This window comes from Herpailurus yagouaroundi, unplaced genomic scaffold (genome assembly GCF_014898765.1).
Source record: "Herpailurus yagouaroundi ecotype Mexico unplaced genomic scaffold, PumYag 140, whole genome shotgun sequence".
Lineage (NCBI taxonomy): Eukaryota > Metazoa > Chordata > Mammalia > Carnivora > Felidae > Herpailurus > Herpailurus yagouaroundi.
The window spans coordinates 80,017,014-80,161,192 of record NW_024412395.1 but is presented as its reverse complement, the minus strand read 5'-3'; the positions used below and the strand labels follow the sequence as shown (position 1 = coordinate 80,161,192).

At 40.2% G+C, this 144,179-nt stretch overlaps 4 protein-coding genes, 1 long non-coding RNA gene and 1 pseudogene across 22 annotated transcripts in view; 3 read left to right on the top strand and 3 right to left on the bottom strand.

Moving 5' to 3' along the window:
* Positions 1–8,514, top strand: part of FLACC1 (flagellum associated containing coiled-coil domains 1) — a 67,412-nt gene extending 58,898 nt beyond the window's left edge. For all 4 annotated transcript variants that reach the window (XM_040475848.1, XM_040475847.1, XM_040475850.1 and 1 more), the window contains 4 exons: positions 2,288–2,350; positions 5,720–5,809; positions 5,941–6,050; positions 8,001–8,514. In XM_040475848.1, the coding sequence (XP_040331782.1) occupies positions 2,288–2,350; positions 5,720–5,809; positions 5,941–6,050; positions 8,001–8,121 (384 nt within the window). In that variant the 3' untranslated portion in view covers positions 8,122–8,514. The remainder of the gene's footprint in view (positions 1–2,287; positions 2,351–5,719; positions 5,810–5,940; positions 6,051–8,000) is intronic.
* Positions 8,515–11,245: 2,731 nt separating this feature from the next.
* Positions 11,246–36,304, bottom strand: CASP8 (caspase 8). 4 transcript variants are annotated; one of them, XM_040475841.1, is made up of 10 exons: positions 36,162–36,304; positions 34,521–34,640; positions 25,252–25,590; positions 20,702–20,807; positions 19,752–19,890; positions 19,599–19,643; positions 19,138–19,202; positions 17,263–17,404; positions 12,952–13,453; positions 11,246–11,818 (listed from the first exon to the last, which is right to left on the bottom strand). In XM_040475841.1, exons 3-10 carry the CDS (start codon positions 25,554–25,556, stop codon positions 11,683–11,685), a joined length of 1,440 nt encoding a protein of 479 aa, XP_040331775.1. In that variant the 5' UTR covers positions 25,557–25,590; positions 34,521–34,640; positions 36,162–36,304; the 3' UTR covers positions 11,246–11,682. The 4 variants fall into 4 exon arrangements, with proteins under 4 accessions (XP_040331775.1, XP_040331776.1, XP_040331774.1 ...); XM_040475842.1 differs by lacking the exon at positions 34,521–34,640; XM_040475840.1 differs by lacking the exons at positions 34,521–34,640; positions 36,162–36,304 and adding an exon at positions 33,669–33,805.
* A 17,026-nt stretch (positions 36,305–53,330) lies between these two features.
* On the top strand, positions 53,331–53,794 carry LOC121030291 (40S ribosomal protein S27-like; annotated as a pseudogene).
* A 22,180-nt stretch (positions 53,795–75,974) lies between these two features.
* CASP10 (caspase 10) lies at positions 75,975–137,881 on the bottom strand. Of its 3 annotated transcripts, XM_040475838.1 has the most exons (10): positions 137,550–137,881; positions 130,343–130,498; positions 112,160–112,214; positions 110,372–110,725; positions 108,478–108,571; positions 102,814–102,949; positions 99,197–99,306; positions 89,866–89,974; positions 87,968–88,466; positions 83,989–84,838 (listed from the first exon to the last, which is right to left on the bottom strand). In XM_040475838.1, the coding sequence occupies exons 4-10, from the start codon at positions 110,716–110,718 to the stop codon at positions 84,685–84,687; spliced, it is 1,449 nt and encodes a 482-aa protein (XP_040331772.1). In that variant the 5' UTR covers positions 110,719–110,725; positions 112,160–112,214; positions 130,343–130,498; positions 137,550–137,881; the 3' UTR covers positions 83,989–84,684. The 3 variants fall into 3 exon arrangements, 2 of the variants coding, with proteins under 2 accessions (XP_040331772.1, XP_040331773.1); XR_005790462.1 differs by lacking the exons at positions 130,343–130,498; positions 137,550–137,881 and adding an exon at positions 75,975–76,252 and having other exon boundaries at positions 84,596–84,838; positions 112,160–112,613; XM_040475839.1 differs by lacking the exons at positions 130,343–130,498; positions 137,550–137,881 and adding an exon at positions 118,176–118,194.
* On the top strand, positions 87,271–111,681 carry LOC121030908 (uncharacterized). Its single transcript, XR_005790463.1, has 3 exons — positions 87,271–87,370; positions 100,971–100,973; positions 111,671–111,681. It is a non-coding gene; the product is annotated as an uncharacterized LOC121030908 (long non-coding RNA).
* Positions 137,882–141,356: 3,475 nt separating the features above from the next.
* Positions 141,357–144,179, bottom strand: part of CFLAR (CASP8 and FADD like apoptosis regulator) — a 74,189-nt gene continuing 71,366 nt past the window's right edge. For all 10 annotated transcript variants that reach the window (XM_040475828.1, XM_040475834.1, XM_040475833.1 and 7 more), the window contains 2 exons: positions 143,343–143,853; positions 141,357–141,560 (listed from right to left, as the gene is read on the bottom strand). In XM_040475828.1, coding sequence (XP_040331762.1) covers positions 141,422–141,560; positions 143,343–143,853 — 650 coding nt within the window. In that variant the 3' untranslated portion in view covers positions 141,357–141,421. The remainder of the gene's footprint in view (positions 141,561–143,342; positions 143,854–144,179) is intronic.

The following is a 144,179-nucleotide window of genomic DNA, read 5'->3' as shown; positions in this document are numbered from 1 at the left end:
CTTATCAGACAATTTATATGTCTTCTTTTGTGAAATGCTGGTTTAAGTCTTTGTCATTTGAAAAAACTTGGATTCTTTATCTTTTTATTATTGATATGTAGGAGACCTTTACATAATATGGATACAAGTTCCTTGTCAGATATATGTGTTACAGATACTGTCTCCTAGCCTGTGGTTTGCCTTTTCATTTTACTTATGTTGTCTTCTGATGTGCAGAATTTTTTTATTTTGATGAAAAGCAAATTATTAATTTTTTCCTTTTCACAGGAAAATTACAGCTTTTTGTGTCCTTTCTATGAAATTGTTGCCTAGTCCAAGGATACAAAGATATTCTATCTTTTGAAAAGCTTTGTAATTTTAATTTTTATGATTCTGTGATCCATTTTGAATAATTTTTATGTATAGAGTGAGATAGAGGTCATAGGTCACTTTTTTCTGTATAAATATCTAGTTGTTTGAGCATGATTTATAGAAAAAAACTTTCCATTCTCCATTAAGTTGCCGTGATGTTTTTGCTGTGTTTTGAGGGGTGGGGTGAGGGGGAATAGATTCTGTTCTGTTCCATTGAATTATTTGTCCATACCAAGGCCAAGACAACCATCATCTTAATTATTGTAGCTTGAAATCAGGGAGTAAAAATCTAGCTTTGCTCTTGTGTTTCAATGTTATTTTGACTCTTCTATATCATTTACATTCTTTTAAGTTTATTTATTTGTGTTTGAGAGAGAAGGGAGAGAAAGCACAAGTGGAAAAGAGAGAAAGAGAGAGAGAGAGAGAGAGAGAGAGAGAGAGAATCCCAAGCAGACTCTGGACTGTCAGCACAGAGCCCAATGCAGGGCCAAATCCCATGAACTGTCAGATCATGACCTGAGCCAAAATTGAGAGTTAGACGCTTAACTGACTGAGCTACCCAGGTGCCTCTATATCACTTATATTTCTACATAAATTTCAGAATTAGTTTGTCAAGAAAGCTTGCTGGTATTCTGACTGAGATTGCATTGAATATAAAGATAAATCTGTGGATAAATGAATATTCAACAATATTAAATATGTACATTAACAACAAAGTCCTTGATGAAAATATGGTGTCTTTTTAATATTTGTTGATGTGATATGGTATAAGAAAGTGGTCCAGGTTCATTCTTCTGCATGTCACTGTCTAGTTTTCCCAGCACCACTTGCTGAAGAGACTGTCTTTTTTCCATTGGATGCTCTTTCCTGCTTTGTCAAAGATTAGTTGGCCATATATTTGTGGGTCTATTTCTGGGTTTTCTATTCTTTTCCATTGATCTATGTGTCTGTTTTTGTGCCAATACCATATTGTCTTAATGATTACAGGTTTGTAATGTAGCTTAAAGTCTGAAATTGTGATCTTCACTAGGTTACTTGTTTTTTTGAGTGTTGAGTTTGGTGAGTTCTTTATAGATTTTGGATACTAAGCCTTTATCCGATATGTCATTTACAAATATCTTCTCCCATTCCATCGGTTGCCTTTTTGGTTTTGTTGATTGTTTCCTTTGCTGTGCAGAAGCTTTTTATCTTGATGAGGTCCCAATAGTTCATTTTTGCTTTTATTTCCCTTGCCTCTGGAGACAGGTCACATAAGAAGTTGCTGCAGCTGAGGTCAAAGAGGGTGCTGCCTGCTTTCTCCTGTAGGATTTTGATGGTTTCCTGCTCACATTTAAGTCTTTCATCCATTTTGATTTTTTGTGTGTGTATGGTGTACATAGGGGAAGGGAAAGAAAAATAAGATAAAAACAGAGAGGGAGGCAAACCATAAGAGACTCTTAAATACAGAGAACAAATTGAGGGTTGCTGGAGGGGTCATAGGTGTGGGGATGGGTTAAATGGGTGATGGGCATTAAGGAGGGCACTTGTTGGGATGAGCACTGGGTGTTCTATGTAAGAGATTGATCACTGGGTTCTGCTGAAGCCAAGACTACACTGTATATTAACTAACTTGAGTTTTAAAATATATATATATATTTATATAATATATATTTATATATTATATTTATATATATTTATATATTATATATTTTTATATTATGTATTTATATATTATATATTTATATATATTATATATTTAAACATATATATATATATATTGCACATAAGTTAAGATTTTCAAAATTTACCTTCAACAAATTAAATGTGTGCTTCATTACACCAATATCTAAACTTTGGTGAATACTACATTCTGGAATCCTATTCTGGCTTTCTCAAGTCTCTGAAAGAAGTGCCAGAAACCCCAGTGCTGACCTTTTCCGAATAAAATTGTTTTTAGGAGCTACTGAAACAACATGAAAAGGACACCTTGCAATTAGAGGAGCTGAGAAAGACCAAACAGGTAAGCTCTTTCATTTTTCTTGTGGAATTAGCATCTTACAAATACACCAGTAAAATTATATACCCTCAATAAAATAGAATCTATTATAATTTTCCAAAACAAAACAAAAGGAAGACCCAAAGCTGAGTTTGCTGGATTCAACAAGTCAAATAGAACTTTATAACTATAATACAAAGTCATTTGTAAAACAGAGCCTTTGTGTCTTTTTAGAGCAATTTGAGCAAATATATGAGCAATATGCTGTGTGATCTTCAGTGTCAAATGCGTTCCATTTCTAGTAAGGCTCAAACCACAAAAGAGTCTTGATTTGTAAAATACCAAATTCTTCCCTTAAACTCTAAAAAGTACAATACTGACCCTGGGAACTCTAATTCCAAGCCTCTCCTTGATATTCCAAATGTGCCTCAACCCCAACAGCTTCCTCAAAGAATTCTGTTCTTCTGGGACAAATTATGGCACTTCCATGTGGGAGATACCTGAAGGGAAACTGTTCAAACCCATGAACTGCCTTCTGATTCTTCTTACACTAGGATCCAGAATGGACATGTTTGGGAAAAGACTAGCCATTATAAAATCATGGAATTATATCTTAGAGCTTAGGCAAGGCTTCAGCATTGTTGGGTCAACAAGCCTCAATGTCCTGCATGGTAGACAGATAGGCTTTGGAGCAAGGAAAACCCAGTGCATTGTAATAGCTGCTTTAATGAGCTTGTCTACTAATTCTATCATTCCTTTCTGGTTCTGTTAATTGATTTTGCTCCTCATTTGTGGTCATATTTTCTCACTTGTTTACATGCCTGGTAATTTTTTTTTTTTTTTTTTTTGGAGGCCTGCCATTGTGAAGTTTACCTTGTTGGGTGCGGGGGGGTGCCTGGCTGGCTCAGTCCATACAGCATGTGACTCTTGATCTCTGGGTTGTGAGTTCAACCCCCACCTTGAGCGTAAGCATAATCAAAACAAACAAACCAAAAAGGTGGATTGCAAACTACCTTGTTGGGTGCTGAATATTTTTGTATTTCTTTAAATATTGTTGGACTTTGTTCTGGGATGCAGTTAAGTTAAAGCAGTCTTTAGTTTAAGGCTAATTTTCCCCCCTACAGAGATAATACCCTTCTGAGTAGTCTACCCAATACTCTGTGTACTCTGGTTGGTGGGAATGTAACTATTCCCAGTCCTGTGTTGAGGCTGGGGATTATTCTACCTGCTCTGTGCTCATGATTCTTTCCCCTAACCTTATCTCCTTCTATTTCTTCCCCTTTGTTACACAACTGCAATGGCACTGGACTCCTTGCTGTATTTTTAACAGTCAAGGATCCTTTACTTGGGGTCTTTGCACTTGACATTCACTCTTCTTGGGAAGCTCTTTCCTAGATATCCACACAACTAACTTCCTTACCTCTTTCTGGTTTTGTTCAAATGCCATTTCTGAAGGGCCACTCTATTTAAAGGCTTAACACCCTCCCCAACACTTCCATTTCCTTGTTTTATTTTTCTATACAGATTTTTTTACATTTATTTATTTATTTATTTTAAGAGAGAGAGCAAGCACATGAGTAGAGAAGAGGGATAGAAAGAAGAGAGAGAATCTTAAGCAGGTTTCATACTCAGTACAGAACCTGACGAGGGGCTCTCCAAACTGTGAGATCAAGACCCGAGCTGAAATCAAGAGTTGGATGCTCAACTGACTGAGCCACCCAGGCGCTCCTCTATACAGATTTATAACTTTCTAACCTGATAAACTCAATGAATGAAAGCAGAGATTTTTGTCTGTTTATTCTACCACTAATCTCCAGTTTCTAGAATAGTACCTGGCACATCACAGACATTTAGTAAATACCAGCTGATTTTTTTGAATGAATAAGCAAACAAAAGAATGCTAAATGACCTAGTACAGTGCTTTGTACAATGCAAATACAGTGAGAGATGGTACCTCTCTAGTTTATACATCTTGAGAAGATGCTTATTCCATGGGAAGAGCTCTGAAGATATGTAGGAGTTAAATGAGGCTGACATCTGAAAGCACAGAGCCATCTGGATCATTTTTATTGTCTCTTCAGCGTTTATCTAATGTAGTAGATTCCACATTTATCCCTTCTCCACACTAACACTGCATCTTCTATCTTCATCCTTGGTTTATTTTTAATTTATTATTGTAATTATTTTATTGACTTTAATTCTTTTCATCCCCTTTACTTGGGTGTATCTCCATAAGAGTAGAAATTATATTTTTCTTATTCATCATAATATTCCTAGTGCCTATAATAGTAGGTGTTTTTCCTAATTAAAAGACTATTTTTAAGGAGTGCCTGGGTGGATCAGTCGGTTGAGCATCTGACTCTTGATTTCTGCTCAGGTCATGACCTCTGTGTTGAGTACAGCACCTGCTTAAGATTCTGTCTCTTCTGCCCCTTTTCCCTACTAGTGTGCTCTCTCTCTCTCTCAAACCAACTTTTCTTAAAGGCTATTTTTTTTTTATTTTTTTTCAACGTTTATTTATTTTTGGGACAGAGAGAGACAGAGCATGAATGGGGGACGGGCAGAGAGAGAGGGAGACACAGAATCGGAAACAGGCTCCAGGCTCTGAGCCATCAGCCCAGAGCCTGACGCGGGGCTCGAACTCACAGACCGCGAGATCGTGACCTGGCTGAAGTCGGACGCTTAACCGACTGCGCCACCCAGGCGCCCCGCTTAAAGGCTATTTTTTAGAGCAATGTTAGGTTTACTGAAAAATTAAACAAAGTGCAGAGAGTGCCCATATCCTCTCCCAACACAAACATACAATATACTCTATTATTAACATCTTGCATTAGTGCGGTACATTTGTTACAGCTGATGAACCAATATTGATACATCATTTTTAATTAAAGTCCATAGTTTACATTAGGGCTCACTCTTTGTGTTATGCATTCTATAGGTTTTATCAAATGCATCATGCCATGTACCCACCACTGCAATATCATACAGAATATTTTCTTTACCTAAAACTCCTCTGTCCTCCACCTATTTATCCCTGCTTCCCTTCCCAATCCCTGGCAACAACTGATCTTTTTACTGTCTCTATAGTTTTGCATTTTCCCCAATGTCATATAGTTGGAATCTGGAGTAGATATTTGATAAATATTTGTTTAATAAATGAATGATTGGTAGCTATTGTGACAACCACGGGAGCTCTGGTGAGGGCTGGCTCTGGGGCAGTGATAGTGAGTCTGCATATGAGGATATAGATGGGCAAGACATAAAGGAGATAGAAGAGGGCACAGTGACTGAACAGTGAAGGAGAAGGAGTAGCTAAAGTTGACGCTTCACATTCTAGTCCAGGCACCCTGCAGAAGAGAATAAATAGATAGACATTGTTGTCTTCTTAAACAGGTCATGGAGGAAGAGTTGAATGCACAATCTGTTATCTTAGAATCACTTAACACAACCCTCTACCAAACCCAGATGGAACTCCAGAGAGAGGTGAGTCCTGGCTGGAGTGGGGATAGGGTTGTGCAGAGGAATCCAGGTCTCTGTATGGTTCTGCCATGTAGCTTTGCTCTGGGTGACTCTGGTTTGGGAAAGAGAGCAATTAAAATTTACATGTCTTTCAGAAAGCTACAGTGGGAAATCTGGAGAAAACACTCCAGACCAAGCTTGCCGAGACTGAAGAAAAGTTTAAATACACCATACAGCTTCTGACAGAAGAAAACATTCATCTAAGGTGTGCATGATGCTGCTCAAAAAGACATGGCTGAGTTATCTTTAGAAAGTGGAAGGGAGTTTGGGTGAGGAATAGATATGAAGATGAACCCAGGTATTTCTTAATAAAGTCAAGGCACAGGCACTTCCAGGAGGGAAATAGTCATTCAAAGCCTGGCCACGGAAGTCACCTGCTAAGGACAGACACTTCATCTGAAGTGGTGCTGGGCATGTGTCTAGACTCCTCTCCCTTATCACATCTTAGTTTTTATTCAAAACAGCACATGAAATTTACCTGTGGATCTTTATTTTTTAATTAATTTATTTATTTTGAGAGAGACAGAGAGAGTAAGTAGGGGAGGGGAGAGAGAGAGAGAGAGAGAGGAGCAGAGGATCTGTAGCAGGCTCCACACCGACAGTACCCGATGCAGGGCTCCAACTCGTGAACTGCGAGATCATGATGTAAGCCAAAGTCAGACACTCAACTGACTAAGCCACCCAGATGCCCCTATCTGAGGGTCTTTGAGTTTATTCAGTTCTGTGAATAAATTTTAAATCCCTAAAGTCCTCTGCCCTCCACCTATTCATTTTTTGCTTCCCCTCCCAACTCCTGGAAATTACTGATCTTTTCACAGTCTCTGTAGTTTTGCCTTTTCCAGAATGTCATACAGTTGGAATCTTTAAGAGATATTTAATAAATATTTAATGAATGAACGATTGGAAGCTATTGTAACAACCCATCTGAGTTCTGAGTTTTTACCATGTCCCCTGAGGGGTTATGGGTTTAGGTGTCAGTGGTTTACACTTAGATACAGCTGCGTTTAGTTCATGTGGAAGTCAACTTTAGGTCAGAAATAATACTGTTAACTGGAAATGCATTTTAAATCATTGGGATAAATTTTTGGTAGATATTTCAATAAAGGGAAGTTATTCATTGTATTGATTTGGTAGTAAAACTTATCCCTTCTTGTCTAGGTTCTTTGATCTAATAGTTAAATTGGCATAAAACAGATTAACAGGAAAAAACAAATTTAATTTTGTATGTATAGGAGCTCAGTAAAATATGAGACTCAAAGAAGTGAACAAATCAGGCAGTTATACCTTTTAGACAAAGTAACAATAAATTTGTAAAGAATTGACAAGACAAAGAAGTTTGGGGTTGGGGTACTAAATTAGTAAGTAAGTAACAGAGTTGTTGGGTTTTTTTTTTTTTTATGGTTTATTTATTTTTGAGAGAGAGCACAGGCAGGGGAGGGGAAGAGAGGATCTGAAATGGGCTCTGTGCTGACAGCAGTAAGCCCAATGTGAGCCTTGAACTCACAAACCGCAAGATCATGACCTGAGCCCAAGTCAGACCCTCAACCAACTAAGCCACCCAGGTTTTTTTTATACAGACTTCTTAGCTTTAAATTCCCTATTTCTGCTGATAGGGATATCTCTTTACCTTCTGGTATAGGGAAGGTATATTCATATGAAAAATATATTTCCTACTTTCAGGGGAACAAAGAGGGTCAGAATGCCTTTCTTGCACTGGCTGTTGCTTAAGTAACTTTAACTCAAGTAATCAATATGCAAGGTATATTGGGATGGCATACTCTGTTTCCCCTCAGCAGAATATTCCTCATTTGAGAATTTGGTAACCTAAATATCATTTCTCATTAAATTCAAAACCACTGCAAGTATGGGGTGCCTTGGTGGCTCGGTTGGTTGAGCGTCTGACTCGATTTCGGTTCAGGTCATCATCTCATGGTTCATGGGATCAAGCCCCACATCAGGCTCTGTTCTGACAGCGTGGAGCCTGCTTGGGACTCTCTCTCTCAAAATAAATAAACATTAAAAAAAAAACAAACCTATAAGTAATGTGTGCAGCTGCCCCCAGTGAAGGAATGAAACCACATTTCTCTCCCCTCAGATATCCTACATCCCCTTCTATCCTTGAGTCTATAGTGATACATGTTCTTTTTCTCTATAGGCAAAAAATAATTGTGAAGAATGAAGAAATTTATAAGGAACGATCTGGGAGGTTTCTCTCTATGTATGAGAATGATTCTGATAATTTAGAAGATGATAGCAATGAAAAACAAGAACTATGAGCAGAAAAGTTGTTCTCCAATACAAAAGATGTTAGGAACACCATCTCCATAGGCTTAGACAACTCCCGTGAGAGTTTCTTGAGAAATGTATATTATGAGTTTAGTTCTTGGGTTGCCTGGGTTCTACTTTTGCCTTTTCAAAATTTCCTTTCTTCTAAGTGGTTGGGAATGTTTGAATTCTCATCTCAGTTATACAGGCTTTCAAGACTCTTCATTGTAAAGTGATGTTCCCTATACCTGGATCTAAACTTTCTCTGGGTATTATACTATTTTCTCTTCCACATTTACACATTTCATTATGAAAACACTGATCCGAAGAACTTGTTCCTATTAAATATTGACTATATTTTGAAATACACCTTTTGTCCCCCTGGGGCATTTACCTAGCAAAAATGTAATTTGTTGATTCAATTCCAAAAATCCTTTCTCTCTTACATGTGTCCCCACTGCTCCACTTCTCAATCGTGTTCCCTATACTATGATTTTGGAAAAAGTGTCTGATGATCCTTGCCACCTTCTCTAAACAATCATCAGAATTCAAATCCCCACAGGGCAGGCAACTGGTTTTGGGGGTAGATTCCCATGATTCATCGCTTACATACAACACCAGTGCTCATCCCAACAAGTGCCCTCCTCAGTGCCCATCACCCATTTTCCCCTCTCCCCACCCCAATCCCCATCAACCCTCAGTTTGTTCTCTGTATTTAAGAATCTCTTATGGTTTGCCTCCCTCTCTATTTGAAACTATTTTTCTCCTTCCCTTCCCCCCTGGTCTTCTGTTAAGTTTCTTAAGTTCCACATATGAGTGAACACATATGATATCTGTCTTTCTCTGACTGACTTATTTCACTTAGCATAATACCCTCCAGTTCCATCCACATTGCTGCAAATGGCAGGATTTCATTCTTTCTCATTGCCAAGTAGTATTCCATTGTATATATAAACCACATCTTCTTTATCCTTTCATCAGTTGATGGACATATGGGCTCTTTGCATAATTTGGCTATTGTTGAAAACACTGCTATAAACATTGGGGTACGAGTGCCCCTATGCATCAGCACTTCTGTGTCTTTTAGATAAATTCCTAGTAGTGCTATTGCTGGGTTGTAGGGTAATTCTATTTTTAATTTTTTGAGGAACCTCCACACTGTTTTCCAGAGCAGCTGCACCAGTTTGCATTCCCACCAGCAGTGCAAGAGGGCTCCCATTTCTTCACATCCTCGCCAACATCTGTTGTTTCTGAGTTGTTAATTTTAGCCACTCAGACCCAAAATCTATAAAGAACTTACCAAACTCAACACCTGAAAAACAAAGAATCCAGTGAAGAAATGAGCAGAAGGCATAAATAGACACTTTTCCAAAGAAAACATCCAGATGGCCAACAGACACATGAAAAGATGGGCAATAAATTTTTAAAATTTACAACTGTATGAGCCAACACTGGGGAACTAAAGTAAAACATATCTATGATCTAAACATTTTCCACCTGTGAGAGGTCAATGACAAAAAACAAACACAAAATGAACAAAACAATCTCCAACCAACAGTAAGTGAAAATTCTATTTTATAATGTTAAAAACATTATTGAAAAGAAATACTATTCAAAAAACATTCTTTAAAGAAACAGTTTTTTTTAAGTTTATAAAGATTTAGAATTAACACATAAAGAAAGAGCAAATGCAAATACATGGAAGGGATACAGTATTGTTAGAACAAAAGCAAATCAATTGGTAAAAAAGCTTTTAACATAAGAAATTACATCTTCAAATTTATATTTAAAAAAACTTACAGGGGCGCCAGGGTGGCTCAGTCGGTTAAGCGTCCGACTTCAGCTCAGGTCATGATCTCAAGGTCCGTGAGTTCGAGCCCTGCATCAGGTTCTGTGCTGTCAGTTCAGAGCCTGAAGCCTGCTAGGGATTCTATGTCTCCCTCTCTCTCTTCCCCTCCCCCATTCACTCTGTTTCTATCAAAAAATGAATAAACGTTAAAAAATTTTTTTTAAAAACTTATAAATTAGTGTAGAGGATGGCTTGGAAAGGGAGAGACTGGAAGCACAAAAAAATAAAATTCATGCCATTAACATCAGTTCCTTCAAAAGTGAGGTTAATTGTACTTATAAATAATAAGAACAAGGAAAATCATTCCTCAGTTTTGTATAATCTAAATCTAGACAGAGTCATGGTGTCTGAAATCAGGGTTTCCTCATAACTCAGGAGAGGAGGCTCACATGTTTCTGAGATCGCCCAGCACACATGCCAGAAGAGCTCAGGTTGGATGTGGGAGCATCACACATGAGGCAGGGTTTTGTTTGTTTGTTTGTTTTCTTAGCTAGGTCAGATCACAGAATCTCCCTCAGTGACCTTTGAGAGGAGGTCACTGGCATCCCCCTGCATACTGTTAAACAACAGAAATTCAACTGAGTAAATTTAAAGATCACATTGAATTAGGTCACTCTCCTAAGGGGAATGGAAAGAGTTAATCAGGAGGATTATTTCACCAGTGCTAACCAGGTGATTCCATGTTGATTGACTAAAGATTATATTCCTGGGGAATTGCATTTTGGTTAGGTATTAAGTCTTAATTTGCTGACATGGAGTTTAGCACAAGGGACTCCATTTGGGCCTACTGTCTCCTTTTTAACAACACCTTTTACAGTTGTACCTCACATTCTGCCCCATAGAATCACATCCAGTTAGCAGGAATGTAAGCCTGACAAATTCTCATAGGAACCAAGAATGAGGAATTAGTTCTTTCACGGAAAGGAGGAGAATTACGGTTTTCTTGACATCCTCTCCCAATACTTGAACAACATTCACTTAATTCTGAGTCCTCAAGTGGGAAATTGCTTTCTCCACTTCCAGTCTTCTTATGCCTTATGAAATCTCTGCACCACCATTAACTCTGTGTCCCAGGTTAAAGCTTTGGAATAACATCCTTTTTATTTTATTTTATTTTTTTATTTATTTAATGCTTAACAATTTGAAGGGAATCAAATGACTCTAGGTTGAGAGGCACCTGGGTGGCTCTGCTGGCTAAGCGCCCAACTTTGGCCCAGGTCATCACCTCACAGTTAATGAGTTCAAGCCCTGTGTGGGGCTCTGGGCTGACAGCTCAGAGCCTGGAGCCTGCTTCAGATTCTGTGTGTGTGTCTCTCTCTCTGCCCACCCCCACCCCCACACTCATGCTCTGTGTCTCTCACAAACATTTAGAAAAATGATTCTAGGTTGAAAGCAGATGAGAGATGTACAAAGAACATTCTGCCACTGCTTTTGAACTTTATGATGTTACATTTCATTTATACTTATTGTATTTTTTATCTACTGTAAGTTTTTTAGGAACTTTTTCATTGAATCAAAAATAAAATTAAAACCATGCCTGTGGCTATCAATCTCCAATAGTTATTATTGCAAAGCCAGAGGTTTAGGCTTGAATTTGCATAGGAATTAAGTTTTCCTGACTTCCATTCTCTCCCCTTCCTGCCATCCAAAAGAAAAAAAATAAGCTGATAGCAGCATTTTACTAACAAATAAATTAAGCATAGTGTTATGCAACTAAACAGCATCAATTAAGAGGGAAGAAGAGTTTTTTCCTCAGTGTGAAAGTAGGTTGTGGCATTTGTTTCCCCATGTTTTTCTTGTCATCCTTATTGCTCACTTCAAAGTTCACCTCAGTAAGGATGGTGAGGATATCTTCGCCCCTGAAAAACAACAACATTGTGACCATCTGTGGGGAAACAACACTGGCAAACCCTTCTCATCTGCTGTACTCAGGGACAGTTCTTTCCCTCAAAACATCAGGCATTGGAAATCATAAGTTGCTAAACTAATTTGTATCAAAGCTTTCCAGGTAAAGGAGTTGCTTCAGAGCTTAATAACTTATCTTTGGTTTACTCAAGATCTCTACTGACCATCAGAAACTTCGGTGTCAACATCAGATTTGAGTTCTTTCCCTCCTGATCTGTTTGTACCTTACTCTTCTATGTACTATGTCACTTGCCACCATAATTGCTTCAGTGCCCCCCCAAACATCCTCTGCCTCAGATCAACATTGCTTCTGTGATCATCTAATGATCACTTTGGGGCAAGGGAAAACCCAATGTCTCCTACAGTTGCTCCACCCCTTTCTCACCAGCCTCTCTTCTCAGGTCAGCTGGGCAACTTGCTCATTTGTAGTCAAGGTTACAAAAGAAAAACATGGTGTTGATGTTATGATTCACTCCTTTGTCTACCATGGGAAATCCCCACTCTTCATACACTTAAAGCATGGTGAGATATAGAGCTAGAAGATTTCTTGCTATTCACCCATCACATGTGCATTTGTGTGAACTGTGACTACAAAACCATCATTTAGGGTATAATAAATGAAGGAAGAATATTTTCCCACATTTTGTGGCTTCAAATTAGGCCAAATTAGTGGGAATATAAAGGGTTTCTACTCTTTGGTACTTATCTCCCACAACACACCAAGAGGGTTTAAGGTTGGTTAGCTATTATACAACTTTGACAGAGTTGGAGGATGTTAAAAATTGAAATGGGTTATTGTACCTTCTTGGAAGACTCCCAAAACCAGTTAAGTTGGCTCAGTCATGTTCTACCTAAAAACAAAGCTGAGCTGACTTTACCATCATTCCCTGCTCTATGATACCCTATCATTTCAGATGCTAAATAAAAGAAACTCTGCAGTAAGTACCTCAGTTTTTTTTCCATCTGTGAGCTAAAGATATTAACACTTGCCCCCTCTCCCATTTTGCAACTAACCTGGAAAGTACAACTATGTAATCCATAGCTAGAAATTTAGAAATGAATGAAAGGCAGAGCAAGCAAAAATTACCTAGGACATCTTTCTCTTAGGCTCTGGCAAAGTGACTGGATATACCAGGTCCCCTCCGTAGGGTTTCGGTAGGAAACACAGTTGTTCACAGTGGCCATCCCCAGCAGAAAATCAGCCTCATCTGGGATATATCTCTTCTGAAATGATGAGTCCATTTCTAAGTAGTCTTCCTTCTGTTCGGAGTCAGTCTCAACAGCTATACCTCTCTGGTAGTTATCCCCTTGACAAGCCTGAATAAAAAAGATTTTGGGCTTGCCTGCAAGGGAAGGGCACTTTGAACCAGTGAAGTAAGAAGTCAGCTCATAGATGGGGGCTTCCTGCCCATCAGAGCCATAAATAATGCCTTTGTCTCCATGGGAGAGGATACAGCAGATGAAGCAATCTTTGTTATTATGGTCCATTCTTTGGTAGGATTTCAGAACTTCACAGATTGTCTTTGCTGTAGAGTCTTTGAAATTCACAATCTCAAAATGAAGCTCACTAAAGGTCTTACTCAAAGCTTCTGAAAAGTGAAATAAGAAAAGTCATATTACACCACAGTAGTTCCCAGACCACAGCCCAATAGAGAGAACATTGATCAGATAAAGAATGTGAAACAGAACTGAAGAGCAAGGCCATTTATATCACCTGGCTGAATTCCATAGTTTTCGAATATTTATTGCCCTTAGCAGAAACCATTTCTAGTCCTGAGGCAAATGAGAAAGGGGAGAGTGCTACTGTTGGCCTTTGGTCTCTTCTCAACTAGGCTATAAGATGGGTAAGCTATTATATAGGCTTACTACCAAACCAATCTAAATAATAATTGTATTACTTACATAGAACAAAAAGCAAAAACATTTTTAAAATTTTTAAATTTATTTTACTTTTTAAAATGTTTACTTTTTTGAGAGAGAGAAAGAGAATTTAAGCAGGGCTCAATCCCATGACTTTGGGATCATAACCTGAGCCAAAATCAAGAGTCAGATGCTCAACCAATTGAGCCACACGGGAGCACCCCAAAACACTTTTTAATAAAAGATCCAGGGGCGCCTGGGTGGCGCAGTCGGTTAAGCGTCTGACTTCAGCCAGGTCACGATCTCGCGGTCCGTGAGTTCCAGCCCCGCGTCGGGCTCTGGGCTGATGGCTCAGAGCCTGGAGCCTGTTTCCGATTCTGTGTCTCCCTCTCTCTCTGCCCCTCCCCCGTTCATGCTCTGTCTCTCTCTGTCCCAAAAATAAATAAACGTTTGAAAAAAAAATTTTAAAAATAAAATAAATAAATAAATAAAATAAATAAATAAAAGATCCATATTTATTTTATCTCAAGCACTCTCAAAAATTGTTTACCAAAATGCAAGATATGAACCTTTCAAAAGTCAAGTAGAACTGAAAGTCCTATTACAAAAAAGCTATCCCTTTTCTACTTCTCCCTTTTACCCAATCATGTTCCATGAATGCAACCATTTTCAACTTTTAACTACTTTTTTTTTTTTTTTTGGTATTAGCCTCCATCTTGTAACGAATTTGGGTACTTTGCTATTTACTGTTTTATAAATTTTAGCCTTATGTAACTTATGTATTGAGCTCCTATTATGGAAGATGAGCATTTTTTTAAGTTTATTTATTTTAAGAGAGAGAGAGAGTGCATGCACATCCAGAGAAGGGGCAGAGAAAGAGGGAGAGAGAATCCCAAGCAGGTTCTGCACTGTCAGTGCTCAAACTCACTAACCATGAGATCATGACTGAAGCCAAAATCGAGTCCAGACACTCAACCAACTGAGCCAGCCAGGCACCCCACAGGATGAGCGTATGAACTCTTGTTCAGTTGTTTACAACTTTTAAAATTTTTGATGTTTATTTATTATTTTGACAGAGAGAGAGAGAGAGTAGTGGGGAAGGGGCAGAGAGAGGGAGACACAGAATCCGAAGCAGGCTCTGAGGGTCAGCACAGAACCTGACATGGGGCTCGAACCCATGGACTGCAGACCACAATATCAGGACCTGAGCTGAAGTCAGACGCTTAACTGAGCCACCCAGGTGCCCCAGTTGTTTACAACTTTTAGTTGAATCAGTAGTAAGATGAAAATATACCTTAATTATGCTTCTTTTCTTATTAAATTTTTTCTTTCCTGGAATTAGTAATTGCATTATTTTTTCATTGCTTTGTTTTCTATATGCATAAAATTATTTTTCCCCCTAGTGCTCTAAGATCTAGTAAAAGTCTTTCAACGTTTTCAGGCTGCTTGATTCTTTTTTTAAAACTAAAAATTATATATATTTAAGGTGTACAGCATGAAGTTATTACCATAGTCAAGCTGATAACATATCTCCTCACATAGTTAATTACTGTGTGTGAGTGTGTGTGTGATGAGTTCACCTGAAATACTAGTATTCAATACAGTCTTATTAACTATAGTCATTATGTCATACATTAGATCTCTAGACTTTTTCGTCCTAGAGATCTGCAAATTTACACCTACCCTTTAACCAAAAACCCAGAAATACAATCAAATATTATTTTAATAAAAGTGTTTTAACAGAAAATTAATGAAAATCAAAGGCCTGTTTCTCCAATACCAAGGTATATGATGATGAGTGATACAGTCAGTGGACTTCAGCTCTGTGGCTTTTGAAATCTTAGAATGGATTTGCTTGAATAAACAACTGTTAACAGAGACCATTAGCAGAATCTTGATGATTAAAATCAACCTACATTAATTTTCCAAACTTTATTCAGTTAAAAAAATATATATCATTACCTGACATTATGACTCATAACATCAACCAATTGAGCCACACTAAGGGCCCTGCTAAGGGCATTTTCAAAAATACAGTTGTTGGGTTGGATTATTTCTATTATCACTTTTAGTAGTAACCATTTCTATTTTCACATGCTGCCAATTATTTTTTCATTTAACCTATAAGTTCTCAATCTTATCCTAAATAGGCTGAGCAAAAGAATTTCTGGCTAGTTTAATATTTGAAAAGACCATTTCTATTAAAGACTGACAATTTCATCTACGCTTATAGCCCAACTTTAATAAATGCAACTTCTAAAAATATTTTTAATTTTTTTTTAATGTTTATTTTTGAGAAAGAGCACGAGCAGGGGAGGAGCAGAGAGAGAGGGAGACACAGACTCTGAAGCAGGCTCCAGGCTCTGAGCTGTCAGCATAGAGCCCAATGCAGGCTCAAAGTCATGAACTATAAGATCATGACCTGAGCCAAAGTCAGACGCTTAACCAACTGAGCCACCCAGGCGCCCCTAAATTTTTTTTTAAGTTTATTATTTTGAGAGAGACAGAGAGAGCTAACAGTTAACAGCTAACTAGACTGATAACCTTCAGGGTTTCCTTTGCTTCCCGCCACAGAGAGTAGGGAACAGGCTAATGAAACAATGTAGCTGATGAGTCTTTGAAGGTTAATAAATCGAAGCAATTATGTCTAGAAAGGCAATTCATGCACAGGCTCCTTGAGACAAAAATATAGAGAAGGCAAGATCATGAGCATTTGCTGCTTACACCTAAATCACTAACTAGAAACAGTTTTTGAAATACCAAGCTAAAAGAGAAGCATGAATAGGGGAGTGGCAGAGAGAGAGGGAGAGAGAAAGAGAATCCCAAGCAGGCTCTGCACTATCATGCACAGCCTGATGCAGGGCTCAAACCCACAAAACTGAGAGATCACAACCTGACCGGAAACCAAAAGTTGGACGCTTGACCAAATGAACCACCCAGATGCCCCTATAAATGCAACTCCTATATATGGTCTTGATCCCAAAGCAATGTTTACACCTAATAATTAATACATTCTACAGAAGCAGTATTAGTTTAGTTGAATTAAAAGCAAAGCTTGTTGTTGCTTTTTATTATTAGTCTTTTATTAAGACTCAATATTTTACCCTAGATACATTACTTTGATTAAAAATTAATTTAAAAAAACAAAAGCAGGGTCACCTGGGTGGCTTAGTCAGTTGAACATCCAACTTCGGCTCAGGTCATGATCTCATGGTTTGTGAGTTCGAGCCCCACATCGGGCTCTCTCGGCTGTCAGCACAGAGCCTGCTTCAGATCCTCTGTACTCCCCTCTCTCCCCTGCTCATGCTCTCTCTCTCTCTCTCAAAAATAAATAAACACTTCAAAAAATGAAATTAAGAAATTAAAAACCAAACGCAGAAAACTAACGAATACATAAGAATGTTCTTCACTTCCACCAGGAAATATATCTATTTTTTTTTCTGAAACATGTGGCCCTGTTGGTACAATTTTGTTCTTTCCTTTTGATAAAAACATAGGTATTAGAAATATTTCACTTCTTTTCAGGGTCCTACTGTACCTGCATCGAAGTTTGTTCCATTCCTATCCTTAATGTTCTGAAGTTTGGGCACATCCTTCCGTGCTCTGCTAAAATCATAATTGTTAAAGATCAAACAATATCCACGAGGTTTGCTTTTCATTCGGTAAACTTTGTCCGATGTCTGGAAAACAAAAATCCAACCCAGGAGCTGACTCTGTGGGTCAAACACTTGAGATGTGAATAGATGACTCCCTAGTAAGAAGCCAGTCTGTCCCCTTAGCCAAACTGGGACCCAAGTGTACTTACAATGTCCCTACCCCAACTTGACATTGTTTCTCTGGTGAACTGGTTTCCACCTGTTCTCTGGACACATGATTCCCCAGACTTCTGCCCCACAGTTAGTGTGTAAAATCAGTGTCCCAGTACTTGGGCCTCCTGAGCACTTTGCACATATATTAATATGGTTTTCATCAGAGCATATTTTCATTATTTGTTTTAGTTTACACTCAAGGTGGCTAACATCTGCACCAGGAACTAGAATTTATTAAATTTTTTAATGTGAAATTTATTGTCAAATTGGTTTCCATACAAGACCCAGCGCTCATCCCAACAGGTGCCTTCCTCAATGCGCATCACCCACTTTCTCCTCCCTCCCACCCTAGAATTTATTAATTTGTGAAAACTCTGTCAGGAGTTGATGAATGAATGAACATCCTAATGCTGTCTTTGGGTTGCCTGTCTGTCACCTTGTGATTCCCTTGGCTAGCCATTCAACTCATCTATGTTTCTGGGCTAACAGTTGAGGGTCTGCCCTTCACACATGACATAGTGTGGTTCCTGGATTTTGAAAGCCAATGACTTAGTTTGGCTCTCAGGACCACAGCGATTGGAGGAGAGAGATGCACTAGTCAGGCAGGTCTTGGCTATGCTGCAGGTTACAGGATCCAGATTCTAGTACCTGACAGCATCAGTCAGAGATGGCCCTGTGTTCTGACTCTCCCAGGGCTGTCTCAGTGCTGAGATATTCAGCATGTATTGGGAAATCTATGCAGCTCCTTGAGGTAGAGAAAAGGGCTCCACACTAAGGGCTCAAGTTCCTGGCTCTACTACTTAATAACCTTAAGACTTTGTGCAAGTTACCAGAGCTCTCTTGCACTTAGTACGTTTAGCAGTTCAATAGGGACCACACTTACAGAGCACTTTGCTATTTGCAAAGTGCCACATGACTTTGGTTACTCTTTGATTTTCAGACTTAGATCTGGTAATCTGCTCAGGAGCCCACTTTTAACTGGTCTCTCTCAGCTTACTTTCAAGTCTCCCACTAGACTGATAACCTTCAGGGTTTCCTTTGCTTCCCGCCACAGAGAGTAGGGAACAGGCTAATGAAACAGAATGTAGCTGGTGAGTCTTTGAAGGTTAATAAATCGAAGAAATTATGTCTAGAAAGGCAATTCATGCACCAGCTCCTTGAGACAAAAATATAGAGCCGACAAGATCATGAGCATTTGCTGCTTACACCTAAATCACTAACTAGAAACAGTTTTTGAAATATCAAGATAAAAGAAAAGCTTGCTTTTCCCAGTCCTTCTAGACTTTTCCCCCCAAAGCTTTCTCCCACTCAGGCTGAGGCAGCTGCTGAAAGAATTGCATAGGAGGCTTCTCACTTGCTCTGCCCACCAACTATTCCAATGCCTTTGTCTTTGGTTTTGAAATAAGATGTCAACACTTGTTAACATTAAAACTTAAAAAATAACATTTTAAAATTTGTCCTTTTGTGAAAATTTTCTATAGTTCTCAAAATTTCCCACAAGTGTCTGCCCCTTAGTAGTTTATCTAAGAAGCTTAAAAGCTAAGGAATATAAGAACTAGAATATGCAATGTGAAGAGAAAAAAGGAACCGGGATTTCTCCATACCTGTGACTCACTGTCCTGTTCTTCTAGAGAGTCCGATAATGCCATCATTGCCAGGGATTCCTCCCCTACAAGCAACGGAGAATGAGACATGGCAGGGACGATACTTTGGTAAAGAAACACAAAGCACCCAGGACATCGTAAGGTCCCCTTTAAAATGAAAATTCACAGACTGCCTTGAATGCAATATCCTTGCAGTCCACAGAATAAGTAAAAATCTTTTTACTGACTAACTCTTCATCTATTTCAAACTTGTCACACTGGGGCTGCAAGGTGTATGTCTTTTGACAACTTTTTTATGTTTTTCAATGTGTAGAGGTGACAAGCAGGCACTGAGCCTACTTCTTGATACTAGGAGAGCAAGACCATTAAGATGTAGAGGTGGTAGAAAGGTGTGGAGAGGAGGCAATAGGGGTGTCAGATAGTAAATTAAGTAAGTCTTAAAACCGTATTTCCAATATTACCATTTGACAATTCATCTGGACTTCTTTGAAGGCTCATTCTTCCCTCTGAATTAAAAAATAAACACATATTTGATTAGAAACAATCATGACATAGAGGGACTTGCCAATTTAAGAATACATTTTGCTAATTCACAGCTGTCAAGTTATTTCTACCTCTGCTTAATTCTTCATAATCAGTGATTTTCTTCAGCAGGCTCTTGTTGATTTGGTCACAGATTCTTTTCAGAGTGTCCAAATTTCTTTCCCCTAGGATGACCCTCTTTTCCATCTCTATGAAAATATCAAGCAAGTTCTAAAAGGAAAAGAAATGAAGTTGGAAGACTGGATTGATACATACTGGCTTTTAGATTAGATTTTCTTTTTTTAATTCCATTCTCTCCAAACAGAGGGCCCACCCTAGCTTCCCAAGCTGACCCTCCTGAGAGGACATCCTGCCTGGTCTTATAAAACCCATATAGCACTAGAAAAGCAATTCTGTGTTTTCTGGATCAATCAGATAGAAGTCAGAAGATAGAGAAATGACATCAGATGGCATCCGGGCCCTAGGCCGTAGGCCCCAAGCCCTATGCTGAAACTACCTATGGGCACCTTTGTGTGAAGTCTATGAAAGAGCCTGAGATGCATGGCTAAGACACAGTACCCTGGTCTCCATGGTGACAGCCCTGGGGACTGTCCCTCTCCCAACACTGCCTCTGGTACCTGATTCACCTCCAGTCCCGCGTTCACACACACACACACATGCATACACACGCATAGAGTTCCAGATCCCAGTTGATTTCAGAGACTACACAAGTGGGAAGGTGTCTCCAGCTCACCACTGTCTTTCCTGGCTCTGTAAGGTCCCACACCAGGCTGTACCTCCACAATCTTCCTCTGTAGCTCCTGACTCTGTCATGCTCCTGATAATTAATGTGAGAGGCATTTCCCAGTATACAAAGGAATCCTATCTACAACACTGCTGCCTGACAACTTTTTTCTTCTCCCCCAGTTGAAAAGTGAGAGTCCAAGTTGTTTTTACTAGACTAGCTGTCTCTCCAGTCTCAGCAGTTCTCACTGGCTGACTCAACCTCAGGACCAAATCTTGGTGAAACACCGGGTCTTACCATATCATCATCCACTTTACATCTGGAGATCTCCTGGCTCAAAAGAAACTTAAACGACCTCAATTCCAATTTGTTTACATCTTCTGAAATCTGAAAAAGCATGACCCTGTGGTGGGAAATGGAGACACTTTAGATATGGTTTCTTAGGGTCAGTAAGTTAAGCATTCAGCTCTTGATTTTAGCTCAGGTCATGATCTCACAGTTCGTGAGTTTGAGCCCCATAGGGGGGGTCTGCACTGACAGCACAGAGCCTGCTTGGGATTCTCTCTCTTCTCTCTCTGCCTCTTCTCGGCTTGTGCATGGGCTCTTTAAATACATACATACATCCATATATACACAAACAAACAGACATCAAAGAAAAGAAATGTTTTCATAAATAATTTCCAATTTGATAAAAGGAGTCACAGTGGAGACTTGATTCTGTTCACTTCCCCTTAAAACAAAGATAGCTAATGACATAATTTATGAGTGGAGTTCTTGAAAAGTGGCTGCTGTGATGGCACAGAAGGCTATTGACTCATGCCCAACTATTCTCCCCTTAACATAATTTAAAGTTCCACTAATTTTGTCATTCAGTTCATTTCAGTTAAGTGAAGTGTGTTTTTCCTTGGTCCCTCACTATAAAATCAAGAGTTTGTTTCAGTAGAAAAAAGTTTTTACTTAGGAAATTATGCTTTTCAAAATGCAAACTGGATGGGGCACCTGGGTGGCTCAGTCGGTTAAGCAGCTGACTTTGGCTCAGGTCATGATCTCGCGGTCCGTGAGTTTGAGCCCCGCATCAGGCTCTGTGTTGACAGCTCAGAGCCTGGAGCCTGTTTCAGATTCTGTGTCTCCCTCTCTCTGACCCTCCCCCATTCATGCTCTGTCTCTCTCTGTCTCAAAAATAAATAAACGTTAAAATTTTTTTTTTTTAATGCAAACTGGATCATCACTTCCTTAATTAAAACTTGCCAGTGCTCTCCCATACGAAGGGCAAACACATGGTTCTGGAATACGGACCTTTATGAAGCCCAGCCTACCCTTCAGCTTCTCAGGCCACTCCTCACCACCCACCCTCATCTCCTCTTTAAACACACCTGGCTGCCCTGCTCCTCACCCCTTATGCTGTGCTCCCCACACCCACATTCCCTTGTCCATCTGCAGACAGCCAACCACTCATCCACTAACAGCTCAGGGACCACTGAGTGTCTTCAGAGCTGCATTCAACCCACTGTGCCTTTGCCACAGCAGAAGGTTTACACACAATGTTATAATTGTTTATGAAGCTCTCTGAGTCCCCTGAGAGCAGAGTCCATGTCCTTTTTGTTTCCATAAGCCCAGTGAGTCATGAGGTACAGTAAGTGCAGAGGCCCCAGACTACTGAGGTATTGGAAGCTTGGTTCCACCATCTCAGAGCTGTGTGACTATAGACATGTTATGTACTTTTTCCCTCACTTATAAACTTGTAGATAATTCTATATACCACTGGGATATATTGAGAATGACATGACTATATTTATCTGAAGTGCTTAAACCAATCTTTGGCAACATACTAAGTATTCAATACACAATAGGCATTATTATTTCTTTTTTTTTAACTTTTTTTTAACATTTATTCATTTTTGAGAGACCGAATGTGAATGGGGAAGGGGCAGAGAGAGAGAGAGAGAGAGACACACACACACACACACACACAGAGAGAATCTGAAGCAGTTTTCAAGCTCTGAGCTGTCAGCACAGAGCCTGACTTGGGGCTTGAACTCATGTATGGTGAGATCATGGCCTGAGCTGAAGTTGGACGCTCAAATGACTGAGGCACCCAGACACCCTTATTGTTTCTTTTTTCTTTTTTTAGGTTTATTTATTTTGGAAGAGAGTGAGAGAGAGAGAGAGAGAGAGCGCCAGGGAGGGGCAAAGAAAGAGGGAGAGAGAGAAAATCCCAACCAGTCTCTGTGCTGTCAGGGCGGAGCCCATTGCAGGGCTCCACACCACCAACAGTGAGATCAGGACCCAAGCTGAAATCAAGAGTCAAAGGCTCAACCAACTGAGTCACCCAGGTGCCCCAGGCATTATTATTTCTTAATCCATGATAGGTTCTCAGGATATGTTTATTGAACGAACAAAGGAATGTTTAATAATTCAGAAAACCTTTCACTATTATGGTGTAAAGGAAAATAACGTTAACACAAAAACATGCTAACTTCAAATTAGAAAATGAAAATTCTGGGGCGCCTGGGTGGCTCAGTCGGTTAGTGTCCGACTTCGGCTCAGGTCGTGATCTCGCAGTCCATGAGTTGGAGCCCCACGTCAGGCTCTGTGCTGACAGCTCAGAGCCTGGAGCCTATTTCAGATTCTGTGTCTCCCTCTTTCTGACCTTCCCCCGTTCATGCTCTGTCTCTCTCTGTCTCAAAAATAAAGGTTAAAAAAAATAAATAAAATGAAAATTCTGAAAATAAATTTAGTGTGGAACTGGAAGTTACTAAGTATTATCATCTGCTTCATCCTCCCTCTCATGGATTCTACCCTAGAAGTATTTCTCCAAAGCTTTCTAAGTTTGGTTGAGATTAGGTCCAATCAAAAGCTACTGTCCCTTTTAACTTTATTACAAAGTATTTTCCCTTTTACTTTCCTCATTACTAAAACTTACTAGCTTCCATCACCGTCTAGAAACAAATCTGGGTAGTTCATAAGATACTTATTTTATAGGTAGCAATTATAATTTGAAAATAAAAATGTCTAGGGCTTTCTTATAAGTGGAAAGTGGCCACACTAGCATACTTTTTATTTCCTGGCTAATATCCAACAATGATTAACTGTAGAACTTGTGCTGACCTTTTGTTCCCAAGCTAACATGTTAAAGAGTTTAACAGATAGATCCTCCCTTGTAGGGACTCTTAGCCCTCCAACAGAGAGTTACAGCTCATTGTGTGGCATTGATAACATGCTTCAACTTTGCTTACGTGGCAGAATGAGTGCAACTTTCAGAAGACCAAGATGGTGGGCCTAAGATGAGACTCTCCAGCTTTCCTCATTCTAGGGTTGTTGTTTTTAGGACTAATTTGTGCCTTAATGGAAAAAATTGTTATAGAGATGTCACAATTCCATTAAGCCAAAGTTATCCAGTATTAAATAATGTCCTCCCCCAATGCTTCTCCTAAATTCATGTCCATCCTGGATGTGGGAATGCAACTTTATTTGGAAAAAGGGTCTTTGCTGATGTAATCTTGTTAAGATGAGGTCACACTAAATTAGGGTATGCCCTAACCCAATGACTGGTGTCTTTACAAGAAGAGGGAAATTCCAACAAACAGGCACAGAGAGGAGACAGAGCTTAGAGTGATTCATCTAAAAGACAAGGAACACCAAGGATTGCCTGCCAGTGCCAGAAGCTAGGGGAGAAAGAAACATAAAACAGATTCTCCCTAGAGCTCTGAAAGGATCCAAGCCTGTTGACACCTTGACTTCAAACTTTTAACCCCCAGAACTATGAGTGTATAAATGTCTCTACTGCACTAAGGCACTCAGTCTGTGGTAGTTTGTTACAGCATCCCTAGGAAATTCGTATACCCAGAATATCTCTCTTTCAAAATGCTCAAGCTTTGAGTAGAGAAACGTATGATAAGGAACATGCCAGAATCTCAGATCTCTGAGATTAAGGACCAGGGTGTTCATAAATAGACAGGCCAGTAGAAAATAGTGGCTTTCAGCCCTGGCTGTGAGGACTTACTGTCACACATGTCATTGTTAATGACAAGAAAGAACAGACTGAGAAATGGGCCACAGCCAAGGCTTGAGTAGAAGTTTCCAGAAGGAAAGCTAAAAAGAACTTTACAGAGGGGATATTGAAATAGAGAAGTTGGTAATGTGTTTCTATTTTAAAAGTCTGTTACCAACTCATCAAGAGGTAACAGAACATGGCTTGTTATCAGCCCTGGGTACCCACTCTCCCACAGGTGGGGAGAGGCCTAGCTGTGAGGCGTTTGGCAGGACAGACAACCAAAGTCTCCACTGTTCTCCTGGCAGAAGCTAAGCACACAGGGGCCAGACAGTCTTCGTGGGGTCCAACCTGACCTGTCCAGAATGGCAGCATACACCCCTCATTGGAGAACTTTGTGATACAAGTCTTTCAGTGTGGAATAAAAGCCTAACACCCCACTGAGAATATCCATAGTCATCCACAAGCAGGCAGGAGGGGGATTTCATGTAAGAAGTAGTGACACTTTATCCAATAATAGGCAAAGTAAGCACATGCTATGGACAGAGGCAGAGCAGAGGCAACAAAAGAGGAGACAGAACAGAGAGAGACAACATACAGAAGATGTCTGTTTTAATTTCAGCATACCTATAGGTAATATTTCACTTTGGAAACAAAAGTGTTTTTATTTTATGGTTTAACTTTTTTTCCTGAATTATATATAGGGTCTCTAAATGTCTTAATCTGACCCTGGTGGGACATCTTCAAGGAACTTCCAAAGTCATACCACACAGACACCTGCCATCAGCCCTGCCCACAAAGATATGTCCACTGCACCCACACCTCCCAGTGTCTGAATTGTGAAGGTTCTCCCCACCTGTAGGGAGGGATCTGGGCTCTGCCTGGTATCTGAAGCTCCTGCTCCATCGCTTCCTTGCTGGTGTTCAGGTAGTTGAACAGCAGGTCCAGTCTATTAATTCGGAAAAGCAGCTCCTTCAAGAAGGACAGGTTGCTTTCCTCCAACATTCTCTTTTCCTGGAGTCTCTGGAATAACATCAAGGCATCTTTGATGGGTTCTTGCTTCTTTTGTGGGATGTAGTCCAGGCTCAGGAATTTGAGGGAGGCCAGCTCGTCACTGCCCAGCTGTTCCCCAATATTATACAGACATTTACTGAAATCCATGTTGGTCAAGTGTCAGGAGAATGTTAATTGTAGCCTAGGACAAAATACAATAGTACATTCAGATGAGGAAGAAAACTTCATCAAAACTATTATTTCTACCATACGCCAGATATTCTACTGTGGACAGAAGGCAAAAAACAAAAAAGCAAAAAACAAAACACAGGAACAAGTTTCTGTTCTCAAGTAGCTCACTACTTTGTAAAGTAGATATACAAATTAGCCAACGGTCAGAGAGTTGTGACCAGGGTACAACAGGAATACAGAGGAAAGAGCTCCAACTCAGCCCAGGGGAAGGGCTTCCTAAAGGGAAGACACTTTCAGGAAGGAGGTAAGAAAGGACAATTCTTAGCAAGAAGTAATTTATGCAAAAGATGGAGGCAAGGATGTTCAAATCAATTCAGGCTGGCACAAGGAGCTCAATAAAGTAAAGCACGAAGTCTTTGGGGGTGGGGGTGGTGGGAAAAGGGATGAAGCTGTGAACAGGGACTGTTACAAAGGGCCTCACACTGTGGGGCAACGTCTCAGGCTTTGTCCTAGAGGTGACAGGGAACTAAGAAAAGACTGTAATGTCATCCAGTCTGGGACTAACAATAAAAGTGTGGAGAATAGATGGGAAGGGCTGCTTCCAGAGAAGTGATGAGGTCTGACTGAAATAATAGTGCTAGGAAGACATGATATACTGTTGTGCCCCAAAGACCTCAGGACCAGCAGCCACAGCTGATCAAGAATCCGTGACTGGAAATGAACCAAGTCGACTCTGTCAGCCTTTCAATTCAGTTTCTAAATCAGTGGTTTTTGTATGTGTGAAAATTGAAAACACGGTAAATTATAACATGCTCAGAGTTATGATAATTCACACACCACATACACACAGAAATATTTATATAAAAATTAGAATCAGGTTGCATATCTAGATGTATACATCTATTTTCCCCCACTTAATATTTAGAATAAACATTTACCCCAACCATTAAATATTCTTTTTTTTTAATGTTTATTTATTTATTTTTTGACAGAGAGAGAGCACAAGCAGGGGACAGGGCACAGAGAGAGGGAGATACGAAATCCAAGGCAGGCTCCAGGCTCTGAGCTGTCAGTGCAGAGCTGGATGCAGAGCCCATACCCATGAACCGTGAGATCTTGAGCTGAGCCAAAGTCAGATGCTTAACAAACTGAGTCACCCAGGTGTCCCTAAATATTCTTCTTGGGCATATTTTTATTTATTTCTTGATCTCTTGCATGCAGATATATCGAAATTTATTTTATTTTATTTTATTTTCAATATATGAAATTTATTGTCAAATTGGTTTCCATATAACACCCAGTGCTCATCCCAAAAGGTGCCCTCCCCAATACCCATCACCCACCCTCCCCTCCCTCCCACCCCCCATCAACCCTCAGTTTGTTCCCAGTTTTGTTTTTTTTTTTTTATTTTTTTTTTCAACGTTTATTTATTTTTGGGACAGAGAGAGACAGAGCATGAACAGGGGAGGGGCAGAGAGACAGAGGGAGACACAGAATCGGAAACAGGCTCCAGGCTCCGAGCCATCAGCCCAGAGCCTGACACGGGGCTCGAACTCACGGACCGCGAGATCGTGACCTGGCTGAAGTCGGACGCTCAACCGACTGCGCCACCCAGGTGCCCCCTCAGTTTTTAAGAGTCTCTTATGCTTTGGCTGTCTCCCACTCTAACCTCTTTTTTTTTTTTTTCCTTCCCCTCCCCATGGGTTTCTGTTAAGTTTCTCAGGATCCACATAAGAGTGAAATCATATGGTATCTGTCTTTCTCTGTATGACTTATTTCACTTAGCATAACACTCTCCAGTTCCATCCATGTTGCTACAAAGGGCCATATTTCATTCTTTCTCATTGCCACGTAGTACTCCATTGTGTATATAAACCACAATTTCTTTATCCATTCATCAGTTGATGGACATTTAGGCTCTTTCCATCATTTGGCTATTGTTGAGAGTGCTGCTATAAACATTGGGGTACAAGTGCCCCTATGCATCAGTACTCCTGTATCCCTTGGGTAAATTCCTAGCAGTGCTATTGCTGGGTCATAGGGTAGGTCTATTTTTAATTTTCTGAGGAACCTCCACACTGTTTTCCAGAGTGGCTGCACCAGTTTGCATTCCCACCAACAGTGCAAGAGGGTTCCCGTTTCTCCACATCCTCTCCAGCATCTATAGTCTTCTGATTTGTTCATTTTGGCCACTCTGACTGGCGTGAGGTGATATCTGAGTGTGGTTTTGACTTGTATTTCCCTGATAAGGAGCGACATTGAGCATCTTTTCATGTGCCTGTTGGCCATCCAGATGTCTCGAAATTTATTTTAAAGAATTTTCAATTTCTTTACTCTTAAAAATAATATTGTATTGAGAAGCTTTTTTATATATCCTGTGCATAATTCTGATTACCTCACTCTTAGAATTGGAATTATGGGGCAAAACCTTTTTTCTCCCTTTTAACCTAGAGCTTACATTATTGTTTATAACTTTTTTTTTAATGTTAATTTTTGAGAGAGAGACAGGGCATGAGTGGGGGAGGGGCAGAGAGGGAGGGAGACACAGAATCCTTAGTAGGCTTCAGGTTCGGAGCTGTCAGCACAGAGCCCCACGCGGGGCTCAAACCCACAAACTGTGAGATCATGACCTGAGCTGAAGTCAGACGCTCAACGGACTGAACCACTCAGGCACCCCAGGGCTTACATCCTTGTTTAGACAAGTTTTCTTGATTCAGGAAACTAGAAATCTCTCAGGAAGATACACTTTGCACTGGATTCACAAAGGCTCCAGAGCCTACATCTTTCACAAAAGCAATCAATTATCATGAAAATTATTTTATTTAGAAAAGATATCTTAAATATATACCCACCATCTAACAGCATATGTTTGAAATGCAGCAGAGGCACCTGAGTGGCTCAGTCGGTTGGGTGTCCAACTTCAGCTCCGGTCATGATCTCAGGGTTCATGGGTTCGAGCCTCGTGTTGAGCTCTGTGCTGACAGCTTGGAGCCTGGAGCCTGCTTTGGATTCTGTGTCTCCCTCTCTCTGTCCCTCCCTGCTCACTTTCTGTGTGTGTCTCTCTCTCAAAAAATAAAACATTTGGGGCGCCTGGGTGGCGCAGTCGGTTAAGCGTCCGACTTCAGCCAGGTCACGATCTCGCGGTCCGTGAGTTCGAGCCCCGCGTCAGGCTCTGGGATGATGGCTCAGAGCCTGGAGCCTGTTTCCGATTCTGTGTCTCCCTCTCTCTCTGCCCCTCCCCCGTTCATGCTCTGTCTCTCTCTGTCCCAAAAATAAATAAACGTTGAAAAAAAAATTGTTGTAAAAAAAAATAAAACATTAAAAAAAACGTTTTTTTAATGCAGCAAACTTCACTGGACATATAAGGGAACAAACTAGCAAGCTCATTCCTTAAACCACACTCCATAGAAACACACGTGTGCTAAACAGGATATGTGCATGGAGTGTCACCACCACACAATGTGTAACCCTGAACAACTGGAAACACCCCAAATGTCCATCAATAAAGAAATGGCTAAATAAAACAAGGTATGGTCATACTACAGAATATTATGCAGCAGTTAAGAAAATGTACTCCATCTTCTGAAATAAAAACGATAGCTACCCAAGATGTGTTATTATGACAGTACAAAAAAAATAGAAAAATAAATTGCAATATTTAAAAAAAAAAATCATACATCAGGGCACCTGGGCAGCTCAGTCGGTTAAGCAGACAACTCTGGATTTCGGCTCAGGTCATGATCTCACAGTTCAGAGTATGGAGCCGTTTTGGGATTCTCTATCTCCCTCTTTCTCTCTGCCTCTCTCTGGTGCTTGTGCTAGCCCTCTCTCTCTCTCTCTCTCTCCCTCCCTCTCTCTCAAAATAAATAAACATTAAAAAATGTTTAAAAATCATACATCCACTTTTTAAAAAATACTCAAAACAATACTATTACACTTTCAGTGGTTACAGATACATATACAAAAGCGGAAAAGAAAAAGGTAAGGAGGTTCTGGGAAGAGACATATCAAATTCAAAAGTTTCTTCTGGGAAATGAAGGAGAAAACTAGGACTTGGGGGTGAAGACGTGAGGAAGGAGAATTGCCCTTTTCCTGTAATACGTTATGAAGAATGTATGCAGATAGTGTCTGTGAAAATGAAACTACTGTAAAAACACTTGGGTGTGTTCTTGGGTTTAAGGTACTGTAAGAGAGTAAGTGAAGGAGGAGCAGGAAACGAGGCTGTCTGGGATGCCAAGGGCAGATTAACCAGGAAAGGAGACCAGGGAGAGGAGCGGCACTACCACATGTGTGTTCTTGAAAGAAAAGAACGTATTAGAAGAACTTGAACGTTAAAAAAGAACTTTAAGAGAACTCAGAGACCTTATTTGCCCCCAAAGGAGAAGGAAACTTCCACACACACCTTTCTTAGAAAATAAAAAGTCTAATAGACTAAGTAGAAGACTGGAATATCCAGGTGGTACAAATGACAAACTGTAACAGTATTTCCTCCCAGTAGCAAATGCACGTCCTTTCAAACACGTATCAAATAGTCACGAAGATTGTCCACAAAGAAAATCTTAATGTGAGATTTCCAAAGAGCAGAAATAGTGCAGTCCATATTCTCTTTTAGAAGTTAGCAATGAAATTAGAAATTAATGTGTTAATTAGAAGTTAACAATGAAAAATGGCCAAGCCAAACATACTACAGAAAGGGCTATCCACGTTTAGGTGGCTTTTTCAACACATGGTGTTAAAACAATTGGGCAGACTTCTAGAACAAACAAATGGACCATAACTGAACTCCTTACATTAAAATAAGCTGCAGATGGACCAGAGATTCAAACCCAAAAATTAAAATACTCAGGAAAGAAATACAGGACAATTTTTTAAAATAATCATGCCATGGTGAAGAACCTTTGTAAGTACAACAGAAAACCTGGAAACCAACAAATAAAGGTTGATAAATGTCCTTAAATAATAACCAAAATATCCTGCAACAATAAGCCAAGCAAAATTTAAAAATTAATAAATCTTGCACTTAGGGAAAAAAGTAGAAAAAGGACCTATTTTCTTAAAATAAGGCTCCCATAAGTCCATTTTTTTTGAAAAAGAGATAAAAGAGATAAAGAGATCCAATCCGATGCATAAACAGGTAAGCACACAGTTCATAAGCATCATAAGCACAGAGTTCAGAGAAAAGTAAGTACCAGTGGCTTTATTTTTTTAAACCAATGGCTTTCAAACATTTGAAAACGTATTCAACCTCATTCACCAAGAAAAAAAAAAAAAAGCAAGTTGAAATTACAAAAGACCATTTTTCAACTGCCAAATTGGTGAGGTACAAAACTTGCAATACACAGTGTTGCGAGATGGTAGAAATAAAAACAGGTAGGTAGGTAATTTGGTCATATCGGTAAAAATATAAAATGACTTCACAATTTAACTTCTAGGAGTTTTTCCTACATTAGCTTAAACGCCATGTACTTAAAAATATGTACAAAGCTATTCATGTCTGTACTGCTTGAAAGAACAAAAGGGCAGAAACAACTTTATCAATATCAGAAGTTCAATGAAACTCTACTCTGACATTTTTAAAGAATGGGAGGATCTATACAATGTATTATCAAGTGGTGCATGGATTTGTGTACTCACAGATCTTTGAATAGAATACACAAGCAGCTGCTTCAGCGGTTTGCCTCAGAGGAGACGAACTAGACGCCCAGGGGTGGAGTGGACGACGAGGCCAGGGGGTAGGCAGAAAATAAGGCTTACAGTTTGGATTTTCCTAGGTGCATGTATTACTTATTCTACAAGAACTTATATTTAAATTAAAATCACCTCTTAAAGGCCCATTTTCATTCATAAGTTGGAAAGGATCTAAACTAGGTCCAGCCCTGTTTAGCACCATTAGCTCCAATGTCCTTAAAAATTTTATCAGTTCTAACCACTGTTAAAATCTCACTTTACACAGTCAAATGAACCAAAGAATCAAATGAAAGCAGAATCTCTTTTCTTCCCTCTACAAATTTTTTTATAACAATGCTCATTGTATTCATTTTAGAAAATACAGAAAAGATAAAAAAGAAAATAAAAATTGTCTATAATTCACCATCCAAAGATAATAATAATATTTTAATATCGAAATAATCGATATTTTATCTAATATTTTACTATCTTTCCTACCAAATATTTTACATATTTATATTTTCCCTTGTATTTTATCATACCATATTTCTGAGGTATAAGTGGATATTTCCAATGGTAATATTGTAAGTACATCTTGATATCTTCATTTTTTCTTCTACTGCACGGATTTTAAAATTTGTCAAGTACCTAATCATATGATTGGGCCATAATTTATATAACAGTCTCTGCTTACATATAGAATAAGATCTTAAAATGTCTGTCTCCATATACAACTCTGAGTATTTTCTTACAATAATTTCCTAGAAGTACTAACTACTGAAGCCTTCTTAAGGCGTCTGTTACATATTTAATAGCATTTTCTGACAGTATATAAATAATAATAATCATACAATTATTTTGATGATCCTCAGGCCAGGATGACCTGAGGTTGATTATAATATGATTGGCCCTTGGCTCCTGTCCTCTGTAGCTGCCTCATCGCGTTCATTTTCTTATCTTTGCAATAATTAGACAATGCTTTCTAAATGATTTTTGCATCACATCAAAATGGAAAGTTCATTGGAAAAATGCTGGAGAGGCTTCTTTTCTGGCCAAGGTTTTACAGGACACACTATGGCATAATATTCAGTCTTTGTTTAGGTCATATATCTCTCTAGTCATAGTGCCTGGAAAAGAATCAGCTGCAACAGAATTTTACACCACTGGCCAAGGAGCCACCTCTAGACACTGAGATCGGTAGATACAGGGACTGGGGGATGGTCCTTGTTTTATGGGACCTAGGTTTACCACATAAGATCAGGAGCTAGAAACTTTGTTACAGTAATATTTTTAAGAGAACTTTTATCCTTGTATTTTTCTGATCTTAAAATAGTAAAAGTCACACTTACCCCTTAGAGAAAGTACCAAAAAGTATAAAAAGAAAAAGAAAAATTACTTAGAAACTCACCATTTAGATAACTCTTTGGTTACATTTGGTTTCCTTCCAACTATATTCACGTGTGTGTGTGTGTGTGTGTGTATAAATGCATATATGTAATGTATTTATATACATACATGAAATACATAAATTTGAATATTTTCATGAATAATATATATAAGCCAGAAGAAAGGAATGGCCTCCAGGAAGTTTTCTTTTACTTTTGATTATATAATATCTGTTAAATAATAAGTCCACGTAAGTATATTTGTATTATACAACATATAAGTATCTTTAATATTTTCAATGATAAATTTATGTCCCAGAGTATTTGATATAAATGTTTATTATGATATACAGGCGCTTATAACATATGCATATAAACATAAAAATATTTTTTGACTCATTGTACTACAAGCCTCTGAAGAAATTGGTATTATCATCTTCATGTTACTATTGTAAAAAAAAAAAAGTTTAGAAAGAAGCTAGTAAGAGAGGTGGCAAGCTCAGATTTGAACATCTTACTTGAGGGCTTCAATGACAAGCCGTGCAAAGATTTAGATTTTATTCTACTTGCAGATGGAAGCCAGTGAAGGAATGTAACCAAAAAAGGCATGTAATCATAATATGTTTAAAGATTAAAATAATAAAAAAAAATTTAAGGCAAAAAAACCCTCCCAAAACACAAAACCAGGAATTCTTAATAAATCCACTTTGAAACAGAACGGATCAGAACCTTATAAATCAAACCTGTACGTGCTAGAACCCGGACTTAGATGGTGTGATCTCATTCCAGGTCCCAACCCTACCACTGTTTATGTCACAATTTGATTAAGGATGAGGTTCCCTGTATAGTTATACCTGGATCATTCCAGAAAAACCGAACCTAAGCTGGAGGGGGCCTTGAGATCTAGAATCTGTAGGGCCCTCACCGTGGGTCTCAAAAGGACTGCTTGCTAATTCTTGCGGTTTCCCCACCCTCTGCAGCCTAGAAAACTCCAGAATCAAAGGCCCTTTCTCCCTGCAGGCCCAACCAACCTTACCAAAGAAGCGAATCCTGGGACCCTCACAGTGGCAGCAGCTTCTTCACAGACCCCTGTTTCCTGATGTTTCTAAAGAAAGAGCTTTAGAAGAACTGAGGAAGAACGAGGCACAGCTCGCTCTACTTCCTGTTTTGAAATATCTGAGTCACATAGGCTTACTGAGGCCGACTCGCCTCCGAGTAGCACCTCCTCCCAGAGCTCAAAAGAGTCCTAGAGGAACATGGGACAGGGGGCTGGGTGGGGAACCTGGCCCCCTGAGCTTTGACTCTGCGAGATTTTGGACGGGTCATTTTGCCTTTGGGACTTCATTACCACCTTCCAAAATGAGAAAGTTTGGACTGAATGATAACTGCGAACCCTTTCTTTCCATATTTCAGGAATTCACAGATTTTTCGGGGTTCATTATGAAGATTTTAATGTTTTCACTCAATAAATATCAGTTGAGCACTTCTGAGAGATCTGATAACTGCAAAGCCCTCATCATGGCTCTGAGAGGGTCTGCTAACCCCCACAGCTAACTCTCCTGGTTTCCCATCTACACAGAATACAAAGATCACCTTCATGGGTCAGGAGGCCACCAGACCCCACCCTCAGTAGCCTAGAAAACTCTAGAATCAAAGGCCCTTCACCTGAAAGGCCCAGATGACCTTACCAAAGAGAAGAATTCTGGGGTCCTTAGCATAGTCTGGGCCCTGGAGATATAACTGAACAAAACACAACATTAGCCCAGCCTTTTTGCTGTGAGTCAGTTGAAATGTTTTTTGAGGTTAAAAGAAGAAAAAAAATCAAACATTTCCCTTCCTTTTTTCTTTCCCCAAATAGAATATAAGCTTTCAGAAGATAGAGACTCACCTTAGGGCTGAGCAGATTACACAAAGTATCTGAAAGTTCCTTCTGACCTGTAGAGGGCTTGGTACAGTTGCCGTGGTAATATCGATGCCCTTCACTACCATTTGATTCTGCCCATAAAGTCTGAGTGAGAACATAGCAACAGAGGGAAATCCTATTAGTAGCTCAATCATAGCCTAGGAGGTATTCCCTGATTCTTGATGCTTTCTGAGCATCCACCCCAGCATTTGTTCCACTGTTCTGTGACCAGTCCCTGTGCTAGGCTGTGAGCTTCAGAAGGGCAGGACCATATCTCTCATGTCTGTGTTCCCAGAACCTGCCACAGGAGTAGCAATATCTATAACCTACAAATATTTCCTGCAAATCAAGGAGAAGAAGAAACCCCATAAAGGGACAATGGCTATGAACATGGAGTTCCTTGACAGGGATGCTTAAACAGCCAAAGTGTACAAGGTGATGCTCAAAAGTTTTAATGACCCGAGAAATGCAAAATAAAGCAACATGATACCCACTTTGTACCTATCAGATATTGGCCAAGGTTTGCCGGTTGGATCAGCCCGAGGATTGGTGGGCAATTTATGTAGTCCTTCTATAGGACTGTGAACACTATCCATCATGTAATAGTATGTAGGAGTTAGAAAGTGGGACCTGGCAAAACCTAGAATTTCAAGTGCCAGAGTGCTTGCTTTTTATTTTATTATTTTTTTAATTTTTTAATTAAAAATATTTTTTTAACATTTATTCATTTTTGAGAGACAGCGTGCGAGCGGGGGAGGGAAAGAGAGAGAGGGAGATACAGAATCTGAAGCAGGCTCCAGGCTCTGAGCTGTCAGCAAAGAGCCTGATGCAGGGCTTGAACCCACAAACTGTGAGATCATTACCTAAGCTGAAGTCGGATGCTTAACCGACTAAGCCACCCAGGTGCCCCAGAGTGCTTGCTCTTTAAAAAAAGAAACAGAACGAGCAAAATACAATTTAAATAATACTAATACTTAGTAATAATTGCTAATACTTCCTGGGAATTTAGTAGTACCAGTCACTGTTGTAAGTAGTTAACTTGTATTATTTCCTTGAATCCTCATGAGGTAGTATGAATCCCATTTAATGATGAGGAAACTTATGTACTAGTTCCAGTTCATAGTTAAGAAATTGGGTATATACACAAAACAATGATATGTTTTGCAAAGATACAGATCAATTCAGGGATATTATCAAAAGATTTAGAGCAGCCTTTGGGAGGCAGTAGGGAGGGTAGGAAGTGGGGTGGGAGAGGAATGGGAAGAGAGTACCTAGAACAGGGCAGGGAGAATCTGACAATTAACTCAACCCTCTGCCCAAATGGAAAAGAAAACAAATTAACTAGGTAAAAAATGAATCTCCAAACTGACCCAGCAGGAAAGAGACACTGTGTCTGTATTCAAGGCTGGGGGGGGGGGGGGGGGGGCCCACTAAGAACAGAAATGTAGCAGAGGAATTGGAGATCCTTCAGGGATGAAAAGTAGCAAGGCCACAGGCTATGGTTCAGAGGGAAACCCTGCTCAGAGGTCTGGGGCCCTGGCAGGACCCTGAGGTGTGCCCACTCTGCCCCCTGAGTGAGTCCCGGAAACATGGTATTCAGAAGCCACCTCTGTACCAGGCACTCACCTGCTCCACCCTGTCCCAGCGACATCACAGTCACCAAGTGCCGATGCCAAGACCCCTGAACTGCCTAATTTCATACAAATTCCTAAGGCTTTTCCACACAACCAGAGAAAATTCCCATGAAACAGGGTGGGGATGAGGGCGGGGGGGGATGGAAACACCTCCAGGAAGAAGTTTTCTTTTACTTTCGATAACTCCACTTTCTGCCTCCCCAGGGGATTCACTTCCTGTTCTCGGCATTCAGAACTTATTAGCAAATTCAGCAAGGCTTGAAAAAAATCACAAGGGGCAAGAGCGGCATCTGGTATTCGGCAAGCCAAAAAGAAAATTCCTCAACAGAAAGAATTAGAAAATAAACTTGATTCCTAAAGCAAGAGGACAGAGATGACTCACTCTAAGAAGAAGTGTTTCTTAAAGGAACAGATGCCCCATTTCCAGCCATTCAGAAGAGGGACAGAGACAATGTGTCACCATTTAAACTAACTGGTTAGTGAGGGGGGCGGGCAGAATATGCCACCCCAAAATATACCACTTTGCATATGGATTATTTTTAATTAGACTTTCTTAAGAAATAATCAATGCAAGAAAGACTCTTTGACCCTCCTTTTCCCCCTGAAAGCAGGATATAAATCTGCCATGTGAAAGGTACTCTCCCTGTACCAGGAGGTAGAAAGATATCCTTATCCTTACAAGGGACAGAGAATTTAGAGCTGAGAAGTTTGAATACGCAAACCTTGTTATTTCCTCACCAATTTACTACTCCAATCCCAAACTTCTTTCTCTTGTCAATGTTTCACAAATTTATTGTTTGCCTACAAGTTATAAAAGCTGCCTGTTTTGGTCATTTCTTTGAGTCTGATGTTTCTATGAGCTCCCATAGGTATGAAATTAAATTTGTTCTTCTCTTGTTAATCTATCTGTGTCAATTTAATTATTAGACGAGCCAAAGAACCTAGAAGGGAAGAAGGGAAAAATGTCCCTGCTGCTGCACCTAGAAGTTGGGCATGTTTTATTGAGAAGCATTTACATTGACTACATTTAGTATTAATAACCCCTGTAATTTCCAAAGATAGGTCTAAGACTGCCTGTATCAAGTAAAATGTCACTCTCCTTCTCAAGAAGTCCAGGGAGAGGAATTGTCCCTCTGTTCTCCAATCTCAATGCTGAAACCATAGACCACCCATGAGTTCATATGGCAGAGGCTCTTCTAGGGCCAAAGCCAGCCTCTAGCTGAAATGGGAAATCCTGCACAAGGAAACAGGTGGGTCTGGCCCAGTCCTGAGTAGGGATAACAACACTATTTGCTCTTTGGCCATGCTCTTAGGTTTAGTAACCAGTGCCTCCTCCATCCCAAAGCCCGGAGTGGTGGTAACATGGAGATTTGTCCCCCAGGACTCGGAGCTTCAAACCCCATGAGGGGTTTCCTCATCCTCTATCTCCTTCCCACCCTCTGTTTCCTGTTTGAATTTTTTTTTTTATTTTTTTTTCGACGTTTATTTATTTTTGGGACAGAGAGAGACAGAGCATGAACGGGGGAGGGGCAGAGAGAGAGGGAGACACAGAATCGGAAACAGGCTCCAGGCTCTGAGCCATCAGCCCAGAGCCTGACGCGGGGCTCGAACTCCCGGACCGCGAGATCGTGACCTGGCTGAAGTCGGACGCTTAACCGACTGCGCCACCCAGGCGCCTCGTCCTGTTTGAATTTTTTTAAGGGCTTTCTTCCCTTTTGCAAAATCTTGTGCATTTTAGAACCAAAACGCTGGCAATAATGCAATACCTATATGTTGTACCCTTTACATGAATTATCTCCAATTCTCACCACAATGGAGGGGATTGTTCTCCCATGAGGCTCAAATGGATACATAGATTCAAACTCAATCTTGTTGGACCAAACACAAGGATTTTTCCACTGTAACATACTAGTCTGCCTTCCCTAACACTTAGAATTTGAAATGAACAATGTAGATGGAAGAGCAATAAATTTAAACTAAAACAGAGTCACTTATGCACAAAGGTCAAAAGGTCTTTGAGTTCTCAGTCACCTAAGAAAAGTGAGTTGGCCTAATGGCACAAGCTAACATTTATCAAACATTTTGTGCATGCCAGGCATAGTCACCTAACTTTAGGTTAGTCACTTAACCTAAAATAAGTCACCTAACTTATTTTACCTTCTGAACAATTCTCAAAAGTGAATGCTATATTTTGCTCCCATTTTATGGATGAGGAAACTGAGGCTTGAATGGGTTGAGAGACTTGGCCGAGTGCATACAGCTAGTGGGTGATGGAATCAGGTCTGTTAATCTCTCAGACCCTGAGCAGTTAATCATTGTCTAAATATTAATACGCAACCATGGTTCTCAACTGATCTGAGAATTAACTGGGGAGGTTTAAAAATATACCAATCTTCAGACCCCAGCTTTGGAATTCCTAACTGAGCAGAATCACAAGGGATAAAACAGATCAAACATTTAAGAGTTCAACAGTTGTCAACAAACATCTCCTACCATTGCTACTTAAGTTCACAATATCTGTATAATGGGTATGAATTATTAGACATATAGTACAGATAAGGAAAGAATTCTGTGTCAATCAGCTGACAAATGGCAGGGCCAGAACACAAACTCAGGAATGTCTCACTTGAGAGTTTGGGCTCATCTTCCTCCCCCCCACCCCCTGTCTGCAATCAGGCCCTGCCTGTTAGAAATGGATGAGTTACTGGAAATATCCAGGGGGCTATGCTGAGAATGACTGAAGAGGTCTCATTGTCATTTGTAAAGTATTGATCCTAGGGTCTCCCAGTCTTAGCTTTTGCTAAAAACAAAGATGAATAACTAACAAGTGAAATGTGAACCTCAAGCTGGTTAAACTCTTACTGTGATCTATAAGGATCATTATTAATTCACACGCTTTACCTAGTTTCTCACTTCAGTCTTGAGATACGTGTGTGTGTGTGTGTGTGTGTGATTATTTGTATCAAAATGAGTAATGTGCATGGTCCTTTGTCCCAGGGAACCTGGGAGACCTGGAAATGTTGCAGCTGCAGCAGGGCTTGGGGGAGCTGGTCCCCACCCAGGGCAGGGTAAGGACAGCCTAGCTTGCCGTAGTGCTTTCCACCTTCCTGAATCTCAGCTCCCACCTGAAGGCCTACTCCAGACTCATGTCTACTAATCTGCTAAAAGCAAATTTGGATCTATAACTCTTCCTAAGAATGGCTAGAAGGATTAACCTCCTTTCCTTTCAAGTAACTGAAGCACACCCTTGCCATTGATCCAGACTTGAACTAGAGGACATTAGTCAAAGACAAATACTAACCACGAAACAAAAATCCCTGGAATGTGCATATTCTTTTTGTTGCTTCTTTATTAAAAAGTTGTATATAACTGACCCACAGTCCAGGCAGTCTGGTTTGTGGACCCCTCTTAGCCTTTTTTTTTTTTTTACATTTTATTTATTTTTGAGAGACAGAAAGACAGAATGCGACCAGGGGAGGAACAGAGAGAGATAGAGACAGACTCTGAAGTAGGCTCCAGGCTCTGAGCCGTCTGTCAGCACAGAGCGCAACGTGGGCCCAAACCCACAAACCTGTGAGATCATGATTTGAGCCGAAGTCTGAGGCTTAACCAACTGAGCTACCCAGGCACCCCACCTCTTAGCCCTTTTTGGCTCTGGCAGCCAGCCTTGGCTCTGGCCCTAGACTCCTTTTAGGGAGTGGTAAGAGAAAGGAAAAGAGATTGCATTCCAATCAATTTATTTCATTCCCTTCAACGAGCTATCTAAAACTAAAACTAGCTATCTAAAACTAGCTATCTAAAAGTTTTTAACAGTTGGGATTTTAAGTCTTTTGATTTTTGTTTCAATATTGAGATGATTAGACAGTCATGGGCAGATGGAAGAGTTTATAGTCACTGATTTCAATATGTATATTCTGCAACTTGCTGGTTACCAATACCTGCCCCCTCTACTTTCTAAAAGAAACTACTGCAGAGAGGAATACGTACCACTGATCTAGAAAGGAGGAAACCGAGGTCAATGTTGGGCCAATATTTATGCCATCAACCTAACTTTTTCTATATTTTCTTGAAGGCCTGAGCCTAGACAAGGTGAGGGTCCTTGTCTTGCTTCCCAAGAAATGCAGCACCTCAAACCCTACAGACAAATGTCAAGAGCCATTTAAAAAAAATTATTATGGTGGGGCACCTGGGTGGTTCAGTCGGTTAAGCGACCAACTTCGGCTCAGGTCACGATCTCATGGTTCGTGGGTTCAAGCCCTGCATCAGGCTCTGGGCTGATGGCTCAGATCCTGGAGCCTGTTTCAGATTCTGTGTCTCCCTCTCTCTCTGCCCCTCCCCCACTCATGCTCTGTCTCCCTCTGTCTCAAAAATAAATAAACATTAAAAAATTAAAAAAAAATTATTGGGGCGCCTGGGTGGCTCAGTGGGTTAAGTATCTGACTTCGGCTCAGGTCATGATCTTGTGGTTCACAAGTTCGAGCCCCGCATTGGGCTCTGTGCTGACAGCTCAGATCCTGGAGCCTGCTTCTGATTCTGTGTCTCCCTCTCTCTCTGACCTCCCCCCATTCATGCTCTGTCTCTCTCTGTCTCAAAAATAAATAAACGTTAAAAAAAAATTTAAAAAAAAGAACTTTAAAAATATTTTTAAAAATTATTACGGTAAAATATGTGTAACATAAAATTTACCAGCCTAACCATTTTTAAGTGTACAGTTCAGTGGCATTAGGTACATTCACATAGCGGTACAACCATCACCACAATCCAAGAGCCACTTTTAATGACATAACAATATATTCTTTAGGCACAATGCAGTTTCCTTAAATTTAAATTGAAATTTCTTTAATTTAAAGCATTTTTCTTACTTTATCTCATTTGATCCTTGTTGGTAACCACATTTTTTGGTCCAAGGCAGGCCGAGCAGGTGTTACAAAAACATTTAGGAAACTGAAGCTCTCAGAAAGATGCAGTGACTGAGCTGGGCCTACACAGCTCCTGCATTTACATACAGCCCTAGCGACTGCTTCTTAAAACAGATGGGTGAATTGTTCTCCAAAACATATATTTTCTCTATTTTAAAAGAAGTCATTTCTCACTTTCCACAAAGGACATTCATTTTATTTGTTCCCAATATAGAAGGATTTCAATAACATCTGTAATAGTAACAACTGCAAAGCATTCATTTTTTCTAAATGGGCAAGGATTTTTTTTCCCTCAAAACTATTAGTGAAAATAATAAAAATATACACATCCTCAGTAGGACAGCTACTGTGCAGGCATAGGCAAGCCCCAGGTGAGACTGTCAAGAAGGCAAAGTGTGTGTTTGGTATCTTCCCCCACACAGGACACTCTTTCTTCCCCCAGAGGTATTGTCTCAGGCTCAGAGTCCATAGTCTGTTCCTACCAAATCCTGCTCTCAACAGACATTCAACCAGAATGGTAACTCACTGCTGTGTTAGGAGGGTTAATGTAGTTCTTATTTATCTTTCTTGGGATATTCTATACAAAACCAAAAGTAAACATATATTTACCTTAACTTTAATTTGTGCACAAATGATTTGCATATTTGTATAAACGTTTATGTGTTCTACAGCTTTTTCATCTAAACCCATCTTGTAGCTCTCTTCACATCAGTACTTTATGAACCACCTCAATCCTCCATTACCACTCTATGCATCTAGGCTAAAGTTTAATTCCGCTTGGGACAATGTGCGTTTAAGTCAGAGTTCTTAAGAACTCTGAAGCCCATTTTGGCTTCTTAGAACAACAATGCTGAAGAGTAAAAATGCCATGTTGACCCTGAGGCTGACCCTGGGAGCTGTGGCTGTTTGATTCACTCACAATCAGTGGCAGTTTGTGAGCAAAAGGGCTAGATTTTAGAAATGGGTCTTCTGCCACTAGGGTTCGGCATGTTATTTTTTCTTTTAGACTTTTTCTTTTCTCTAAAGGTATTCAGAAGGAGATTAAATGAAAGAGTCCTGATAATATTCATTCTACATAACATATTAGAGGTGTTGGTAACATTCATATTCACTCATTATTAAACAAACATTGGCTAAACACCCAGTGACAGTTAACTGTGTTAGAAAATAAAAAGAAAAGGTCATGAGTAGACATAGAAGCTAGGTTATAAAATTAATTCTTTTGTGATTTACCATAGTGTTTTACAAACTTCTGGTTTCTGAGAAAATGAGTCACTTCTCATCTGACACAACATATAGGAGATCAGAACATGCCACCCCAAAATATGCCCGTTTGGCTTAAGGATTATTTTGTGTTAGAGGCAAATGAGAATCAACAGATGAAGAAAGAAGCCTTCTGGAGCATCCCTTATCTGAATAAAAGTAGAAACTTTTGAGAAATGAAAACGGCCACAATCTCCTCTCCCAGGGAATTTTTATGACCAAGAAAAAGAAGGAAAGTTGCCACCAACTTAGTTTGCTCCATAGAGTTACCTTCCCAGTTTGCTGCTCTTAGAAGCCTAAAAGCCTTTGCCTTTGTTTTACCACTTCTGTACATAATATTCTTTGCTGAGATGCTATAAAAGCCCAAGTTTTAACCTTTTTGAGTTACCCATCACAGAGATTTCTCCCACTTGGTGTGCTCTGATGCATTAATAAACTGTTTTTCCTCTTTTTCATCTGTCTTTTATTGGTCTAGCTTTCAGGGACTCAGAGAAGGTAGGGGTGGTAAAGGGGAAAAGTTTTTCCTTCTCTACAGTGTCAAGAAAGACCCCAAGGACAGATCAGAGGAGATGCAAAGTATCATGGCCAGGCCTGTTGTTTCCTCTTTCTTTGTGCAAAGGCAGTAAATGAAATTTTCCTGATAGTTCAGACTTTCAGCAAAATATCCACAAGTCAGGACAGTTGTATCTCCAAATAATAGAGGATATGCTAAACACATCCTCATAGTAATAAGAAAAGACAACGTATTAGTCATGTCTTTTATTTTGTACTTTTGATGCTTTGACATTTTGAAGCCTTGCTGATCCTGGAAAGACTGCCGCTCCCAGAGCTAGTTAATTCCTAGAGAGAGCAAACGAGCTGCCTGTGAGCAAGTCTTTCATATGCAAATCAATTAATCCGGAGTCCATATCCCCAACCACCTCTTTTATGAGATCTCTTACTCCAGGCCACTATTCCCCTGCCCTAATACTCTAGGCCAGGTACCAAATGACTAGGGACAGCCCCTTATATCCCAGGGCTCACTGAAATTATGGAAACAAATTCATCCTAAGCCTGATTACCCTATCTCACCCACTCCTTGCCTAAGAAATCACAATATGCCTGCATTTCCCCCTCATTCCCTCTGCCTCCTGACCAAGCTGGTGCTTTTCCATGTGGACCCAAATAGTGTGCCACTCCTCTTGGGATCCATGAATATAAACTCTCTCCTCAAGACAGTCATTTCCATATCTGCATGTCTTACCATACCTTATTAAAACAAATTGCAGTTACCCTTAAAACAGCCACACTGCTTTTCTGATATTTTCAATCCCATTCTGCATAGTCTACAGGAGCAGAAGATGAAGTTCCTTGAGAGAAAATCAGAGCAGAAGGTGTGAAAATTAACAAAAGGGAACCTCATTCTGAATGGAGTCAGGGGGCGCCTGGGTGGATCAGTAGGTTAAGCGTTCAGCTTTGGCTCAGTTCATGATCTCATGGTTCATGGGTTCAAGCCCCAAGTTCGGTTCTGTGCTGACAGCTCAGAGCCTGGAGCCTGCTTCAGATTCTGTGTCTCCCCCTTTCTCTGCCCCTTCCCTGCTCACGCTCTGTTTCTCAAAAAAATGAATAAATGTTAAAAAAAAAATTTTTTTTTTAATCTCATGAAACTCAGGAATCTTAAAAAAAAAAAAAAAAAAGAATGGAGTCAGCAGGTTGGGAGAGCTCTCACCCCCTACTACACATTGTTAATTGCAAATCCAACAAGTAGAGAAAGATCTTGCACATGGATATTACTTTACCACCACAGCAGGAGAAAGGAAGGCTTTCCTCCTTCCCCAGCAACAGCCCAGTCAATGAGAGACTGTCACAATTCAGCCAATGAGAAGCCACTAATACTCCTAACTCCTAATTTACTGCAATGGGCTCTTTGTTTATAAAGACCCTCCCAACTTCCCCCCTTTCCTCCATAAAAGAGTGTTTCTCTCCTTCGTTCTGCAGACTTGCCTATGGTTTTGTTATAGCTTGCTTTTTCTGGATTGCACTTCTCTATTCTTGAATAAACCCATCTTTTGCTGGTAAAATAACAGTTTTGTTTTTAAGGTTAACAAAGGACAACTGAAGCATAGGTAAGAGGGGGTCCAGTGGGACAGAAAGGACTTGCACTTGTCCACGGTGTCCTAGTAAGGAAGGAGATGGGGAAAAATACTTAGTGTAAAGTTAGTATGATGTTATGATTTATAATCAATATATAGTTTGGTCTTCATTCACTCTTCCTGGCTCACAGCACCCAAAACATTTGGAAGTTCTGATAACAATGATTAGAGCTTCTTTTGTTATAATATTTGGTCTTTTTTCATTTGTTCTGAAATTGCTTCAGAGCCATAATGGTGAAATGGATGTCTTGTTATTCGTAACAAACCCCTTTCAACCACAACTGAGTTTTTAGTTAATGAGATGACTTTTGGAAATCCCCTAAGAATGGGGGAGCTGGTTGACAGGGGAACCAACCATGAATAGAGTTGGAGTTGGAGTCCCACCTCTTGACCTCTGGGGAGGAGGGAGAGGTTGAATTTTGAATTAATCACCAAAGGCCAATAATCTAATCATTCATACTTATATAATGGAGCTTCCATAAAAACCCGAAAAAGAAGGGGTTTGAAGAACTGCCAAGTTAGTGAAGATGCATCCATATGTCAGGCCCTAAATTCCATGGACACAGAAGTCCTGGTGTTTAAGATCCTTCTGGACCTCACCTTGTGTATCTCTTTATTTGGTGTTCATTTATTTCCTTTAATATCCTCTGTAATAAACTGGCAATCTAGTAAGTAAAATGTTTCTCTGGGTTTTGTAAGCTCCTCTAACAAGTCAGTTGGACCTAAAGAAGGGATTGTGAGAACCTCCAGTTTATAACCAGTCAGAAGTACAGGTAACAACTTGAACTTGCTATTGGCAACTGAAATAGAAGGTGGGAGGAGCAGTCTTGTGGAACTGAGCCCTTAACCTGTGGGATCTGACCTATCTTCAGGTAAGTAGTGTCAGAATTGAGTTAAATTTATGGAACATCCAATCAGTATCCACAGAAAGTGGAGTCAATGGCTTGGTGGTGTGGGGAGTGGGGGGACCACAACAGAGTTAGGGAACTGTCCACAAACCACCCTCACTTCTGATGCAATTGTACCTTTAGGGGGGTTCCCCAAAATTCCCTCAGGTTTGATCATTGAAAGCTGTTATATTCATGGTTGTGGTATTATTACATGGTTGTGATTGTGGGTATCTTATAAAGGATACAGATTAAAATTAGCCAAGGGAAGAGACAGATGAGGCAGAGTCCAGAAGGATTCCAAAAGCTGACTTTTTAGTTGTCTCCTCCCCATGGAGTCATGGAGAACATTAACTCCTCTCTGCGATGAGATGTGACAATATGCACTGAATACTGCCATTGAGGGAAGTTCATCTGAGCCTTGGTGTCCAGAGTCTTTACTGGGGATCTGTGGCAATCAGCCTGCCTGCCTCTCCAGTCCTTCTGGGAGATTGAGCTGATACCCAAAGCCCCCACCATAAATCACATCTTTAAACTTTCTGGCATAGTCCAACTCCCTCAGGGAAGAAAAGGACATTACAAGTCACAGAGATTACCTCCCAGAGGCCAAAGGCAAAAGTCAGCCCTCTTTTGGGGCAAAGTTCAATTTTTTATTAGATACTTAAATTGATCAGGGTGCTTGAAAGAAGATAAGACTTGCACTGTACTTCCTAACAGAAGGCTTGATGAACCACAGATGCTCAGAGGACCATTACAGTAAGCCCATTGAAGTGGAATGCTTTGAGAAAGTTCTTGAAAGAGTCTCACTTGCAATCCCTGGTATTTGGGAGCGGTAGGAACATTCAGACTGCTGCCTGCATCTGACTTGGAACATGAAGAAGGTAAGAAAATTATTGACGTTACCACTATTCAGCAGAGGGAAGCTAGGAACGAAATAAGGTACAATTCAGGATTTTCTTATTGGACAAAAGTTGCTTGGCTCAAAATCTCTGGTTGGATCCCACCCAGAATAACTGGTTGCCAGATCCTTGATATTGTGGAGGTCATCCCTATGGCTAGGAGCTTGACTGTGATGAGCAGGATTCTGTATTAACTCAAAAACTCCACTGTAACTGTGGAAAGTTGGAATTTCCCCACACATCTGTGTGTGATGTGTCAGAACGTGGATACCTGTTATGACAGTAGACATCAACTGCCAAGAGAGATCTACAGTTAAGTAGAATGACTTTTGCCTCTTTCCCTTGTCCCCCTGCACCACTCTGGGGGTGCCAGAAACTATGGAGTGGGTGGAGACTGAAATGACAAAGAAAAAAGTCCCTTCCCCTACTGAAGGTCCCCTAGCCAGGGCTCATCCTTGAGCTAAAGGTAATGGAGATCCTTTGACTTCTGTTGAGATGGAAATTTTAGAATATCTGAACTAAATTTTTAGTAGGTGAAAATGGGTCATAATTACTAAATACTATCTTTCTTCTAACCAAAAGAGAACCAAAAACTGTGGGGTCTGCCCAATGTTTAGTCAGGGTTTTCACAGGAGATGTCTCATACCATCACTGAAAGTAATGTAGAAGAAAGATGGTAACATTGTGTGTCAACTATACTTCAATTAAAAATAAATAAATTGGGGTGCCTGGGTGGTTCAGTCGGTTAAGCATCCAGCTCTTGACTTTGACTCAGGTCATGATCTCACAGTTCGTGGCTTCAAGCCCCACATTGGGCTCTGCACTGGCAGCACAGGGCCTGCTTGGGATTGTCTCTCCCTCTCTATCCCTCCCCCCATTCACATGCTCTCTAAATAAATAAAGTGATACAAGAAAAATAAAGGCAGTTCCTATCGGTAGGCCAGTGAGTTCAGGCCAATCAGTAAAATAAACACTAGTTTTTGGGGTGGTGGGGTGGTGGGGTGGTGTAAAAATATCAGTGTTTGCTAGAACTTGAGGAAAGGAGGATGAGTAGGTGGAACACAGGGGATTTTTATGGCAGTGAAACTATTCTATATGATACTGTGATAGTGGATGCATGACATTTTGTATTTGACAAAACCAATAGAAGTGCACAGTAACTGCAAAGACTAAATCCAAATGTAAAGTATGGACATTAGTTAATAATAATAATAGGGGCACCTGGGTGACTCGGTCAGTTAAGCATCCAACTTCAGCTCAGGTCATGGTCTCACAGTTCTGAGTTCCAACCCTGCATCTGACTCTCCAGCTCAGAGCCTGGAGCCTGCTTTGGATTCTGTGTCTCCTTCTCTCTCTGCTCCTCCCCCACTCGTGCTCTTTCTCTCTCTCTTTCTCAGAAATAAACATTAAAAATAAATTTAAACAATCAAAAAAAATTAATATGTCAATATTGGTTCATCAATTGTAAACAAATGTACCACACTAATACAAGATGTTAGTAATAGAGGAAAGTGTGTGGAGAGAGAAAGTCTGGGGAGAGATATATAGACACTCTGTACTTTCTGCTCAATTTTTCTATAAACCTAAAACTGTTCCTTAAAAAAAAGTCTATTACTTAAAAAAAATTTTTCTCACAGATTTATGATCCCTAATTAATGGATAAAGATGACACTGCAGTAAATTGAAAAAAGGATAATCTTTATATTAAATAATGACAGATAACTAGATCCAGCTGTATAAAAATAAAATGAGCCTTGGGGCGCCTGGGTGGCGCAGTCGGTTAAGCGTCCGACTTCAGCCAGGTCACGATCTCACGGTCCGTGAGTTCGAGCCCCGTGTCAGGCTCTGGGCTGATGGCTCAGAGCCTGGATCCTGTTTCCGATTCTGTGTCTCCCTCTCTCTCTGCCCCTCCCCCGTTCATGCTCTGTCTCTCTCTGTCCCAAAAATAAATAAAAAACGTTGAAAAAAAAATTAAAATAAATAAATAAATAAATAAATAACATGAGCCTTTATCTCTTTCCTACAGAAAACTCACACCCACATGGATCATAAATCTAAATATGAAAGGGAAAGCAATAAAGCTTTTATAAGAAACCCTAAGAGAATATCTTCCTGATACTGAAGTAAACGAAGGCTCTTATAGGACCTAAAAGTACTGACCACAAGGCAAAACCTGATAGGCTGGGATGTTTTAGAATTAAGAGCTTCCAGGGGCACCTGGGTGGCTCAGTCAGTTAGGTGTCTGACTTCAGTTTGGGTCATGGTCTCATGGTTCGTGAATTCGAGCCTTGCATTGGGCCCTGAACTGCCAGTGCAGAGCCTGCCTGGGATTCTCTCTCCCTCTCTCTCTGCCCCTCCTCCACTTGCACTAAATAAATAAATAAATAAACAAACTTAAAAAAAAAAGAATTAAGAGCCTCTGCTCAGCAGCATGAAGGCAGGCCAGCGAACAGGGGAAGAAATGTTAGGATGTGGAGCAATCTCCAAGATGCGTTGATAACAGGAAGGGGTGTTACACACAGGGCAGTCACCAGAAAACAGCCTGGCATCTCCTCTGCAGCCCAGCCCCATTTGATGCCATAGTTCTAAAGTGAAAAACCTTCAAATGATCTGCTGAGGGAAAATTTGCATCTTTCCTTGAGGTGACTATTAACGGACAGATTCACTCAAGCTGAAAACCTAAACTGATAATGTTGCCACTTGTGATCATTGTCACAGCCACCTCAGTCAGCCATGTCCCCATCTGTGAGGTACTAGAAAACATATATGTTGGTCTCTGCCCCGGTTCCTGGCACAGAGGTCCTAAAACCTTAGAGATCCCTAAGTGCTATGAGCACTAGGAGCATCTTTTGTTCTGATGAGGTGACTCTGGGTGGGCTGCTGGGTGGAGGCTTATCCCCAGAAAGACCAAGCCATGATTAGAAGCTTGGAGTTTTTAGTCTCACCCTCTCCCCCATCCTCCAGAAAGGGGAGAGGGGCTGGAAATGGAGTTAACAATTGATCATGCCATGAAGAAGACTCCATAAAATCCCAGTAGTGGGGTTCTGGGAACTTCCAGGCTGGCAAACACATCCACACCAGGAGGGTGATGCATCCCAATGTCATGGAGACGGAAGCTCTTGTGCTTGGGACCCTCCCAGACCTCACCCTATATATCTCTTCATCTGGCTGTTCATATGTATTCTTTATCATATTCTTTAATAAACTGGTAAACATAAATAGGTGTTTCCCTAAGTTCTGTGAGCCACTCTAACAAATTAATTGAACCCATTGTTCTGGATATTTGTCTTTATCTTGTTAATTATTTAAATAGTGGGAAAAAAGAGAAAAGTAATTACCATGACTAAGAAAGTAGGGTATCTAGACCTTAAAAATTGAGGCTGTTATTCATTAATTTATTGTGCAAGGGAATTCTGAGAAATCCAGCAACCCCTGGGGGAAAGTGGAGCTGAGGGCAAAGGACAGAGCCAGAAGGAAGGACCTTCAACCTGAAAACTACAAGAACTCAACTGGATTCTCAGTTGATATCAAGAGCAATGTGTAATTTATACATATTCAGTTCAAGGAAAAGTATCTTCTGGATGTCCCAGGGGCTACCAGCCTAGGAAATTCTAGAATAAATCAGTTCCTTCTTACAATCCTAAATAAACCTTACCAGAGGGCAAATGCAGGTGTTTCTTTCTGGGATGTGTTCTTGCCAAGAAACTCCTCCAAAAATATAATGAAAGTCAAATAAGGAACATTTGGCTAGCATACCCTATGAACACATCCTGTGAAATTTCCACAAGCAAAGCAGACCCAGCAAATCAATGTGAAGAAAGTGAGGACCCAAGAAGTAAATGAGACACACCTTTTTCTATGCCATGGCAGCAGGATAGGCCATGATGCAAAGTGGAGAGAGCACAGGCCAGAAAGTGAGGTACCCCATCTTGAGTCTGTGTTGCACAATTCAGTTCTCAGTCCAATGTCTACATTCCCAAATAAGGGAGTTAGGGAGTTAGACTAGGCAATCATTATGAATACTTTCAGTCCAGGAGCACCTGGGTGGCTCAGTAAGTTGAGTGTCTGACTCCTGACTTCAGCTCAGGTCATGATCTCAGGATTGTAGGATCAAGCCCTGTGTCGGGCTCTCACAGAGCATGGAGCCTGTTTAATTCTCTTTCTCTCTCTCTCTCTCTTTCTCTCTCTCTCTCTCTTGCCCCCCCCACTCGTGCTCTCTCTCTCTCTCTCTCTCTAAAATAAAATAAGAAAATATACCTGCAGTTCAAATATTTAATGAGTATGTGATGATATGCTTTTTTTTTTCATTCAGTGTCTTATTTTTCTTCCAAGGTTCCAGTTAAGACATTCATTCATTGGGTGGGGGAAATATATATATATATTTGTGTATATGTGTATATGTGTGTATATATATATATATATATATATATATTATTTGTTATTATGTGGGGGAAGAAGGTTTTATTATAAGCCAGATACTATTCTGGTATAAAGCACAGATGGACACAGAAAAAAATCCTAGCCCTTGTAATGTGATTCAGTTTGAATTTTTTCTTGGTTAAAATGAGGAAGAACTTTGAGTTCTGAGACACAATTGCATAGGTTCACTCTTCCCTGCTCTTCCCCAAGTGTAGCCAAATACCCTGAGGATAATTCAGCAATTACACAATGACTCTCAGAGGTACAAAAAAAGTAGCAGACTAGGGAGAGGTCTCGAGGTTTGAAAAAGGACACTCTGTGCTTTATCCCGTAAGTTTTCTTTTATCTCCCATATATGCCAGACTGAGAACTGGACAGGGCTACAAATATAGAACCATCAGTGAACATTTTTTATATAGAACAAAATAAAGAGAAACAACAACAGCAAAAAGAAAAACCTGCTCTGTTTGGCCAAAGGTCTGAGAAAGGAGCAGCCAACCAGAAAACTAGCAGGGACATAGCCCAATTCACACACCAGCAGTGACAGCTTATTTGCCATAGTGGCAGTGTCAGAGGAGATCCCTGCCCAACATCTTTGGCAGCTGCTGTGGCAGCTGGAGGCCCATGCCTCACTCCAAACCCAAGCAGTGGTTCCTATCCTGATGGTTCCTTGGATGTACAATGAGGAATTTTGAATAGCAGATGACAACACTGTTAACCATACTCAGAATTCTGGGTTTGTTAGTGCCTCTCCTGCTGGTTTCCAAACCCAATTAAACCTCCTCATGAGGTCAGGTGAATTGATCTGAGACACAATTCAGATCATAACTGACAAATTCTCAGGCATGGAAAAAGCAGCTACTACCAAAATAGCACAACTTGATCAACAGAAAGAAAGGCAAAAATGATCTGGACAATCAGGTGAGGGTCTTCCCTAAGAGATCTCTGAGTTGGGTTACTCAATAACTAGGTCTCAAAAGAAGAAATTGGCGGATAGGCACCAAGGAACTTATGAGCAGGCAGCAAGCCATAGGGGGCTTGACAGACCACGAGGATCTCATGCTGACCAATCTATGACAAATACAGACTATTCTATCCCTCCTGATGACCTAGATGAATCATAGAGTCCCAGAAGCTTTCACCCAAACCTCTCCATTTTCAAAAGTAAACAAGATTAGGGCTTAGATGAAGTCTCTCTGTCCTCAGGGGATACTAGAGGCCATATGCAAGGTTAGTTTGATGAGAAAATGGGCAAGAATTTCACTTCAGGGGTCTTTTAGATACTGATGCACTGGTGACTATGGTCTCCCAACCCCTGACACCACCGAACAGACAATGTGCTCTGGATTTGGAACTGAAGCCACTACCATCAGGACCTCGGTCCAAGCCCAACGATGGATGGTCCTTTTGATCCCATACCAACCTCCATTGTTACACCTTCACTACTAAATACATTAATGGTATTGATGTATTGTCCCTGTGTATCCCCAATCATCTTCACCCTCTATCTGGATAGGAGCTGCTACTGTTAGAGCAATCTATCTTAATGGGGCATGTAGAAGACCATGAATCTGCCCAACTACCAGCACTTAGTGCTCTTGTCTCCCCAAAACAATATTGGCTGCCTGAGCTTAAGGAAGCCAAAGTGCTCTGTGAGACTCTTCATTCAATACTCTGTCTTTGTGTAAAACTTGGGATGCCTGGAAACTTACCATTGATTATAGGTGACTCAATGCCATAGCACTGCCCTTACACTGATGATACCTGACATAGTGACTGCTACAGAGGCTACTGACTAGGCTGAGGGAATTTAGTATGTGACAGTTGACATTGCAAATGCCTTTTTCAGCATCCTTCCATCTGATTATCAGGATTATTTTTCCTTCATGTGAAATGAGTTACAACATATCTTTAATGTCATTGCACAAGGCCACCTAAACTCCCCAGCTATCTACCATCAACTAGTAGGCCATGATTTGGAAAAAACCCTGCGCCTGGAGGCTTTCTTAATGCCTCTTCCTGGTGGGCCCAAACAAGGACACCACACAGCAAGGACTGAACATCTGTTGACCTTCATGGGGCAACACAGTTAGGCTATTAACTCAGATAAATACAAAGTCCTAGTACCCCACTGAAATTCTCAGGTGTAATCTGGGCCACACAGAACCACATATTCCATTTGAGTTACAGATCTCAGCAACCTCCCCACTTGTGAATTGGAGCCTATGTCAAAAAGACACTGCTACAAGTCATAAGCTCTTGTTGGGCTTTTGGACCCATGAGCTCCTTGATTTGGCCGAAAATTACACACCCTTTGAGAGATAATTGTTGGCCTGTTGTTGGATATTGGTGGATACTAAGTATATGATCCACATCTGTGAAATAATCTTAAGACCAGAAATCCAAATCATGTTGTGAGTCTGAGCAGAGGTCTCAAACTGCTGGGTATGGGTGGCTCAGGATCATCCGTAGTAAAGTAGAAATTGTATATACATATGTGGACAAAACCACTTGGGGCCACTTGGGGCCACTTGGGGCCTCACAACTACATAGAATGGTCTCAAGAATCCCCCTCTGCCCACCAGGCATATTGGTAGAGGAGCCACTGGCCCAGATATAAAGACCCTCTATAAAGGAGGGGTGTCACCTTAGAGATCGGGACTGGCTGGGGTGGCAAAAGGATCAACATGACTTTGGCTAGAGATTTACTCCACCCGTCCTTGGAAGAAGAAAAGAAAAAACATAAAAAGAAACGGCTAGTTCAAAGCTCAAATTCCTATTTTATGGATGTAAAATGCCCAGGTTGCTACAAGATTACCACGGTTTTAAGCCATGCTCAGATGGTGGTTCTTTGTGTAGGCTGTTCAACAGTGTTGTGACAACCAACAGAAGGAAAGGCCAGACTCACAGAAGGGTGTTCATTTAGAAGAAAGCAACACTAATGATCACACAACTTCTCGAATTTGTGTTATATTGCAGAAAGCCTTATCAGTTCAATAATTCCAGTTAATCCACCAAGATAATGTAATTACGTTTAATTTTGTAAGGTATACAATAGTCATCTCCTATTTTGGTGTCAGTTTTTCAATAAAGTTTTGATTATGGGGGAAAAAAAACCAACCTCTCAGAACTGCATGGACTTAGTTCACTGATGGTCCTTTACAGTTAGCTTCTATCTGGCTAGAAGACAGTGCACCTGACTTCCAACCTGAAAGACTTTGTCCCTTAGCAAGTGCAGAAGGAATGTTCAGCACAATGGGAAGAGCCTCATGCAGTATGGATGGCTCTCTAGTCCTCTTCAGTGAAAGAGTCCTACTATATTTCATTGATTTATGGGCTGTGCTAACAGCCTGGCTATTTGGTCAGGCCACTGGCAAGCCTCAAACTAGTATATAAAATAAGCCCCATTGTAGAAACAAAACATTTGGATAAAGATCAATTTGCTCTTAATATGCTTTTTGTTACCCACATAGATGTTCACCAGAACACCTCCTAACCTGACAAGGAGAAACATAAACGAAGCATGGGCAAACCATGCTTGTCAACTAAACACAGGAACTAAAATGTCCTTTACCCCAGAACAAGCAGATGTTGTGGATTCTGGATCCATGAGAGGGTGGCCCATGGCAATTCACACTAGACTAAGACTACACACATGGACTGTCTTCAGAAGACTTTGAAACTGCATAGAAAAGTTGTCCTGACTGCCATATCACAGACAAGGCAAAAAAAACCCTGCCCAGAGACATATTCCTGAGCCAATGGGTCAGATGTTGCAGGTAAATCATATTGAACCTCTCATCTCATCCAGAGGGTTTTGCTGGATCCTGACTGCAGTTGACACTCTCTGGATTTGGCCTAGACATTCCCATGTATTCCATTGACTCAGGCCACACTATCCAGGACCTACAAGCCCACATTTGTTTCTTCCTCAGGTTTCCTGAGCACACTGAATCTAATAACAGCCCAAAGCCACATATCATGTGGCATATAATGGAGCTTCCATGCCCCCATATCATCTCCAAGTGACAGGGCTGATTGAGCATTTTAATGGACAATTAAAGGACAGGCTTAAGCAGCTGGTAGGAGGGGGTAAGATAACCTCAGGCTGTACTATGGTGAGGGGTGAGCAGGGGAGAACTCTGGGCCTCAGGGCAGCAATTTCCTGAAAGGGCACTTGTTATTTGCACCATATGTTTGATCAGGCTGTTTAACCCTTTCCTCTAATTTTACACTTTTAGTCTCTGTGAGGAACAGTGCAAGGTCCTTCTATTCCCTTCAGCCCCTTTCTGAAGACTCACATAGATGGGAATTTGGAAGAGAAATTAAACAAGGAGTGGGAGTCAGTAGCCCCTTCTTCATTTACCCTCCAGGGTACAAAGCATGGGTCTTTGTCTACAAGATCTTTGAAGAGAATTGCCATTAACCTATCATTTTTAACCCAATATTTTCCTTAAGTTGGCCCTGCCACTTTGCCCCCAGTAGCCCCATGGGATGAGTATTGTATATAGAATAGAAATTTTTGTTGAGTCACAAGAGGATCCAAACCAGAAGATTTGGGATTCATTTGGGGGATGGGTAAATGGTGTCATCTTTGCTCATGGTACAGAACAGACTGCCTGCTTCATAGTCAGTGAGAAGTCCCTCCAACTGATAGGATGTGAGCCCTTTTGGACCTATGAGCTTGGTTATGCAGAAGGGAGAGATGAAAATCTAACCTCTCTCCTCTGCCACAGAGTAGCTTGTGTGACTTCCACATCACCAAATTTATTGCCACACTCATCCCAGGAAGTTTTCCCTGCCCTACATTTGACAAATTGCTGGATGTGTCACCCACCACCTGACCACATAGATAAGCATCTGACTGCTATGCTGCTAAATACTACAAATGGGCATTTCTCTAAATATGGACCTTTCTGTTACCTCAGGTACTCCTACCATATTACTCTGGACCCAAAGTATTGCTGCGATTGAATCTGACACTGAAAGCGCAAAATGCCTCCCTAGGTGTCAACTTGTCAGAAATGGGACATCAGGAACATCTTGGCAAAGAGACCTGGGATCCACCACTGGGACTATTTTTGATCTCAGTAGTGAAGGCCTTCTCCCCTACACATGCCCCAACTTACACAGACTTTTCAATTCCATTCAAGGACTCTGCCCACTCACAGCACTTTGTGCACCCCTTTGGAATGTTATTTCTTTAGTAAATATCAGGCCTTCACCTGCCTTCCTCCTAGCAATGAAGCATGCATTTCATAATAAGAAACTTATAAATAGTCAAAACAGCCTCCCCCCAACCCAGGCTAGATATATCATACTACACCAACTAGGATGGAAACTCCAAAACCAGGCAGACTCTGGTTACTCAGGAGATTTACCAGGAGGCATTACCAACTCCAGGTTATTATTTCTACTGTCAGAGTCCTTCAATCAGAAAGGGTCAGGTACCACCTGAGGTCATCAACGGCACTACTTCAGCTTTCAAAGCACAACAGATCAGTCTCTGTTCCTTGGCCCAAGTAGTGTTGGATAGCTACATAGCCCTTGACTCCTTATAGCCAGCCAAGATGAGGTCTGTGCAACTGCTGGCACTTTGTGTTGTACCTGGATCAATGAGACTGGCAGAATAGAACAATCCATCACCAGCCTTAGGAAAAAAAACCTCCAGGATCTCTACAGTAAGCCCAAATGGAATATGGGACATCTCTTCCTAGCTTGGCAATGATTGAGGTTCATGATTACATTTAATCCTCTAGGCAAGTGCAATCATCCTCCTTTGAGTGGTATTGATTCTGACCTCAGACTAATTACCTGGTTCTTAACACAGTCCCTCAAAATCTGACTCATTCAGGCCCATGATGGGATAGTCTATGTTTATTCCTTGGGCTGTAAAAAATCAAAAGATAGAGTTGAGGCCAAAATCCTATGTGTGATCTTTCAGGTCTGGCCATGTGCAATTACAAAGGCTTTTCCTCTTCAAGAGCACAGGTAAGCTGCCCTCCCTACACTGGATATACATGCTAAATTAACTTGTTAAGTTGTCTAGATCATTAAATTGTCAAGGTCCTCCAGAACAGTGTGGAAAACTTTATCATGTTCTTGAGTTTAATGAGAATGCCTACAAAGTTTTCCTAGTATGATTTTTTACTTAGGTTTCTGACAGTTATTTTTTTTAATGTTAATGCCAGTATAGTTGACAGTGTTATGCTAGTTTCAGTTATACAATATGCTGATTCAACAATTCCATACATCACCCAGTGCTCATCATGACAAGTACATTCCTTAATCCCCATCTCCTATTTAACCCATCCACTCACCTCCCTCCCCTCTGGTAACCATCAGTTTGTTCTCTATAGTTATGAATCTGTTTCTTGGTTTGTCTCTCTCTCTCTTTTTTCCTTTGCTCATTTTTTTTGTTTGTTTCTTAAATTCCACATATGAGTGAAATTATATGGTATTTGTCTTTCTCTTATTTTGTTTAGCATAACACTGTCTAGCTCTATCCATGTCATTGCAAATGGCAATATTTCATTCTTTTTGATGGCTGACTAATAGTCTATTGTGTATATATATATATATATATGCCACATCTTCTTTAGCCACTAATCGATCGATGGACACTTGGGCTCCTTCCATAATTTAGCTATTGTAAATAATGTTGCTATAAACATTGAGATGCATGTATCCCTTTGAATTAATGTTTTTGTATCTTTTGGATAAACACCCAGTAGTACAATTACTGGATCATAAGGTAGTTCTATTTTCAACTTTTTGAGGAACTTCCATACTGTTTTCCAAATTGGCTGCACCAGTTTGCATTCCCAGCAATAGCGCAAGAGGGTTCTTTATTTCCCACATCTTCACCAACACTTGTTGTTTCTTGTGTTTTTTATTTTAGCCATTCTGACAGGTGTGGGGTGATATCTCATTGTCATTTTCTTTTGCATTTCCCTGATGATGAATGATGTTGAGCATCTTTTCATGTGTCTGTTGGCCATCTGGATCTGACAATTATTTTTATCAAGTTAGAGATTCTTCTTTTCAACTTAAGCTCCCTAGTATTTTTTTAATCAGGAAGGGGTATTAAATTATCAAGGAAAAAAATTTTGGTGTTGATTATAAGATTTTCTTATCTAAGTTTCCTAAAAAGTTGCTTACATGGTGGTTGTAGATTTAGGGCTAATTGAGCCTTGCAAAATGAGTTGGAAAAAATTTCTTTTTCTATATCCTGTAATTGCTTCAACAACAGAAATTTTCTTGTATATAAATTTTTCATCTATTTTGCCCCTTATTAAATGAATGTGAAGTATTGGCTTTGTTAGGTATATGAATTCTTTACATAGTGGGAATGGGTCTGTTTGGCTTATGAAACATTGCAGGTCTAAGCCTTACCTCCCACATGCTAGAAACAGACCTGGCTTCAGTAATATGGGGACCTCAGGAATATCTATGCAAAAATTTATAGACTCACTTCTCAGGAAGGCAAGAGAGACAAGTAAATAGGCTAAAAGGGATCAAAAGTCTCCCCACTGCTCTGAGAGTAGGGTCTAGCTGGTATTGGAAAGAAAAGCAGAAGAAAGCCCAGTTTCATGTGTTTGGGTTCAATTATCAATAGGCAAATGCTGTACCAGATTCTATCTGAAGCCACCCGGGAAATGTCAAAAGTTTCACAATTCTGCTGCAGTGGGAGCTTCATAAGAGTAAGCTCACAGACAATGGGACAATGACTGCCACTGCCCATTACTGGTGACATTTGAACTGGGAGGATTCTCTTGCTTAAAAAGGGTGAAAATTGCCAAGCCAGGACGGAAGGAAAACAGAAACATGTGATCATAAGGGAAAGCAAATAAGACCAAAGCACAGTCAGCCCAAGATACCAGAGATTCAAGGAGGAAACATCATAGAAAAGTAAGCTGATGGGAATCTATGAACTCCTAAAAAACAGTGTGTTATTAACCAAAAAGTGAAACGCATCAGGCAACAAAATAAAGAAATTAGATGAAGATACCTAATAGTTGAGGAGAAATGCATTTCAGAAGAGAAAAGAGAATAAAAGTTCAAGTGCCCCTGTGTGGGAATGGGAGTGACTATTCCCTGAAATTACCTCATAAATAACCTTTGGATACTTAAGTGATAGTCCACACATTCAAGGGACCTTTTTCAAATAGAACAAGTTCTCTGCTTTTCCCAAAAGACACCACAAGCCTTCTCAAGGCTCTTTTTTACAGTATCTCAAGTCCAGCTCAGCATTGGGTCCTTGATAATATCATGCTATTCCACCCACCTTTCTCATTTTTGCCCCCCTGTTATTTGTTGTCCCATCTTGGAACACTCTCCATCCAATACTCCAAAGTGTGAATCCACAAAGGAGTACATGCATCCCGATGTTCATAGCAGCATTATCAATAGCCAGACTATGGAGAGAGCCCAAATGTCCATCAACTGATGAATGGAAAAAGAAGATATGGGGGCATCTGGTTGGCTCAATCAGTTGAGTGTCCAACTCTTGATTTCAGCTCGGGTCATGATCTTATGGTCATGGGATGATCAAGCCCCATGTCAGACTCCACGCTGGGTGTAAGGCCTGCTTGGGATTGTCTTTCTCTCTCTCTCTCCCTGTCTCTCTCTCTCTCTCCCTCTGCCCCTCTCCCATTCTCCCTCTCTCTCTCTCTCTCAGAAAAGAAGATGTGATACACACACACACATGCACACACACACACACACACACTGGAATATTACTCAGCCATCAAAAAGCATGAAATCTTGCTATTTGCAATGATGTGGATGGAGCTGGAGTGTATTATGCTAAGTGAAATAAGTCAAGCAGAAAAAGATAAACACCGTATGATTTCACTCATATGTGGAATTTAACAAAACAGTTGAATATATGGGAGGGGGGAAAAGAAAGAGAGGTGAAACAAACCATAAGACACTCTTAAAGATAGAGAACAAACAGAATTGATGGAGAGAGGTGGGTGGAGGATGGGCAGGATGGGTGATAGGCATTAAGGAAGGCACTTGCTATGATGAGCACTAGGTGTTGCATGTAAGTGATGAATCACTGAATTCTACCCCTGAAACCAATATTGCACTTGTATGTTAACTAGAATTTAAATAAAATCTTAGAAAAGAAAAAAAAGAGAAGAAAAGAAAAGAAAAGAAAAGAAGAAAAGAAAAGAAGAAAAGAAAAGAAAAGAAAAATAAAGTGTGAATCCAGACAACACTATCCACTTCCTCCAGGAAGCCAGCCGGCTCTGACTACTCCAACCTAGATCTTTATTGTCCAAGTTCTTCTTACATGTTTATTCAGGACCCCACAGGCTGCTCCCAAAGTTGTTTAATGAAAATGCAAAATGCCTCTTTCCATTGTTCCCAGGCTAACCTTTTAACTCTTGTCATGCATGACATCTATAGCTGTTGCTTCATCATCAAAAAGAGCTGGCCCACAGGTGGCTTTGGCACAGAACCAAAGAGTATTATTTTCAACTTTAACTTCTGTCTTTCTAAGCCAGGATGAAGCCAGATGACAGAACCACCCATTGATGCACAAATAAGCTAAAGACTTTACCAACTAGCATACTTTCTTAGGGGATGTTGTGGATTGGTTTGATATGATTTCAAATCCATTTATTTATGGCAAAGACAAAAAAAATAAAACTGAAGTAAGCTGTATCAGGATATCCTTATCTTATCTGTGGTACTGAGCACTCAGTAACTCAGCTCCTGAGGAGTGTTGCTGGGGACTAAAACATTTGAGGAAGCAACTATGGCAAGAGGACATTTAAACTTTAAATACTGAGAGTTTGTGAGGACTGAGATGGTTCATTCTGGGCAAGATGATTCTGCTAATCTAAAAAGTGCTTTACTGGGTTTTGTATGGAAACTAATTTGACAATAAATTTCATATAATAAAAAAATAAAAAATAAAAATAAATAAATAACTAAAAAGTGCTTCAAAGACCTTGGGGCATTAGTTCCTGCTGCAATAAAGGCAACTCTTACCAGCAGTGGTGAAAACCAAGCAGTGATCTTATCCACCAATACCAATGCCAATGTTCCCTAGGAACATGTTCTACCAATAGGGACTTTTACCTTTGCCATGGCAGGTAGATATCAGCTTTCAGTTGGCTACTCTGTCCCTCCCTAGTACCAACTTGAATAAAGGTACACCTCAACTACATTTGAAGTCTCTCCCTTTCATCTCCCTTGCCTGAAGCAATAATGTGACTAAACTATCATTAATTTGGAGTATGTTATTTCTTTATTGGCTTATTAAGAGATATTATCCTGTATGCTATTATTGGCTTGTGAAATTGCCATAGTGAACCTATGTTAAATAAACTATTGGCAAAGATAATCTCAGTCTCTGATATTAATTTGTCCCCAAACTAAAACAGGGAACAATGTACTTGGTGGAAAAAGTGAACTCTAGATTTGGAGAAGAAAAGAAAGTGAAAAAAAATACGCTTAAAAATCAAAATGATTTAAACTATACATTTATGACTCTTGTGCATCTTCAGTGTTTATGTAATATTTCAATGAAAAGTTTACTTTTAGGGACACCTGACTGGCTCAGTCGGTAGAGCACGTGACTCTCGATCTCAGGGTCATGACTTCAAGAGCCACATTGGGGGTGAAGCCCACTTAAGAAAGAAAGAAAGAAAGAAGACAGAAAGGAAAGGAAAGGAAAGGAAAGGAAAGGAAAGGAAAAAGTAAAGAAAAGAAAACTTTACATTTAAAAAAACCAACATGGAGAGGAATTAAGGTGGCAGAGGAATACAGAGACCCTAGGTTTGTCTCATCCTTCAAACACAGCTAGATAAATATCAAATCATTTTGAACACTCAAGAAATCAATCTGAGGACTGAGAGAGCAAAAATGCACAACTAGAGGTGAAAAAACTGCCACATTGTGGAAGGTAGGAGCTGTGGAGAGTTGATTTGGGGGAGAGAAGAGCAGTGGATACTGCAATGTGGAGGGAGCCCTAATCACAGAGAGAGGAGCAAGAGGGAAAGAGAGAGAGAGAAAGAGTGAAAGTGCATACAGGGAATTGCACAAGAAAAACTCTTCCCCAAAACCACTGACTGGGAGAAGGAGAAGGGTTGGATACTGCAAGTTTTTATGAACAGCAGAGTACAAACCCTGAAGTTTTGGAGGTCTGAACCATCACCAGAGTTACACCTGGTGGTCTTAGCAATGCTCCATTGGGGAAGAAGGGCTGAGGGAGACCCAGGATCAGGCAGCATGGTCTGAGGATCCCCTAGGTTGTACTGGAAGAAGCAGTTTCCCTGCTTGGGCTGCATTTGGGAGATGTAAAATGGCCTCTCTGGGAGCAAAAGACCCAGTGGGCACCAATGAGCTGCCTCAGTCACTAACATAGGAATGGGGATGTTGGCTGGGGGCAGCGAGCCTTGGTGCCAGCATTCTGCAGTGCTTTACCATAAACTCTAAAGCTCTGTGCAGTCACGCAACCAATTTCTGGGACAAGCCAAAACCAGCCACAGTACAGCAAGTCGCTCCCCCAGAGGATCTGCTCGGCTCTGTGTTGCACAAATCTCTAAAATTTGGACTTTTGAAACCTAGCCACATGCCTGAGACAAAACACAGGAGTACTGTGCAACTTGGCAGACAGAACTGAGATGCAGAAGGGTGAAGGCAGGGATCTGGCAGATGCTAGGGACACAAAAAAGGTGATTATTTGCTCTTCTGCCAGGGCTTCCTGAAGAGTTGCAGGTGCAACCTCCCTGCTCCAGGAGGAGAGAGCAGGGCAACACAATTTTCACCATGCTCATCAGCACTGACAGACTTTGTGACCAAAACAGTGCCACCAAGTGGAAGCTGGAGCCACTTACACCAAGCTCTGCCCACCCCCATGCACCTTACAGGTTCATCTCCATTAGAGCAAGTCCACCCAAGAATCAGCACAGCAGGCCTCACCTCCAGAAGACCCCCACAAACCTCTTGCACACACCAACTCTTTTGATCATAGAGTGCTACAAAGCTTCAGCTCTAAGGTAAATAGGATGTAGCTTCTTTTGTGTTTCTTTTTTCCCTCTTGGGATGCAGAAAAAGCAATTTTTAAAAATTTATTTTTAATATTTTTAAAATTATATATATTTGATCTAGTTTCTTTTAACAAGCAGACAAAAACACACCTAGGACCTAGCTTCCTTTTTTTTTCTCTTGACAAATGACAAGATGGAGGAATTCACCCCAAAAGAAAGAACAGAATGAAGTACGGCCAGAGCTTTAATCAATACATTCATAAATAAGGAGTGCCTGGGTGGCTCAGTTGGTTAAATGTCCCACATCAGCTCAAGTCGTGATCTCGTGGTTCTGTCAATTTGAGCTGTCTATGGTGACAGCTCAGAGCCTGGAGCCTGCTTTGGATTCTGTGTCTCCCTCTCTCTCTGCTGCCCTCACTTGCACTCTTTTTCTCTCTCTCAAAAATGAATAAACATTTAAAAAAATTTTTAAATACATAAATAAGATGTCTGAACTAGAATTTAAAACTACAATTATAAAGATACTAGCTGAGGGGGAAGGAGCCAAGATGGCAGAACAGCATAGAAGTTTTTTGTGCATCTTGCGTCCATGAAATACAGCCAGACCAACACTAAACCATCCTGCACACCTAGAAAAGTGATCTGAGAATTAACACAACAATCTGCACAACCTGAACCACAGAATTCAGCAGGTATGCAGTGCGGAGAGGTAAACTGGGGAAGAGAGCAGCCACAGAGGGCAGGGAGCCGCTTTTGCATGCAGAGAGAGGATGGAGACGGGGGCGGGGGGGGAATATGGGAAAAGCTTCCCCCCCTTCTCCCACCGCAAAAGCAGCTGGAGAGAAAGTGGAAAAGTGGAAACAGCCACAGGGACTGAACTAAAAAGGGAGAAAGGAGATGGTTTAAATTCCATAAAGACTATAAACAGTGAGAAGGCAGAGACTGAAACTCCACAACTCGATACCTGGTGGTGCTCTGGTGGGAAGGGTGAATCCCCAGGAGCAGAGTGGAGTCCAGAGTTCTTCAGGCCACACGGGGAGAGGCGGTTCCCTGCTAGGAGGACACTTGGTAAAGTCTGTGTGGGTCCCCCAAAAGCAAGGCCCCAGTGGGCCTGGGAGAACAACCATATTTGCTGGTGCTGGAACAAGGTCATTAAGGGTGAAGCCTGGTGCCAGATGTGGGTTGTAATTTTCCATAATCCCTGAAATGCTGCTGCTACACTATCTCGCGAACTTTTTCTGGGACAGGCTGGCACCCAGCGGCAGTCTCTGGGCATTTGCAGCAACGTGGTCCCACAAACATTCCTGGGTGTGGCCGGCACCCAGCCATTGCTCTGTGAGACCCTCCTGCAGAGGGGCAGAACGGGTCAAACCACAGTCCCTCAGAGGTAAGGGGTCAGGAAAAACAGCCACATCTGAGACAAAACTCAGGACGGAGGTGCTGCCTGGGACTTGCTCACGGACTGTGTAAGAGCGGGGAGTGGACGGAAGCTGAAGACAAAGGACAGGTGCATGATTGCTGAGCAGGGAGAACAGAGTTCTGATACTAGAGACTGGGTAGCTGGGTGATGCCATTTTCACTGCTCCCGCGCATGCACATATGGACCTACAAGCGCCACAACGATCCACCCAGTAAGCCAAGCAGCGCCATCTAGTGGAGAACAGAGCTGTTACACTAAGCCCTGCCCAACTGGGCCAACCTCGCTCTTCAGGAACACAAGTCTCTCCGCCTGCTTAGTTTATGGACTATAAAGCGCTTCATAGTTTGACTTCTAGGGGAAAACAAAGTAATTTCAGTCGTATTTCAGTATGTTCACCGGTCCATCTATTCAATTTTCTTTCTTTCTGTTTCCTTTTTCCTTTTTTCTTTTTTATTTCTTTTCTTTTTCTTGAACAGAAAGAGAAAAAATTCATTTTTATTTTGAATCCTTATTAAAAATATTTTTCTTTAATTTTTTGTACTACATTTTTTAATTTTGTGTAAGTTTTTTCAAATTCTTTTTTACTTTCATCATTTCATTTTAGTTTACTTCAGTGTATTCATTTTTTCAAATTTTCAAAATACTTCCTTGTTTTCTTCTTTACACCTTTTTCTCTAATCTATCAAGCCCCTTTCAACACCCAGACCAAAAAACACTTAGGATCTAGCATCATTTATTCGATTTTGTGTGTGTGTCTGTGTGTGTGTGTGTGTTTAATTTTTAAATTTTAATATTTTTAATTGTAATTTTTTTACCTCATTAATTCCTTTTCTTCATTCAAAATGATGAAACAAAGGAATTTACCCCAAAAGAAAGAGCAGAAGAAACAACAGCCAGGGACTTAACCAAAACAGATACAAGCAAGATGTCTGAACCAGAATTTAGAATCAAGATAATAAGAATACTAGGTGGAGTCAAAAATAGATTAGAATCCCTTTCTGTGCAGATAAAAGAAGTAAAAGCTAGTCGGGATGAAATAAAAAATGCTGTAACTGAGCTGCAATATCAAATGGATGCCGTGGCAGCAAGGATGGATGAGGCAGAACAGAGAATCAGTGATATAGAGGACAAACTTACGGAGAATAACAAAGCATAAAAAAAGAGGGGGATTAAGGCAAAAGAGCACGATTTAAGAATTTGAGAAATCAGTGACTCATTAAAAAGGGAACAACATCGGGGCGCCTGGGTGGCGCAGTCAGTTAAGCGTCCGACTTCAGCCAGGTCACGATCTCGCAGTCCGTGAGTTCGAGCCCCGTGTCAGGCTCTGGGCTGATGGCTCGGAGCCTGGAGCCTGTTTCGGATTCTGTGTCTCCCTCTCTCTCTGCCCCTCCCCCGTTCATGCTCTGTCTCTCTCTGTCCCAAAAATAAATTAAAACGTTGAAAAAAAAATTAAAAAAAAAAAAAAAGGGAACAACATCATAATCATAGGGGTCCCAGAAGAGGAAGGCAGAGAAATAGGGATAAAAGGGTTATGTAAGCAAATCATAGTGGAAAACTTCCCTAGCCTGGGGAAAGACACAGACATTGAAATCCAGGAAGCACAGAGGACCCCAATGGGATTCAACAAACACCAACCATCAACAAGGCATATTATAGTCAAATTCCCAAAATACTCAGGGAAGGAGAGAATCATGAAAGCAGCAAAGGAAAAAAAGTCCTTAACCTACAAGGAAAGACAGATCAGGTTTGCAGCAGACCTATCCACAGAAACTTGGCAGGCCAGAAAGGAGTGGCAGGATATATTCAATGTGCTGAATCAGAAAAAATATGCAGCCAAGAATTCTTTATCCAGTAAAGCTATCATTCAAACTAGAAGGAAAGATGAAAAGTTTCCCAGACAAACAAAAATTAAACAACTTTGTGATTACTAAACCAGCCCTGCAAGAAATTTTAAGGGGGATTCTCTGAGGGGAGAAAACATAATAGATAGATAGATAGATAGATAGATAGATAAATAGCAAAAGCAACAAAGATTAGAAAGGACCAGAGAACACCACCAGAAATTCCAACTCTACAAGCAACATAATGGCAATAAATTCATATCTTTCAGTAGTCACTCTAAACGTCAATGGACTCAATGCTCCAATCAAAAGACATAGGGTAACAAAATGGATAAGAAAACAAGATCCATCTATATGCTGTTTACAAGAGACCCACATTAGACCTAACAACACTTTCAGATTGAAATTAAGGGGATGGAGAACCATCTATCATGCTAATGGTCAACAAAGAAAGCTGGAGTAGCCATACTTATATCAGAGAATAAAAGAAATCAATAAAAGAAAGGACAAGAACCATATGATCCTTTCAATAGATGCAGAGAAAACATTTGACAAAATACAGCATCCTTTCTTGATAAAAAACCCTCAGGAAAGTAGGGATAGAAGGAGCATACCTCGACATGATAAAAGCCATATATGAATGACCCAACACTAATATCATCCTCAATGGGGAAAAACTGAGAGCTTTCCCCCTAAGGTCAGGAACAAGACAGGGATGTCCACTATTGCCACTGTTATTCAACAAAGTATTGGAAGTCTTAGCCTCTGCAATCAGACAACACAAAGAAATAAAAGGCATCCAAATCAGCCAGGAGGAGGTCAAACTTTCACTTTTTGCAGATGACATGATACTCTATATGGAAAATTCAAAAGATTCCACCAAAAAACTGCTAGAACTGATCCATGAATTCAGCAAAGTGGCAGGATATAAAATCAATGCACAGAAATCGGTTGCATTCCTATACACCAACAATGAAGCAACAGAAAGAGAAATCAAGGAATTGATCCCATTTACAGTTGCACCAAAAACCATAAAATACCTAGGAATAAATCTAACCACAGAGGTAAAAAATCTATACACTGAAAACTATAGAAAGCTGATGAAATAAATTGAAGAAGACACAAAGAAATGGAAAAAGATTCCATGCTCCTGGATAGGAAGAACAAATATTGTTAAAATGTCGATACTACCCAAAGCAATCTACATATTCAATGCAATCCCTATCAAAGTAACACCAGCATTCTTCACAGAGCTAGAACAAATAATCCTAAAATTTGTATGGAACCAGAAAAGACCCCAACTAGCCAAAGCGATCTTGAAAAAGAAAACCAAAGCAGGAGGCATCACAATCCCAGACTTCAAGCTATACTACAAAGTTATAATCATCAAGACAGTATGATACTGGCACAAGAACAGACACTCAGATCAATGGAACAGAATAGAGAACCCAGAAATGGACCCACAAAAGTGTGGCCAACTAATCTTTGACAAAACAGGAAAGAATATCCAATGGAATAAAGAGAGTCTCTTCAGCAAGTGGTGCTGGGAAAACTGGACAGCGACATGCAGAAGAGTGAACCTGGACCACTTTCTTACACCATACACAAAAATAAACTCAAAATGGATGAAAGACCTCAATGTAAGTAAGACAGGAAGCCATCAAAATCCTCGAAGAGAAAGCAGGTAAAAACCTCTTTGATCTTGCCAGTAGCAATTTCTTACTCAACACGTCTCCAGAGAGAAGGGAAACCAAAGCAAAAATGAACTACTGGCACCTCATCAAAATAAAAACCTTCTGCACAGAGAAGGAAACAATCAGCAAAACTAGAAGGCAACCGACAGAATGGGAGAAGATATTTGCAAATGGCATATCAGATAAAGTGTTAGTATTCAAAATCTACAAAGAACTTACCAATCTCAACACCCAAAAAACAAATAATCCAGTGAAGAAATGGGCAAAAGACATGAATAGACACTTCTCCAAAGACGACATCCAGATGGCCAACTGACACATGAAAAAATGCTCAACATCACTCCTCATCAGGGAAATACAAATCAAAACCACAATGAGATACCACCTTACACCTGTCAGAATGGCTAACATTAACAGCTCAGGCAACAACAGATGTTGGCAAGGGTATGGAGAAAAAGGATCTCTTTTGCATTGTTGGTGGGAATGCAAGCTGCTGTAGCCATTCTGGAAAACAGTATGAAGGTTCCTCAAAAAACTAAAAATAGAACTACCTTACGACCCAGGAATTGCACTACTAGGCATTTATCCAAGGGATACAGGTGTGTTGTTTCAAAGGGACACATGCATCCCCATGTTTATAGCAGCACTATCTACAATAGCCAAAGTATGGAAAGAGCCCAAATGTCCATCGACGGATGAATGGATAAAGAAGAAGTGGTGTATATATACAATGGAGTATTACCCAGCAATCAAAAAGAATTAAATCTTGCCATTTGCAACCACATGGATGGAACTGGAGGGTATTATGCTAAGTGAAATCAGTCAGTCAGAGAAAGACAAAAATCATATGACTTCACTCATATGAGGACTTTAAGAGACAAAGCAGATGAACATAAGGGAAGGGAAACAAAAATAATATAAATACAGAGAGGGGGACAAAACAGAAGAGACTCATAAATATGGAGAACAAACTGAGGGTTTCTGGAGGGGTTGTGGGAGGGGGATGGGCTAAATGGGTAAGGGGCATTAAGGAATCTACTGAAATCATTGCTTCACTATATACTAACTAATTTGGATGTAAATTTTAAAAAATAAAAAATAAATTTAAATCAAAAAAAAAAAAAAGAAAGGATAGAAACCATGTGATCCTCTCAATAGAGGCAGAAAAAGCATTTGACAAAATACAGCCTCCATTCTTGATATAAACCCTCAACAAAGTAGGGATAGAAGGAACATACCTCAACATCATAAAGGCCATATACAGAAGACCCACAGCTAATATCATCCTTAATGGGGAAAAACTAATAGCCTTTCCCCTACAGTCAGGAAGAAGACAAGGATGTCCATTCTCACCATTATTATTTAACATAGTACTCGAAGTCTTAGCCTCACTAATTAGACAACAAGAAAAAATAAAAGGCATTGAAATCAGAAAGGAAGAAGTCAAACTTTCACTATTTGCAGACAACATGATACTCTATGTAGAAAACCCAAAAGAGTGAGCATGAGCCTTGCTTTGGGTAAGCACAAGCCCACCTTTGGGTGAGCCCCACTTCTCTCTCTCTCTCTCTCTCTCTCTCTGTCTCTCTCCCTCCCTCCCTCTTTCTTCTCCCCTCACGGGATTCTCTCTCTCTCTCCCAATCTGTGTCTGCCCTTTGCACACTTACACCCTCTTCCCTCAAAAAAAAAAGAAAAGAAAAGAAAAAGAAAAAAAGAAAAGAAAAGGAAAGGAAAGAAAAGAAAAAGAAAAAGAAAAGGAAAAAGAAAAAGAAAACCTGAAAGACTCCACCAAAACTAATACATAAATTCAGCAAAGTCACAGGACATAAAATCAAAATACAAAAATCTATTGCATTTCTATATACCAATAACGAAGCAGTAGAAAGAGAAATCAATGAATCAATCCCATTTACAATTGCATCAAAAACCATAAGATACTCAGGAATAAACCTAATCAAGGAAGTAAAAGATCTATATACTCTGAAAACTATACAACCCCTATGAAAGAAATTAAAGAGGACACAAAGAAATGGATAAGCATTCTATGCTCATGGATTGGAAGAACAAACATTGTTAAATGTCTATACTACCCAAAGCAATCTACACATTTAAGGCAATCCCAATCAAAGTACCACCAACATTTTTCACAGAGCTAGAACAAACAATACTAAAATGTGTATGGCACCAGAAAAGACCCTGAATAGCCAAAGCAATCTTGAAAAAGAATAGCAAGGCTGGAGGCATTGGACATTACGCTATATTACAAAGCTGTAGTCATCAACACAGTATGATACTGGCACTAAAACAGATACATAGATCAATGGAACAGAATAGAGAACCCAGAAATGGACCCACAACTATATGGCCAAATAATCTTTGACAAAGCAGGAAAGAATATCCAATGGAAAAAAGAGAGTCTCTTCAACAAATGGTGGTGGGAAAATTGGACAGCAACATGCAGAAGAATGAAACTGAACCACTTTCTTACACCATACACAAAAATAAGTTCAAACTGGATGAAAGACCTAAATGTGAGACAGGAAACCATCAAAATTCTAGAGGAGAACACAGGGAGCAACCTCTTTGACCTCAGCCATAGCAACTTCTTACTAGACATGTCTCTGGAGGCAAAGGAAACAAAAGCAAACATGAATGGTTGGGACTTCATCAAGATAAAAAGCTTCTGCAACGTGAAGGAAATAGTCAACACAACTTAAAGGCAACCTTCGCAATGGGAGAAGCTATTTTCAAATGACATATCCGATAAAGGGTTAGTATCTAAAATCCATAAAGAACTTAAACTCAACACCCAAAATACAAATAATCCACTGAAGAAATGGACAGAATGGGGCGCCTGGGTGGCACAGTCGGTTAAGCGTCCGACTTCAGCCAGGTCACGATCTCGCGGTCCGTGAGTTCGAGCCCCGCGTCGGGCTCTGGGCTGATGGCTCAGAGCCTGGAGACTGTTTCCGATTCTGTGTCTCCCTCTCTCTCTGCCCCTCCCCCGTTCATGCTCTGTCTCTCTCTGTCCCAAAAATAAATAAACGTTGAAAAAAAATAAATAAAAAATAAAAAAAAAGAAATGGACAGAAGACATGAATAGTCATTTTTCCAAAGAAGACATCCAGGTGGCTTACAGACACATGAAAAGATTCTCAACATCACTTATTATTAGGAAAATACAAATCAAACCATGATGAGATCCACCTCATTCTGTCAAAATGGCTAAAGTTAACAGCACAAGAAACAACAGGTGTTGGCGAGGATGCCAAGAAAGGGAAACCCTCTTGCACTGTTGGTGGGAATGCAAACTGGTGCAGCCACTCTGGAGAACAGTATGAAGGTTCCTCAAAAAGTTAAAAATGGAACTACCCTATGATCCAGCAATTGCACTACTAGGTATTTATCTAAAGGATACAAAAATACAGATTGAAGGGGTACCTGGACCCCAGTGTTTATAGTAGCATTATCAACAATAGCCAAACTATGGGAAAAGCCCAAATATCCATCAACTGATGAATGACTAAAGAAGATGTCTCTTTTGTCAAAACGGGAAGTTAGCATGTTTTGAGATGTATTAAAGATATATTAGCGTTGGGGCACCTGGGTGGCGCAGTCGGTTGAGCGTCCGACTTCAGCCAGGTCACGATCTCGCGGTCCGTGAGTTCGAGCCCCGCGTCAGGCTCTGGGCTGATGGCTCGGAGCCTGGAGCCTGTTTCCGATTCTGTGTCTCCCTCTCTCTCTGCCCCTCCCCTGTTCATGCTCTGTCTCTCTCTGTCCCAAAAATAAATAAAAAACGTTGAAAAAAAAAATTTTTTTTAAAGATATATTAGCGTTGACAGTGGAATTTTTGCCCTGATGTTAGAGAAGTATAAAAAGAATAACTTTTCACTATATGATCCTCTGTTGTTTAATGCATAATGACCATGCACTGCCCAGTATTGCCAGTGGGCCCCATGCTATAAGGGAACATTGCATTAGCTCGTTAGCACAGGTATCTATACTGCTGCCTCCATGCATACCCAGACTGCAGGTAAAAATAGTGGACTAATAATGAAAGAGAGGGTGGGTAGGTCCCAACTGACACACTTTTAAAGCCAGCCCATTGGGCACCAGTGCTCATCACTTCTCTTGTGCCCATCTTGGAAATTCCAGGCTCACCTCAGTGTTCCCAAAATTCAAGTGCCAACTACGCTTAGGCTGTCCAGACCCAGCCTCACAGTCTGAAAATAGATGTAGCCCAGGGGCCACTCCTAAAAGGAAGGAGAGATGACCATGAGTTGAAAACCAGTGTCAGCACCTCTGCTCAGCTCTCCCTCTACTGACACTTTGACCTGCACCCCTTTATCTCAGAGAAGGATCTAAAGTTGCTGATCAGCCACAAGGGGCGCCTGGGTGGCTCAGTTGGTTAAGCATTCCTGAAGTAGGCCTTTAGGGAAAGTGACCTAATCTTTCACCATCTGGAAAGCAGATGGGTGTGGTAGACTGAGCTTGGACTTTGGAATCGGACAGATCTGGATTCAAACCCTAGCTCCTCCTCTTGCTGAGATCCAGATACCTTCCTTTGCTTCACTCAGCCTTGGTTTTCCATATGGGAAATGGCAATAATGACTTGCTTGATGAGGGTGCTTTGGAGGGCTGAATAAAGCAGTATCCGTGGTGCTTGCATGTATTATCTCACAGAGAGCAGGTGCTGCCCACGTGCTAATTCCCCCTCCCCCACCCGCATCCCTCAGGCAGCCACTAGCCACCTTTTCCTGGAAGCTGTTGAGACAGAGGAGGGCAGGCGGCTCAGGGTAGGTAACCAGCCACTGATCAGACCTGACACAACGTGAGCCAGAAACCAACCGCAGGGACTGTGTGACTCACCCTCTTCTAAACCTTCCCTCAGGCCCCTGACACACCCTCCAGATATGACTTCCTCCTGCTGAGAGTTCTCACCTGGTGCCCATGGAACACTTGATTCTTACCGCCTGGCACAGACAGTTGTCATTTTTCAGTTATTTCAGTTTCTTTGGAAAATAACCCCCTCCCCAAAGGAGCCCTCCCGCATATACAAAAACGAAATAAAAAACAGTAGTTTATTACTGTATTTATTTATTGAAGCACTGTTAAAAATAAATAAATAAAATCCACTTCCATGACCTCTTTAATCCTGTCTTGAGAGGTAACACTGTTATTTTGATTCTTTCCGTCTATTTTTATGCTTATAAAGCCATTATGATTCTTGCTCTGCCATTTACTAGTTGTGTGACCTTGGGCAAGTTACTTAAGAGCTGCGTGCTTTGATTTCCTCATTCATAGAATACAGATATTAATAACTGTTTTGAAGAGTTGGAGACTTAGTGTGAAAATCAAATGAGTTAATACATGTAAAAGAATTACAACACCTCCTGGTGTACTGAGTAAACACATAATAAGTGTGAATGTGCACGTATATCATATATGCCATCTTGTATCAATCCATGTACTGCCTCTGAGCACCAAATCCACTCTCCTACTGCCTGCTTGATGACACTGTAGCTACATCCTATGAAAATGGCTCCTCCACCAGCTGGCACAATTTTAGGTTTTGATCCTAGAGGACACTGGAGAGACAGTACAAGGCCAAGCAGAGGAAGGGCTTCTCTTCCTAGTTCAGCGGGCTTTTCTTCCTGCTTCTACGGCAGAGCTGCCAGCAGCTTGCAGGAGACCTAGTGGTGCTCACACTCCAGGAGCTTTGTCAGGATGCCCACAGGAAGCCTCCTGCTCACCAGCTTCCACTTGCAGACTGCAGGTGAGCCTATGACACTCCCATGAACTTCTCTACCTTCAGTGGGCACAGTCACAGCTTCTTCAACTGGGACCAACCTTTGTGGGGTGGGGAGGAGTCTTCCAAATCTCTTCCTTCCATGGGTACCTCCCTCAGCCCTAAGGGCATTTTACTTTCAGTAGTTCATTTTCTTTTACTAGTGAATAATTCTTCCTATTAAATTTTCCATTTTGAAGGACAGGTGTGGTTTCCACCTCTGACTGCACTCTGACTGAATATATCAATTTATATAAGTATATATATGGTTTACAGCTTACTTTCTGTTTAGTTAACAAGATATAATGGGCATCTTTTCATCTTCCCAAATGTCATTGCCTGTCTTTTAATGCAATTTTTGTGTCTTCAATTACACAGAAAATTTACATTTTTATGTGGACAAATGTACCTGGCTTTTTCTTTGTGACTTCTGGCTTCTACGTGTTGCTTAGGGAGACTTTCTCTGGTCTTTCATTTCCTATATATCTTTTAATGCCTTTATAGTTTTGTTTTAACATTTATATTTTTGGAGTTTCTGTGTATGTGTGCACGGTCTGAGATAGGAATCTAACTTTAATTTCTTGCAGATAGAGAACCAATTGTCCTAACACCATTTTTAAAATTTATCCATCCTTTCTTGATTATTTTGTTTTTGCCAACAAACACCTTTCTTCTCTCTCCAACCAGATTATAATTTCCTAGAAGGCAGGGACATTTTTGCATCCGTAAGTTTTCTAACTACTTGATACCTGGTAGAACTGAGTACCTGTGGCTGATGAGACAGCTGCATGAGAACTAGCACATTCTTACTTCAGCAAAGCAGCAGACATAAAGCTCAGAGCTGAGAATAAATAAGAGCTTTTCCCCAATTTTCATGAACGAATGTGTTTGTGGTTTGTATTTGTCTTTTAATTACTAAACAATTCTGGCAGAGCACTGTTTTAGATTGAAACATAGGAAACAAAGGATGGGTAAGATCTGGTTTCTACCCATATGAACCCTGCAATCCCTAAATGCCCATCAGTGGGGGGCTAGTTGGATCACTGATGACATATGCATATAATGGAATATTGGCAGCCATAAAGAAGATCAGGGAGACCTAGATGTTCTGATACAGGATAAGCTCTGAGATATGTTCAATTAAAAAACCCAAGTGCAGAATGGTCTGCCAGCATTTGGGAAGGGGAAAATCAGAGAAAGACACAGATATATATATGTTTATATAAAAATAACATACCTCTGAAGGGATATTCAAAATATTGGAAACAATACTTACCTCTGGGGGCACCTGGCTGGCTCAGTAGAAAGAGCATGCAACTCTTGGTCTTGGGGTCGTGAGTTCAAGACCCACACTGGGTGTAGAAATTACTTAAATAAGAAACAATAATTACCTCTGTGGAAGAACTGGGGACTTGGGGGTGGGGATCAGTGTGAAATTTACTTTTCCCTATGTATCCTTCTGTACTGTTTAAATGTTTTACCAGCTGCTTGTATTATATTCCCAAATAAATAAAGGAATTTTTAAAAGATGAAATGAGATAGACACATAGACACATGAAACAAAAGTGTGAGCAATAAGAGGTAAGAGTGATGAGTTCAGAATTCTAAACCCCATGGCTCGAAAATGGAAGGGTGGTGCTGGAAAGGGGCTGGGTTTAAGTCTTGCTCTAGGAGATAATACAGCTGGTGGGTGGTTGGAGGAGCAAGACTCTGGAAAAGACTATCAATCACTGCCCTGTGAGGTGTCTGAGCAAAGGCAAACCTAGGAAAGGAAGTTGTTAAGATCTGTCTGTTCAGGCCCCCATGTATTCTCTGCCTGCCACTGAATTTGCTTCATTGTCTTTCCTAGAAATTGTAACCTCCTACTGAACACAGAGCAAAAAGGGGGAAGCCTGGCTGAGTAGATTTGTCATATACAGAGGTCCCAGACCTAAGGGTTCAGTTCCAGGGACGTGAGGAAGTTGGACTTGCCAAACTTCCACAAACAGCAGTGCTTTCGATTACTGGCAGAATGAACCATCTTTCTTATAAGTAATAGAACTTCCTGTTTTAATATTTTATCACAATATTTAACTTAGGCCAAGCCCATTTCTTACAGGGCTGAAACAGTTGATAAAATTGTCTTCTCCTTGATATTTCAGGCTGATACCTCCAGCAGAGAGGCCAGGTTCCCATCTCCAAGACCCGAGATGGGGTGCTAACTGCTCTGTATAAGCCTGCCCTCTGTCTCTTAGAAAATATTTTCACAAGAGCAGCATGGTAAAGACAGGAAGGACAGGTCCCTGTACTTGGAGGTCAGCCAGATAGAGTTCAAGTCTGGTCCTTCCCAATTTCTAGCAGTATGACCTTGTTTATTATTTAGCTTCTCTGAGCCTTGATTTTCTGATCCATAAAATGGGCACAGTAACACCTCTCTGTCACTCTCACAGAGTCATCATTTTCGGCATCAGCAAGTGACTAGAACCAAAGGCTAACGTTGCTAATTTGGCCGCAACAAGAAGCATCTAGCCAAAACTGGCTCACTGTCTCCTTGCAGGGTGGTGAGAGCTGGAGATCCAAGACAACATGAGTAGAGGGGCGAGGATGCTTGCAAGTGGCAAAATAAGCTGAAATGTAGGATGATCAGATGCAGTACGGGGCTTCTGATTATGCGTTCTGGGAATGGAAAACTGTCAGCAGCAGTGGAGTGCAAGTGGTGGTCACAGATGAGGAAAGTTGAGTCTGCATTTGAACCTGATTTATGAGAACAGGTTTGGGGAGCTCAGAGGCATCACAAGAGGGCTCTCATCTTCAGGCTTCCTTCCTGTTCCAGACTAGAAACACAGAACAATGGCTCAGGGCAATAAAAAGCGAGTCATTGCCCCTTCTCCCCGCCTTGGCAACACTGGTTATATCACCACCACAGAAATCACCACCACCAAAAATACTGACAGGTACAGACTAAGAAACTTAGTCTTCCCCAACCAAGAGGGCAGAACCATCCTGTGTACCTTACCTGGCCAATATTCACAGTGCAGCAGGCTGAGATATCACCCTGTCTGGTGACCAAATTACATTAATCAGCATTGACATGCAAAAAGATTTTAGAAAAAAGAGAATACCCACAGATCCAGCATCCAACTGGATGGCAGAATGAACCCCTGCATCATTCCTCCCTCTTTCTCCAAATCCCAGCCCCATCCCAGGTAACCTCCATTCTAAAATTTGTTGATCACCCCATGTAGATTGTTATATTTGTACAACATGGAAATGAGTGCACAAGCAACATACAGAACTGTTATGTGGGTGGTGTTTGTTTTTTGTTTTTGTTTTCTTGAGACAGAGAGCGTGAGAGAGAGAGAATCCATAAGTAAGGGAGGGGCAGAGGCAGAGGGAGAGAGAATCCCAAGCAGGCTCCATGGTCAGTGCAGAGCCCAACACAAGGCTTGATCCCATGACCCTGGGATCAAGAGCTGAGTTAAAATCAAGAGTCAGAAACTCAACCGACTGAGCCATCCAGAGGCACCTTGGGTTTTTAACATTGCATAAATTATACCATATTGCATATATTCACTTATTTGCTCAACATTTCTTTCTTTTTTAATAGACTTTTAATTTCATTTACCATCTTAACAATTTAAAGTGTTAGCCAATTTGACAATAAGTTGTATTTAAAAAAATAAAAACGAGAAACAAGAAAAAAAAAACAAAAAATAAAGTGAATAGTTCTGTGGCATTTAGTACATTCACAATGTTCCCATTCACCATTACCCTGTTCCGGAAAGCATGGTGTTGTAGTATATATGACTGAACCAATCGAAATTGCCATATTTGTTTCTGACCTTTTTCCCCCTTCTTACAAGCAATAATGCTCTGAAAGTTCTCCTCCACGTCTCCTGGTGCATGTGCAAGATTTCTTTTGGGGCATAGACCCAGAAATGGAAATGCTCGCTCACGGTGTATGGACATATTCAACGTTTACAGATATTGTCAAAGTGTTCTCTAAAGTGATTGTGTCAATTTACATTTCTCTAAGCAGTGTTAATAGAATTCCCTTTGCTCCATATCCTCACCCATACTTGCTACAGATAGGGGTTTTTTTCTTTTCCTTTTTCATTTCATATATTTTGCCCATCAACTGGACTGTTTAATTATTTTATAGAATTGTAGAATATATATTTTATATACATTTTTATATATTTGTATATCCCTCATCAGTTGTATATGTGGCACATAACATTTCCCAGTTTGTGGCTAATATTTTAGTTTTTCAATATTGTTTTTTTTATTTTTTTTTAATGTTTTTATTTATTTTTGAGACAGAGGGAGACAGAGCATGAGCAGGGGAGGGGCAGAGAGAAAGGGAGACACAGAATCCGAAGTAGGCTCCAGGCTCTGAGCTGCCAGCACAGAGCCCGACGTGGGGCTTGAACTCACGGACTGTGAGATCATGACCTGAGCTGAAGTTGGACGCTTAACCAACCAAGCCACCAGGCGCCCCTTTCAATGTTGTTTTTGATGTTTATTTTAAATTGTTAAGAGGAGAAAGGGAGCTCCTGCTTAGACAAATTTACAAATAATAGATTTTCAGGGAGGTAGTAAATAAAAAAGTGGGTTATCTAAGATACAGCTCCAACCTTTTAGCTTGAGATCACAGAAAATTCTTTCACAAAACCCTGAGCTTAAAGGTACACTGATCCGACTGTGTGTGACATTTTTCATGTTGTTTTGTATACATTAGGGCTTCAGGTAAGCTAGAAGGAGCTAGGAATGGGGAGAGAAAGGCACAGGCTGTGCCAGAGGCAGACACCCTGCACACCATAAAAATGATAAATCCTCAGCAACAGTAGGAGAATAGAACAGTTTGTCGGCATTTACATTTCTACGTATGGGTTACGGGTCTTAGATTTACTGTTGCCTGGGCCCTGCAAATGTTGGATCAGGCTTAGGATGGGAGAGGGGTGAAGGTAGGTCTTTTCTGATCCATTTTAATCCCCCTCTGCCTACTACCACCCCCCCCCCATCCCCACCTTCCAGCCAGTTTAGCTGGCTTGCCAGATTGTAGGGGTTTTTGCTTCTAAAGACTCACACCTTGTGTGAGGAGACTATGCCCTCAGACCACAGGAAGTGCCTGGACGTTTAAGTTCTCCCACCTGGGGCAGCTCTTAGCAGAGGATGGAGGGACTAAGGGTTAAGGGAGGATGCAAAAACAGTTCTCTTGCTTCCCGTTGGGTGGGGAACTCTGAGGCATAATTTTCACTTTAAAGTGCTCCGTCCTGGCCACCCTGAGATAAAATGTGTGGCCTGGACTGCCTTCTCCCCTTCTCTGTCCCACCTCCCACCCCCAGCAGGATTCTCTGGAGAGCAATTCCTGAACGAATCACTTGCATACACTCAGGGTCTGATTCTGAGCACGTGACAGAAGATCCACCTTTAGGTGTTTCAGTTCTGTTTTGGAAGGAAGAGAAATTACAGCATGTTTTTGTGCTCAGGGGAATGATCTGGGAGAGAGGGGACAGTTAATCAAGCAGGAGAGGGAGGAAGGGCTATGAGACTGGTGTCCTTGAGTGAGCAGGATGAGCTAATCCCTGCCCAAGAGGAGGCACTGACTCTTGGGAGAAGCACAGACAGGAAGGTGCACCCATTGTTGACAGGAGAGAGAGCAGCCAATAGGGTTAGGATGCAGTGGATCAGGAGACTCGGTGGTGGATGGTGGAAATCTTTTCTGATTACCTCCCTTAGTGAAGTGAGACTATCAAATGAAAGTGAGGAGAATGGAGGATGATAGAGGTCTGAAAAGACAAAAGAAGATGTAACACCGGCTGAGAAAGCAAAGGGTGACATAACCAGGGAAATGTTACAGGATTCCTGAGGATCACTAAAAGCCTGTTTGAGGTTTGTGGCCATTGGTTTTGAATGAGACAAGTCTGCAACATTGTGTGTGTGTGTGTGTGTGTGTGTGTGTGTGTATTAAGCTTTTATATATTTAATATGAGAGAGACAGAGAGAGAGAGCAGGAGAGGGGCAGAGAGAAAGGGAGAAATCCCAAGCAGGCTCCGCACTGCTAGCACAGAGCCTGATGCAGGGCTCAAGCCCACAAACTGAGATTATGATTGGAGCTGAAACCAAGATGCTTAACCGACTGAGCCAAACCACCACAACCAGGAATTCCAGTACAAACCTGCGGTAAGCAGGCATGTGTGATTAACCACAGTTTAGACTCTGCCCTGTGATTAGGACCAAGGGAAAGGCAAGGGTATCGAGGGTGGGTGCAAGAGAGTGAGTTCAATGATGACATGTGGACTCCAGCTGGGTAAAGAAGGAGGGAAGAAGTAAAGGGTGGTGTTGGCTTTGGAAAGATGACAGATAGGGTCAATGGACTAACCAGAGGCCCCAGTGGCACTGCAGACTGTTGGGAGGCACTGCAGTGGCACTGCAGACTGTTGGCAGAAAATGAGATGGAATGGTAGGAGGTGGCTATCATAGAGAGAAATGTTTGCAATTGAAACTTGGGTGGAAATATTGGCAAAGACAGAGTTTACTGGATGCATGACTAGGAGGATATGGTGGTTAAGCTGATTTAAAGGTGGTTGGGAAGCTCAGGGGCAAATGCAGCGTGAAAAAATGGGAAAGTGAATGCCAAAATGGAATTATAACTGAATTAACTCTTTTTCTTTGTGTGTTATTCTATTTCCCAAATATTCCACAATGTGCATATATTACTATATAAGCAGAAAAAAAAGTTATCAGGTAAAATCAAAGATATTACTCAAAGATAAAAAGGAAAAAAATCCCTTTATTTTATTGGTGAGTCAATTACTACTATGTACAAGTACCCAGTCCACAAAGCTCATAAAGTTATTCCCGTTCTAGAGTTGTACCAGTACTTCCAAGCATCTAACAGAATCATTTAAAATGAGACCAAATGACAGATACGAGTTTCACAGTGTATGTACTCTGTTTCCAAAAAAGCCTACTTTAAAATACATATATATTTGTACTTGCTATATTTGCATTTGCATTAAGAAATCCTGAAATTATCTCTGGGATGCAAAGGTGGGAGGACTGGGCATTTAGTGGACAGAAATGCAGGCAACACTTATCTTGAATACCTCTTTGTATTTTCTTATCGTTGAACAATGTAAAGATAATACCTATTCAAAAATAGATTTAAAAAGTAAAAATTAATACAATTTAAAAATTTTAATAGAAAAATCCTCTTTTAAAAATTCATATATGCTAAAGTTATGTTATAAAATGCTTCTTTGTATTAGCAAATCAGTCTTTCTTTAAACAAAGAATTTCCCCCTAGTACTTTTTTAAAAGCCTTCCATTTTTAGGAATTCAGCTACTGTTCAAAGATACAAATGTGATATTCACATCCTTAAAAGCAAACTGCAGACTTTTTTTTTCCCTTTTTAATTTTAAAGTGAGCAGGGGAAAGGGGTAGAGAGAGAGAGACAGAGACAGAGAGAGAGAGAATCTCATGTAGGCTCCATGCTCAGTGCAGAGCCCAATGAGGGGCTGGATTCCACAACCCTGGGATCAAGAGTCAGACGCTCAACCGACTGAGTCACCCAGGTCACCCTGCAGACTTCTGAGGAGAGCCAGATCCTACCAGAAAGAAAGCTAAATAACTTGTCACATGAAACATGTACTTAACCAGAAGAGAGTTACATGTCTTTGGTATGGCTCCAGAGTTTAGAATGAGAGGCAATGGATTTAAGTATGTTCTAAGCAGGTAGATTCAAGTCACCACAGGGAAAAGAACAATTAAAGCTGTCCAAAAGTAAAACCAGGCGGCAAGATTGCAAATCAGGAAATACACAGGATTGCAAATGTTCCACTAACAGCTGTAAGACTTTAGTAAGCCTTTTTACACCCTGAAGGCTGGACCATGGGTTCTCTAGGGTCCTTCCAAGCTCCCCAGTCCATGGCTTTGTATGTAGTGTGAGTTCTCTCTGTTGAGAGTTAAGCAGTGGTTGAGGGATGATGGTCTAGGAGTCTATCATGTCTTAAGAGGATGAACTGGAGCAGGTTTCAAACAGATTAACCACTGGTGCCTGACAGTAAATCTGAGGACCTCTGGCCATGGACCCCAATCCATGCTACATTAAAAAGCTCAATGCAAAGTTCATCACTTTCTATGGGCACCAGGATGTGAGCACAAAAGTTGCTCAAATATGATTATGCAGAAGAGCCAGGATGCATCCCTATTAATTTTTAAGATTATCACCAAAAAGGAATTACAACATTTCAAAGTGAAGGTGGAGAACTCATAGACCCTGAGAATAACTCCACAAACATCTAAGGACCCAAGAATTCCAAGGTTGAGAACAACTTCACTAAATCACTCATAAAGTATCTGACCTAGAAGATTTTGTGAATCAAATATGGCACAAAAGTTATCCACAAAATGAAGTAAACTTCTAATTTGGTCTACCTCAGTGGAGACTTGATCATTGATTGATAAGGGGCTGCTATTCAGCAGCATTCACCATAGTGTTATACATACTGGTCAATGTGTTTTGATTGGTCAGTAACCATATTGTACCAGCTGCTTGTATGTTTGAATTACCTGAGCACTGGCTAAGGGAAACCCTGGTGATATCACAACTGCCCACTGCCATGGTGAAACCTTGTAGCAGAGGCCACTAGGATGCTGTGGTAACTAATATCTCTAATAATAATCAACACCAAGAGTATCATTATTAAGTAACTAACATTTGTATAATATTCTATTAAAATTTTCCACGTCCTTCATTTTGTTTGGTATAAGCCCAACTTTTGAGAAAAAAAAAAACAAAGAAAAAATCTAACTACAGCTCTTGTAGGTTGAGCAAAACTAGGCAAAATATACAGAAACCTCACTGGGTCTGCACATTTCTTTCATAAATGTCTGCACAGACAATGGCGGTAGTCTCTGCTGAATAGCTGTGACCAAATCACTTGCTGTGCTCCACTCTAAATTATCACACACGTGGGCGCGCACACACACACACACACACACACACACAGACGAGGGAAAAATGTGTAGATGCTCCATTTAGGAGAAATGACTGAAGGATGGTTGTACTCCTACTGTCTGCATAGGTGTGTGACTTACAGTCATAAATGTCTAGTGACCCCTAAAGTGCCTGCTGGAGAACTCTGAAAAGAAAATTCATGGGAAAGTTTCCTGATCCTAGAACTTAACCTTGCACAACCACTAAGTTCCAGCAAAACAAAAATACAAAATAGACCACAGGACCGGGACTTATACATAAAACCCCAAATGTTGCTGAGGAAGGAGAGTTCATTAGCAGTGTTTTGTCCAGCTGGATTCAGAGCCAAGAGCTAGCCTGCTGCTGCCGGGGACATTGTGAATCAGTCCGGGGAAAACCAACATTTCCCTAAGAGGACATCGGTGGGTATTAGTATTGATTTGTGGCTGAAATTCAGCTGGAATTAGACACAAAGGAACTCAAACTCTATTTCCGTTAGGTGACTGCCAGAGGTATCTGCCATGTATAAAGGTCTTGTATATACTTCACAACAACTAGATTTAAATGGATTTATATATTAACCTATCCTTATCTTAAATAGGTAATTTTTCTCTACTTTATAGATAAGGCTCGAAAAACTAGCTTGACTTAGTGTCTCAGAGCCAGAAAGTCACAAGGCAAAACAGAAACCAAAGGCTTCTATCTCCAGATTCTTTGCTCTTTGCTTTGTACCACACCATCTTTCACTTGCAGAGAAGGACTATGAAGTGGCCAAAAGCTGTGTATATTCAACTGGGGAAGGACTGTAATCACCAGCTGTTCGCTTTGACTTGTATATACAAAGGTTCTGGAAGATCATTTGACTTACACGTTAATAATTACAAAATCAGGCATCACTGAGAGTTATTCTTCTTCATTCCTGGATATCTTTCATGGATGTCTACATATCCAAGGAAATGTTCCTAAAAAGCCCTGTTATGTCCCATGACATTCCAGTTCACTCAAGTGGGAAATAAAACCCTGTAAACAATAACTGGCTGGGGGACTATAGCAAATGACTCTGCCTCCTTGGGCCTCAACCTCTTCATCAATAAATAAAGGCCTTAGGTACAGGACTTTCAATCTCCCTCCCTTAGAAAATAAAAAAGAAAAATTCCTCTTGAAATTGAAAAAAAAAAGTTCACATACATAAAGATATTCAAAACCTTAATGTAAAAAGTAGCAAGGCTTCCATACAGAACCACACTCCCCACCAAGGCACAGCCAGACAACTCTCTAAGGAGAGGACAACAACTTCTGTGAATAGCTTCATCCCTAAGGCTGTCTCTCTCCTCAATTCTTTGGGCCAGAGAAACAGAGCATGTTGGAGACAAGGCAGGGGCTGTTGGCTTTAGTCAGCACAGTGCAGCCACCAAAAGAACCTCTGGCCAAGAGAGAGATGCTATAGTGCAGACTGAGTCCTGATTCAAGCTTCACCTGAAGCCAGCACTACCCAATTGTGTGTTTTCAGATGAATGAGGCAATAAATTCCTTTCTTTGGTTGGTGTGATGTGGGTGTTCTGTCATCAGCACCTGAAAAGTTCTGATCGACACAGAATTTAACCTCAGCCTGTAAAGTCTCTGATCCCAGAGTGGCTGAGTTGTCTCTCTTCATACTGAACTATCATCTTCCTAGAGCCAAACCTGTTCCCAACCCAAGATAAAGAGTTCCTGTGGGAACACCTTCGTTATACTAAAGCTGGAAATGGGCATCATATAGACAAAAATTTCACCCCAGCAGATGTGTAGATGAGAAGCCTTAGGAAGTGGAGAGCAGAGAAAGGGTCAATGAACCATGTGTGATCTCATCATTATCCAATGTCCAAAACAAGGCTATGCAAAAGGGACACAGAATGTTCACAAAGGGTGGTCATACAGAGAGGAAATCAAAGCTCAGTTGAGGTTAAGAATAGTGGTTCTTTAGAGCTCAAAGGAATTTTAAAATGTATCTGGTACTACCTTTTACCTCACAGATACACAAACCAAGGCCAATTGCTTTTTCTCAGGGCACAAAACTAATGTCAAGACTACAACCAAAGGCTTCAATAAAGAAAGTGTTCTAACAATTAGACTTGTCAAAAATAAAAAAAAAAATTTTTAAAGAATGTGTTGAATCAGAAAATAGGGCATTTCCTATTCGAATGACAGGCTCACCATCTATCAATGATTCCTATGGTGGGTGGGAGATTGGAAGAGATGACCAAAGTTTCCTTTCAAGTCAAAGAGTCATTGAGAACTCTCTACTACAATAAAAGTTTTTCCTGTGGCACAGGGAATACTAGTTTTTTCCGTAGTGTATAAGCAGGTTGGGGCATCTGTCTCTTTGTTCCTTCTTTGTTTGCTTGTTGACTCACATCATTGTTGACAGCAGTGAGGATGGATAAGATATCTTCATGTCTGCAGGCAGATAAGAAAAAATATTTTCAATCAGGAGACAGAAATCACATACCAGGTCATACAAAGAAACCCTAAAACATGTGGCTTCTTCCTAGTCTAACAGGGCAAAATTCTAACTGGAATCCTGTCAAATATAAAGAAATTCTTATTTTGAAATTAAAAAAAGAAATGCTAAATTATACAAAAGTTTTCAATATTACATTTAATGTTTAAGAACACTATAATAGACACATCTTGCATTTTAACTTTTTTTAGTTTATTATTTATCTTGGGGAGGGTGTGGTGGGAAAGAAATTGAGAGACACAATCCCAAGCAGGCCCTGTGCTGAGAATGTGGAGCCTGGTGTAAGGCTCATACCCACAAACCTTGAGATCATGAGCTGAGCCAAAACCAAGAGTCGGATGCTTAACCGATTGAGCCAGCCAGGTGGCCCTCTTTTTTCTTTTAAGCAATCTACACCCAACATGGGGCTTGAACCTGACCCTGAGATTAAGAGTGTCACGCTTTTCTGACTGAGCCAGATGGCTGCTCCACAACTTACATTTTAAGGTCATTGGTCCACAAAGGAAGGTTGCACATAATTATTTTTCCATGTTTCTCCTCCAAGCTGGTGGATATAGACAGACACACAGACAGACAGATGATAGATGGATAGATAGATAGATGATAGAATAGATAGGTAGGTGATAAAGATAGAGAAGGACTCTACTATTTTTTTTAAGTTTATTTTGAGAGAGAGTGCACATGTGCACAAGTTAGGGAGGAACAGAAAGAGAGAATCCCAAGCAGGCTCCGCCCTGTCAGCACAGAAAGCCTGACACAGGGCCCAAACCCACAAACCATGAGATCATGACCTGAGCTGAAGTCAAGAGTTGGACGCTTAACCGATTGAGCCACCCAGGTGCCCCAAGGGACCCTACTATTACTAATGCCCTCTCTATTCTTGGTTTGAGGAGGATACAAAGATAAACACGACACAAATTTCTAGGCACTTCAAATGCAGACATGAAGCATGTACCAAATATGGTATATACACAAAATGCATACTATAAGGCAGAATGTGATCAATACTATATGAAAAGTGGGCAAAGTTCCACTGCAAGTTCAGAGGAAAAAGAGCACTTCCTGGATTCCATACAGGAGGTAGCTTGTGAGCCTGGGCTTGTAGGACATTTAACATTTACCAAAATGTTCCAGGGATGGGCAATTCATACCACTGGAAAAAAAAAAAAAAAAAAAAAAAAAAAAGCAAGGCTCTGGAAATAGAACTCAGGTTTGAAGCATAGTTCCATCACTCGTGGACCTGTGTGGTCTTAGGCACAGTCACTTATTTCACACTAAATATGCCTCTGTTTTCTCAGCTGTAAAATAAGGACCATAAGAATACCCATTTTAGGGACTGCTATGAGAAGTAAATGAAGTAAATTTATGTAAAGCACATAGAAAACTGGCTATAATATTCCACTGACCATCATTTTTATTATTATTAATATTGCCACTACTTATCCTCATCATCATTGCTATGTTCAAGGGACAGCAGGCCTTGCCTGGTTCTTAGTTCTTACATCCTGTCTCACACCAGCTGTTCTCTCTGCCTCTGGATCTTCCTGTGGCTGACTCATCACCACTCAGTCTCACTTGAAATATCACCTCTACCAAGAAGCCTTCTCAGGTAGCTCCCTGCCCCATTCTCTACAATATCTTGTTTGCTTTCTTCACAGCAGGTATCACTTCCTGAAATTATCTTATTAATTTAAATATTTACTTTCTTACCTTTACTTACTCACTGGTCTATAAGCTCCATGGAGAAGACATTCTGTCTCCCTTATTCATAACTTACTCCTAGCCCCTAGCTCGGTACCCAGGACAGTACGCACACAGTAAGTCCTTGATAAATCTGCCTTGTCCTCAAAGTCATAGGACATTGGTTTTTGATGGCTATGGTGGGGATGGAGGGATTAATGAAGAAGATGGAAAAGCTAAGGTTGACTCGAGGTTCCAATCCTGAATTCCTAGTTCCAAATTCCCAGAACACTTTGACCATTCCTTAAAATGTGAATTCAGGAGAAGAAGGCAGATAGAGAGGGCTGGAAGATGAATTGAGGACTACGCATACTGAATATGAGCTCCAAGGGCAACAAGGAGGTGGGATGTCTGGTAGGCTGCAAGAAATGTATTGGACCGACCCTAAGAATGAGATTCACTCAGTCATTCATTGGTCCAGCAAATATTTATCAAGCTCAACAATATATCATCAGGTACTGTGTCAAGTGCTAAGGACATAAAGTTGAATGAAATAACTCCGCTCTCCAAAAACTCAGAGATTAATGGACCAGAGATGGCAACTTTGGAGACATTTTCATGGAGGTCAAGCGGCCTCCAGGGTATAGCTGAAGCTGCCCAGAGCTATAAAGAACATAGAATGGGGTACAGGGCAGAACTGCAATGAAGGCCCATTTCCAGGGTACCAGGTAAGGAGCACGTGGTAGATACAGATGGAAAGTTGTCAGAGCAGTGGCAGGAGATCAAAGGTATAATGCCAAAGGCAATACATAGGCACTCAGTAAACATGAGTGACTGATAAATAAATGAAGGAACAAATAAAAGGCCCTCTTACCTTTATTTATACTGTTTCCTTCTGCCCAGCATTTCTTTCATCTCAATTATTTACCTAACATCTATTTGTCATCTCTAGAAGCTTTCCCTGATCCTTCAAATCTGGGTGAGGTACTAGTTCTATGTGTTTCCATAACACCTATGCTGTATAATGTGTATTTGCCACAGGGAATGCTCTTCCCCCATCTATTTTTTCTCTCTAGACTGTGAGCAACTCGAGGGCAGGGACTGTTTTTTTTTTTTAATTCTGTATCTTCATTTCCAGTTATATGCTAGTGCTCAACATAGGTTTATTGGATGGATAAATGTTTGGATGGATGGACAGATGTTTGGATGAATGGATAGATGGATGACGGATGAATGGATGGATAGATGGGACAGATGGATGAGTAGACTGATGGATGGATGGACAGACAGATGCATGGGTGGGTATGTGAAGAGACAGACGAACAGGTAGGTAGATAGATGGATGGACAAACAGGTAAGTATATAGTACAACTCAAACATCTCACCTCGGGACCAAGTTCTTCAGATTATTATACAGAGATTGAATATACCAGCTGCCTTCCTCTACATGCCGAAAGGATACATAGCCAGGGACAGTGGCCAGGCCAAGAAGGAAATCTGCATCACTGGGAACACTGGCCAGGAGGGAAGGGGTAGGAGGTGAATGCTCGGAATTTACAGCATCTGCTTCAATGGATACAGAAGGTTGTATCTCTTCACCCTGACAGGCCTGGATAAAAAAGAGTTTGGGTTTATGAGCCAGGCCAGGGCACTGCTGGGCTGTGAAATGAGACATGATCTCCCGAATGGGAACAAGGGCCTCATCTGAGGAGTAGACAGCTCCAAATTTCCCATGGGTCAGAACACAGAACACAAAGCAATCTCCATCAGCATGGCCTGGATGACTCTTATATTCCTTCAGAACCTCATCTAGACGTCCTTTGGTCACATTATTATATATATGTACGCTGAACCCCAGCCACTGAAACACACGCTCCAAGCACTCTGTTAAAAAAAAAAAAAAAGGAAAAAAAGGGGAAATAATAAAATGAGATAGAGTAAAATGAAACAAAATTAAGGGGTGGAACAATGTTAATAGTTATAAAACTTGCACAGCAAGTAGCCTGAAGCTTGGGTTTTTATTTTACTTTCATAACAATAAAATTTTATTATTTACCTACCTTCTTATAGTACCCACAGCACTATCACAATGGTCCTGAGAGTCAGCAGAGGCCACAGTTTCATCCTACTTCACAGATGAGGAAGCCGAGGCCCAGGACTCACCCACAGTCACAAACTAGTTTGTGGTGGAGCCACAGCTCAAACCCAGTTTTTTTGTTGCCGATGCACCATGCTTTCCCCCAACCCACAGAGCTGTACATGGTCAGGGACTCCTTTTGCTCTTTCAACAGACTGGTAATACCCCAAGTGCTATGGTCTTCATGTTTGTGTCCCCCTAAAATTCATATGTTGAAATCCTAACCCCCAAGGTGAGGGTATGAGGAAGTGGGGCCTTTGGGAGGTGATCAGGTCGTGAGGGGAGAGCCCATAAAGAGACCCCAGGAAAAAAAAAAAAAAAAAGAGACTCCAGAAAGCTCTTCTGCCATGTGAGGACACGGCACAAAGACTGCCACCTAGGAAGTGGGCTTTCACCAGGCATCAAAATGTCAGAGCCTTGATCTTGGACTTCCCAGCCTCCAGAACTGTTAGAAATAAATGTGTGTCATTTATAAGCCATCTAGTTTATAGTATTTCATTACAGCAGCCCAGGTAGGCTAAGACACCTGGGATATACAAGAGGCTTAGAACATTTATATTATCCTTACATTTAAATTTTTTTAATGTTTATTTATTTTTGAGACAGAGAGAGAAGGAGAGAGAGACAGAGCATGAGTGGGGGAGTGGTAGCGAGAGAGGGAGACACAGAATCCAGGAAGGCTCCAGGCTCTGAGCTGTCAGCACAGAGCCAGATACAGGACTCCAACCCACAAACCCTGAGATCATGACCTGAGCTGTAGTCAGATGCTTAACCAACTGAGTCATCCAGGTGCCCCATATCATCCTTACATTTAAATGGAAGATAGGGGCGCCTGGGTGGCTCAGTCGGTTAAGCATCCGACTTCAGCTCAGGTCACGATCTCGTGGTCCGTGAGTTCGAGCCCCGCATTGGGCTCTGGGCTGATGGCTCAGAGCCTGGAGCCTGCTTCCGATTCTGTGTCTCCCTCTCTCTCTGCCCCTCCCCCGTTCATGCTCTGTCTCTCTCTGTCTCAAAAATAAATAAACGCTAAAAAAAAAAAATAAATAAATGGAAGATAAAAAATTACAGAAAGAAAATATGAAAATTTAAAAAAAATGATTTTAAGATCCCCAACTTGCATCTTATAGACTATTCAGACTTTCTTACCAGCATCTCTATGAGTCCCTGGTCGATCTGAGAGTGAGGTAAAGCTGTGGTTATTGACAACAACACAGTGGCCTCTGTGCTTCCGATCCATTCTGTACACAGTTGCTTCCTTGAAAGAAGAAGAAATAGAATGACTTATTAGGGAATCCTCATTTTAAGGGTTTAATGTTTCTAACCAATCACTTCATTTATCAGTACCAAAGGCTGAGAGTTCTCAAGGCTATGGTCCTGGTCTAGAATTACTCAATTAAGTCCAAGGTGAAATGCCAGGTATTGATTAAAATTCAGACTTCATTTGGTTTGACTGCAGAATGTCAATTAGCAGTGTTAAATAACAGAATATGTAATTTAACTTCAGCAAATCAAGAGCTTATGCAAAAGCATCTTCCTTTCTGTTTTCTTTTTTGTTTCTGTGTTTTTTTAGAGAGAGAGAGCTAGCACAAGCCAGGTAGAGGGGCAGAGGGAGGGAGGGAGAGAGAGAAAGAGAGAGAATCTCATAAGCCAGGTAGAGGGGCAGAAGGAGGGAGGGAGGGAGGGAGAGAGAGAGAGAGAGAGAGAGAGAGAGAGAGAAAGAGAGGGAATCTCAAGTGGGCTCCACGCTCAGCACAGAACCCAACGCAGGGCTCGATGTCACAACCCTGGGATCGTGACCTGAGCCAAAATCAAGAGTCAGACTCTCAATTGACTGAGCCACCCAGGCACCCCACATCTTCCCTTTTGGATTAGCAAAGTGAAGGAAGTATAAGTAAGGATCTAACAAGACAATAAAGATATCAAATGTTTATTTCTTTTTAAGATGGTAAGATTCTGAAGTGATCTGACTCTCCCGAAAACAGAAAAGTCTCTTTTGTAGAGATCACAGTGAGAATTGTAAAATACGTGCAATTATTTCTGAAGGTTATTGTAAACAGCATATAATTATAAGTGAGCTGAGTTGGCTCCAGTGGGACCTCTGTGTGGCTGAAGTGATCTCCTAAAAACACAGTATATCTTTGATCCAAGCAGAAAAGAAGTGGCTTCCGTCAATAGAAAAGAAACTCCCCTACCTGGAAATAATTCAAAGGCTGTGTGTGGCTGTAATGGCAACAGCATTGCCTCCACAGGCAAAGGTGAACACACTTCTGATTGTTTCAGAAAAAGGTGGGATAATCACAGAGACAGAAACAAGAACAATGACAGAAACAAACAGCTCTGAGCCCTCAAAGTCATTAAGGGATGGACCCTAGCTGGAGAAGACCTTTGTGCTGGTTTCAGAAGTTAAAGTCTCAGCAGATGCTCCCAACATCTCTATGGAGACCAGGGTTTCTCTGTCGCCTTAAAAGAGAAGTTCTCAGATTCTTCAAATATCTTTCCCCAAACATTTGGATTTCCTTACAGAGGATGGGTTAAGAGTCAAGATCATGTGAATCAGCTAAAGTATTTCTGGCAGCAAGCTTGGCTGGGTTGAGGCAGTATCTATCTGTTACTGGATATAGACAGGCTGGATGGACACCAGGAAGAGGAGGGGGAAAAACAGAAAGCCCAGAGAACCCAGTCTGGGTAGGGCAAAAATCAGACCACAGCCCAGAATTCATTTGGTCATGTCTTTGGCATCGGCTAAAGATCGCATTGCTCTGAAGTGTTCCTGCAAATTTCTTGGTTCCTCTAAATATGAATTCACCACAGATGAAGCCAGTGATGCGTTGTCACGTAGCAATACAGGAAAATGAAACTTGAAACTTTTCTTCTCCCACATCCAGCAAGTTTTCAGTAGAATCCAGCAAGCTCTGCCCTTGTCTCTAAGGCTTGAGTTAGTTATTAACTATAGTTAAGGGTCACTCCTGGGTGCACAGCTCAGGCTGAGTGAATCCAGCATCCCCAGACCATAGAACACAGCCAAAAGGGGCCAAACTTCAGCTGTACACAGCACCTATAAATTCCTCCTCACCTTGGGAGAAGGTAATACTGCAAGAAAGCCATGTTCAAACTCCCAAACCAGAGAATTGCAAAACTGAAAGAAACTCACTTATTTTTCAGAGAAGTGAAGCAATCGCCTGAGCGCCTGAAGCCACACTGTGTTAGAGCCAGGTCTTCAGAGGGTGAGCTCTGGAGTCAGACTCCTATGTTCAGATCCCAGTTTCACTAGTGTGTCCATTTAGGAAAGTACTACATCTGTTGAGTCTCCACTTCCTTGTCACTAAGCGAGAATAACAGTAGTACCTACCTCTGGATTGGAGGATTCAATGAGATAAGCCCTAGAAAGCTCTTAGGACAGTGCCTGCCTAGCACATAACAAGTGCTCAGTAATGGTAACTCTAATCAACATTGTATCACGCACTTTCCTGCTTAGGCAGAAAGCAGAGATTCCTGGGAATGTGAAGCGTTTGGACTCTGAAGTTTAAATTTCCAGAAAAAAAAAGAAAAAAAAAAAAAGTAATGGCCTCTGATAAACTTTACATATCACAGGGAGACTACACCAAAAATGTGTTCATAAGCCGTTTAGCTCTGTGGCAGATTCTGTAATATTTTCCTAAGGTTATGATTTTGGGGCAAAGATCCAAGGCACTAAATACATCATTATCAAGTCCCTCCCTCTGTCATCTCTCACTCTGAAAAATACAAGCAGTATCTGGAGCCACACTACACCAGATGTTCCCAGAGTCAACATTCTGCTCTGTCATGCTGGCCTGTGGGTTTCAGCCCTACCAAGTGTTCCTTCCCTCCTTACAGAGGGTGATCTAATTCTGAAGGGTAGAGGGAGAGCAGGTGCCAGCATTCTCCAGATGCTGTGGTGCAAGGGTTTCAGAGTACAAGCCACCCATTTCTCTCCATTCTCCCACAGAAAAGCCTGGTAGAATCCATGCCTGAAATGAGATAAGAAATGAATTCTCCACTAATTTGTTACCTTTCTCCCTCAAAACATCTCAAATTGCTTGGTAACTGTCATATGTTTCTATTCCTGCCATACTGATCCAAGTTATATAAAGTGTATTAGAAACATCTACCATAATTCCTCATGGGCTGATCTTGCCCAGAAACCCTCTGTTGAGGAAACAGGAAATGAATGAAATGCAGGAAATCCACACAGTTAGGATGAGAGTCAAAAAGCTGGACTTGATGCAAAGAACAGACACTTAATCCCCAGCAAGTTCAGCAGCAAGTGACAAAAAAGAGAATCATCTCTCTCCTTTCAGAGGAGGAGGCTCACAAAGACACAGTGGCAAAAATATAATATGACATATGCACAAAGATATTTATTCATTGCAGCATTATTTGAAATAACGAAAGACCAGAAATAACTCTAATGTCCACCACTAGGAAGTGGGCGAAAGAGCTGTGGAGCAGGATGCAGAAGATAATTTCTGTACAGAAGATCCCGTTACATGAAGGAAGTCAAGCGAAAAACAGTATTTTAATGGGGCACCTCATTTATAATAAAGGGGACAGATGGCTGGGTTTTTTTCAAAAGTAACAACAGGATAAATAGAAAATAAACTAATAAAAAAAGGTAATCTACGGAGGAAAGGGAAGAGGGGCAAAAATGCAATGGAGCCTCCTCTGAGTATACTCTCTTGACAATTTTTACTTTGGGCCTACAGAAACATTTTATATTATTAAATGTAAGACTGAAACATAGCCTAGGGTCCTCATCTTTTGTGCATGCTCCACCACATTCACTCCACTCCCAAACCCCTTGCCCTCAGCCTGCAGCAGAAAGTCTCAAAGGGGTTCTGGGGAGGGGTCAACACTGCCACTTGGCCACATGGGGCGCAGCACCAGACCTGTTTGAGGTGACCGGCAAGTCATCCCCAAGTTCCTGGGGGTGCCTCCCTGCTGGAGCCCACCAAGTTTCCGGCTGCAAGAGAGGGACTTATCTTCAAGCCAGACCAAAGCCGCACAGCCTCACTCCCAGGCTGCACAATACCAGAATTTCCCAACTTTGATGGAACAAATGAAAAAAAGAACTTTAGTTTCACTCTCCAAAACACTTCCGGCCTTTCTTTTTGCAAGCCGTATTTTCCTTCCTGCAAAATGCTAGTTTCTCTCAGCGACATCCAAGGACGAAGCAGGCTGTTTTCTGGGTTTATCCAGCTGGTTTTGAAAGCAGTTGAGTGAATTTTCTGGAATTAAGGGCAACACAGATACAGCAGCAGGCTCTGCCCAGCATCCCCAGGACCCAGGTTTCCTTAATTTGTCTCCTTCCTTGTGCTGATAAAATCAGCCAGAACAGGGACTAGAAATAAGCTTTAAGGTCAGCCTGGCTCTTTCTCTGAAAATGCTGCATCTTCTGTTGACACCCTCCCAAACCTCTGTGTCAGAGAGGAAGGAAGGAAGGAAGGAAGGAAGGAAGGAAGGAAGGGATAACTGACCCACTGCCTGGACATGCTCAGTCTTCTTTCCACTGTTTTCAAATAATAAGGGGCCAATAAGGCCTTAAAAAGAAGCTGATATTACATCTCTTCAACAGAAGAGCATGAAAAGAAAATGCAGAATAACAGAAAGCATTAAGATAACAGAAAAGCATTAAGAAATCATATTCCACATTCAAATATATTGATTTGGTTTTTAATGTAAATCAATTTAAATAATTAGGGGTGTTACTTGAAATACAGTTTCTTCTCATTAAATGCAATGGTTGGTAGTGCTCTTTTATGTAAGAAAACCTCTAAGGTGCTAATGAAACATGATATGATTTACCAACTTTCATTTTATCCAGGGCCAGGATTGCCTAGATAACTTTTTTTTAATATCCCAAATACTCAAACTTTATTTTATTTTTTTATTTTTTCTTCCAAGATTTTATTTAAATTCAAGTTTGTTAGCATATAGTGTAGTATTAGTTTCAGGAGTAGAATTTAGTGATTCATCACTACATCTAACTCCCAGTGCTCATTACAACAAGTGCTCTCCTTAATCCCCATCACCCACTTAGCCCATCCCCCCTACCCACCCCCTCCAGTAATCCTCAGTTTGTTCTCTGTATTTAAGAGTCTCTTATGGTTTGCCTCCCCCTCTGTTTTTATCTTATTTTTCCTTCCCCTCCCCTATGTTCATCTGTTTTTTTATTTCTTAAACTTTACACATAAGTGAAATCATAGAGTATTTTTCCTTCTCTGACTTATTTCCCTTCGCATAATATACTCTAGCTCCATCCACATCATTGCAAATGGCAAGATTTCATTCTTTTTGGTATGTGTGTATCACATCTTCTTTAGCAATTCATCAGTTGATGAACATATGGGTTCTTGTCATAGTTTGGCTATTGCTGATAGTGGTGCTATAAATATTGGGGTGCAGGTACCCCTTTGAATCAGTATTTTTGTGTTCTCCAGATAAATACCTAGTAGTGCAATTGCTGGGTTGTAAGATAATTCTATTTTTAACTTTCTGAGGAACCTCCATACCGTTTGGAGGTGCAGAATTGCTGCACCAGTTCGCATTCCCACCAACAGTGTAGGAGGGTTCCCCTTTCTTTGCATCTTTGCCAACAACTATTGTTTCCTGAGTTGTTCATTTTAGCCATTCTGATAGGTGTGAAGTGGTATCTCATCATGGTTTTGATTTCCATTTCCCTGATGATCAGTGATGTTGAGCATCTTTTCTTGTGTCTGTTAGCCATTTGCTTGTCTTCTTTGGAGAAATGTCTGTTCACGTCTTCTGTTCATTTCTTAACTGGATTATTTATTTTTGGGGTGCTGAGTTTGATAAGTTCTTCATAGAACTTATCCAATATGCCTTTTGCAAATATCTTCTCCCATTCCATAGGTTGCCTTTCAGTTTTGTTGACTGTTTCCTTCACTGTACAGAAGCATTTTATCTTGATGAAGCAAAAGAGTTCATTTTTGCTTCTGTTTTCCTTGCCTCTGGAGACATGTCTAGTAAGAAGTTGCTACAGCCAAGGCCAGAGAGGTTGCTGCCTGTGTTCTCCTCTAGGATTCTGATGGTTTCCTGCATAAGTAACTTTTAAGACACCTTCTGACCCTGAAAGTCTAGGAGAAGGCATGTAATATGAGGTGCTCCCTCCCAAAGCCTCCTATACTCTCAGCACCATGACAACTACTCCCATCTTCATCTGGCCATAGCCAGAATCCTCTGAGGTCAGCAAAACAGCAGCGCTCTACATGCCAAGGCTGAGCCACTCCCCTTAGAAACTATTGAATTTCTAAGAGGCAAAGAGCAAAGTCGTGTGTGTGTGTGTGTGTGTGTGTGTGTGTGTGTGTATTTTCTACATGCACAGAAGTATCTGAGCACACACAAAATTAGTTGAAAAAGTAGGTGCAGAGAAGGATTAAGTTTAATGGGCAAAAAAACTTTTAGAGGAGAAAAGAGGGCTCTCGCATATAGCAGAATGCTGAGTGCTGACTTATAAAGGTAGAGAAAATACTGGAGTTTGAAAATCATTGCTTTTCAACCAACATAATAAAAATTGAATCACACTAGAATCATTAATGGATACTTAATCTAGGGGAAATTCTTGATGCAGAGTGGGATATTTGTAAAGTCTCAAAATGTCTCTCTACCACTTGCTTACTAGTTGCAGGGGAGAAATAGTAACTATACAAAATTAACTGTATAGTGAAGAAATCAGACAACACCTTGACCAAACAATCAAAATTACCATCACAAAGAGGGAGCAGACGGACACCACTGCTTCCAGGTGTGATGCCCTGAGAAGAGTACATCATTTAGGTAATATTCCTGCCAGAATATATAAAGCTTGAAACAAATCACAGGCAATACCACGCACACCAAAAATGAGGACAATTCTATTTTTTTAATAAAAGGTGGTAGTGAGGGTGACTATATTCTTCAAAAATGTCAATGTCATAAAGAAAAGTTGTTCAAGATTAAGGGAGACTACAGACACATGACACCTAAATACAATAATGATCCCAGATAAATTATGTGTTGGAGGGGGAAAAAGCTATAAAGGATATTATTTGATCAACAGAAAAAATTGAAATGTGGAACTTCAATTTGGTGAAAGTATTGTATTAAGTAAACTGTAGTGGCATCAATAACTGTACTATAGTTTTAAAAGAATATCCTTATTCTTAGGAAATACATAGTAAATATTCAGGGGTAAAGAGTCATGATGTGTGCAAGCTACTCTCAAAAAGTTTGGAAAAAAATTATGTGTGTTTAAATAGATAGATGATATATAGGTAAATAGATAGGTAGGTAGGTAGATAAAGACAGAGAAAGAAAGCAAAGGCTAACACAAATGGTGTAAAAGTCAACAACAGGTAAGTGAATCTGGTAAAATAGTACACAGTGTTCTTAGTATTACTCACATTCTGTCAACTTTTCCATAAGATTGAAATTATTTCCAAATTTAAAAATAAAAAATTGTAACTGTAAAAATATGAAACCATGAAAGTAGTAAAGAAGCTATGAATGAATTTTTAAGAATAAAAAATAAAACTTCCACAAACAATCCAATTAAAAAATGGGCAAAAGGACTTAAATAGACATTTCTCCAAGAAGGATAACAAATCGCTAACAAGCACATGTAAAGATGCTCAACATCAGTAATCACTAGGGAAATGAAAATCAAAATTATAATGAGATACCACCTCATACCCATTAGGATGACTACTATCAAAAAATGAGAAAATAAAAAGTGTTAGCAAGGTTGTGGAAAAATTGGAACCCTTATGCTTTATTGGTGGAAATGAAAAATGATACAGCTGTCATGGAAAACAGTATGAAGGTTCCTCAATAAATGAAATACAGAATTACCATATGATCCAGCATTTCCCCTTCTGGGTAAATACCCAGAACTGAAAGCATGATCTTCTGGGTAAATACAAGAACTGAAACCATGATCTCAAAGAGATTTTGTATACCCATGTTCATAGCAGTATTAATTCACAATAGCCAAAAGGTGGACGCAATCCATATGTCCATCAAACATATGTGCATTCGTTTATGAATGGATAAACAAAATATGGTACATACACACAATGAAATATTATTCAGCTTTAAAAAGGAAGAAAATTCTGACACGGTTGAACCTTGAGGACATTATATAAAGTGAAATAAGCCAGTCACAAAAAACAAATACTATATGAATCCACTTATATGAGGTACCTAGAGTAGTCAAATTCACAAAGATAGAAAGTGGAATGGTGTTTGCCAGGGGCTGGTGGGAGGGAGGAATGGGGAGTTACTGTTTAATAGATATTGAGTTTGAGTTTTGCAAGATAAAAAGAGTTCTGGAGATTGGTTATACAACAATATAAATGTACTTAACAGAACTGAACTGTACACTTAAAAATGATGAAGATAGTAAATTTTATGTTGTCTTTTATCACAATTAAAAAAAAGTTCCAAGGCCAAGATAACTGCATTGATACTGATAGATGTTAGCAAAATAAAACTGCCCAAGTCTGCTGGTAAGAAACATTAATTCCAGGGAAGAATGTCATATGTGTCTTCCAAGGATCATGATCATGTTATAAGAAACACACTGCTCCTAGGTTTCAGCACCAAGAAGAAGAAGAAGGAGGAGGAGGAGGAGGGGAGGAAGGAAGAGGAGGAGGAGAAAGAAGAGGAGGAGGAGGAGAAAAAAAGAAAAAAAAAAAGAAAATGAAACAGATTGCAAATTTCCCAATGTTTTCCCTCTATCCACCCTTCTATTGCTGGGCACTAAAGGAACCCAGTTCTTATTCTCTGGAAAGGACAGGCTACATAATTTGTAGGGCTCCATGCAAGATAAAATGTGAGGCCCTTTGTTCATACATAAAGAACTGTTTAAATTTTTTTTTTATTTTATGGAAAGAGAGAGCAGAGGTAAGGGGCAAAGAGAGAAGGAGAGAGAGAGAGAGAGAGAGAGAGAGAGAGAGAGAGAGAGAGAGAATCCCAAGCAGGCTCCATGCTCAGCAAGGAGCCCGATATGGGGCTTCTATCCCAAGACTCTGGGATCATGACCTGAGTTGGAATCAAGAGTCAGATGCTCAAATGACTGAGCCACCCAGGAGCTCTCATTATTAAGAATTTTAAAACAGTGACAGCTGAGCATTAGAAAAGCATGGGCAATGTGGGACTGCACAGGCTGTACATTCAGGAAGCTGGCCTTGATCAAATTGCACAGATAAAACAATCCATTTCAAAGCAATCCAGTGGTGTACTGGAGTCAACTCAAACCAACTAGTGAGAGCCATTTGTCAGATTTTCAGAAATTCTGCAATAACATGAAATCAGCCATAATGGGAACACTTACACCAAACACTACAAATCAGGGTCTCTCTCCTCAATCTCTTTTTTGTTCTTTCTTTTTGGGATAGGGAATTGAGGGTGGAGAGTAGAGCTGGTCATTAAACATTTGCCAACACATCATTGAACCTACCTGTAAGGCTCCAAAGAATTGGTTAACATCTGAACGGGAAAATAGTTCTTCCTCTCCTTGATGCAATGACTCAGTTTCCTGGTCAACAGGAGGTGTCACTACCTGGGAGGCTGGAAATAGAATCACAGACAGTAAAACAAAAATCATCTTCTGACTAGTAGTAATCCAAGGTAACCAATCATCACAAGATATTATTTTATAGGGACCTGTAGATTTGTAGTGCCATTTGCTTAAAGAGGCCTACATATATACCTAGGAAAAAAATGTGAATTTATAAATTGTTTTTCTTTATCATTGTATTTTCATTCCTTGTATTATTATATTTCATTTCTTATTATTTTTGTGTTTTTATTCTTTTTATAATGTTACTAGTTCCTTAAAATTACCATATACTGTACTAAATACTATTTCAGAATGTATGGTACTTAATGTGTTAGATAATGGCCAAGAAGAGATAACAAAGGCATTACCTCAAAAAATAAAAGCAGAACTAAGACCATAGTAAAAAAGATAAAGAAGAAAAAAAGGAAGGGAGGAAAAGAAAAAAAAATCAAGAAAAAACACTCAAAAGTGGTAATTAAATAAATATGGGGGTTTTTTTAATAATAAACATGTTATGTATATAAAGTTATTTCTATGGAACTATTACTAAGAATGAGCTATGTCTGTATTATGTTCATAGGAAAATATCAGCTATATTAGGTGGGAATAAAGAAAGTTATATATGATTAGCATGATTTTATTTAAATATATATGTATTTATCTATCTACACACACACACACACACACACACACTCATAAACTGTCTCCATATAGAAGAAAGGCTACAAAAATAAACTCCAGTGATTCGGTCTGGGGACTGGCCAGCAGTAGATAAACTCTATTGTCATTATTTGAATTTTTATTTAATTTTATTATAATTATGATACATTACTTTTAATAAGAAATTTAAAATACTAAAGCAAACACCAAGACTCAAGAAAACTTAGAAAAGTATCCAGGCAGTCCTTAAATAGAGCTTGTGTCCTAATCAGATACAATGGACTTTGACGTGGGGCATCTGGGTAGCTCAGTCAGTTCAATGTCCGACTTTGGCCAGGTCATGATCTTGTGTTCATGAGTTCAAGCCCTGCATTGGGCTCTGTGCTGACAGCTCAGAGCATGAAGCCTGCTTCAGATTCTGTTTCTCCTTCTCTCTCTCTGCCCCTCCCCCTCTCTCTCTCTCTCTCTCTCTCTCTCTCTCTCAAAAAATGAATAAACATTTTTAAAAAGTGGACTTTGCCTTTGGATCACATTCATTTACAGAAAAGTCTAAAATCTGCAGACCTACTATTTTTTCAGTCCTTTAGTCCTTAATCCTAAATGGCAGAATTAAGCCCAAACTCTTAGGGCTACAGAAAGTCAACACTGAAATATTAATTGATATCTATGATATAATAATAAATATGTATTTGGTCTCTGCCCTCCTTTTCCTGGCACACAGCTCCTAAAACCCTTGGAATCTCTGAAGTGCTAAGCATCTTTTGCTATAAGATGCTAATAAGATGATTGGTGACTGGGGGCTCCTGGACAGCCTCTAGAGGCCTGTGGTCAAAGGGTTAGAACTTTCAACCCCACACTCAGACCTCTGAGAAAGGGAGAAGGCCTAGAGGTTGAATAAATCATAATGGCCAATGATTCAATCAACCATGCCTACATATGAAGCCTCCATAAAAATCTCTAACTGAAGGAGCTTGGAGAGCTTCCAGGTTGGCAAATACGTGGAGATGCTGAGAGAGTGAGCTGCCTGGAGAGGGCCTGGAAGCTTTATCTCCCTTCCCCCATACCTTGCCCTACCCGTTTCCTCCTACACGTGGCTGTTCCTGAGTCAAATATTTTTATAATACATAAGTAATCTAGTAAACTGTTTTCCTGAGTTCTGTGAGCTTTTCTAGCCAATTACTGAACCTGAGGAGGGGCTCATGGGAACCATCACTTTGTAGCCAAGTTGGATACAAGCCGTGAGTACTCTGGGGACCCGTTAACTTGTGACTGGCATCAGAAGTAGGGGGCAGTCTTAGGGCACTGAGCCTTTAGCCTACTTTAGTTAAGGTGTGTACTAACTCTGGTTAGTGTCAGAATTGAATTAAATCATAGGACACCAAGTTGGTGTCTACAGAGAATTAGAGAATTGGTCGGTATTAAAAAATCATACCCATCTAGGTCAGAAGTGCTCCAGAAGTGTTGGTGTGATAATAGTAGAGGAAAACTTTTTTTTTTAATTTTGACACCCAAAAGAGATCACACAGCAGGTAGGTTGCAGAAAAGAAAAATCAAAATTAGAATTCTTTTTCTGATATAAAGCTCAGGCTTCAAGATTCACTGAGGCATTTACTACATAAACACTAGAATGCCTTCTCCAGAGTTCAAATATCCAAAATAATTTGACCACCTACCCTGTTCATTTTGTGTGGGGTACTAGCTACAGGAAAATGGCAAATGTAATTTTAAAAAAATCTCTGCATTCAGAATTCAGTAATGATTCCAAATGTATTTTCCATATCAACTCCCTGCTTTTTATTTCTCACTTGATAACTTTGGTTAGAAGAATCATTTTTATTTTTCATAACTTTTACTTAAATTATACATTTATTCATTGCCTTATTATTGTTTGAGATTTTATCAATTTAACAACAGTATAGTTTGTCCCTCAACTCATTGTGTATTTATAGAATTCTTAGAAGTTTCCTTTTAGCTAGTTTCGTTTTCAACCAAAGACATTTGCACACCAGATTAACTCACTGAACTAAAATATGGGTGTGGCATTAAAGCTACTCATGCATTTTTATTTCAGCTCTTGTTTAACACTGGAGAAACAGACCTGGAAAAACACAAATATTTACCAACCAGCTTTGACTTCCACGCTGTGCTATTACCTCCATATAATACGACAGCAATACAACCTTTACAAGACAGGATTAAAGAAAAAAACAAGGAAATAAAATTCTTCTCTGTTAGTAATTTCTGAGAATATGAACGTTTTCATGACTTTCTGACAAACATATTCATAGCAACATGTTTTACGCTATGCCAGACATGCATTTTACAGGAATTACTTCATTCAGTTCTCAAAACACTCATGAGGTAGATAGTATTATTATCCCCACTTTACAGATGGGGAAAGTGAAACACAGAAAGGCTAAGAAAAGAACCGCTGAATCATTAATAAGTGGAGTCCTGGCAATCTGACTCCACAGACCTCATTCTTCATCCTTATGCTATTCTGCCTCCTTCTTTTTTGTTATTTCATTCAAAATTATTTTCTCTACTCTCGCCCCACGGATGAATGAGAAAAAGACATTTATCTAAAACTTTTCTTCATTAGAATATAAGATCCAAGACAGCAGAAGCTTTGCTGTATACACTACTGTGTCTCCAACTTCTAAAACTCTGCCTAGTACAGAGTTCAATAAATAGTTCGCATTCAATAAATATGTCTTAAATGAGCAGATGGGGAGAGAGTTCTGGCTTTTCTAAGACAGTATCATCAGAGTGATGAGTAAACATCATTAATGATCAGTTAGTTTAAGAATTCCCATGGTCTTGTGCAAAGAACCAAGTGTAAGTAAGCTAGTTACCTTTCTCTCTCTTATATTTTTCTATCTTTCTCATAAGGTTAGGTACAACTTTTCTGCAGAGATCCTCCAGTAACATCAGATTATCTTCATCTATTAGAGCTTGTTTCTCCAGATATGCCAGGAAACTTAGAGAGGTCTGCAAGAGAATCAATGGAGTCACATTTACTTGCCCTCTGAGGATCCATTCATTCTTTAAACATTACCTGCATGGCCTCTAGTCACTAGATTTTGCAATGATGAATAAGGCAGAGTGTTTGCCCCTGAGGGGTTCAATCGTATGGGGGAAGGTGGATTACCAAGTAAAATATACAATCTATATTAATACCAAATATATGTAACTCACTACATACCAGGCAGTGCTTGCTGTACATTAACCTCAAAAACAAGCCAATGAGCCTAGATCCTATTATAATCCACATTTTAAAGATGAAATAACTGAGGTTCAATCACTTGTCCAAGGTCACAGAGCCAATAAGTGGCAGGGCTGGTATCTGTACCTGGCAGTCTGATGTCAAAGTCTCTCTTATTAACTAACCATTGAGCTAGACTGCCCGTCACTTACAGCTGTAAATGATATAATTAGATTAGGGCAGCAGCAAAACAGAAGCACCAAAGAAACAAGAGGCAAATATTTGGTATTTGAAAAGAAAAAAAAAATTCTTAAATACTGCTGGGAAAAAAACACAAATCAGCTAGTATTATTTTAATATTGAAATACATGTGGGGTGGAAGGTATCATATTCTTTTCAGTAAATAAGGCTTCTCAATGTATTAAGCTGGTTATGAAAAATATGCAGGGACAAAATTACATTAGAGCCCACAGAAAAGAATACCTGCTTAGAAAGGAACCTCTGGACACTATCCCACTGCATACATTAAGCATCAGCAGAGTGGGAACTGGGGAGAAGTCTCCAGACATATGGAACAGTTGAATGGTTAAAAAGGGACAGTGTGTTCAGGAACACTGAGAAGGAAGCTTGAGTACAAACACTGAGTGAGAGCTAGATCATGGCTAGAACTGCGGGCTGGTATCAGACCACACAGGGACATACAGTATATGAGGAGTTTGGGCCAAGTGTCCCACGCGTCAAGGAGTGGCAGAAGTAGTTTTTAAGGAGGACAGTAACATGAATACATTTATTTTTAGCAGAAGTTTTGAAATAGGTTGGAGAAGGAAGTGGATTAGAGAGAAAATATTGGCAAGAGGCACTGGACCTGAGAAACATTTCTGAAATAGAATTTGGTGAGTTGTGGAGATCAATTGGGAATGGGTAAAAAAGATGACTTCAAATGGTGGTATCACTCATGTATTCATCATTCGTCTATTCCGCATAGCAGGCTTCACAAAAGCTGCACATGGGAGAGGACTCTTTTTTTTCATTTATTTTTTTTAATGTTTATTTTTGAGAGAGAGAGATAGAGCATGAGCAGGGAAGGGGCAGAGAGACGGGGAGACACAGAATCTGAAGCAGGCTCCAGGCAATGAGCTCTCAGCTCAGAGCCCAATGCGGGGCTCAAACTCACAAACTGTGAGATCAGGACCTGAGCCAAAGTCAGATGCTTAAATGACTGAGCCACCCAGGCACCCCTGGGAGGGGATTCTTGAAGGATGACTATGTCTTCACTGCCAGCGTGGAAAAGGACATTCCAGGCAAAGAAAACCACTTGGGAAAAGTGATGTGAAACTACAAATCTGGTTATGAGGAGGTTCATGTTGGCTTCAGTACGAGCAGTTTCATTGGAGTGGTGGAAGTTGAAGTCATGTTGAAATGCATTGATATGTGACCCAGAGTTGACTTAGTGGAGAAAGAGCACATACAAACTATTCTTTCAAGAAGCTTGGCAGTAGAGGGAGGCAGGGAGAAAGAGCAATAACATAAGGATGAGGAAGGGTTACTGAGTGTGTGTGTATGTGTGTGTGTGTTTTCAAATAAGGCACTCAAGATATCAACAACCAAGGAAAAGAACAGAATTGATTACTTGATTTCTGTTCTCATCTGATCAAAGAGAGATTATAATTTTTTAAGACATTCCAGAGACAGGGCTCCTGGGTGGCTCAGTCAGTTAAGCATCTGACTCTTGATTTCAGCTCAGGTCATAATCTCACAGTTCATGAGTTCAAGCCCTATACTAGGCTCTGCACTGACAGTGTGGAGCCTGCTTGGAATTCTCTCTCTCTCCCTCTCTGCCCCTTGCTCACTTGCACCCTCTCTCTCAAAAACAAATAAATAAATAAAAGAAGTGTGTGTGCCCCCACCTGCAGCCCTAGCACACCAATAGCTTGGCCCAGGAATAAAGCAGGAGAGAGGAGCATGTGCAGGAAGATTCATCCAGAGCTGATCAGCTGGGCAAAGGGGTCAGAAGGAATCTACCACACAAGGGTCTGTGGTAGGTCACAGGCAGATGAGCTCTCTCTGAACCTCAAAACAGAAACCCCATTTTTTTTAAACTTTCTTTTTTTTTTAAGTTTATCTCTTTTTAAGAGAGAGAGCACAGAAGGGGCAGAGAGGGAGAGAGAATCCCATGCAGGCTCCACATCATCAGTTTGGAGCCCAATGTGGACTTAAACTTATGAACTGTGAGATCATGACCCAAGCTGAAGTTGGATGCTTAACCGACTGAGCCACACAGGCACCCCGAAACCCCATTTTTGACAGCATCCTACTAAGGGTGAAGAAAAGGGACTAAGACACGATTCCAGAAGCAATGATAGAAATTCATTATAACTTCATGGAAAGTTCATTGGATGTTTGGTAAATGACACCTTCTACACACACACACACACACACACACACACACACACCACGCAATTTAAATGGAGTCTGTACTTTAAGAACACCACTCTGGTTAATACTAGCAGGAAGTGTCTGAAACCTCTTTTGTTGTGCTCCTTTGCTAAGCTAGTAGATTTGGGTGTGGTTTCCTTTACATCCAACGTCCTAAGTTGATTGCTACTCTGAGAACGGATTTCCGGACTGTTGTTTGAGTCTTTCAGCATGTGTAAAGACAGCTATTCTGCTATGAACCTGTAGAAAGTTATCAAAAAGGAGCCCTAGAACACCCTACAAAGGTCATTTCTCTAACTCTGGAGAGACTGTGTGAATTTAAAACATTTCCTTTTTTGACTGAGGGAAGTTCAGGCCCCCCCCAACCCAGCTGCTAAATAATTTATTTCAGTAACAAAAGTTTTTGCAATGGCAACTGCAGATAATGGAGTCTTATTAAGCCCCCATATAGAAACTCATCTAGCTGCTTAGAGACTGTCCTTTACATACTTCAGAAGGCTAGCCTGATCTCAAAGTCCAGTTGAGATCAACCTGGATTATCTCAGGTATATAACTCACCCACAATTCTCACATGGCAAAATAGATCTCCTTCAAAATAAAGCTGAGCTCATTTGGAACCCAAGAAGGAAGTGTGCTTTTCCTGAATCTGACCGGGTATTTCCATAGTTCTATGCCACAGCGAAATACAGTGATTTCTCCCTTTACTCCTGTACTGAATAAGAAAAGCATAAAATCATTTGGCTGCCTGAACATGGGCCTTCAATGACTTAAAAGCTAATTTAGCAGGGGGCAAAATGTTTGGAATACTTCTGGCAACCAACCACAGATGCCTGCAAGCTAAGGTCTAAAACCCATGGAGGAAGTACAAGAAGAAATACATCCCCCAGTTTTTCCTAGTAGAAAATCACGGCTTGGTGTGGAGCATATCAGGGATTCCTGCCCATCTCCTCATCCCTCATCCTGCTGTGGGGAGTATGGACTTCTGTCCATGACGCAGAGAGAAGTGTAACCACAGAGAGTGGGTTCATTTTATTTATAAATCCAGACACTAGAGAAATCACAAGAGGATGTTCCAAGCTAGGAGAAAATATTATCAGAATAATCTGGAGCACTTTCAAACTACAGGAAATCAATGTGGAGACATTCAGACTCTGAATCCAGCTGCCGATTTGAAGGAAATACAGGGGACAGAGGAGCACATTGAACTGTACCAAGCACACGCAATCAGCAAAACTCAGACTGGGGAAATTCTACTGGCCAGGTGTCCTGGGGTTCTTCAACAGACACATTTTAAGAAAAAGAAAGGGATTGGGGGAAGGGGTTTAACCTACAGATTAAAAGACACTCAAAAGAAATAAACTGGCCAAGACTAAACTTGACATCTAGGGATGCACAGGTAAATGATAAAGTCGTAAAGACACCTAAGAACATTGTTACCATAAAAGCCAAATCAGTGGTTTCTTCTAGCGGGTGGTAAGTAAGGGGCTGTGATTGGAATGGGACAAGTGGAGGGGTTTCTAGAACAGCTGGCAAAATTCAAATTCTTGACCTGGGTAGTAGTTTCAAGAGGATTAGCCTTATAACAATTCTTTAATCTGTATGTGTATTTTATTCATTTTTCTACACTTGTGTTTTGTTGAGGGTTTTTTTAAGAATAAAAAGATAAAAGAAAAAAGTGTAAAAAAAAAAAAGAAAGATATCAGAACTTCCAGAGAGTATCTAAGGGAAAAAATTAGTAGATTGTGACAAGGGGCAACAAGTATAAGAATGTTATTAGTGTATCTTTGCACAACCCCATTAGGGTGGCTTAGTTCGTCCTGCTAATCTCTCCAGTCATTCATCATAAAATCACATAAAAGCAAGGGTCCAGGCCATTTTCTCAGAAAGAGAAGGGAAAGATTGTATCATCCCATTCATTCATGCTTTCATTCAGAGCACCATTTTGTAACAGATTCTACAAGGTTCTGGAGCTATAACAATGAGTAAGACTTGGTCACCAACTCCAAGGAACCCACACCCAGCTTTTAGAAGACAGGAGCCTCCATAAGTGACTAATCAAAAGACACAGAGGGTAAAATCCCTGAGGGGTATGAAAGAGGAAAAAAAAGATCTTAAAAAACTGTAGCCTAAACAAAATGAACCTGTTCGGGTCTACAGGTCTAACACCAGGAAATATATTTAATGAATTCCTTACATAGTCCTCATTTGACCTACCCCACCCACCCACCTCCTCATTTCCTTACTGTGCCCGACACATTTCTATATGGTAAAACACAGTGGGTGCCAATAGAAGTTAACAATTTACTATCTGATTACTATGTGCCAAATACAGGCCCCTAAAGTTTTACCCACATTATTTCATCCAATTCTCCCAACAGTCCTGGAAGGAAGTAGTGTAATTATCTACAATATGACACATGAGAAAATGGAGACTCAGAAAGGTTCAATCACTTGCCCCACATCGAGGCATTAGTCACAGAACCAGGACTAGAATCCAGGCCCATCCAACACCAAAGTCAATGTTCCTAAGCACTGTATGGTATCATCTCCTACAAATATAAACCCTTCTTGAAGACTCTTTCCAGCATATTCCCAACACTGATTAAGGCAGTGCTCACAGGGGCACATGGATGGGTCTGTCAGGAAAGCGTCTGACTTTTGATTTTGGCTCAGGCCATGATATCAAAGTTTGTTGAGTTCAATCCCCAACTCAGGCTCTGTGCTGACAGCATGGAACCTGCTTGGGATTCTCAGTCTTCCTCTCTCTCTCTCTGACCTTCTCCTATTCACAATCTCTCTCTCTCTCTCTCAAAAATAAATAAACATTTTTTTTAAAAGGCAGTGCTCACAAATACCCCACTCTTTATGACCCACTTACCATCTGGATTTTGGGAATCGATTCTCTCATAAGGAAGACCATGTCCTTTAAGTTCTCTGAGCCGATTCCCTCTGACAGTTCGTACAGCAGGTTTCTAAGACATACATCCAGAGAGACAAGTAAAGCCTCACACTTGCAAAGGACAGCACAGTAAATTGAGTGCTTTTTTATATACATTTTCTCTCATTTGAATGATCACACCCTGTGAGCAGATAATTTCAAATCCCATTGTATAGATTCAAAACTAAAACTCTAAGCTTTAAGTGGTCTATTACATAAAGATAACATAATAAGCAGTAGAGGCAGTCCTTCTGATTCCAAGTCCAGTGCTACTTTCCATCCCACTAGGAAGATGTAAAACTCAATGTTGGCATGCCTTCCCATCTCCTGACCGCATTCTAGGAATTCAGGCTTACTTTATAGGCCCTCGTCAGAGAGGACTTGATACCATTCTATAGAAAGTCCATGTTGAAAAAAAAGGAAACTATCCCAACTTCTGGAGAGTCATGTATCTGACCACCAGAAAAGCTGAACATTCCATTCACACACTAACACCTCTGTATGCTGGAGATCTTAACCAGCGGAGTGGAAATAATGACTTCCAGAATTCCCTGACTGACTCAACTATAGCTCAGATTCTGGGAGCCACTTTAAGGAGGGAGACCTGAAGGATTCTAGTCACCCCAGCCACAAAATAACACTTCAACTCTTCCTTGGGAAGTTCTCTAATGTAGATACATCAGTGGACAACTAAAAACCGTATTGACTAAGTCCTGGTGATGTATTGTACAACATGGTGACTACAGTTAAACAACACAGGTGACCCTTGAACAACACAGGTTTTAACTGCAAGGGTCCACTTGAACTTGGATAAATACAGTACAGTACTATAGATGTATTTACTCTTCCTTATGATTTTCTTAATAACATTTCCTTTACTCTAGCTTATTCTATTTTAAGAATGCAGTATATAATACATGTGACATACACAATATGTGTTAACTGTTTATGTTATCTATGGGGCTTCTGGTCAACAGTAGTAGTGAAATTGGAGGGGACTCCAAAGTTTTGCTGGATTTTTGGCTGTGTGGGGATCAGCACCTTAACCCCCCATTGTTCAAGGGTCACTGTACTGTGTTATATATTTAAAAGTTGCTAAAAAAGAAGATTCTAAAAGTTCTCACCACAAGCAAAAAAACTGTAACTATGTGTGGTGATGGATGTCAAACTTACTGTGGTGATCATTTCACAATATATAAATATATCCCATCATTATGTGGTATACCTAAAACTATTACAATGTTATAGGTCAATTATATCTCAATTAAAAAATTTTTTTTAATTAAATGAAAAAAATAGTGTTATCTAAGGTCTGACCCATTATAAACCTGATCCCTATATTTCACCCCTTGTGTAAAACGTCTATATTTTACCCTTCTGGGTTTCATACAAAAGGGTATGAACATTTAAAACTGGACATGGCATAAATGGTGTCCTTCCCTACCTCAGAGACACATCCCCTTTTTCATTTTGCTTATTTGGCCCCACGCATGCATTATCTCCTCTCAAATCCCCGCAATGACTCACAGGAGGAAGGGCTGTCTGGGAGTACAGAGGGTAAAAGGAAAGCACGGGCCCTGCTATGCTGAGGCAGGCTTCATTTGGCGGTGAGAAGCAAACCAAGGGAAGCCACTACCAGGCCCAGAGCTTTGCTGACCTCCCAACTTTTCATCTCATTAGTGCTGGAAGCTGAGAGATCTCCTGGTTCGGAAGCATCCAAGGAGGTAGATAAGAAAAAGATCTTAATCCCAACCTCCTTTCAAAGCCCAGTGGCCCGAATGAACACTAGCTAGATGGAAAAACCCCCCTGTCTTAATCACAGACCCCTCCTCACCTGAACAGAGAGACCCTCCTTCGGGTGGGCAGCAAACTCTCCACTTGCTCTCTGCTTTGGCGGAGGTACCGCAGCAGCGAATTCTGTTTGAGTATATAGAGGAGTTCTGCTAGGAAGAAGGGGTCTTCCTCACTCAGCAGCTCCTCTGCCAACAGATGATCAAAAATATCCGAGGCTGAGCTGGACTTCTCCAGCTTCTTGTGGGAGATCCAGTCTCGGCAGAGAAACTTCAAGCCCTCCACATCTTGGGCCTCCAGGTTTGAATCAATAATCAGAAGCTTCTCACGGAAGTTCACTTGACAATTATCATCTGAACGGAACCTCAAACTTTGACCTTGAGATGTCATGGCCAGCCTGAAAGAGACAGAGAAGTGGGGCAGCAATTAGAGAAAAAGGATCCACAGAACCCCACTTCCCCGGCCTCCTCCATGCCAGGCATTAGAATTTCCTGGAAGTGCTGAAAAATAAAAATTCCTGTGAAATTATTTCAAAAACCAATAGGCAAAAAAAAAAAAAAAAAAAAAAAAACAACCAACCTTCAACCACAGCACTTCTATGTTAACCCTTCTGGAGGTCTGGAAGGAGCTCTTTTTGGAACTCAACCTACTTTTATTTCTCCCAAATCAAAATGCCCCTGGTGGGCGCTAGTCAAAAGGGAGAATGACAAAGCACAATTTCTCCCTGTTAGAGCTCTTAATTCACTTCCACCAAATGGCAGAAATAGTGCTCAGATTTATGCCTTTCATTTTAGAAATAAAGCAGTCTCGGGTTTTATATTTCATAAGTGTCTACCAATTGAAGGATGAGGTAACACTGCTAACCATAATGGGACAGGTTTGTATCTCACAAAAAAGAGAAGCCATAATCCTAGACTCCAAAGGGTGGTTTTAAACAAGAGTTGCTCAGATCAGTGAAGGAAGTCACAAATTACCTAAATCAATATTTCTACCGGATTAGTTCATAAAGTTCATATGGTATTTTCTATACCAAATTCCATTCGAATCAAAGGAGCAATGAAGTGATAAAATTTTTCAGTGTAATATAATTCGTACTATAAGACCTCAAGGTATATACTCTCTTCTCGAAACTGAGCTATTTAGAAACAAGAAACCATTTTCTAAAGGAAGAAGAACAAAACAAAACACAATATCGATAACAAAAAATGGTTATACCTAAGTGGTATAATTACAAATAACTTTTCTTCCAGGCTCCTCTCTGAGTTTCTCAGATTTTCTGCAACAAACACACATTACTTTTGTTGTTAGAAAAAGAAAACAGAGAGGTGCCTGTCTGGCTCAGTCAGAAGAGCATGCAACTCTTCATCTAAGGGCTGTGAGAACAAACCCCACATTGGGCATAGAGCTTATTTTTAGAAAGAGAGAGCAAGAAAATAGAAAATGCTATTTTTAATGTGATCATCCATGGGGTCTTTCCTTCTAGTAGCAGCCTGTGATACCAGAAACCAAATGAATGGCATTTTGCAGATGTCTTCCTATTCCAAGGTAGCATACGTTTGCCTTGAAGTTTCCGGAAGATTCCAATCTAGAACTTTAGTGAGTCTAACAGACTTTGTCTCCATTTGTGGACTAGCATATTTCTGCCAGTAGAAGTCTGTGTTGGAGCTTTCCTGGGACTTTTCAAACCTTCATTTTCCCTGGCATGGCTAATAAATCCCGGCAGAAACAGTGCCATTGCTGACAACGAGAGCTTTTGCAAGTTTCTAAAACTGAAGGAAGGAACAAGGCTAGCGTGTAAGACCTCAGCAGGGGAAAGGTGCTAATCACATACCTTCAGATCAAATTCCGCTCGTCCTCTGGAGGTAAATGGTTCCGGGGGAAACTGCCTGAAAACAAGTTTTTAAGAAATTAAAATTCTCTGTGTAATCCACGTTCCAGGGAAGCTCCCATTTGCGCGGGAAGAGAACTCAAGACTTTCTGCCTATGCAAGTGAAAACTGGATGTCCCGGTTCGGGTAACTTGATAATTAACTTCCTGCTCACGTCATAGCTCCCTTGACGGCCTCTCCCCCTCCCTTTTCCAGGTTTAGGATAACTCTGACAAACAGCGCCTCCTAAAGGCAAGAGTTACAACTTTCCTGCCGGACAGCTAGGGATTTTCCCAGGTTAAACCAAAGACTGCTGCAAATGAACTCTTGGAAGGCACTGTTTTTAGCCTTTCCCTTGGATCACTAAGATTGGAGAATCAAAAAAGAGAGAGAATTGGAAAAGGTGAGAAGGAGAGGATATGAGAGGAGGGAGGGAGGGAAAGAAAGAAAGAAAGAAAGAAAGAAAGAAAGAAAGAAAGAAAGAAAGAAAGAAAAGGAAGGAAAGAAGGAGGAATATTTTCCTCACCATCTCCTCCCCCAAACTCATTTAACCTTTAAAATAAAACCCAAAAAGCTCAAGAAAGGGTGGTCAGCCATATTAACTCTTTCTCAAAAAATTGCATGTGCAAATAAAAACATTTTTAAGACAAAAAAAAAAAGAGGGAGAGCTAGACTATAAGCCCGTTTGGAGGTATTTTCAGGGAACTCAATTAACAGCAGACAAAGTCGATGAAATCTTTGGCCTCATAGCACATTCAATGCAGCAGGAAAGAGACTTTGGAGACATTATTTCTAAGAATAAAAACAATACCTAATACTTATATGGCAACTACCATGTGCCAGGTACTATATTTTCATTCAATCATCTCAAGTCTCTAAGATAAATACTACTAGTATGAACGCTCTTTTAAGATGTGAAAACTAAGACACAGAAAGGTTAAGTAATTTGACACAGTGAGCTAGTGGGAAAGCCATAATTTAAACCAGAAAACCTGACTCTAATTCACTATACTATAATTCAACTAATTCAAACGTGCAGAGCTCTGGGAAGAAGCACAGAATCTTAGAAAGGTATTTTATCTCTGAAAAAGAAGTAAGATTTATGATGCTTTATTAACAAATATATTAAAGTGCCATTCTCATATCCTTGGCATCATCCAGAGAATTTCTGTGTTTAAGAAAGACGAGCCCTATTACTCAACTATAAAAATGAATGAAATCTTGCCATTTGCAACGTGGATAGACCTCAAGTGTATTATGCTAAGTGAAATAAGCCAATCAGAGAAAGACAAATACCATGTGATTTTACTTACATGCAGAATCTAAAAAACAAAACAAATGAACAAACAAACAAAACAGTAACAGACTCATAGATACAGGAAACTGTTGGTTACTAGAGTGAGGGTTGGGGGGCAACCAAAATACGTGAAGGAGATTAAGAGGTAGAAACTTGCAATTATAAAATAAGTAAGTGATGGGAATGTAACATAGAGCATAGGAAATATAGTCAGTAATTTTGTAACCACTCTGTGTAGTGATAGATGGTAACTATACTTAACATGGGAATCATTTCATAATGTATAAAAATATAGAATCACTATTAGGTATACTTGAAACTAATAGGATATTGTATGTCAATTGTAGTTCAATTTTTAAAAAGCTTACAACTTGAGGGGTGCCTGGGTAGTTCAGTCGGTTAAGTGGCAGACTCTTGGTTTTGGCTCAGGTCATGATCTCACAGTTTGTGGGTTGGAACCCCGAGTTGGCTCCACACTGGCAGTGTGGAGCTTTTTGGGATTCTCTTGTTCTCCCTCTCTCTGCCTCTCCCCCCCCCCCAAAATAAATAAATAAACTTAAAAAAAATAAAATAAGCCTATAACTTGAAGTCTAGAGGAAGGAAGGAAGGAAGAAAGGAAAGAAGGAAGGAAGGAAGAAAAGAAGGAAGGAAGGAAAGAAAAGAGAGGGGAGAAGGAGGGAGGGGGAAAGAGAGATTAAATTGCTCTGCAAGTGTGAAAACTGGAAGCAAGTGTGAAAAACCTGAATGTGGCTTGAGGAAATGATTGTGTATGACACAATAAAGTACATAAGCCCTTTCAACTTTTGTTCAACAATATTAACTATTTAGTAACCTCTTCCTAAGTGCAAAGCACTGAACTGGGCACAGTTAGGAAGAAAGTGAATACAATGCAATGTCTGCCTTCAAATAATTATGACTACTACCATTTCTTCACCTCTTCTTTTCTGATTAACTGTATAAAGTCAACATTATTAGTCCATTCAGTAGATGATGAAATCAAAGTTCAGAGATGCTAAGTATCTTGCTATCATCCCAAAGCTGTTGATCCCAAGGCTACTGCCGCCTGTAACTCCATGTGACATAATGTCTGTAAACATTGGGCAGGGCATGGTGACGCTGCCACGGGGCTTCACCTAAATGCCACAAAAGCCCCAAGGAACAAAGGATGGATCCTGACGAAGATGTCTTGGAGGAGGAGGTATTGAGCTAAGCCTGGAAAGTAGAAGTAGAATAGAGACAAATGAAGTAAAACTTAAACTTTTATCCTAGTGCTCAGTGGAAACACTCAAACCAAGTTTACAGAGGTGAGACCGTGTGCCATGTCATTTGTATTGAATATTTCATACTTCTTCCAATTTGGAACACAGTTACTGAGGACGTGCTGATGGCAAGTTGACAGTAGTGGAAAGAATAAACATTTCTTACAGCATCTTTCCTGATTGGTCGCAGTCAGCTGGGTCTACATGAAAAGCTAGTCAAAACCTACATAGCCTTTTATAGCAATGGGAGTCTGCTACTACCCTGGTGACAAAGAGGAAATACTGGATTGTTTCTTTTTAGTTCTGCCTTGAGAGTGGCTGGTGATGGCAATAGAAGGTTTTTCTTTACAACCAGGCTTTGGTCCAGGTTCTCCACCCTCAAAATTTATAAAAGGAAACTTTATAAGTGTAAAGACTCCTGAACTAAAAAATGGACACAGGTGATGGGGAAGGTAGGTGTATGAACTGGAGAAGAGCTCTGTGTCCTAAAACTTTCACTTTAACCCTGGTCCTGAGGTAGCAGGTTATTTTGATTAGCCATCCCATCACAAACTTCCAGGACCTCCACACCTTATCCACACACTCCAGACCTTGCCAGAAACAATTTTATTCATGGGAGCATGGTGAAGCCAAGTACCAAAGTGGAAGACTTTCTCTGGCAAGGATCCCAGCAGAGATCTCTAACTAGTGAACTGGCAGGAGACAAGTAAAATGTGGCCCATTTTGGATTCACTATACTACAGACTGACCTGTTTTAATATGTCCCTTTTCTTATTACAAAAGTGGTCATTAAAAAAGAGAAGGTAAACTTCCAGTATTTAATGTAGAAAAGCTGGAAAATGGAGAAACATGCAGTCACTTGTAGTCTATAACTAACTTAAAATTTTAGTATATATTCTTTCACATTTTTATGTGTATATTATTTGCCAAAAATTCAATTATGCTGTACAATTTTCTTTTTTCACTTAATAATACACATTTTTTCCCATATCATTACATAATCTTTGAAAACATGATGTATAGTGGCTACATGATATTCCCTTCCATGGATGTTCCATATGTATTTAACCAATTTCTAATTATCAGACATCCAATTTGTTTCCAAGTTTTTGCTATTGTGAACAATGCTGCATAGAAGATACTTATAGAGGGGTGCCTGGGTGACTCAGTCCGCTAAGCATCAGACTCCTGAGCTCCGCTCAGGTCAGGATCTTGCAGTTCCATGCAATGGAGCCCCGTGTCAGGCTCTGCGTTCACAGTGTGGAGCCTGCTTGAGACTCTGTCTCTCCCTTCTCTGCCTCTCCCCCCCCAAAAATAAGTTAATTAACATTAAAAAAAGAAGATACTTACAGACAAATCTTGGCACATTTTTTTATTATTTAAAATAAATTAAATTAAATTATTTAAAACATTTTAAAATTATTTTCTTTGGATGAACCCAAATGTAGAATTAGTAAGCTAATCTTTAATTTCACCCTACCCCAGTCCATCTTACTTTTAAGTGAGCTGGGGGCAGGGGGGCGGTGCCTGGGTGGCTCAGTCGGTTGAGCATCTGACTCTTGATTTCAGGTCAGGTCATGATCCCAGGGCCATGGGATAGAGCCCTGCATCAGGCTCAGCATTTATCATGGAGCCTCCTTGAGAGTCTCTCTCTGCCCCTCCCCCTCAAAAAAAAATTAAGTGAGCTTGGGACAAGAAGCCCGGTAATTCTGAGGTGACAAAAACCTCAAAGTTCCACAAGATAATGATGTTTACTAAAAGATTTTAACAGATTAACATTGGATTCGCTAGGGAACTAGGTGGATGTGGTTAAAAGAGTAAAATATTTTTAATGCTGCTAAAAAAAAAAGAATCAAAAGATAACTCAAAATGGGTCAGAGACCTAAATGTAAGAACTAAAATCATAAAACTCTTACAAGAAAATATAAGAGTAACTCTTCATGACCTTGCCTAATGGCAATAGTTTTGGACATATAATGCCAAAACTTTTAAGCAGCAAAAGAAAAAATACATCAATTAGACATCATCAAAATATACAAATTTTGTGCTAGAAGAGACCCTATTTAGAAAGTGAAAAGACAATCCCCAGAATGGAAGAAATTATTTGCAAATCTTCTATCTGATAAGAGACTAGTATCCAGAATATATAAGCAATACTTATACCAGAACAGCAAAAAGATAATTAAAAATGGGAAAGGATTTGGAGGAACCAAGATGGCGGAACAGCGTGGAAGCTTTTTGTGTGTCTTGCGTCCATGAAATACAGCCAGACCAACACTAAACCATCCTACACACCTAGAAAACTGATTGGAGGATTAACACAACAATCTGCACAACCTGAACCACAGAATTCAGCGGGTACGTGGCATAGAGAGCTGAAGTTGGGGAGCAAGAAGCCACTAAAGGTAGGGAACCCCTTTTGAGGGCAGAGAGAGGACAGAGACTGGGGAGGGGGGGAGCATATGGGAAAAGCACCCCTCCCCAAAAGCAGCTGGAGAGAAAGTGGAAAATTGGAAACAGCCACAGGGACTAAACTAAAAGGGGAGAAAGGAGAAAGGAGAGGGTTTAAATTCCATTAAGACTGTAAACAAGGGGAGCGCAAAGGCTGCAACTCTGCAGCTTGATACCTGGCGATGCTCTGGTGGGAAGGGTGAATCCCCAGGAACAGAGTGGGGTCTGGGAGGTTCTCGGGCCACACAGGGAAAAGCAGTTTCACTGCTGGGGGGCATTTGGTAGAGACTATTGAAGCCACCTGGTCCCAGAAGACCCTGGAAGGCAGCCACATTCGCTGGTGCTGGGACAAGGTCGTTGGGGGTGAAGCCTGGTGCCAGATTGTGTTGTGATTTTCCATAATCCCTGAAATGCTGCTGCTACACTGTCTCGTGAACTTTTTTGGGGGCGGGCTGGCACCTGGCCGCAGTCTCGGGGCACTGGCAACAGCATGGCCCAGCAGGCATTCCTGGGTGCAGCCGATATTCAGCCATTGCTCATTCAGCCATTGCTCGGTGAGACCCTCCCACAGAGGGGCGGAACGGGTCAAAGCCGCAGTCCTTCGGAAGTAAGGGGCCGGGGAAAACAGCCACATCTGACACAAAACTTGGGAGAGCAGTACTGCCTCAGGCCTGGTCACAGAGAGTGAAAAAGCGGGAGTGGACGAGAGCTAAAGACAGAGGACCGGTCTGCAATTGCTGATCCAGGAGAACAGACTGGGTAGCTGGGTGGCACCATTTTCACTGCTCCCGCGAATGTGCATACGCATCTATGAGCACCGCAACAATCCACCCCAGTAGGCTAGCAGCGCCATCTAGTGGAGAGCAGAGCTGTTACACTGAGCCCCACCCAACTCTGCCAACATTGCTCTTCAAGAACACAAGCCTCACCACCGGGCTTAATTTATGGACTATAAAGAGCTACATAGACTGACCTGTAGGGGAAAATGAAGCAATTTCAGTCCTACTTCAATGTGTTAGCAGGTTCATCTATTCAATTTTTTTTCTTTTTTTATCTTTTTTTTCTTTTTCCTTTTCCTCTTTTACAATTCTTTTCTTTTTCTTGAATACAGAAAGAGAAAAAATTCATTTTTATTTTCAATTTTTATTAAAAATATCTGTCTTTAATTTTTATTACTATATTTTTTACTTTTGTGTAATTTTTTTTCAAATTCTACTTTCCTTCCATCATTTTATATTGGTCTACTTCAGTGTACTCGCCTTTTCAAATTTTCAAACAATTTCCTTTTTTTTCTTTCTCTTTTTTCTCTTTCTCATTTCTTTTCATTTTCTTGAATGCAGAAAGAGAAAAACTTCATTTTTACATTCAATTTCTTTTAAAAATATATTTATTTAATTTTGTATACTATGTTTTTTGCTTTTATGTAAATTTGTTCAAATTCTATCTTACTCCCATCATTTTATTTTATTCTACTACAGTGTATTCACTTTTTCAAATTTTCAAATGATTTCTTTTTTCTTTTCTCTTTTTTCTCTTTTTCTTTTTTATCTTTTTTCTCTTTTTCATTTCTTTTCTTTTTTCTTAAATACAGAAAATGAAAAAATTCATATTTATTTTTAATTTTTATTAAAAATATTTTTCTTTCAATTTTTTTCTACTATATTCTTTCCTTTTGTGTATATTTTTTCAAATTCTATTTTACCCCCATCATCTCATTTTAGTCTACTTCAATGTATTCATTTTTTCAAATTCTCAAACAATTTCCTTTTTTTTTCTCCCCCTCTTTTTTTCTCTAATCGGTCAAACCACTTTCAACATCCAGACCAAAACATGCCTAGGATCTAGAATCGTCTATTCTATTTGTGTGTGTGTGTGTGTGTGTTAAGTTTTAATTTTAATATTTTTTTAATTTTAACTTTTTTAATTTCAGTTTTTCTACCTCATTAATTCCTTTTCTCCCTTCAAAATGACAAAACAAAAGAAGTCACCCCAAAAGAAAGAGCATGAAGAAATGACAGCCAGGGATTTAACCAACACAGATACAAGCAAGATGTCTGAACCAGAATTCAGAATCATGATAATAACAATACTAGCTGGAGTCAAAAATAGATTAGAATCCCTTTCTGCAGAGATAAAACGAGTAAAAAATAGCCAGAATGAAATTAAAAGTGCTATAACTAAGCTGCAATCATGGATGGATGCAGCGGCGGCAAGGATGGACGAGGCAGAACAGAGAATCAGCCATATAGAAGACAAACTTATAGAGCATAACGAAGCATAAAAAAAGAGGGAGATTAAGGCAAAAGAGCACGATTTAAGAATTTGAGAAATCAGTGACTCATTAAAAAAGGAACAACATCAGAATCATAGGGATCCTAGAAGAGGAAGACAGAGAAATAGGGGTAAAAGTGTTATGTGAGCAAATCATAGTGGAAAACTTCCCTAACCTGGGGAAAGACACAGACATCGAAATCCAGGAAGCACAGAGAACTCCCATTAGATTCAATAAAAACCAACCATCAACAAGGCATATCATAGCCAAATTCCCAAAATACTCAGGCAAGGAGAGAATCATGAAAGCAGCAAAGGAAAAAAAGTCCTTAACTACAAGGGAAGACAGATCAGGTTTGCAGCAGACCTATCCACAGAAACTTGGCAGGCCAGAAAGGAGTGGCAGGATATATTCAATGTGCTGAATCAGAAAAATATGCAGCCAAGAATTCTTTATCCAGCAAGGCTATCATTAAAACTAGAAGGAGAGGTAAAAAGTTCCCCAGACAAACAAAAATTAAAGGAGTTTGTGACCGCTAAACCAGCCCTACAAGAAATTTTAAGGGGGATTCTCTGAGAGGAGAAAAGATGAATGAATGAATGAATAAATAAATAAATAAATAAATAAATAAATAAATAGCAAAAGCAACAAGATTAGAAAGGACAACAGAACACCACCAGAAATTCCAACTCTACAAGTAACATAATGGCAATAAATTCATATCTTTCAGTAGTCACTCTAAACGTCAATGGACTCAATGCTCCAATCAAAAGACAGAGTAACAGAATGGATAAGAAAACAGGACCCATCTATATGTTGTTTACAAGAGACCCACTTTAGAGCTAAAGACACCTTCAGATTGAAAATAAGGGGATAGAGAACCATCTATCATGCTAATGGTCAACAAAAGAAAGCTGGAGTAGCCATACTTATATCAGACAATTTAGACTTTAAATAAAGACTGTATCAAGAGATGCAGAAGGGTATTATATCATAATCAAGGGGTCTATAGACCAAGAAGACCTAACGATTGTAAACATTTATGTGCCAAATGTGAAAACACCCAAATATATAAATCAATTAATCATAAACATAAAGAAACTCATCAAGTTACCATAATAGTAGGAGACTTCAACACCCCACTCACAGCAAAGAACAGATCATCTAATAAAAAAATCAACAAGGAAACAATGGCTTTGAATGACACACTGGACCAGATGGACTTAACAGATATATTCAGAACATTTCATCCTAAAGCAGCAGAATATACATTCTTCTCCAGTGCACATGGAACGTTCTCCAGAATAGACCATATACTGGGACACAAATCAGCCCTAAGTAAGTACAAAAAGATCGAGATCATACCATGCATATTTTCAGACCACAACGCTCTGAAACTCAAAATCAACCACAAGAAAAAATTTGGAAAGGTAACAAATACTTGGAGACTGAAGAACATCCTACTAAAGAATGAATGGGCTAAACAAGCAGTTAAAGAGGAAGTTAAAAAGTATATGGAAGTCAATGAAAATGATACCACCACAACCCAAAACCTCTGGGACACAGCAAAGGCAGTCATAAGAGGAAAGTATATAGCAATCCAGGCCTTCCTAAAGAAGGAAGAAAGATCTCAGATACACAACCTAACCTTACGCCTTAATGAGCTGGGAAAAGAACAGCAAATAAAACCCAAAACCAGAAGAAGACAGGAAAAAATAAAGATTAGAGCAGAAATTAATGCTATCGAAACAAAACAAAAACAAAAACAAAAAAAAACAGTAGAACAGATCAATGAAACCAGAAGCTGGTTCTTTGAAAGAATTAACAAAATTGATAAACCACTAGCCAGTTTGATCAAGAAGAAAAAGGAAAGGACCCGAAAATAAAATCAAGAATGAAAGAGGAGAGATCACAACCAACACAGCAGAAATAAAAACAATAATAAGAGAATATTATGAGCAATTATATGCCAATAAAATGGGTAATCTGGAAGAAATCGACAAATTCCCAGAAACACATACACTACCAAAACTGAAACAGGAAGAAATGGAAAATTTGAACAGACCCATAACGAGTAAGGAAATCGAATCAGTAATCAAAAATCTCCCCCAAAAACAAGAGTCCAGGGCCAGATGGCTTCCCAGGAGAACTCTATCAAACATTTAAGAAAGAGTTAACACCTATTCTCTTGAAACTATTCCAAAAAATAGAAACGGAAGGGAAACTTCCAAACTCTTTCTATGAAGCCAGCATTACCTTGATTCCAAAACCAGAGACCCCACTAAAAAGGAGAACTATAGACCAATTTCCCTGATGAACATGGATACAAAAATCCTCAACAAGATATTAGTCAACTGGATCCAACAATACCTTAAAAAAAATTATTCACCATGATCAAGTGGGATTTATACCTGGGATGCAGGGCTGGTTCAATATCCACAAAACAATTAACGTGATTCATCACATCAATAAGAGAAAGGACAAGAACCATATGATCCTCTCAATAGATGCAGAGAAAACATTTGACAAAATACAGCATCCTTTCTTGATAAAAACCATCAAGAAAGTAGGGATAGAAGGAGCATACTTCGACATGATAAAAGCCATATATGAACGACCCAACGCTAATATCATCTTCAATGGGGAAAAACTGAGAGCTTTCCCCCTAAGGTCAGGAACAAGACAGGGATGTCCACTATTGCCACTGTTATTCAACAAAGTATTGGAAGTCTTAGCCTCTGCAATCAGACAACACAAAGAAATAAAAGGCATCCACATCGGCCAGGAGGAGGTCAAACTTTCACTCTTCGCAGATGACATGATACTCTATGGAAAATCCAAAAGATTCCACCAAAAAACTGCTAGAACTGATCCATGAATTCAGCAAAGTGGCAGGATATAAAATCAATGCACAGAAATCTGTTGCATTCCTATACACCAACAATGAAGCAACAAAAAAAAGAAATCAAGGAATTGATCCCGTTTACAGTTGCACCAAAAACCATAAAATACCTAGGAATAAATCTAACCACAGAGGTGAAAAATATATACACTGAAAACTATAGAAAGCTGATGAAAGAAATTGAAGAAGACACAAAGAAATGGAAAAAGATTCCATGCTCCTGGGTAGGAAGAACAAATATTGTTAAAATGTTGATACTACCCAAAGCAATCTACATATTCAATGAGATCCCTATCAAAGTAACATCAGCATTCTTCACAGAGCTAGAACAAATAATACTAAAATTTGTATGGAACCAGAAAAGACCCCAACTAGCCAAGGCGATCTTGAAAAAGAAAACCAAAGCAGGAGGCATCACAATCCCAGACTTCAAGCTATACTACAAAGGTATAATCATCAAGACAGTATGATACTGGCACAAGAACAGACACTCAGATCAATGGAACAGAATAGAGAACCCAGAAATGGACCCACAAATGTATGGGCAACTAATCTTTGACAAAGCAGGAAAGAATATCCAATGGAATAAAGACAGTCTCTTCAGCAAGTGGTGCTGGGAAAACTGGACAGCGACATGCAGAAGAAAACCTGGACCACTTTCTTACACCACACACAAAAATAAACTCAAAATGGATGAAAGACCTCAATGTAAGACAGGAAGCCATCAAAATCCTCGAGGAGAAAGCAAGCAAAAACCTCTTTGACCGTGGCCGTAGCAACTTCTTACTCAATACATCTCCAGAGGCAAGGGAAACCAAAGCAAAAATGAACTATTGGGACCTCATCAAAATTAAAAGCTTTTACACAGCGAAGGAAATAATCAGCAAAACTAAAAGGCAACAGACAGAATGGGAGAAGATATTTGCAAATGATATATCAGATAAAGGGTTAGTATCCAAAATCTACAAAGAACTTATCAAACTCAACACCCAAAAAACAAATAATCCAGTGAAGAAATGGGCAAAAGACATGAATAGACACTTCTCCAAGGAAGACATCCAGATGGCCAACCGACACATGAAAAAATGCTCAACATCACTCCTCATCAGGGAAATACAAATCAAAACCACAATGAGATACCACCTTACACCTGTCAGAATAGCTAACATTAACAACTCAGACAACAGATGTTGGCAAGGATGCGGAGAAAGAGGATCTCTTTTGCATTGTTGGTGGCAATGCAAGCTTGTGCAGCCACTCTGGAAAACAGTATGGAGGTTCCTCAAAAAACTAATAATAGAACTACCCTATGACCCAGGAATTGCACTACTAGGCATTTATCCATGGGATACAGGTGTGCTGTGTTGAAAGGATACATACGCTCCCACATTTATAGCAGCGCTATGATGGACAATAGCCAAAGTATGGAAAGAGCCCAAATGTCCATCGACAGATGAATGGATAAAGAAGAAGTGGTATATATATATATATATATATATATATATATATACACACACACACACACACACACACACACACACACAATGGAGTATTACTCGGCAATCAAAAAGAATGAAATCTTGCCATTTGCAACTATGTGGATGGAACTGGAGAGTATTATGCTAAGTGAAGTCAGTCAGAGAAAGACAAAAATCATATGACTTCACTCATTTGAGGACTTTAAGAGACAAAACAGATGAACAAAGGGAAGGGAAACAAAAATAATATAAAAACAGGGAGGAGGACAAAACAGAAGAGCCTCATAAATATGGAGAATAAACTGAGGGTTTCTGGAGGGGGGATGGGCTAAATGGGTAAAGGGCATTAAGGAATCTACTCCTGAAATCACTGTTTCACTATATGCTAACTCATTTGGATGTAAACTTTAAAAAATAAAAAATAAAATTTTTAAAAAATGGGAAAGGATATGAATAGATGTTTCTACAGAGAACATATACAAATGGCCAATATGCACATGAAAAGATCTTCAACAGAATTAGTTATTAAGGCAATGTAATCAAAACTACAATGAGGTATCACTTCATATATAATAAAAAAAAGAGAAAGAAAGAAGAAAGAAAGAAAGAAAGAAAGAAAGAAAGAAAGAAAGAAAGAAAGAAAAAAGAAGGAAAAAAAGAAAGAGGAGAGGAAGGAAGGAAGGAAGGAAGGAAGGAAGGAAGGAAGGAAGGAAGGAAAGAAAAAATAGACAATAACAAGTGTTGGCAAGGATGTGGAGAAATTGGGACATTGCTGGTGGGAATGTAAAGTGGTGCAGCCACTTTACTAAAACAGTTTAGCAGTCCTCAAAAAGTTGAACATATACTTACTACATGATCCAGTAAGTCCATTCCCATGTATATACCCAAGGGAACTGAAAGCATGTATCCACACAAAAACTTACACATGAATACTCATAGCAGCATCATTCATAAAGTCCAAAAACATGGAAACAATCCAAATTTCCATCAGTTGATGAATAAACAAAATGTGCTCTGTCAATTCAATGGAATATTTTTTAGCCATTAAATGAAATGAAGTACTAATGTATTCTTCAATATGGATGAACCTTGAAAACACGCTACGTAGAATAAGTCATATACAAAAGGAAACATACTGAATGATTTGTTCATAGGAAATATCCAGGGACGCCTGGGTGGCTCAGTCGGTTAAGCATCCGACTTCGGCTCAGGTCATGATCTCACGGTCCATGAGTTCAAGCCCCGTGTCAGGCTCTGTGCTGACAGCTCAGAGCCTGGAGCCTGTTTCAGATTCTGTGTCTCCCTCTCTCTCTGACCCTCCCCTGTTCATGCTCTGTCTCTCTCTGTCTCAAAAATAAATAAACGTTTAAAAAAAAAAAAAGGAAATATCCAGAATGGACAAATATGTAGAAATAGAAAGTGGATTAGTGTTTGCTCAGGGGCTGGAGTGAAGGGGAAAATAGGAAATGATGGCTACCAGGTATGGAAATTCTTTTAAGGTAGATGAAAATGTTTTGAAATTAGATTGTGCATGTGCACAACTGTGAATATACTAAAAACCAGTGACTTGTATAGTTCAAAAGGATGAATTCTGTAAAATGTGAATTATATCTCAATGAAAAAAGAAAGGGATGTCTGGAATATGTCACAATCATATGTCACAAACTACCTTGCGATTGTTAATTGTATGGTGTCAACTTGATGGTTAAAGGATGCCTAGATAGCCAGTAAACATTATTTCTGGGTATGTCTGTAAGGATGTTTCTGGAAGGGTTAGTATTTAAATCTGTAGACTGAGTAAAGAAAATCTGCCCTCATCAAATTGGGTGGGCAACCTCCAATCCATTAAGGATTGGTCCAATAAAAAGGAGGAGGGGCAAATTTTCTCTCTTTTTGAACTAGGATGGTCAACTTCTTCTACCTTTGGACATTAAAATACTCTTGGTTTTCTGGGTCTTTGGACTCTAGGACTTACAACAGCAGCCTTCCCTGCTCCCCACTCCCCAGCCACACCCTTACAGTGTAAACAATAGAGAATCTTAAAGGTTTCTAAGGAAAGTGACAGAGCTGCAATTAGGGAGATTCTTCAGGTTCTATGTATAAAGTTATCATAGAATTAAGAGGGTGGTGGCAGGATCAGTGAGAACGCTATGATCATAGTTCAGTGGAGAAATGATGGAGGCAGAAGAAATGTAATAATAGAGATAGATGGAAAAGGCATTATAGGTACAGAACCAACTAATTTGGAAACTAGCTGGATGAAGAAACATAGGAGAGGGTGGGTCAGAGTGAAAATGATATTCTGGAGGTGCTGTTAACTGAAATTGAAGACACAGGCAGAAAAGCAGATTTGGAATGGAGGTGTTTTTGTTTTTGTTTTTAATATTTGGAATATCTTGAGTTTGAGGTGCGAAAAGGAAATGAAGTGGAAACACTGGCCAGGAAGCTGCAGGGCAAGATTTGAACTTGAAGAGTCTGCACTAGAAATGCCAACTTGTTAGCAGCACAGGAGTAGTAACCGAAGCTACAAGATTGTTAAAAGAGAACATATAAAAAGAGAAACAAAGGGGGCGCCTGGGTGGCGCAGTCGGTTAAGCGTCCGACTTCAGCCAGGTCACGATCTCGCGGTCCGGGAGTTCGAGCCCCGCATCAGGCTCTGGGCTGATGGCTCAGAGCCTGGAGCCTGTTTCCGATTCTGTGTCTCCCTCTCTCTCTGCCCCTTCCCCGTTCATGCTCTGTCTCTCTCTGTCCCAAAAATAAATAAACGTTGAAAAAAAAATTTTTTTTTAAAAAAAAGAGAGAAACAAAGGAGTGATCCTTGTGAATATCCACATTTATGGATCTGGAGAAGAAAGATACAAAGAAGACTTGGTCAGAAGTCTGTCCTTGACAGAACTTCTAGGGTAAAATACGCTGGAGAAGTAGGAAGGGGACAATGACCCCATAGAATCTAAGGACTACAAGTTTGGTAAGTAAGCTCAATATTGCTCTTGGATCTTATAGATGTGGCAGAATGATTAAGGTGAAATCCAGATATCAGGGAAGTATGGAGTAAATGGGTAGGAGAGGGTATAGTCTAAAACATACCTAAGACAGTAGCTTGAAAGAGAGGGGCATGGGGTGCTGGGGTGGCTCAGTTAGTTAAGGGTCCAACTCTTGATTTTGGCTCAGGTCATGATTTCACGGTTTGTGGGATTGAGCCTGGAGTTGGGCTCCACACTGACAGTGAGGAGCCTGCTTGGGATTCTCTCTCTCTGCCCCTCCCCTGCTTGCTCGCTATCTCTCTTTTTCTCACTCAAAATAAACGAATAAACATTTTTTTTAAGGGAGACAGGCTTTATTTGATGAAGGAGTCAGAACTTGTTTTTAGACCAAAGGTTCAAAGACAGAGAGAGAGATAAATGATACAAGACAGTTGAAATAACATTCAGTCTTGACAGAAGACTGACCTATGCCAAAGGAAGCACTAAGAAGAGGATGCAAATCCCAGGTTTCAGGCAGGAAGTCCTTACCAAATAAGGAAGAAAAGATGTTTCTTGTATCATCATTTAAATAGTGAAAAATAAAATAGTGAATAACTTAAATATGATACAAAACATATATAGACATGACTACTTGAATGAAAAGAAAGAACAGTGTTAAATATTATGCCATTTATGGGGGTGCCTGGTAGCTCGGTGGGTTAAGCGTCCAACTTCAGCTCAGGTCATGATATTGCAGTTTCTGAGTTCAAGCCCCACGTCAGATTCTGTGCTGACAGTGCAGAGTCTGGAGCCTGCTTCGGATCCTGTGGCTCCCTCTCTCTCTTCCTCTCCCCTGCTCGTTCTCTCTCTCTTTCAAAAATAAATAAAAACATTTATTAAAAACAATTATGCCAGGGCGCCTGGGTGGCGCAGTCGGTTAAGTGTCCGACTTCAGCCAGGTCACGATCTCGCGGTCTGTGAGTTCGAGCCCCGCGTCGGGCTCTGGGCTGATGGCTCAGAGCCTGGAGCCTGTTTCCGATTCTGTGTCTCCCTCTCTCTCTGCCCCTCTCCCGTTCATGCTCTGTCTCTCTGTGTCCCGAAAATAAAAATAAACGTTGAAAAAAAAAAACAAAAAACAAAAAACAATTATGCCATTTATGTTTAAAATAAATGCATCAAATGTGTTTATGTTTTAAGAAACTGGACCTTTTACTGTATGTAATTTTTATTTTATTTTCATTTTCATTTTTTTAATGTTTATTTACTTTTGAGAGAGAGAGAGAGAGCGCACGAGCAGGGGAGGGGCAGAAAGAGAGAGAAAGAAAGAGAAAGAGAGACAGAATCTGAAGCAGGCTTCAGGTTCCGAGCTGTCAGCACAGAGCCCAATGCAGGGCTTGAACTCATGAACCGTGAGGTCATGACCTGAGCCGAAGTTGGACACTTAACCGACTCAGTGACCCAGGTGCCCCATTTAAATTAATTTTTTGAAGTTACAATATGTGCTTCGCATAAAATGAAACAAATAATACAACTGCATTTATTTAAAACTCCCAGTATACTACCAACGTTGGGTATTGCGAGACTCAATATAAAGCTTAAGGATCAAAACAGCGTCATGTTAGTAAAAGAACAGACAGAAAAATCAATGGAATGCAACAAATAGTGCCAGAACAACTGGACATACATTAAAAAAGAATATAGACACAGACCTTGTACCTTTCACAAAAAGTAACTCAAAACGATCATAAACTTAAATGTAAAATGCAAAACTACAACTTCTGGTTAATAACAGAGGAGAATATTTAGGTGATCTTGAGTTTAGTGATGATTTCTTAGAGCACAAAAGCACAATCTGGGCGGGGTGGGGGGAATGGATTAATTGAACTTCATTAAAATTAAAAACTTCTACCACAGACTGAGAGAAAATATTTGTAAAACATATCTGATAAAGGACTTCTATCCAAAATATACAAAAAACTGGGGCGCCTGGGTGGCTCAGTCGGTTAAGCGTCCGACTTCACTCAGGTCATGATCTCGCAGTCTGTGGGTTTGAGCCCCGCGTCGGGCTCTGTGCTGACCACTCAGAGCCTGGAACCTGCTTCGGATTCTGTGTCTCCCTCTCTCTCTGACCCTCCCCTGTTCATGCTCTGTCTCTCTCTGTCTCAAAAATAAATAAACATTAAAAAAATTTTTTTTAAAAAATATATACAAAAAACTCTTAAAACTGATCAGTAAAAAAACCAAACAACTCAGTTTTAAAATGGGCAAAAGAGGGGTGCCTGTGTACGTCAGTTAAGCATCAGACTTGGGCTCAGGTCATGATCTCATGGTTCAGGTGTTTGAGCCCCACATCAGGCTGTGTGCACTGACAGTGTGGAACCTGCCTGGGATTCTCTTTCTCCCTCTCTCTCTGCCCCTACCCCACACATACTCCCTAGCTTTCTCTCTCTCAAAATAAATAAAAGCTTTTAAAAATAGGCAAAAGAGGGGCACCTGGGTGGCTCAGTCAGTTGAGTGTCTGACTTTGGCTCAGGTCACGATCTCACAGATAGTGAGTTCGAGCCCCACATCAGGTTCTGTGCTGACAGCTCAGAGCCTGGAGCCTGCTTCGGATTCTGTGTCTCCCTCTCTCTCTGCCCCTCCCCCACTCATGCTCTCTCTCTCTCTCTCTCTCTCTCTCTCTCTCTCTCTCAAAAATAAACATTAAAAAAAATTTTTAATAAAAAATGGGCAAAAGATTTGAACAGACATCTCAACAAAGAAGATATACATATTTTAAATAAGGATATAAAAAGGTACTCACCATCGTGCCATTAGGTAATCATAAATTAATACGTGTTATCACTATACATCTATTAAAATGGCTAAAATCCAAAACATTAATGCCACCAAATACTGGCAAGAATGTGGAGATACAGGAACTCTGCAAAATGGTATATATAGCCACTTGAAATACAGTCTTACATTTCTTCCAAAGTTGAACATAGGCTTACCATACACTTCAACAATTGTTCTCCTAGGTATTTACCCAAATGAGTTGAACATTTATGTCCACACAAAAATCAGCATAAAAATGTTTATAGCACCTTTATTCACAATGCCAAAACTTGGAAGCAACCAAGCTGGGTGTTAAACATGTAGGTAGCTCATATTTTAAGTGCACATATATTTTTAAACAATAATTAGAGGGACTCTTGGGTGGCTCAGTCAGTTAAGCGTCCAACTTCGGCTCAGGTCATGATCTCACGGTTCATGAGTTCGAGCCCTACATCAGGCTCTCTGCTATCAGCATGGAGCCTGCTTTGGATCCCCTGCCCCTGTCTTTCTCTGTCCCCTCCCCACCCACACTCTCTTTCTCAAAAATAAATAAACATTAAAAAATAATTAGAAAATTAAAATAATCATCCAGATAAATTTTTCTTTTAAACTTATAACATCCTAAACATTTTAATCAAATAATAATGCATCAGTTGGATTGTGTTAGGTTTAAAAATACAAATATAAACCCCACATTTTTTCTCTCACATGAAAGTCCAGAGGTAGGTAGTCTACGGCTGCTATAGTGATTCTGTCCTCATCCAAGAAGGCTCCTTTCTGCTCACCACTCAGCTGTCCCTATAGTGTGGCCATTATCCTCATAGTTCCAATGGAAGTTAAGTCTCCAGCCATCACATCCACATCCTAGTCAGCAGGATGGAAGAAGGGATAAAAAGGTGAAGGGCAAAAAATAACTGCCTTTCTTAAATTTCTAATTCCAATATAGTTACCATACAGAGTTACATTGGTTTCAGGTGTACAATATAGTGATTCAGTAATTCTATATATTACTCAGTGTTCATCATAAGTATACTCTTAATTCCCTGCACCTATTTCACCCTTCCCCTCACTTCCCTCCCCTCTGGTAACCATCAGTTTGTTTTCTATATTTAAGAGTCTGTTTTGGGGGGGTGGGGGGTGCCTGGGTGGCTCAGTCATTTAAGCGTCTGACTTCAGCTCAGGTCGTGATCTCGCAGTTTCTGAGTTCAAGCCGTGTCGGACTTTGTGCTGACAGCTCAGAGCCTGGAGCCTGCTTTGGATTCTGTGTCTCCCTTTTTCTCTGTCTCTCTCTGTCTCTCAAAAATAAATAAACATTTTTAAAAAGTTTTTAAAGAGTCTGTTTTTTGAGTTGTCTCTTTTTTTTCTTGGTTTGTTTTGTTTCTTAAATTCCACGTATGAGTGAAATCAGATGGTATTTGTCTTTCTCTGACTTATTTCATTTAGCATTATACTCTCTAAATCAATCTATGCTGTTGCAAATGGCAACATTTCATTCTCTTTATGAATGAGTAATAAATATTCCATTGTTTATATACCACATCTTCTTTATCCATTCATTTGTCACTCAACACTTGGATTGCTTCCGTAATTTAGCTATTGAAAATAATGCTGCAATAAACATGGGGGTGCATATATCTTTTTGAATTAGTGTTCTTGTAATCTTTAGGTAAATACCTAGTAGTGGAATTACTAGATCATATGATAATTCTATTTTTAATTTTTTGAAGAACCTCCAGCAGCTGCACCAGTTTGCATTCCCATCAACAGTACATGATGGGAATGAAGGAACAGAAAAGGGTTCCTTTTTCTCTACATCCTCTTCAACATTTGTTATTTCTTCTCTTTTTTATTTCAGCCATTCTGATAGGTATGAGGTGATATCTCATTGTGGTTTTGATTTGCATTTCCCTGATGATCCGTGATGTTGAGCATCTTTTCATATATGTGTTGGCCTTCTGTATGTCATCTTTGGAGAAATGTCTGCTCATTTTTAATCAGATTGTGTTTAGCTGTTGAGTTGTGTAAGTTCTTTATATATTTTGGATACTAACCATTTATTGGATATGTTATTTGCAAATATCTTCTCCCATTCTTCAGGTAGCCTTTTAGTTTTGTTAATTGTTTCCTTCACTGTGCAGAAGCTTTTTGTTTTGATGTAGTCCCAATAGTTTATTTTTGCTTTTGTTTCCCTTGTCTCAGAAGACATGTCTAGAAAAATGTTGCTACAGCTGATGTCAGAGAAATTACTGCCTGTTTTCTCTTCAAGGATTTTTATAGTTTCAGGTCTCACATTTAGGTCCTTAATCCACTCTAACTTTGTTTTTGTGTATGGTAAAGTAGTTCAGTTTCATTCTTTTGCATGTAGCTGTCCAGTTTTCCCAATGCTATCTGTAGAGGAAATTGTCTTTTTCCCTTTGCATAGTCTCACCTCCTTTGTCTTAAGCTAATTGACCATATAATCATAGGTTTATTTCTGGGCCCTTTATTCTGTTTCATTGATTTGTGCCAGTATCATACTGAAAAAACAACGGTCTTTTAAGGGAAGTTCTCAGCAACTGCCAAATGATTCTGCTGCTAACATCTTATTGGCCAGGACCTAAACACATGACCACATCTAGCTACAAATTGAAGCTTGGACAAGTAGACTATATTCTGTGAGGCTTCGTGCCCAGTTCCAAATCAAGGCTTCTATTACGAGGGAAAAAGAAAATGAATATATGAGGACAGCAAGCAGGGTCTGTCCACAGCCAAATTGACAAGGCTGACCTCAAATTCTGACCTCTTGATGGTATAAATAACATCCTTAATCCTGAAAACTTGCTTCTAAAATCTCAGAGGAGAAGAAGAGATTCTCATATCAAACACTGCAGATAAAGGTGTCAAGTGACTCCCACTATGGCCTATTCATGGAAGAGGATTGAAGAGGTTGGGGAATGGCATAGAACAGTGTTAAGGGCGGGAGAAACAACAGGGATAGAAGTATTGGTCAACTAGGGGTTTACTAGTCAATCTTCCTAACCAGTGGCTCAGAAAAGCAGCCCTGAGACCAGGAGTTCTGCTTCTGAAAAGAGGGGCTAGAGATGGGACAGAGAAATAAGGATAAAAGTAAGAAGAGAGGGTAGTTTTGTTAGTGATGAAGAATCAACTACTTGAAAGTTGAAAGGAACCACCTAGGCTCTAGGGCAAAGTCAATATTCTCAAATATATAGACAGATAGAGATGAGAATTTGGAAAACAGAAAGAAGAGATAATATCAGCCACAGTTCTGTCATCCATACGCCACTTTGTAACTATTTCTTTCTGGCCCTTTGTTTTCCTATGGGAGGTATTTTCTGTTTTATTTTAAGCATAGTTAACATAAACATACTATTTTGTACTCTTTTCCAGGTAACATGAATATATGAGCATTTTTCTCATTATGATATTCTGTCAAGGCCATATTGTGAACTGGTTAAGCATTTGGGCCCCAAAGTAGCTCTCTTCATGGCTTGAGTTTATACCCTAGTATGGGGTGATCACGGATAAGCTACTTAACATCACTTTGCTCATTTTCCTTATCTATAGAATGGGAAGAAAAAATAATGAGAACAATAATACCTACCTCATACAGCTGTTTTGAGGATTAAATGAGATAATTCGTTTATTTGTGTTTATCTATTTGTGTAATTATCTATTTGTGTAAAGAGCTAATAATAGGGGCGCCTGGGTGGCTCAGGCGGTTAAGTGTCCGACTTCGGCTCAGATCATGATTTCACGGTTTGTGGGTTTGAGCCCCAAGTCAGCTCTATGCTGACAGCTCAGAGCCTGAAGCCTGCTTCAGATTCTGTGTCTCCCTCTTTCTCTGCCTCTCCCCCTGCTTGCACTCTGTCTCTCTCTCTCTCTCAAAAATCAATAAACATTAAAAAAATTCTTTTAAAAAGAGATAATAACAGTTTGATGTAAGCTCTTATTATTTACAAACATAATTTTAATGGTTACATAAAGTATCAACCAGTGGACCTATCATCATAAGCATACCCTTATTACTGAACACTTGGCTAATTCTCAGTTTGGGGCTATTATAAGGTTTGAAACATTTTATTGCATTTATCTCTTTTATATTTAGGATTATTACTTAAAGTAACATCTTAAGAATCTTCATATATATTTTAGAACATTTTATTTAAGCTAGGTGGTAGGTACCATGGGTATTCATTACATTGTTATCTAATATAACCCTTTTTTAGCATGTCTAAAATATTTCACTAAAAACCATACTCAAAAAGAATAAGAAATGCATCTAGTAATCAAATACTCATATGAAAAACTATCAAAGGAGGAGTCATAGACTCTACTATTCAAGTGAGAAAAATAACTTCCATGGACACTAGCGGACCAAGATGAGGGCCTTGAAGGCTCTCCACGCTCTAACAATAGGCACCTCCTAGCTTACCACTCACCATTGCTCACATTCTCTCTATGCCAGGTAAAAGTTACACTCAAATTTTCTAAAACATGTCTTGCATTTCCCCTGTCTCTTCACTTGTGTTGTCTCCTCACCTACAGCATATTCTCCTCTCCATCTCAAAATCCTACAAACTTTACAAGGTTTGGTTCAATATTTCCAAAATAACTTCCCCACAGGGTGGTATCATGATAATAGTGATGTTCACATGGCATCACCAAAGCAGTTACAAAAACTCCTTTATTGGGAGGGTGCCATATCAGGCTCAAGTGGCCCCAAGCACTCTCTTGTCTTCCTCTTCCCCTAAGGGCTTCAAGGTGACAGCCAGGAAATCTACACTGACACTTGTCAGCTCAACTATTTCCAGCTTAGCTGAGCTTCTGATAGACACCTTTATTCATGGCTGGAATCCCCAGCCATAGCTATGCATCAACCCATGGTTGGACTTCTTTCCATTACTGGACACCCATCCATGACTGAACATCCTAATTATGGCTGAATGTTTCCATCCATAGCTAGACATCCCCACCAATGGCTAGACATTCTGCCAACATATAGATATCTCCCCGTGGCTAGACATCTCCATCCATGTCAGAACATCCTACCAATGACCAACAGCTGGAAATTTCCATCTCTGATTGTGTATTCTAACCCCCATGACTGGGCTGGGCATTCACAGTCATGGCTGGACATCTCCCCTCCCCCATGACTAGACATCCTCCCTGATGACTGAATAGTCCCCATGGCTGGATCTGCCCTGTATGTACCTATAAAGGGTTTGTCTGGGAGGGGAAAGACAAACTCCCCCAATGGGTATGCTCATAAAAGCTCTTTCATTTAAGTAAGCAAGGGAAGGCAAGGCATTATTCCTCCCATTTCGTCAGCCTAGGCCTGAAATCATAATCCCTCTTTACTCCACCCCAAACTACTTGCCAGTGAGCAAAACACCTAAGCAAACACTTAACACTCTTCTCTTTGGGGCCTAGGGATTGGTTGTGTTAAGAATAATGTAATACAAAAAAAAAAAAAAAAAAAAAAAAAACAAGAAAAGTGATAAAAGTAAACAGAACGAAAGAGTATAATTTAATAAATTATTGTTTAAAAAGAGGGAAGGGAAAGAGAAGGAAAGAAAAGATGCTGATTTTCCAAGCTCTATATTTTCACCATGCCAGGAAGGTGGGATAAGGGGAGATATGTGGCCATGCCACCTATCTGTGGGGAGAGGATAGAGGCTGGAAAGGTAAAATAATGACTCTCATAAACAGCAGAGAGGAGTATGATGCCTTCTCTGAAATGATGCTACACATTTCCAATGTTTGTTTAATTTCTAAAGAACACCAGATGATAGGCTGATGGTTGACATTCTAGATCTAGCACTATCACTGATTTTTTTTTTCTGAGATTTGGGAACAAGTCACTTAAAAGCTGTGTGCCTCAGTTTCTTTGATCATAAAATGGATGTTCTCATTCTTTTGGTATTCATTATGGTTGGCTATCCACAGGGATTCATTCCATGCCCCACTTTTTCATTTTGGACACCATGTGCCTCAGAGGAGCTGAACCCCTCTCCAGACCAGGAGACTGAAGCTGGGCTGGTATAAATCAACCATGGTGATCCTATTCCCTCTGCCAAATGCTGGTTTAAGAATGGGCATGTCATTCAATGACATGCCAATGAGAAATATGGAAAAGAAACACTTGGGGAGGAAGGCTTCTAGGGAAATTTTCCTTTGATCTTAAGAAGGAACACAAAGAAGAGGTGTTTTCCTTTCTGTCATTTGGGTGTGATACTTGGACCTGTGGCCATCTTGTAGTCATTAGATGACAATTCTGAAAATAAAAGCCAAAACAAAGAAAGTACAGAGCGGAAAGATAGAAAGCACTAAGTCCTTGATGACATCATTCGATCAGTGACTTAACCAAGCCAGCATCTATACCCCTACCTCTGGACCTTATGCTTAACAAGCATAAACAAACAAACAAACAAAACTGGTATTTTTGTTGTGAGTTACGTCTTCCATTACTTGCATCTTGCATCTGTTACTATCATTTTGAATGATAAAATAGTTAATCAAGAAGGTTCACGTTAATGTGAAAGATTTTCAAAATTCAGTCCTCAATAGAATACAAGATATCATATTACTACTTTTTATTTTAAAATAGAAATAGAAATTAGACTATAACAAGAATACATCGAAGAAACGAGGTTACAAAAAATCAAAACATATCTGATACCAAAGTCAATAATTCCAGCAATTGGTAAAGCTCAATCAGTGAATAAAGTCTAACTATAAAAACAGCTAATCCAACTGGATGACAGACTCAGGTAAAACACCCTGAATGGCACACTAAATCTTACACTTCAAGTCCTGAATCATAGACTATCCATTTTTGCCATAATCTTAGAAAATTTGAAAGGTAAAAAAAAAAAAAAAAGGAATGTAAACACAATGAAGAAATAAGCCTAAGTACATCATACACATACTTTTGTAACCGAATGTACTGATCCATTTTGTAATCATTGTAAATTGTCTATTTTTTAGTGTGTTTAAAACATTTAAGAAAATCTAATGTATTAGACTTGTGGTTTCAGTTGAATAAATGCTTGATTAAGTTTACCATCAATATTTATATACAGAAATTTAATTCATTAAATGTATCAAGTTTTCATTTATAGGTTACCTTTTAAATTCATTTAGATTTATTATCTTTTTCAAATATTTTTTCTAGTTTTATTGAGAAATAATTAACATACATTACTGTCTAAATTTTAAGGCATACAGTGTGATGGTTTGATTTACATATACTATGAAATGATTACCATGATCAATTTAACTAACATCCATCTTTTTATATAGATGCAATAAAAAGAAAAGAAAGGACAAAGGAAAATTTTTTTCTTCGTGATGAGGACTCTTGGGATTTAATTTCTTAACAACTGTCCCGTATATCATACAGCAGTATTAGCCACTGTTGTACATTACATCCCTAGTACTTACTTATCTCATAGCTGGAAGTTTGTACCTTTTGACTACCTTCTTCCAATTCCCTCTCCCCCAACCTCTGTGGTTACCTCTGGTAACCATAAGTGTGATGTCTTTTTCTATGAGTCCTTTGTTTGTTTTTTGTTTTCAAGATTCCACATATATGTAAAATACAGTATTTTTCTTTCTGTGTCTGATTTATTTCGCTTGCTTAATGTATTCAAAGTCCACCTCTGTTATTGCAAATACAAGTTATCTTAATAATATACAAAAAATTCATAAAACTAAAAAGCAATATAAATAAATACTTTGTTTCTGGGTTTGGTCTGCAATTTTTTTGTGAGCCAAAGATCCTATACATGGTATTTTGAGGCAAGTTACTCGCAAGAGTGGGGATGATCCCGCCTCAAAAGTAAAGAGGAAAAAAAGGTAAAAAACATGTGCTATTCCAGCATAAGAAACAGAATAAATGGAAAATGCTTATCACCTGGTCTGGATGGAACAGAAAAGGATGCCAAAGCTGTCAGGTCTCTAAGATCTCTCTCGGTTTCTTTCTGTAATAATTAACACAAGGTTCTGTTCATGAGGACAGGCATATACATTATTCTTGCAGGTGCCCCTCAACAATGTTACATTCAAAAGTATACTCAGGTGTCCCACACTCATTAAAACAAAAAGCAAAAATAACTGCTTATGAATGGTCTGAATACTCCTTTCATGCTTTTCAGTCTTGCTGATTGGTCACAGCAAAACACACACAAATATGCACATAAGAAATACACACCATTTAAAACCAAGTCAAAAAATATAAAAATAAATATATATTTTTTTAAATTTTAAATGAGGGGTGCCTGGGTAGCTCAGTTGGTTAAGCATCTGACTCTTGATTTCAGCTCAGGTCATCATCTCACATTTCATGAGTTCGAGCCCTGTGTGGGCTCCCTCTCTGACAGTGTGGAACCTGCTTGGGATTCTCTTTGTCTCCCTCTCTCTCTTTCCCTCCCCAGCTTTTGCGCTCTCTCTCTCTCTCTCTCTCTCTCTCTCTCAGAATAAACTTATAAATAAATAAATAAATAGATAAATAGATAAATAAAAACTTTAAATATTTTAAATTTTTTAATGTTTATTTTTGAGAGAGAGAGAGAGAGAGAGAGAGAGAGAGAGAGAGAGAGAGAGAGAATGCATAGGGGAAGGGCAGAGAGAGAGGGAAACACAGAATCTGAAGTAGACTCCAGGCTGTGAGCTGTCAGCACAGAGCCCAAGGTGGGGCTCAAACTCATGAACCGCAAAATCATGACCTGAGCCGAAGTCAAACACTTAACTGACTAAGCCACCCAGGCACCCCTTAAATGATATTTTTAAATAATGATCTCTTTTTAGGTCATGTCATCAAATCTGCGAGAGAAAATTATTTGCTGTAAAGTGTCACTTGAGTTCTAGACAGACAAGTAATCTCAAATTATAAAGCCACTGCTATTGTCTGAATGTTTGTGTCCCTCACCAAATTCATAGGTTGAAACCCTAAGCCTCAGTGTGATGATATTAGGAGGCAGGGTGTTTGGGGTGACTAGGTCATGAAGGTAGAGCTATCACAGACAGTTTGCTTCCTGTCTCTGCTCTTTGACATGTGAGGGCACCATGAGAAGATGGTCATTAGCAGACACACAAGCAGGTTCTCACTAGACACCAGATGTGTCAGCACCTTGATCTTGGACTTCCCAGTCTCTAGAACTGTGAGAAATAAGTGTTTCTTTAAGCCATCCAGTCTCTGGCACTTTGTCATAGTAGCCTGAACAGAGAAAAACAGCCCCCCTGATTTAACATCCGAATCTTGTACACAGAAAATAAATTTGCAAGTTAACTGTGGTTGTATGTGGTAGGTAAGATTTTAAGTGTTTGTTACATTTCATTGTTTTTGTTTTTGTTTGACAGAGAGACAGAGAGTGAGAGAGAGAGAGAGAGAGAGTACATAAGCAGGGGAGAGGGGAGAGGGAGAGAAAGAGAGAATCTTTTTTTTGGAGAATTATTTTATTTTAATTTTTTTATTTTAATAATTTATTGTCAAGTTAGCTAACATACAGTGTATTCAAGATTAGATTCCTCATCTAATGTAAGAACATACAACAGCCAGTGCTCATCCCAACAAGATCTGTCCTCAATGCCCATTTCCCATTTTCCCTGCCCTCTCAGCTTCCTACCCCCTTCAACTTTCAGTTTGTTCTCTGTATTTAAGAGTCTCTTATGGTTTGCATCCCTCTCTGTTTGTAACTTATTTTTCCTTCCCTTCCCCTATGGTCTTCTGTTAAGTTTCTCAAATTCCACATATGAGTGAAATCACATATCTGACTTTCTCTGACTGACTTATTTCACTTAGCATAATACCCTCCAGTTTCGTCCATGCTGCTGCAAATGGCAAGATTTCATTTTTTTCATCACCAAGTAGTATTCCATTACACATAATTCCATTATCCATATATCCATCCATCCACATCTTCCTTATCCATTCATCAGTTGAGGGACATTTGGGCTCTTTCCATAATTTGTTGATACTGTTGCTATAAACATTGGGGTACATATGTCCCTATGAAACAGCACTCCCGTATCCTTTGGATAAATTCCTAGTAGTACTATTGTTGGGTCGTAGGGTAATTCTATTTTTAATTTTTTGAGGAAACTCCACACTGTTTTCCAGAGTGGCTGCACCAGTTTGCATTCCCACCGACAGTACAAGAGGGCTCCCCTTTCTCCACATCCTCGCCAACATCTGTTGATACTAATTTTAGCCACTCTGACCTGTGTGAGATGGTATCTCAATGTGGTTTTGATTTGTATTTCCCTGATGATGAGTGATTTTGAGCATCTCTTCATGTATCTGTTAGACATCTGGATGTCTTCTTTGGAAAAATATCTATTCATGTCTTCTGCCCATTTCTTCACTGGAATATTTGTTTTTTGGGTGCTGAGTTTGTTAAGTTCTTTTTATATTTTGGATACTAGCCCTTTCTCTGATATGTCATTTGCAAATATCTTCTCCCATTCCATTGGCTGCCTTTTAGTTTTGTTGTTTCCTTTGCTGTGTAGAAGCTTTTTATCATGATGAGGTCCCAGTTGTTCATTTTTGCCTTTATTTCCCTTGCCTTCAGAGACGTGTTGTGTAAGAAGTTGCTGCAGCCGAGGTCGTAGAGGTTGTTGGCTGTTTTCTCCTGTAGAATTTTGATGGTTTCCTGCGTCACATTTAGGTCTTTCATCCATTTTGAATTTATTTTTGTGTATGGTGTAAGAAAGTGGTCCATATTCATTCTTCTGCATATTGCTGTCCAGTTCTCCCAGCACCATTTGCTAAAGACACTGTCTTTTCCATTGGATACTCAGAAAGAGAGAATCTTTTTTTTTTTTTTTAACATTTATTCATTTTTGAGAGACAGAGCATGAATGTGGGAAGGGCAGAGAAAGACGGAGACACAGAATCTGAAGGAGGCTCCAGGCTCTGAACTGTTAGCACAGAGCCTGACACAGGGCTCAAACCCATGAACAGTGAGACCATGACCTGAGCCGAGGTCGGACACTTAACCGACTGAGCCAACAAGGCGCCTGTCAGAAAGAGAGAATCTTAAGAAGGCTCCACGCTGAGCGTGTGTTGCAGGGCTTGATCCCACAACCCTGGATAATGACCTGGGCCAAAATCAAGAGTGGGATTCTCAACCAATTGAGCCATCCAGGTGTCCCTCATTGTTTTGGTTTTTTGTTTTACTTTTCTTCTTGGAGCATGGATACACACAGGCTAATTAACTGTGTTACTGCAACCTTATCTCCATGGCTCCGGTTTACTTGATTGCACGAGGGAAGGCAACACAATCATAAGTCAACCAATTCAACCAGTACTTGCTTTTTAAAGTTTCAAAGCCAGGGTGCCTGGGTGGCTCAGTTGGTTAACCATTCAACTTCAGCTCAGGTCATGATCTCTCTCACAGCGTGTGAGTTCGAGCACTGCATTGGGCTCTGTAGTGACAGCTCAGAGCCTAGAGCCTGCTTCAGATTCTGTCTCTGTTTCTCTGTACCCCTCCCCCATTCACACACTGTCTCTCTCTCTCTCAAATATAAATAAACATTAAAAAAATAATAATAAAGTTTCAAAGCTATTTCCTTTCTAACACTGTTTTGACAAGCTTTCAGCAACAGAGGCCAAAGCCTTCAACCCAGAAGCTTTAGCTGAAACACCCGTTCCTGATAACATTCCTCACAGAGGGTCATTTCAGCCCATAACAGGACCCCATCTTACCCACGTGACACATACATTTGCTTGAAAACTACTTGGGGCTAGTGATGGAGACTGCAGAGCTAAGAAAGTCTTTTGGCTTTTCATTTGCAAGAGAGGATGAGCTTCTTTCTCAGAGTGTGTTGCAGCCAGACGTAGTACCTCTCCTTAGCAGACACTTTGCTGTTCCAATCATACACACTGCTGTTGAGTTCAATGTGGAGTTCCAAGAGTGGGCGTCTTCTGGAGGGAATGAGAAAGGCAAAAATTAATGCCATGCAAATATCAAAGAGGAGACAGATTGTCATTTGGGTGAAATGAGGCAACAGATGTGAAAGTGCTTGAAATTGTTCCTTTCTAAATGCTCTATAAGCTGCTTAGTGAGTGATCCACACCAGCCTGCAACACTCTGGCCCCATGACCCTCACCCAAGAGGCAACTGAGTCATATTCTGGGGACACTCCAGTCAGATGATAACCTAGCTGGACCATCTATGCAAATGGAGGACAGATGTAAAAGACCATGGATACTGCTGGTCCACGAAGTGTCTACCTTGGAAGGCTGAGTCATCCCTACTACCGCCTACTCCTTGCTGCTGAGCCACTACAGAGGGGGCTGGGGAGTCACAGGCGATGAGATGTATTCCTGAGGTCCCCAGAGATACAACAGAATGCATTTCACACATGGCTCAGGAACATGATTCTAAACTGTAAGGAGGGAACAGCTGAAAAAGGACTGTTAATCTTACATGGAAGTATAGTGGGTCTTCATTCAGCTTAAATGAAAACCAGATCACCAAGGTTTCCCTTAGAAAAGTATTCTTGCCAATAAACATCAGAAATGTCTGTGTAACAAAGACTTGCAAACCTGAAGAGTCAGGTACCATTTTTCACCTATCAAACTGTCAAAATGGGGAAATAAAAAAAAAATGCAGTGTCGGGCAGAGCTCGGGGACATGGGTGCTCTCATGCAAAGCAGGTTTAACTGTCCGAGACAACAATCTGATAAAATGCATCCAGACCTTTCAAAATGCATGTTGTTGGACATAGTAATTCTTCTGGGTATTTTCCTCAAGAAAACAGTAAATGTAAGCACAAACACTGAACTACAAAGATATCGAAAACTTTTTTTTATGAAAGCGAAACACCTTCCAACGCCTGAAAATTGGTCAAGTAACTTATGCCATAATCATATTGTGGATGGTTCCACAGACATTAAAATGATGCTTACAGGGGCACCTGGGTGACTCAGTTAAGTGTCTGACTTCGGCTCAGGTCATGATCTCATGGTTTGTGACTTCAAGCCCTGTGTTGGGCTCTGTTCTGACAGCTCAGAGCCTGGAACCTGCTTCAGATTCTGCGTCTCCCTCTCTCTCTGTCCCTCCCCTGCTCATGCGCTCTCTCTCTCTCTCTCTCTCTCTCTCTCTCTCTCTCTCTCTGTCTCTCTCTCAAAAATAAACATTTTTTAAAAGTTTAAAATGATGCTTAGAAATGTAACTAGTGACATGTAAAACTGTATGTGATATAGTGTTACACCAAGTAGAAGCAGGCTACAAAGTAATAGCAGCGATTTCATTTTGGTTTAAAAAACATATTTATATACGATTGTGTGGGTATCGAAAAAGATCTGGAAGGCAATACACCAAGACTTGGCTAACAGAGATTGGTTCTAATAAGCAGGATTATAACTATTGGTTATGTTCTGCTTTAAGCATTTATATTTCATTGTTTTTTTTCAAATAATGAGTATGTACTGCTTTTGTAATTAAAAAAAAATTAAAAATTTCTTTATTTTGAAGAACAATATCCAAACTACAAGCTGACTAACAAGTGACCTCCTGAAGCACAAAGACAGGACATAAAATGTGCATCCTTCCCAAGGCAACCCCAACAAGGAATGAAAAATCCTTTTCTCCCTGAAGAGAAGGGCATCAAATATGGCACAGTGGTAATCTCCATCTCTCCATCTTGGCAGCAAGAAAACAAACAAGTGGTCTGGGCATGGGCCACGGCCTGAGTGGCTCACCTTTCTTGCCACAGTTTCTGGGAAAGGTACTTCAGGTACAATGACGGTGAGCTGGAGGACCGTTCCAACAGGGACACGTCTGCTGTGCACAGGCTCCAGAGGAAGTCAGCTTCTCGGTGGATGGTACAGGGCGCAGGCTGCCTGGACTTGGACTCCACATTGTTCACTGCTGGCCCATCCACCTCCAGGAAGCTGCTGCTGTCCAGTTGGCCCTCTGACACCACATAGTTCTGAATAAAAAAGAGCTTTGGCTTCCCTAAGAGAGAAGGGCATGCATCTCCCATGAACATCCTCCTGATCTGATCCAAAGGGAACCCTGGCTGTGTCTGATCCACGCCAAACACGCTGTGGGAGCCACCTCGGCTCACCAGGACACACACAAAGCTGTCGTAGTCTTGGTGTTGGGGCATGCAGGCAACTTGGCGAAGAATCTGGATTATACTCTCCACATGCAGGTACAAAAAATACTGGACTTCATAGCCCAAGGAAGTAAAAGTGTCCCGAAGAAACTCTGGATAAAATAAACACACATGGAAAACAACACTAAGGTTAGAAAAGTTTAAGAGGTACTGGGTAGCAGTCCTAAGCACAGTCTGATCTCCGCTACTTCTCCATTTCTGCTCTTATGCCATATTTTGAGGTTGTGAAGGACCTGAGCATGGGTCAGGAGAGAATCAACCTGAAACACACGACATTCATGTCCCCGATTCTCACTTACAATCTGTCCCCTATTATGATCTGTCCCCTGCCTGAAGCTACTATCACATCTGGTCACGGGCACAGACTGGGCCCACTTCTAGTCTGATGCAACCAAGGTGGGGTACAAAACTTTTTCTC

Coding starts and splice junctions, on each gene's coding strand:
- CASP8 (XM_040475841.1), bottom strand. CDS start 25,556: ATGGATTTCAGTAAATGTCTGTATAATATTGGGGAACAGCTGGGCAGT. Junction 20,808..25,251: donor GCCCAGATCCCTCCCTACAG/GTGGGGAGAACC, acceptor TTCCCACCACAG/GGTCATGCTTTTTCAGATTT. Junction 17,405..19,137: donor AACAGGACAGTGAGTCACAG/GTATGGAGAAAT, acceptor TTTGTTTTCCAG/ACATCGGACAAAGTTTACCG.
- CASP10 (XM_040475838.1), bottom strand. CDS start 110,718: ATGACATCTCAAGGTCAAAGTTTGAGGTTCCGTTCAGATGATAATTGT. Junction 102,950..108,477: donor CGATTCCCAAAATCCAGATG/GTAAGTGGGTCA, acceptor ATTCTCTTGCAG/ACCTCTCTAAGTTTCCTGGC. Junction 84,839..87,967: donor CTGAAGAACTTGGTCCCGAG/GTGAGATGTTTG, acceptor ATCTGCCTGCAG/ACATGAAGATATCTTATCCA.